This window comes from Rousettus aegyptiacus, unplaced genomic scaffold (assembly GCF_014176215.1).
Source record: "Rousettus aegyptiacus isolate mRouAeg1 unplaced genomic scaffold, mRouAeg1.p scaffold_m13_p_4, whole genome shotgun sequence".
In the NCBI taxonomy this organism is placed as follows: Eukaryota; Metazoa; Chordata; class Mammalia; order Chiroptera; family Pteropodidae; genus Rousettus; species Rousettus aegyptiacus.
Genome location: NW_023416307.1, coordinates 67,656,811 through 67,800,989, shown reverse-complemented (window position 1 = coordinate 67,800,989; position 144,179 = coordinate 67,656,811). Strand labels below are relative to the sequence as shown.

The 144,179-nt window shown below is 31.6% G+C and overlaps 1 pseudogene; it reads right to left on the bottom strand.

Annotated features, from left to right (window-relative positions):
* Window positions 1-38,815: 38,815 nt before the first annotated feature.
* Window positions 38,816-81,002, bottom strand: LOC107515700 (annotated as a pseudogene).
* Between the last annotated feature and the right edge of the window lie 63,177 nt (window positions 81,003-144,179).

Sequence of the window (144,179 nt, the reverse complement as noted above, 5' to 3'; positions counted from 1 at the left end):
ATAAGGAAGTACAATATTATAAAATGTAATAAATATTTATAGCCATTGACAAAACCATTTACTTTCAATTATAATCACCTGTTTTTTTCACAGAAATCAAGAATTTATTTTAAATTGATATGAAAGAGCAAAAGAATATTTCTAAAAAAAAAAAAAAGACAAGCAAATTGCCCCTATTATATTTCATAATATTTGTAAAACTATATGAATTTAAACATCACGGTCAATAGTATAGAATTAGACATATAGTACAGTGGAACAAAACAGATTATCTATAAACAGGAAAAAGCATTTCTAGGAGCTTGATATATGATAAAAGTGACAATACAAAACATTAGGAAAAAGATATATTACTCAATGTATAACATCGAATCAGTTATCTCTCATCATACATACAATTAATATGCACTTGTGTTAAATTTTGAATATATTAAAAATAATGTTACATGATTATATACAGTGTTCTTAGAATTTAAGAAAAATAATTTTTCAGACATGATTGATGAGTCTAACCACATTAAGATTTAAAACACAATTAAGACCAAAAATTTAAAAACCTGTATAAACACAATTAAAAGACAAATAGTAGAGTAGAAGATATTTGTAACCACAAAACAGATAATGATAAGATCCATAATATGTAAATAAGTTTTAGAAATCAAGAGGAAAAGAGCAAATTAGTACATCATTGAAGAGGGCTCATTTTTGTCCAATAGATATATAAAAATATGATCTAACTGATTAATGATCAAAGAAATGCAAATTAAAGCAATAAGTTATTTGGCACATCCAACAAGACACCAACATTAAATTTTTCATAGCAAAATTCTAGGAAGATTGGAGGAAACTAGACCTTGCATGTACTCCAAATAGTATTATATATTTTTATAACTATTTTGGAAATGCTTTTGCTAAATATAGAAAATATTTAAAATATATTTACCCAGAATTCTAATTCTAGGAAGATATTTTCATATGCACACAGGAAATATGTATATGTATATTAATGTCAGGATCAATATTAAAATATAAAACTAAGTACATTTTTATGATGGAATATCATATCAATTAAAGTGAATGTATTATATATAAATAGACTGTATTTTTATGTATCAAAGGTAAATTTTTAAATCTCACTGTCGAATGGGAAAAATAAAATTGAAGAACAAGCCACACAATTTGTCATTTATTTAAATTTTAAATACTAATATTTTATAAATTTTACTTATATATCTTCATAGAAAAATGATTTCTCCCAGTGAGAGAAAATGTAATAGGATTGTCCTTGAAGGGATATAAGGAGAAAGTCAAGTTGAATTTCTATATAAATTCAAAAAGTATCCTCAAAATTCATATTTTATGCCTCAGGTGTATGTTTTCATGCTACATATTTTGCTTTTTATACTTGTTTTCTCTAATTTATTTTATTTTATCATTTTTCCTGCAAGCAACTCCTCATTCGAAACTCTGTGACATTTATATTTGTTGTCATTTTTTAATTTAATTTTAATTTTCTCTTGGCTAGGAGTTTTTTTTTTCAATCTCCTTGAGTATACACAGCTAATGTTATTAAATTCACTTTTCTGTTTTCTTTTGTATTTTAAATTTAAGGCTTTATTGAATTTCATCTTAAGTATCAGGAGAAAAAAATAAAAGTTGAGATAATTTTTAAATTAGTCACACACCAGTGCTTACATTCATAAACTTTGAGAAGCTTGAGTAGTTCCCTCTTATCCATGATTTTGCTTTCCATGGTTTCAGTTACCTATGGTCTACTGTGGTCTGAAAATATTAAATGGAAAATTCACCTCACTTTATCTCATCACATAGGCATTGTGTCACCTCACATCATCACAAGGATGAATATAGTACAAGAGATATTGAGCGAGAGAGAAAGAGACCACGTTCACTTAATTATGTATATTGTTATAATTGTTCTATTTTATTATTAGTTATTGTTGTTAACCTTTTATTGTGCCTAATTTAGAAGTTAAACTTTATCATTGGTATGTAAGTATAGGAAAAAACAGTATATATAGAGTTTGGTAATATCCTCGGCTTTAGGCAGCCACTGTACATATCTGTATACCCTGCAGATATGGGAGGAATACTGTATATAAAAATTGATGACACGTGTGGCTCTTCCAATAAAAAATAAGATACTCAATTAAAGGTTACTCTTCATTAGTACATATGTACACAACACATATCTCTACAGACTACTTTTTCAAAATCTTCATATAAATTAGAAAATTCCTTTGAGCAGTCAGATATATAGTCTCCCAAATTATATTCTATATACTAATTTACATTTCTATTTTTAGTAATCCTAGGTGTGTATGTGTATATATATATATATTTTATAACTTCTAAACTATTTGTACATAATTTTTTTCCTGAAATTTTTTTTGTTTGTCTTTTCTTTTTTCTTTTCTTTCTTTCGTTTTTTTTTTTTTTTTTTTTTTTTTTAATAAATTCAGTCCATTATCCTTAGGTCCAAATATTTGCAAGACATCTTATTTTGACTCACAATTTTGCTAACTATAATACAAAAGTAAAGACTACTTTTTTGGTGATTTAGAATATATGTCTTACCAATGTGACTGGCTTTTCATGTATTTTCAAAGTAGGATGTGATTAACTGATTAGATATACTATCAATAGAATAGAGACATTATTTAATCTTGGGCTCTGGCAAAATATCAAGTCAATCAATTAACTACTTGAGCCAAAAATCATATACAACTATCAGTCTTTTGTTTTCATTATCAAAATTTCTTTAAAACCTTTATAAAATCACCTGTGTTTTCCAATTCAGTCTTCTAGATTTTTCCCTGAAATTTCTCTGAAAGCATAAATGTATTCTCTTGTCTTCTCTCCCTGTATTTTTTCTAGAATGTCCTTGAAAATCAAAGCTGGAACATGATATCAGTATAGGCACTGTAGCACTCTCTCAAAATAATTTTGCTAAATCTTTATCTTACTGATCCATATGTTTTCCACAATGTATCCATATTAAGCATGTCACATTTAAGCATGTGACATATAGATTTGTTTCTTTGAACAAGACACCCTTTATTGTTTTATTCTAGTCACAAATACCATTACTCTATATTTTGATGATACCTATAAAATTCTACTCTCCTTCTCTTTTTAAAACTTGCACTTTTTTATCATTCATAATATTCTTAGCTCCATCTTTTCTCTTTCCTGCTCCTAAAAATGATTGTGCTTCTTCAGCTATATATCCATTAAAGGTTTTTTGATCTGAGTATATCTCACTTTTCTTCTCAAATATGTTTTTTAATCTTCACACTACATAATCCATATTTTACCAGGATCTCACTTTTTTGGTATCCTAACCCATATTTTCCAATCTTATTTGTGATATTATCTGATGTGCCATTTATGTTTTTCTCTTTCTAAAAACATCAACCAAAGAAGAAGTGAAAATATCACATGAGTTTCAAGTCCATTTGATCCATCAATGGGACTTCAAAGCTTAGCGCAGCATTTATTCCCAAACAAATCAACAAAATACTGGTTTTGTTCAATAAGTGTGATGAGCCTCTAGCTCTTCAACTTTGTATTTCTGATATCTATTTTTTACATTACTGGGATATCTATCTTTCTAAAACTGAAGTCTGATTATGTCATTGCTGATAAAGACATGCATGTGACCATAAAGTACTCCATACATCTATCTCATTTTGTTCTCATTTTATGCTTTAAGTTTTTTATTTACCAGTGTAATCTACACTGCAAAGTATTTTTGAGAATATAAACTGTGTCTTACCCCAATTTCTATGTCCCTCACACTTAGAATACACTAATTAGTTTTAAAATTCTGCAGTCCTTGAATATTTAATTAGTCTTGTCAAAATTTCATATATTGCTTTATATCATTTGTAGGATGTATTCTTAAATGCATTTCTAAAATACCACACAAGAAATAAAATGAATGGCATCCAATTATAAGTCTTGGTCATGGTAATAGTGAAATCATTATATTTATATGATGATATCACTGACAATAATCTCTCCATAGGGAATAGTAACGTAATTCTATTTTGTCAACACCTCTTTTTCTGTAACTGATACAGAACATTGTTGAATAAAGAAATGAATGAATGAAGTTTCTTCTATTAGCAACTTTGTGATATAAAAAATGATTAAAATGATGTAAATCACTTCAAAGATTCCATGGTGCAGGTATGCAATTAAAATGTGGCATATAACCTACAAGGAACAGCAGAAGTAGAAAGTGTTGGGATATTAAAGCTTACTTGGGGAAGGGCATGAAATGCTCTATAAAGAAATGTTCAAGTGGTATCATTATTAGGAACTTCCCAGGGAGTCAAGAAAGAGCAGTTAGTCTATGCAGACCAAACAGCAAACATAATGGTATCAAAGGAGAAGGCATTGGAAAATAGCTCTTGTTCTGAATCACTAGAACTAAACAGCAGTTTTGAAACAGAGGAGACTAGGTTCCACAGATGATAATGAGTCAGGTCATAAAGAAACTAAAGAATGTGAATATTACTTCATGTAGATGAGGAGCTATGAACATGTTACAAGTATGAGGTAGCATTATTAGCTTTGCATTTGAGAAGATAACTCAAGAGAAGTACACATGGTAGAAGGGAGATAGGAGAGGTTGAATGCAGATTGCTCAGGACAGAGATGATGAAATCTTAAACAAAGAAGGACCAAAGAAACCAGAAGACAAAGTTATGAGAACTGTTGATAGGCAAATGTAAGAAAACACAGAGAAAAACACAAATATTGTAACGTGTTTTATCTGTAAACATGTAAGTGGTCAATATTACTGATTACTTCAAAAATAAAAATTAGGCAAAAATGGATTAAATTTTATTCTTTCTAAATGTGACATTTATATTGAGCATAGATAATCTGTAAATTTTTGACTCCTTATAAACCTTATTTTGTCTTCATATATTATTTCTTACTAAAGTCAGTCTCCATCGACTTCACATAATTATAAAAGTGACTGTTACAAGAAATTAGTTCATTTATTTAGAAGTCAAAGTTCCAGCCATTGACAAGAACCAAAAAGCAATATGTGCCTTTAGGAATTTTAAGGGCTAAGGAAGAGACACATAGGGATTGGGAGTGATGATAAAATCTGTGGGTCCTGTGATAGGTTAATGTCTGTGTCCTATGTGCTGGCACAGCTGAAGAGGTGGCATAATCTCACACTCTCCCAGGGAATGAACAACTGGTGATGTCTGATAGCCAAGTTCTTATCCTTGCTGAGATGTGAGAGGTCTAATTCCTGACTCTATTCTCTTCCCCTCCCAAATTTGACACCAAGTAAAATAACAACCAGAGATGGAGATTAAAATAACATAATTTTGTGTCCATATGTCCTGGCATTTGTCCCAGAATGAGTCTTATTCTCCCAGTTTCAAATAGATCTTGACTATAGACCTTTTGTTAACCTTGAACATACCCAAATAAACTTGAATGGAGAAGTTGACATAGTGAGGACAAGATAATCCAAAAGAATGAAATCAGAAGACATTGAATAGTATACGATCAGTTCCTTCTCCAAACATTTCTTCATTAGGCATAAATGAGTAAGATGAGAGAGATGGGAAGAAATAATCATGTTTGAAAATTTGAGGAGTAGAAGATAAGTGGGCCCCTTTATATTCAATGGTTTTCAATTAGGAGTTGCAACCCCAGCCCCACAGAGGAATTCAAATACTCCAAAGGGCAACTTACAGTTGTCATTTGACTGAAGAATGCTATTGGCATTTTTTTTTCTAAAACAGGCAGTGTAAACTGACAAAATGAAAATTTGTCATTGACCAAATACTAAGTGTACCTCTAATGAGAAACACTGTTGGAACCTAATTCTGTAAAGGCCCTTTGGGCCTCATTAAAGATCACAAATGTTTGGGTTATTTTTTTCACAAAATATTACATATATCACATCAAAAATTTTCCTGTACTTGGTGATGTTTCAACTCCTCTGTGAACTAAATGTGTAATTGGAGATATTAAAGAAATATAATCTATTTATTTAGAATATTATTTATATTGTTTATCTACAATTAGGGTCATTTCAGGCACATGTAAGATGATTCAGAAATGTGCTTCTGAGAGGTGGAAGTTTTAAATATGAGATGAATAGAGCATTAAATGAAATCTAAAAGAATGAAAAGGTTATAAACTCCAAAACTGAATATGATTATCGTGGACTCATATAGTCATTTTTAATATTGAGGCCAACAGAAAGAATCAGAGTATTTGGAATTCTCTGTGATCAGTTTTACTATCCAAACAAGTAAAATAAGGTGCTGTATATATCTATTATTGAACCTGTATCAAACAGAGATAATTCTCTGTTTTGAAAATAATAATAGCTTTAAAATCATCTTAAGAATAAATCTCCTCTAATGAGTACAGCTAAATAGATAGCTGAATTAATTTTTCTTTTCTATTATTCCCAGTCTGTTAAGCTTTCTACTGCATTTGAATACTTCTTTTTTTCTTTGGCTGTAAACTGATTCCTATATTAAATGTTTTCTGAGGTTGGAGAATAGTTCTCTGCTCTTCACCCCAATTTTTAAAATCTATACTACTCTTGTGTTTCAAAGTTCTATTAATATTGCCTTTAGGACTAGAATTTAAGGTCATTTTAGGGTGACTTGAAATTAAAATGCTTACTAAAGTTTAAATTTTAGACAGAGAATGAACATGTTTGAGGAATTATGAATTGTTTTTAATTTGAAAGATATATAGAGACAGACGATTGTGAGGTATCTTGAGCATATCACTTAAAAAGGGTAACACAGTCAAGAAAACACCTTCACAGGTTAATGAGAAAGTTTCACTAGTCAAATGAAAGCTTTTTGTCAAAAGCATCAACTGTAAAAGGAGATAAATAATTAAAAGGCATAAAAAGGAAAACTATAAAAATAACTAAGAAAATATTACATATAAAGTTAAAAATCTAATGAAGTCAGAAATAAGTTATATAAATATATAATAAAAATGTAGTTATCTAGAAAAGATTACTAAAATTTTTATAATCTTACATATTTTATTTTCATTTTACTATATAATTTCAATATCATACTAAATATTCAAAATAATAATTATGAAAGTAAAAATTAGTTTTATACTTGTATTATATATAGTTATATGTAATATAATATGTATATGACATATATGTCATACCATTAAATTTACCAGATAATATATAAAAATCGATGTCCAAAATAATAGATATTTTGATAAAATGTACATAGGAAAAATAATGTTAAAATAATAAAACTCCTTTGTGATTTCTATCATTTAAAGACTTCTGGTTTTACTATTACCATTTAAAGTTACAATTCATCAGATCTGGTGAATTAATTGAGTAAGGTAAAGTTTTTTAGCTTCATAAACTATTCTGTGGATAAAGCAAGCCCCACATTTATGTATATGTAAAATATGTATACGCATATTTTTTAAGTATAGAAATTGAAGTGAAGATGGCATCAAAAGTGCCCATCAATATAATTTTCCTAAATGATATCAAATACTTGACCAAGAAATATAATCAGATATCTGCAGTTTATTCCTACTCTCTCTTCTGTTGATCTGCTTTGGGATTGTGTCCTTAGAGAGTATAAGCAGCAATTTGATTATCCCGCTTCAATGTTTACATTTGTTAGTGCATTAAGCATCATATTTTTAGACTACGTCAGACTCATTTTTACTTCTGTATCTATTCTGAGATCATTAGTAGAAATGACTTAGTATTACCGCTTCTACAATCATAATAGTTACTCATAACCTATATAGTTTTTATACTGAAAGATAAAGGAAGATGAAAAAGATAATTTTATGTAAGTTTCTATGACCAGAGAATTAACAAGTAAAACAGCACCATTTTTTAAAGAAAAATAAATCCTGTTTTAGCAATTTAATCTTCTGTGATACAACAAAAAGCCTGAGAGACTAAAGTAGCTAAAATAAACTTAATCTATCTAGATGTGTTTATTTTAACTTTCAAAAGTTGAGCACTCCTGATAAATACACTCCTCGGTTAAATACCATTGAAGCAGTCACTGACTGGCAAGCTCAGCTGATATGTTGGGACAACTACACCATCTGGATGTTCTTATGTTAGTTTCTACCATCTTTCTCAGTGGGAATGTTTGACTAGGTCTCTTTTTACTTATGTAAGAGATTTAGAATATTCCTTATATATTCGAATTTTCTATATCTTCACACCTGGTGAGGGACCTTTTCATCATGTTACTTTCAAAGATACCTATTTATTCCACAATCACAGACAGTTATTTCATACTCATTGTATAAGTCCACCACCCTACCATGGTTTTGAGGCTTCCAAAATCCATTCTATTTTTCTAGTAAAATCAGTGTAATCCAAAGTGCCTAGTTACCTATCGTCTTTGATATAGCTCATTTTCTAAGAGAATAATTGAAAACTTTTTTGGGGATACCAGTGTTTATGCAGTGTGAACACTAGAATATCTGTTAAAGAACTACATGATATTTGGAAAGGTTCTTAGGGTTAACATGTGCATATACATTAATTATATTAAATGTCTTTAGCTATTGCTTTGCCACAAGGCTTGAAAGAAGTTTATTAGGTTAGACAAGAGAATCCGCTGGGACTAGGGCTATTCAAAGACCATTTGCTAACTGTTTATTACTGGCCCACACTAGATAGGTATAGCAAAAGTTACAGCAATATTTGACATATGATTAAAGAGTTGCAGAGCAGTTTAGCTGTTGTAAAACTTAAGTGATGAGTTACATGAGGTGCACATTAATAATGGTAGGCAATGAGAATACATATTCATTACCAATTAAACAGAAAAATAAAATACCTTCTTTCTCATGAACGCTTTGAGAATCACTGTCTGTGATTATAGTGGCTCAATTTAGGGATGCCACACACTATTTCATGTTTAAATATTTTAATTATATTTCCATATAGAAAATTAAAAATAAAAATTGTGGTGTTAGAAGTTGGATGAAAAGAGTAATTCAAATCTAAATACAGATACAAATGCTTTGCCTTAATAGGCATTTTTGATGAGTTCTTAATATTTTGTTAAGGCGTAATATAACAAATATTAAATTTTGTTGAATCTTTATAGATCATTCAAAATAGAGTGCATTCTTTGTTTCATCTTGCTTGTATATGAAACTTACTAAAGATGAGATAAATGAAACATAAATACTATATTTTTTATTAGAAATGATCTGAAGGTAAGCATATGTTATTTATTTTCTACAATTGTTATCTCAATCACTGTGCCAAAATTTTTCATAACATTCAACTTCAATCATTTAAAGAGAGATGATAATGGGTTCTAAATGTTCGGTACTTTAATAATAACAAAGTACTTTTACATAAGTTATTCCATGTGATCCTCACAAAAATTTTGCAATACAATGAAGTATTTCTTTCCATTTTATAGAAAAATAAATCAGCACCAAGTAGATGGTAAGACAGAAGCTCAACAGGAAATAGTTAAACAAATCAGTCAAGAAGTTACCATATATTTGATCCCCTTTACCCACTTCACCTTCTTCTAACCCCTCTATATTTGACCCCCTTTACTCTGTCTACCTCTTCTATCCTCCCCGACCCCCTACCCTCTGGTAACCACTAGTCTGTTGTCCATGTCCCTGAGTCTCTGTTTGTCCTGTTTATTTGTTGCTTTTAGGTTTATATCTCACATATAAGTGATATCATGTGATTTTCAACTTTTTCAAATTGTATTAACCTATGTTACCACAATAAATTTTAAAAAAAAGGAAGTTAACATATACACAACACTCCATCAAACAACATCAGAACCCATATGTTTTTCAAGTCCTCACGGAATAGTCACCAAGATTGGGAATATCCTGGGACAAAAAATAAACCTCAAGAAATTTATAGTATTGAAATCATTCAGGGTATATTCTCTGATCATCAATGAATGAAACTAGAAATTAATAGCAGAAAGGCCACAAGCAATCTACAAATACTTGGAAATCAAACAATACATAAGTCAAAGGCAATGTCTCATATAATTTATAATAAATTATAAAATATTTGAAACTAAATGAAATGAAAATACAATATACCAAATATATGAGATCCAGCTAAAGCAGCACAGAGAGGAAAATATACAGTACTACACATTTCTCTTTAAAATGAGGAAAAATCTCATTTTAATAATCTATATTTCTACCTCAAGGAACTAAAAGAGAAAATAAACCCAAAGCAAACAGAAAAAAAATACAGATAAAAACAGAAATCAATTACATTACATAACATTCCATTTATATAACATTCTTGAAATGACCACAAGTAATTGAGGAAAAAAATATTCAAACAAAATGCTGATTATTTCAAAAATATAAATAAAATTACTGAAGCTAGAATGGCAAAAATAAAACATAGAAACTACCAATAATAAGAATGAAATGGGATATCATCATAGATTTTGAAGCCATTAAAAAATAATAAGATAGTGATACAAACAACTTTCTGCTCATAAATATGACAATTTAAAAGAAATAAGACAATTCCTCAAAAACCACAAACTACTAAAACTCAACCAAGATATGATAGACAACCTAAATAGTTCTACAACCCTTCAAGACATTTAATTTGTAGTCAAAACTCCTGAAAAACAAATATCCAAACTCATATGATTTCTCTGAACAATTCTGCCCAACATTTAAAGTAGAATTAAAACCAATTTTATATAATCTCTTCTAAAAACAGGAGAGAGGGAATATTTATCAACTCATTTTATGAGACTAATAGTACCTTGATACCCAAACCAGGAAAAAAAAAAAAAACAATAACAAACAAAAAAAGAAAAAGAAAAAACTATCTTATGAACTAGAATACAAAAATCATCAACAAAATATAGTTATCAAACCCAGAGAATAATAAAAAGAATTCTACAACATGGCCAGTGGTACTTATTCTTGGTATGCAAGAATAGTTCAGCATATAAAAAAATCAATCATTGTAATCTAACCTATTAACAAGATAGTAGAAAAAATCATATTTTTCATGAGTTGGTAAAGTAAAAGTATTTGACAAAATCCAACATACATTCAATGCAAAAAAAAAAAAATCTCATAAATAGAAACAGAGGGGGATATCCTTGATTTGATTTTTAAAAAGCACCTACAAAAAATGTTACAGCTGACATCATATTTATTTAATGGTGAATGATTTCCCACTAAAAAAAAAAAAGAAAGAATGTCCAGTATTATCCCTCTTATTCCACATAATATTAGAAATTTTAACCAAACAATAAAGGAAAAAAATAAATAAAATGCATACAGATTGTAAAAGAATCAATCAATAAATAAATTTGACTTGTAAGTGAACTTTTGTCTATGCAAAAATTCTCAAGATATCTACAAAATAGTTCCTAGATATAGTAAGAGAATTAAGCAAACTGACATGATCCAAGTGCAATGTTAGGCTGAACGATAAAGCTAGTATCAAAAGGTTATATTCTTCAAGATTCCATTTATATAACATTTTTGAAATGACAAATTATAGACATGGAGAAGAGATAGTAGTTGCTAGGGGGTTTGGGGGGCAGGGGGAGTAGGAAGGTAGCAATGGCCATAAAAGTATAGCAAGAAAGATCCATGTAATAGAACTTTTCTGCATCTTGACTATGGTTGTGGTCATACAAATCTACAAATGTGATAAAATTATGCAGAACTAAGAATACATCCCCCACGCATGAATAAGTGTATGTAAATCTGCTGTAATCTTCATAAGGGTGATGAAGTATACCAACATCAATGTCCTGGCAAGATGTTAAAATTGGGGAATGGCTATATCTGGTTATTTTGTATCACTTTCACAAATGCATGCAAATGTAAAATTACAACAAAATTACAAGTTAAAATATATATATAAAAATGTTCTTGTCAACTTTTGCACAGTTGCCGAGGGGTAGAGAAAACAGCAGAAGCCATGTTTTATCACTTCTACCTTGGGATTCCTTTCTCTTCACAAAGACAAGAGATCAAGGTAAATTATGATGTAAAGTTTAAAACATTCTTATTATTCCTAGTTATATGCCTGAACTGCTGTTATTTTTATGAATTCATCTAAGTAAATGAAAAAGATATAAATCATATTAAGAAAGTACAATGGTCAAGGAAACAAAGGCATAGTGAAGTTACAGCAAGTATTCTTGACCATGCATAAATATCTTAGAATGTGGAAGCATAACAATGAACGCTATGCATAGCATTACTGTACTGCTGACCAACTTGTATTTTTTCTTTTTTGGATGACATGAACTATCAACATATTTAATTTTTATAATTACATTTAATTTGAAAATGGGAAGAGAGAAAATTATCTATGTTGTCTGGGTATATTCATTTCCTATTGCTGTTATAATGAATTACTACAAACAGTGGATTCAACAACACAGATTTATTATCTTACACTTCTGGTGGTCGGAAATGGATCCTCCTGGCTAGAATCAAGACACCGGCAGGGCTGTGTTCCTTCTAGAAGCTGTAGGAAAGAATTCGTTCCTTCTATTTTCTAGTTTATAAAGGTTGTCTGCATTCCTGAGCTCATGGCCTCCTCCAGAAATGGCATCACTATGACCTTTACTTCAGTCATCACACCTCCTTTTTTGACTCTCATGCTTTAGATTCTCTTTTATAAGCACACTTGTAATCAACAGGTAACCCAGGGGAATCTCAAGGTTCTTAATTTAATCACATCTATATCGTCTCTTTTGCCACTTAAAGTAACATATCCACAGATTTCTGGGGTTAGCATAGTGATATCTCTGAGGAGCCAATTTTGTCTACCACATAGGCAAATCAATACTCAATAAAATCTCACATTTTAATATAAAAATAAAGACAAATCACTGAGTCAATGCAATGAAATAATTCCTGCCTTGAAAATGCATCCTAATAATTCTTCCAGAATTTCGTATTATGACCCACTCCATATAGAGGTCTCCGTTATAGAGCATATGAATCTGAAATGACAGGCAATTATTTAAGTAAAAAATAAAATAACAAAACAAAACAAAACAAAATAAAATAAAATAAAATAATTTTGATTTAATTGTATCCTTTTGAAGAGGATATAGTAACAAGAACTTTCATATGTTGGATAATCAGCAGGAATTCTCATAATGTGAAACATTTTCTATTAATTCTTATTTTTGAGAAAATAAAGTGTGAAACTGTGCATTATCTAGTATAAATAAACTTACACAGACTAATATCCTTGCATAATAGTTCATACAGGATAATTTCTCATTTTGAATGTAATATTACAAAACATGTTTAATAATTGAATAATGAAATGTTTCTAACCTTAATGATGAATGTGGTACCTATAGTCAGTAAAATTCAAACTTTTATAAATGATTCATAATTCTAATGATAATTATTGAATTTCATTCACTCTATGCCTCAAATAAAAAGAAACCACGAATCTTCCATGACAAATAGTTCCACCATATTCCTATGAGCCAAATTTCTAAAAACAACTGATTGTTAACTCTCCTCTGATCATGTGGGTAAAAATTCATGATTTATGTAATATGGGTTTTGCTTCTTCATTTCATTGCTAATTAATGATGGAAAAAGAAAAAAGAAAAAAAAAAAAAGAAAGTCCCAGAGGCACCAACAGCCCTGGTCTTGGAATATCTGCATAACATAAAGCTTTGTTTTATATGTAAATTCTATTTGAAAGGCTTAGGAACTACAAGTCATTTGCTATTCATTCTACCTCTTTAACCTCTCAACTAAAGTACTGCAAAATATTTGGTTAGTGAGGCTCATATTGTTATGAACTTCTGCTTGTAATCATATTTGGAGTCAGAGAATTTCCTAAAGGAAACTAAGTTTTGATCTACATGTCTAAAAAAATTTTTTTTGATAGTTTGTTCATGTATTGAATATTTTTATTAGAAAAAATGGTGATAAGGATTTGGTTCTATTTTACTGTTTTGAGCCACACAGCCAATTCAGTTAAAATTTTCTATAAAATGATACATATTTGCACAAGAAACATTGAATATAAATAAGGGACCTCAAATGATATATAGGCATTTAAGTCTAAATGACAATTGGAGAAACACTCAAATTATTCCTTTTGGACTAACTTTTCTTTCCCATTTATTTCTTACAAGATAATAATGAAATTAGTGGTGATATATTTTGTACTGAGGCTCTAGCTCTCAGATAAATAAACTTATATACCTTTAGTAAAAACATTGAGAGTCATCCTTGAGCCATGGAATTGAAATGTATCTATTTCCTCAAGTCAATTCATGATGCTTAGGAGTTTTTCCGTTTTGTATTTTTAGGAAAATTGAGAATTAAAAGGTTGTACAGTTAGTAGCAAATGATGGTTGTGGCTTTGTGTTTTAGAATGTTAACAAACAAATAAATAAATAATCTAACATCCATAAATATTTTAAATGGATGAGTCCATACACTGCACACACACAAAAAGCACTAGCTTGCTAGAGTAAGTGAGGAAACACATAAAGTAGACTCACCACAAGTTAAAACAATTCACATTCTAGGATACTTACAAATATTTGTACCAAGGGAAAATGTCCCACTTTCTGGAAAGTAAGCAGCTTTCTTGGGAAAGCTACAACAGCAGTTAGGGTGTCCATCCCTGACTTGCTATTCATTTAGCATTTACTTTTGGTGAACATTTTTAGTCTCTAAATTAGTATTACTAATGATTGATTCAACTGACTCTCTCTGGAGGAAAAATTCCACATTACTCAAAAAATAATGTAAATCGCGCCTATTCTTTATGTTTCTTTTTACAAAGCATGCCTTCCAGCAAGGTAGCTACTATTCATTTCATTTGGGATTTTAACTTTGAGGTATTGATAGAATGGAGATAATAAAGCATAGTTAATTCAGTATAGCTGAGAGGATGTAGTAAAGGATTTTTTTAAGGGAAGCGATACCAATGTTTTGAGGGGAGAAGGGATGGCATTGTTTTATAATTTTGTATAAGCACAGCCTCCATAGCTTTTGTATCAGGGTAATGATGTCATCATTATCTAAACCCAGCAGAAGAGAGAAACATTTTTCTTGTGGTCTAGTAACTAAAGACTGCACCGAACTTTTACTCTAATAGTAAATGTTGGCTTTCTTTCTTTCCAATATACCTCCTCCTCCTCCTCTTTCATCTGCTTTACCAAGAGATTCTCTTTCTTTTCAATATTATTAATATCTTTACTTCTAAAGATCTGACTAAATATGGTTGATAGCCCCTGCTTGTAAACTCTATTGTGGTGAATCAAATAAATATAGGTAGGAGGATGAGCAAATCACACATAAAGAAAGAAAGTAAACTGTAATATTTAAAAACTACTTGAAATACTTTGCAGAATGCCCATGTAAAACACACATTTTGCAAGAGCAATCACTATACAGTCTTTCTGGGAAATTATTGGTTTATTAAACTTATGATGCTATACATAATTGTTCTTTAAAATTTCATGACAATTTCTATTTGTGTTATTTGTATAAAATAAAACCTTTATAATATATGAGCAAATTGCTAAATTAGATAAGAATAAATTTATTATTGTCAGCTTAGTAAGTGTATGATTACAAACATCTATTGAATTATATATATATATATATATATATATATATATATATATATATATAGGAGAGACATCATTAGACTGAAGAAGAAATTATTTTGTATTATCAGATATATATAGACAACTGCATCATTTAACATATGTAATAATTCACTGCAACTCTCATAAGAAGAGTGCTATATTAATTATCTAAAACTTTGATCAAATACCTAATCATACCTACCGAATTTTTCAGATTTGTAGAAGAAAATCTTCTATTACTTTTGTTCAGTAAAAGTTAAGAAAAAGAAGAATCACGTCACATATCTTAATCATGAAAGAGATTCTCAGAAGACCAAACATGAGAAAAGCAAAATGCACCTAAAAAATTTGCTTAGGCATTAAAATCATATTAAGAATAAACCAGTTTTCTCTTTAGAAAAACTAAAGATCATACTTACACATTTAAAACAAAAGCAAATGTGATTGATCATCACATTATCTACCAGACTCTTTTTACAAATAATTTGAAGTTCCATGCTTCACAAAAGTAACTATTTAAATGCTACTTAAAAATAAAATAGAGTTTCCTTAAATCTATAAATGGAGTGTTTGCTATGAATAAATGACATCAATATAAATATATGAATGTCATGCTCTTGGACAGATAGTTGATAGATAAATGGATAGACATACATATATATATCTGCATTTTCTTTCTATACATATTAAAATTACAACTTTGTCTTCAGGGTATTCAAAAAGAATAATAAGATTTATTTTCTTTTGAAAAGATGAGAGATAAGTATCCTTCCTCTACATAAATTCATATTCAATGTAGTTAAGACTGCCTTTCTAAATAGGTTCTCCCCCCACCACCCCCGCCACTTCCATAGCCACATGTATAGTCAGCTCAAAGAAAGATTTAATGAGTTATAGCTATTCTTAATTGCTTTTATATCTTTTACAGGAGTGGACACCTGAGGTTGTAAGTTTGTTTCATCTGAATCCTTTCACGGAAAAAAAAAAGAAGAAGAAAAGAAAAGGAGTAGGAGGAGAAAAGTTTAAGAATAAAGAAAAAATGCATAGTAAGCTATCCTCCCTGCCCTATGAAATGGGACGAGTCATTTTATTTTTTCCACAACTTTGGTTCATATCACCTTACATATAATGTAAATGTTTCTTCTTCTGAAGAACAGAACACAAAGTAAATGTAATGGTTATCACTACCCTTTTGAAGACACATTACATGGAAGTCAATCTATTCTAAAATATTTTCCTGATCTAGTTTCCAAGATATCAGTAATCTCAGAAAGTGTTTGACAATTAAGAATAATTTTAAAATCAGATGAAAATTTTAGTGGCATGTTTTGTCATTATTCATTTTGAGATAAAGGACTGTATAGCATGGCAACACTGTGTCGTTGTCTTATAGTCAGTGAAATAAATAAAAAAGTTGTGCGATATGGAAAATGGGAGTACTCCAAAGAAAATTTAACCTGTCTATTTATAGCAGTCACTCGGGCAGTCACATACTTAAATAAGTATGTAAACTCATATTATGTAATATATGAAATAGAGTGAAACAAGCATATTTCTTATATTTTTAGATTAGAATGGGAATTGAAATACATATCTCCTTACTTCTACTCCATCCTACTTTTTTAGAAGCCGTAGAGCATATATGTTACAGTTGGCATATTCCATACTTCATGATGCTGAGGAAGCCTTTAAAACACCAGCTGTCTGGAGGATTGCTGACATGGAATCATGAATCTGCCCTGCTGCATGTGCTGACCAGCACTAATGTGATTGCTGGAGTCAAAATTTTCTGATAATTGTTTTTTAAAAGTCAGTGCAAAGTTTGGATTCCTTAAAAATCATAAATGATCTAGAAGAGAATTGTGAGAAAATAACCAGAGAAATAACTGCTTCCCTATGAGTCTGGTAGCCTTGTTTTGAAGACAGTTACTAAGAGGATTTTTGCATTTATTTTGAGCAATGGAATTACTATTAAAGTAAATGTATGAACTCTGAAAGTGAATAGTTCAAATAACAATTTGGTAAGCTCCTTATTGTTAATTTATAAGTAGGCCATATATTTTTATTTATATTCCTTCACATTTGGCAAAGCAACCACCTGTCAGCATTCTGAGCAAGTTTCCATAAAAGTACTCCTAAGAACCCAAGGGATTATCGACATTTGATGAAAAGTACATTGAAAAACTAGGAAATTAGAGAAAAAGAAACTAAACATTTGTTTGATTATACTGAAGAATATGAAAATGAATTATCACTTTAAGAAGATTATTAATATAAAAGTATACGTTCTAGTTATATGTGTGGTCTATTGTATATGATAGTTACAGATAATCGTACATGTGTACTATATTTGATAAGTCGATGACAATTTATCATACATATCCCCTCATTCTGGGGAAATTGCATATCTTAATGATTTTGTTATAACTCTCCAAACTATTATTTTAAACTTTATTATTTTCCTGAAACATAATTTTTTAAAATAGTAGATAGTGAATAACCAAAATAACCTCTTAAGAGTAAAAAGAAAGCCTGTGTTTGTTGGATAAGAGAAAGATATTTTATGTGAAATGTTGCATAGCAAGTATGTGATACTGTGAGCTGTAAGAGCCATGTGAAAATAATATTTTGCATTTTAGTCATCGGAAGACCTTACCAGAGCAACTTGTTAGCGAAAGACATAGTCAATTTATGCTTACAGCTGTATACTCTCATTTATTCACCATGTTCTGTGTTTGCTCTGTGAACATCTGGAACAAAAATGAGAAAGCATTTTCAAATAAAACAATAAACATTGGAGCAGAAATCAGAGAGCTTTTGAATGAAAACAAAATATTTCGTTGGAAATGTAGTTTCAAGTAATCCTGTGGTATTCAGACACTCATATTAACATGTCTCTTTAGATTTAGATGACATTTAACATAAATATTAATGACAATTTCATTAAAATCTGATTTTCTACACAAGTGGTTTATCCTTTTACTCACTTTTGCAATTTGAAACTGACATCTCCTGTTGAATATGCATAGCATCATTCAATATTGCATAGCTTATTATATGCATAGAAAAACAAACATTTTTCAAATTATAGATATTTGCAAGCAGGGAGAATAGAACAGATCCACATTTGATATCATGAGTATCAATGTGTTCAGGAAATTCTGAAAGATACTGTCACAAGTAAAAGTGCCAGAATAGACAGGAAGTCAGATAATTTTGTAGGTAGGCACACACAGATCACATTTTTAGGAAAAAACTTCTGATTTCTTTCTTCATTATATGAATTAATCCACACTAATGTTCAATACCCTAAAGAAATGTCTTCACCATATAAAGATTAGTCATATAGGAGGAAATCTGATTGTGTCATTTTAGTGACTGTACTTCAGTCAGTATAATAGTCTTACTGTAAATGATGCCTTTACAGAAAACATATAAATACGATGGTTCCCAGCATTATGATATCATAGCACCTATAAATACAAGGGGAAGAGAAATACATCCTTTTAAATTGAGAGTTTATAGTTCTCTTGTGGATAACTTCCAGCTGAAGATGAGCATCTATAATTCTTCTTTGACAGAATAAATTGGAAGTCCATGATTCTTATCATGTATTATAGAAAGGTCCAGATACCCTAATCCATATGGTACATTGTTGATGATTTATCTAACCTAATTTTGATACCCCAGGGAAACTTCCAAACTATTGTTTGTAAATACAAGTGATGCTAACAAAATAATAAACCTGACCCAGTTATCTTATGGGTGATCATTGCCATTCAAATATACAATGTTCTTTTATTTACTCATCCACAGTTATAAACAGGAATTGAAATCAAAGTTTGTCTCCAGGGTAAAAAGAGAAAATAATGGGGCCTGAAAATATGGCTACCATTAGTGGATTTTTTCCTTTTTTCCCCTACTTTAGAAGCCACACTGTTCTTCATTACAGATATGTCATTTAAAGCTAATTCATGGGATATATACCGCCATTTTCTCTATATTCTATCAGGCACCAACATTCTTTGTGTTCTCCATCTCTCCAGCTGATAATTTACTCTTTATGAGAACCATTTCTGGTTTTGAAATGTCACATTAATAAACTGATGGTATCTTTAAAATGTCAAGCAGCTAAATATCATGATTTTTGCTGTATACTACATATCACTCTTTTGCATTATGAGTGTATAGTGGTTATTGACTAACCATATGAAATACCATTTCCACAGTAATGTGTTCCAGTTCATGAATGATCCATATATACTCTGCTATTGTAAATATGCCCTTCTGTCTCTCAGTTCTGTTGTTAATTGGCAATATAAAACAGTTGCTGGCACATATCACTAGTTAATATTAAGTTTTACTGAAACAACTCTTATTCTTAGACTAATGGTAAAAATATAAGTGGAGATTTATAAATGTTATAGGATAAAAGTAGACTTGAATCTAGTTCACAGAATTAAGATGGACTTTAACATGAATGCGTGTTTGTGTGTGTATGTTTGTGTGAAAGAGAGACATTCAGCTGTTCAATATCTCATGCATAGCCATATGGTACTATTATCCAGTTTTAATTTAACTCTTCATATTTTTTTTTGTTTTTACATTGTTCTCTTTCCATTATGTTTTGTTATAGAAATTAACACTTTAAAAACAAACAAGGATATTTTACAGTCTTCTACTGCAAGGCTTTTCCCTGAGTTTTAACAAAAAATAGTGTTTAGACAGAGTTGCTGGAAGAAAAAAATATATTAGCTTGCATTTTGGAGTTTTTGATTTGTGCGTTTGTGCCTATTATGGTGATAAACCTAAAATATCAATTCCTCAAACATACAGTTTGGGAAGATAACAAAATACCAATTCCTCCAAAGATGTGAGAGATAATTCCTTTTTTCATTTGGTTACTTTTTTATTCTATATTAAGATTTTTTTGGTCTACTATTTAGTTATATAGTGGTACAATTTGTGTAGGAAAAGTAGAATTAAATGCTTGATTCTTTTCCCATTAATTATTAGTTTTTGAAACACTGAGTTGTTTCCTTTCACTCTCCAATTACAGCAAATTAGATTTTTTTGTCCTATTATGACCTAACGAATTTAAACATGTATACACATACACACACACACACACACATATGTATGTGTGTATATATATATGAAATTGATTAAACATATATATGTATATATATACATATATATGTGTATACATATATGTAATCGATTACAGTTATTTTTCTTATTGATGCTAAAATGTGTCCCAGTTTTGGCCTATGGTACTTTTTCTAGTTGGCTACTAAGCCCTTTTGACATGATCAGAATTAACTTAATAGTTCTTTACTATCTTTACTTTGATAGGTTTTGATATCCAAGTTTACACTATATGTTAATGTCCCAGAGTTGGAAATAAGCATGTCTCTAACGAGTCCTAGTTTAGTAGGAAATATATGGTAGTTAATGACTTCCAAACACCTATTGGTGGTCCAAATTGGAACCTTAGACTTATAGTACTACAGTAAAAAAAAAAATCATATTGATACATGTCACATATATGTACGAAAGTGAATTGATCTTATTCTCATGAATTATAACTATTATAACACACAAAAAATTTTTTCTTATCTGTGTTTCCAATACTAAGACTCAGTCACTCATTCTGAAGACTTTGGAATTATTCTGTATAATCTTCCCTTCCATATTCAGTACTCAATTACATTTAAGTTCATTTCCAAAATGTTCATAATTCTACCATTACTATTTCGCTTAGTCTATCATCTTATCAACCTGTTATTTGTGTCACTTCTATAGTTTTTGTCCTCCCCTTATGTATAGAATATACAGAACATTGTTTGCTATATTAAGGAGTGTGGGCTTTTTTCTACAGGAAGCAAAGATGTTCCTGAGTGTCATCCAGCCTCTAGTGTACCCCATTTGTAAATTCACTCCCACCTTATAGCCAGACTATTCAGTCTAAAATAGATGTGGCAATCACTTATCATAGGCTCCTCATTACAAAAGAATGATACTCAAGTTCTGTAGAATCTCTCTCTACACCTTTCCTGATTCCTTGTGTCCTCAAAACAGAAACTAGGGAGACACTTTTTGTTCCCTTTCGGGCATAAAGTAAGGCATTTTTGACATTTCTCCTCCAGGAATGTCTCCCAAGTAATAAAACTCTCCTTAGTCCATGTGTCAGTACAGCCTGGAAGTGTGAGAAGTTAGTACCCTCAGAACCAGTCTTATAATTAATAAGAATGGAAAGGGGTAGAAATTTGGTCCATATCCCCATTATCTAGAGGGGCGATTCTAAAGCACATTGTACACAAATCCTCAGAGGGCTCCAAGGAGAAAAGTGGCAGTTGCCCACTGCACTATGCTACTGACAATGCTCCCTTTGACTTTTCTTCCTTCATCCTAGTCTCTCCTCCTTATCACTGCTCCCACCTAATAAACGCTCTGACCACTTCCCCATTGTGTCTGTATTTATATACAGACTGTCTATTTGATATTCAGACTGTCTGCGTTGATAGTCAGTATTGATATATAGGATCTACTCTTGAGGGAACTGAAGCTAAAGCAACAATTTATCCTTATAGGCACAATGTCAGTAAGCAGTCATTTCTTCCTTCTCTGACTATTTTGCTCCCTAAGGGAAGGTATCTGTCGCTGGCCAAAGCTTAAATTAATGGTCTATAAGAAAGCACTTATAGCTGTTATTGAGGTATAGGTTTTTAGATAGGGAAGATTAGTGATTACTTACTTAAACTTTAAAAAATTATTTTATAAATGATAAAGCCAAGACAAGAATAAGTTAAGTAATTCCTCTAAGATGATACAATTAGGTATAGAAGATTGGATCTGTGAGTCAATATTATTTCTCCTATATGGAAACAGTTTTGGAAAATAAATAAAAGAAATAAATGAATCAAATAAATGATTAAATTAATGGACAAAATACTTTCCTGCTTGAAATGTTCCGATTATTTTCCTTTGTCCTTAGCATAAAATACCTAATTGCCACGGTGTCCTATAAGACCTTTTGCCTTATGCATCCTCCACCTGTCTTTTCACACCGTTCACCACTTTGCTCTTATTAGAATTCTTTCACTTATTTGAACACAACACCTTGCTACTGTCTTAGGAACTTTTCCGTAATGTTCCTCTGCGTGGCTGAGTTATCATCTTTCTTAACCTAGCTAACTTCTTCATAATTGTTTAGATTTGAATTTTAGTGTTCTTCTGCAGGACAGTCTTTCCTGACCACACAGATTAGGTTATTTTGAACTTAGATGCTTCACAGAATTCAAGTCATTAGGAGTTACTCACAAGTATTTACTGAGTGCTTAGTATATGCAGGACACTGCTCTTGGTTGTTGTGTATACAACACAACAATTTTGGAACTCATATAGCTTAGTGTTTGATTAAAGTGTGTCTTTTGGCAAGACTCCAAGCTCTAGTAAAAGAGATTATGTTTGCCTTACTAACAACAGAAGAGATTACTCAATAAATAGTTGCTAAGCTTTTTAATGTACATAAATTCTTTTGAAAATACAATAAGCTTCAGTGGCAACATTTGTATTCTAGAAGCTCTTTTTCTCTCTTGTGAGTTTATATAAATGCAGATGTTAAAGATATATATATATATATATTTAAAAATACTTGAGAGAGTATCACATATAAGGTGATACATGTGTGGAAAAGAGCAAAATTCTTGAGGCGCATATTCACCTTGCTCAAAGTGAAGGTGCTCATACTTGACATATATTCCTGTCAGTGAGTTGTAATTCTGTTTGACTAAGATGCTATGCTGGAAGAGGAGGGTGGATGTGCATGTGCGTATGTGGGAGATGGGGCGGGGGAGTCTCAGGGGTTCTGCTGCAATAATCTGATGCCTAATACCACCCAATGGCCACACATACTGCTCATTATTCTTTAATAATTTCTATTTTTACATTCAGTGGTTTTTATGGATATAATTTCCAGTATAAGATAGTGCCAAGTTTATGGGGGGAAAGCCATTTTTAGATGGCAAATGGAAGATGTAGTTTACGGGAAAGACAACTAACTGAGAAGTACATTATATTACTATTAAGCAAATGCAATAGTGGAACATTTTAACATTCATTTTCTTCTCAAAGCATAATTTAACAAAATTAAGTCATTTTGATATTTTTTTTCTGAAATTTCATCTCTGTAAGTCATTATTTGGTTTAGTCAGTAGCTTTCTTGATTCCACATACTGTTACCAGTAACAGAACAAAACAAAACAAAACAAAACAAAACAAAACAAAACAAAACAAAATAATAAAATAAAATAAAATAAAATAAAATTGATAAAGAAAGCAACCTATGTCTTCTGTGCTTAGCGTCCTTTGGCTATAAGGAAAGAAGTTAAACTTATCAGAGTTTTATAGGCATTTTGGGAATTGGCCTATTTTGCAACACTGGACCTTTTCTCACATGAAGTGCTCTGGCATATAGAAACAGCTGCTGGATCACTCTCCTGAGTCCTGGCAACAATTTGAAAGCCATCGTTTGGTCACAAGCAATCATCTGACAAATACAGTTTTCTTGTTTGTGTGCTACTTCCCTTGTGAGTGTCGACCTTAGAAGTTGCATTATGCCCAGTGCTCCTAAATAGCTTTGTGTGGGCCATACTGAACTCACTACTGAGTTGCCAGCACTCCTTCTTGGAGTTGCTTGATGGCCTCTGAACTATTAAATCTTTGCACATGGCTGCCTTAGTTGGCTGAGTTAAAAACTCTCCCAGATTTAACAATCCACTCTGCTATCAGACACTCCCTGGAGGGCACATGCTTCTGAGGCACTTATTAATTGTGTTAAGTAATTGATTCAGTAGTTGTTAAAATTATAAATTATCAGTAAACTTTATCAAATAAACAGCAATAAGTGTAACAAGAAATAGAAGTCTATCCTGAGTCTACTATTTCTATTCTGAAAAGAGGCTTATTTTTAAAATTTTATTCCACAACTTATTCTTAGTTTGGTAAATGTCTTTGAATTAGTTTTAATGTTGTCAAGTCCTGCAAGTTCACTCAGCTTCTTGCCTTGTCTAACACAGACAAATAAGGTACAATTTCTTTCTATTGAATAACTTAAAGCAGCTGAAAGGATTTTCTGAATGTCTCAGAAATTCCAGAAGTGCAAAAAAGGATGTACCATGACTCAGCTTCATTTTTACATCTTCTAGATTGTATGTTTATTGCTTTGATGAGGTTGTTTTCTTTACTTGAAACGATTTTGTAACATAATGGAAGGAACAGGACTTTAGGACCTCTGAGATCTGGTTCAATTTCAGTTCACATCTACAAACTATTAGATGTTTGAACTCGTGCATGTTGCTTATCTTCTCCTATTCTCATTGTTTCTCTATAGAATAGACAACCGTTTGAGGTCATTTAGGATATAAATAGTATAAGAAAATACTGGCTTATTGTAAGTTCTTGATAACAGCAGCCATTATGATTATTATATATTAAGGAGTTCTTTGGGAGGATTTTGATAAATTATTATAACAAGAAGACGATAGAAAATAATGGCTTAAAAAATGGCAAAAGTAAGAAACTGTGACAACATAAGCATATTAGAGCTGTTTCCACTGCTCTGACATTCTTGCCATTCTCTGGGTCAAATGTGCTATTCCAGTTCCTATCATCTTTCTACCAGTGATTGGGAGAAAGGACTAGGGTAGGAAACAAATACTTAATTCTTTTATGAACAAGTCCTATAATCATAAAACATTCTATTTTACATGTCAGATTAGCCAATACTGATTCACACAACCACACCCAGCAAAAAGAAAAAAGCAAGAGATTCGCATTTAGCTGGGTGGCCACATGCCCCTGTAAAATCTGTTAGTAAGATAGAAGAGAAGAGTGGATATTGGCAAGCATGGATTCTTCCTCGTTCTCTGTTCTTTCTTTTTTTCCACCATTATTTTCTAAAAATAAATATGGTTTGTAGATTATAGTGTTCCTAGTGTTCTCCTTCCCATAGTAGCTGTGGCCTTAGAATGAACATTAATGTTATAATTTTACTACCATTTACATATAGCATCTGTTATGAATATGGACTTAATTTACCATATGTATGCTTAAAATGTGTAGCTTTAACTATTCATAAAAATGTTTCACACATTTGACCATTTTATTCCAGTCTATACTCTGACTGTAGAATTGGTATTGATACAGTAAGTTTATCATACTAATTAAAAATAATGATGAAAATAAAGCTGAATGAACTCAGTTTCATGAATCAGCATATTTTTTTTCTGCTCATCTACATCTACCCAGTAATATAAGAAAAAACAAAACAAAACAAAATGATAGTTTAATTTTGGCCAAACTACTACTTTAAAAAATTTAAAGAAATATGGTCTTTATTATAAGCTGGTAGCTAGAGAATCCTTTTCACATTATAGGATATATATCTCTTTTATTCTGAAGTCTTTTGCATTTCCTCCAGTATTCTCCTCTGACATCATGATGTATTAATATTGCAATTAGTGTGCCACAATTTTCCTTTAACTCTCTAAGAAAACTGTTATAGCTTTTCTCTTCTTTCAAATTTTCCTTTCTTCACGAGTTTTCAATTTCACTGCAGAGTGAAATGTTTTCATTTGCCATCTTAAAATTTTTAGTCCACTTATATCTGTACATATTTGTCATCATTTCCTTTACAATGAAATAATTTTTCTTGCTTTGATGATAATATTTCTACTTTTGCTGTGAATTCAATTTTGTCTTCTTTAAGATTTTTCTCTTTATATTAAATCCCATGCCTCATAGTCAATATTAGATTCTCTACTGGTTCATTTTTGTTGACATACAAACACATTTCCCTCCAGCTACTGCCATTTTACCTATTTTTAAATTTTATTTTTAATAAAAGCAGTATAATTAAAATGCAATAAACTTGATATCTTCAGAGTGTTCAAGTTATGAAATTTGAAGAAACATGGTGGAATAAGAGACATCCCCAAATCTTTCCCCTTTAAATAACAATAAGCTGAACATCTAAAATTCAACAAAGAACACCCAAGCTGCACATTGGCATGTCCAGGTGTGGGATCTGTGCATAAGAGCTACCAAAGGTCAGAACTCCAGGTGTTAGGTGGTGGACCGTGAGAAGCAAAGAAGCTGCCTCTCGGAGCTGCCTGAACTCCCTTGAGGGGGTGGGAGAAGGGAGATAGTTCAGTGAGTTCCCTAAACAGACCTACGTGGGAGTGCTGTAAGCTCCACGTGGCCGGCGGAAGGACCAGTCATCAGGGCAGAGAGCAGAGAAGCAGAAACAAAGAAACGACAGTTGATTTTTACCATCTGCAGTTGCAAAATCGTGCCTGTGCCTCAGTGCCCAACCCCTACCCAGAGGGCCCCTCCCCTCTTGCCCTCCAAGAGGGATCAACACAAAGCCCCAGGGAATCTGAGCAAATGCTACTGAAACTATTGCTAACATTGACAAGGAAGGTAGTGAGTGTGATTAAATATCTACGAGAAAATAGAAAGGCATTATTAAGGCTTTATATAAAGCAAGGATCCAAGAGGCTTAGATGCCGCCTACTGGAAACCAAAAGAAAAACACCTGCAGCAGGCTAAAGAGAGACTGTTATATAATAAATCTTTTTGTTTTTCTGGAAAAACAATAGAATACACTTCCATTAATGCCCAGGAGGAGAAATAGTCCATTAAACACCATGAACAACCAAGGCGACAAGGCATTCAGAAAGAAAGAGAAAATTCACCAGAAAACAAGCTTACAGACATAGAAATATGCAACTTAAATGACAGAGAATTCAGGATGGTATTTCTGAAAACACTCAGTGAATTCTGAAATGAGACATAGCAACAATTTCAGGAATTCAAAAAAACACCTAGATGAGCAGAGCAAAGAGATAGAAAGCCTCAAAGGAACCAAACAGAACTTCTGGAGAACACAAAGTTGAAAAACGAAATAGCAAGCTTGGGAAATAGAGTCAACCAAATGGGGAAATGGATCGGTGATATCAAAGACAAAAATCTAAAAATAATTCAAAATGAAAAGAAGAGAAACCAAAGAATGAAAAATAATGAAAGAGAAATAAAATAACTATCAGACGCTATCGGGAGAGGAAACATAAGAATAATGGACATTTTCGAAGGCGAGGAAAAGGAACAGGGACTAGAAAGCATTTTCAGACAAACAGTGGATAAGAATTTCCCAAATCTAAGGAATGAGCTGGAACTTGGAATTCATGAAGTCAACAAAACACCCAATTATCTCAACCACAAAAGGCCTTCACCAAGACACATTGTATTAACATTGTCAAAGATCAAAGACAAAGACAGAATTCTCAGGGCGGTCAGGGACAAGAATATGGTAACTTATAAAGAAAAATCGATTTGATTGTCTTTAGACTTCTCAGAGCAGACTTTACAACCAGAAAGGAATGAAATCAAATATTTAAACTTTAAAGTGAAAGGAACTACCAACCTAGAATAATATATCCGGCTAAGCTTTCCTTTAGATATGAAAGAGAAATTAAGACCTTTCCAGACATACAAATATGAGGGAAGTCTCCACTACAAGGTCTGCACTACAGGAAATACTGAAAAGGGGTCAGCTCCCCTAAAACAAAATGACAAAAACAAACAAACAAACAAACAAACAAACAAATAAAAATAACTGAAACTAAAGTGACTATCAGGCAAATAGAAGCTGAGGAGTGCATCCCTTCCTAAGAACAGGACATTATAAGCTTAAAAAATGAGAAAAGAATTGCTATAGCCAGATAGTAATGAACATTCAGCATACATAAACAAACTGAGATAACAATGACTGAAAAGGGGAGAATTCAAAGATCCAAATTCACAAAGGGGAATGAAGATAAGGCACATGCAGAAGAAAATAGACAACTATATATATATATATATATATATATATATATATATATATATATATATATAAAAAATTATCTTTTTCATATTTGTAATGGTAACCACACACCAAATATTCAGAACTGAAGTGTATAACATAACACAAGAAGAACCACATGGAAAACACACAAAAGCCAACCAAAATAAAGAAAATAGAAACACAAAGACAAGGAAGCAATAGAAACATTGAGCTATCAAAAAGCAAAAGATAAAATGGCTATAAGAAGACCTCATATTCCAATAATTACCCTCAATGTAAATGGACTAAACTCACCAATAAAAAGGCACGGAGTTGCAGAATGGATCAAAAAGCAAAATCCAACCATATGCTTCTTCCAGGAGACACATCTCAGCTCCAAAGACAAATACAGATTTAAAGTGAAATGGTGGAAAATGATATTTCAAGCAAATAGCATTCAGAGAAAAGCAGGAGTAGTGGTGCTAATATTGGATGAAATAGACTTCAAAATAAAGAAGGTAAAGAAAGGTATTGAGAGATACTTCATAATGATAAAAGGAATCAGCACCAACAAGAAATAACACTTACTAATATCTATGCTCCCAATCAGGGATCCCTGAAATATGTAGAGCAATAAGTAACAGAACTAAAGGGAAAAACAGACCAAAACACTATTGTAGTAGGGGACATAAATAGCAAAAAGTAAAAGTCTAGGACCAGATAGATGGCTTCACCAGTGAATTTTACCTAATATACAAAGATTTAATACCTATTCTCCTCAAACTCTTCCAAAAAATCAAAGAGGAGGTAATACTTCCAACTCATTTTATGAGGCCAATGTTACCCTGATACCAAAACCTGGTCAGGATGACACAAAAAAGAAAACTATAGGCAAATATCTCTCATGAACACAGATGCAAAAATCCTAAATAAGATACTAGTGGACCGAATACAGCAACATATTAAAAAGATTATACACCACAATCAAGTGGGCTTCATCCCAGGGGCACAGGGATGGTTCAGCATATGTAAATCGACTAATGTGATACACCACATAAACAAATTAAAAGATAAGAATCATATGATCATGTCAATAAATGCAGAAAAAGCCTTTGACAAGATACAGCATCCATTTATGATCAAAACACTTAACAAAATCGGCATAGAAAGCAAATAACTTAACATAATAAAGGCCATATATATCTAACCCTAAGTCAACATTATACTTAATGGTGAAAAACTAAAAACCTTCTCTCTAAGATCAGGAACAAGGCAAGGCTGTTCACTATAGCCACTCTTACTCAATATTACATTGGAGATCCTGGCAAGTGAAATCAGACAAGAGAAAGATATAAAAGACATCCAAATAGGAAACGAAGAAGTCAAACTGTCATTATTTGCGAATGGCATGATTTTCTATATAGAAAACCCTAAGGACTCCACAAGAACACTGCTAGAAACAATAAGTAAATACAGTAAAGTTTCTCTATACAAAATCGATGTTCAAAAATCTATAGTGTTCCTATACTCTAATAATGAAGTGTCAGAAAAAGAAGTAGAAAAAATTATTCCTTTCACAATTGCAACAAAAAGAATAAAATAGCAATAAATTTAACAAAACATATAATGAATACTACAAGACCCTATTAACAGAAATCGAAGAAGATACAAAGAAATGGAAAGATATTCCATGTTCTTGGATTGGAAGAATTGACATAGTTAAAAGGACCATATTACCTAAAGCATTATACAGATTTAATGCAATCCTCATTAAAATCTCATTAGCATTTTTAAAAAAAAAAATAGAACAAAAAAATCATCAGATTTTTATGCAAGCACAAAAGACCCTGAATTGCCAAAACCATCCTGAGAAAAAAGAACGAAGCTGGAGGCATCACTCTGCTCGACTTCAAATTATACTACAAAGCAACAGTAATCAAAACGGCATGGTATTGGCAACAAAACAGACACATGGACCAGTGGAACAAAATAGTGGTTTACTTCCAGTAAACCCATTTTTATATGGGCAAATAATTTTTGACAAATAAAACCAAAAACATACAATGGAGAAAGGAAAGCCTTTTCAATAAATGGTGCTGCGAAAACTGGAAAGCCACCTGCAAAAGAATGAAACTAGACTGTTGTCTTTCACTACACACCAAAATCAACGCAAAATGGCTTAAGGTCATGAATATAAGACCTAAAACAATAAAATGTATACAAGAAAACATAGGAACTAAACTCAACGACCTTGGACTTAAAGAAGATTTTATGAATTTGATCTCAAAAGCAAAGAAAGTAAAAGGAAAAAAAATGAATGCGAGTACATCAAACTAAAAAGCTTCTGCTCTACAAAAGAAGTCATTAACTAGGTAAAGAAACCATCAAAATGGGAAAATATATTTGCAGGCAACACCTCTGATAAGAGCCTACTTTCCAAAATATACAAAGAACTCATACAACTAAATAACAAAAAAAAACCCCAAATGATCCAATCAAAAAATGGGCAGAGGACCTGAACTGACACTTCTCCTTAGAGGACATACAAATAGACAACAAATATTTGAAAAGATGCTCAACATCACTAGCTATTAGAAAAATGCAAATCAAAACTACAATGAGCTACCACCTCACACCTGTTAGAATGGCTATAATCAACAGGACAAGTAATAGCAAATGTTGGAGAGGATGTGGAGAAAAAGGAACCCTCGTATACTGCTGGTGGGACTGCAAATTGGTACAGCCACTATCGAAAACAGTATGGAGGTTTCTCAAAAAACTAAGAACTGATCTACCATATGATCCAGCAATCCCTCTACCGGGTATTTACCCCAAAGACTTGAAAATTCATAGCTGAAAAGACATTTGCACACCGATGTTCACAGCAGCAATATTCACAGTGGCCAGGACATGGAAGCAATCTCAGTGTCCTATGGTAGATGATTGATTAAAGAAGCTGTGGTACATATATACAATGGAGTATTACTCAGCCATAAGAAGAGATGAAATACCACCATTCGTGACAACATGGATGGACCTCAAGGTAATCATGCTAAGTGAAATAAGCCAGACAGAAAAAGTTGAAAGTCCCGTGAAATCACTTATATGTGGGGTATAAACCTAAAAGCTACAAACGAACAGGACAAATAAACAGAGACTCGTGGACATGGACTATAGACTAGTAGCTACCAGAGGGTAGGGGGTGGGGGAGGAGAGAAGAGGTAGATGGGGGTAAAAGGGGTCAAATATAGGGAGCTTGGAGGAAGGAGAAGTGGGTAAAAGGGATGAAATATATGGTATATATTTGACTTTGGGTGGTAAACACACAATAGAATGTACAGATGTCAAATTATAATGAACACCTGAAAATTATATAATTGTATTAACCAATGTTACCCCATAATCTTAATTTTTAAAAAGTTTTAAAAAATAAAAGTAATTGTTGATACATAAAAATAAAGAATGAATTCATAAAAGCATGAATTGAGGGCATTTTAAATCAATCTACACGTCTGACTTCATCACCTCCCCCCACAAAAAAATAATAAAGTGTTCAAGTTATGTTGTATCCACACATGCATGAAATCATGACTACAATCAAGATAATGAATACACACAACACCGCCTCAATATAACTATATAACTAGTTATTTTTTTTGACTCTCTTTCTTTGCCTCCATCCATGTTCTTGGGTAACCAATGATCCAATTTCTGTCACTACAGATTATTTTATACAATTTTATATAAATTGAATCACAATATTAATCTTCTTCCTGTTTTTTTTTTAACTCAGCACAATTAGTTTAGATTCAGCCATGATTTTGTATATCATAATCATTTTATTTTTAATGCTGAATAGTGTTCCATTGTGTCAGTATGTCAAAATTTGGTTATCCATTCACCAAAAGGACATTTGACTGATTCTAACTTTTTGCTATTGTAAGTAAAGCTGTTATAAACATCAGTACACATATTTTTGTATGGAAAAGTGTTTTTATTTTTCTTGGGTCCATGTCTAGGAATAAAGAGTCTAGATGACGTGGAAATAGAATATACATTTTACTTTTTAGAAACTGCCAAACTGTTTACCAAAGACATTGAACTATTAATGTCTCACCATCTGATATAAGTTATAGTTCTTCTGTATCCTCATTAATACTTGGCATAGTCAGTCGTTTTCACTTTATCCATTCTAACAGATATATATGTATATAAATATCTTATTATATGATTTCATTTTGCATTTCTCTAATTACTAATAATGTTGAATATAATTTTATATGCTAACTTAATCTATTTCCTTTGGTGAATTGTCTATTCAAAATTTTTGCCTAATCTTATTGTTCATTTTCTTATCTCTGTGTTTTCAGATTTCTCTATGTATTATGAATACAAGTTCCTTATCAGATATTTGATTTCAATTTTTTATTCTCAGTATATGGTCTGTCTTTTCATTCTTCTAATAGTATTCCTCAAAGACCGGAAGTTCTTCATTTTAATAAAGTCTTTTTTTTTTCTTTAGGAATCATAGTTTTGATGTCATAAATAAGAAATGTTTGCTTAACCCAAGGCCACACTCATTTTCTTACATTTACTTTTAGAATTTTCATAGTTTTATGTATTACATCTGTGTTGATGAACCACTTTGTATTAATTTTTGTAGGTGTGACATGTATCAAGTTTTTTTTTTTTTTTTTTTTTTGGTACCTAAAGCACTTGGTCTTCCTGAGTAGTCTCCCATCCAAGTACTAATGAGGCGCAAACCTGCTTAGCTTCTGAGATCAGACAGCTGGCTTGTTAAGCGTGGCATGACAGTAGACCATGGACTGTAGCTCCACTGGAGCATGAATCCAGGACCTTCTGCATGTAAAGCAGATGCGCTAACCGCTACGCTATGGAACCATGTCCAAGTTTCATTTTTTTATTGCATATGTATGCCCAATTGTCTCAGCACTCTTCATTGAAAAGACTAGCCTTTCTTTATTGAATTACCTTTGCACACTAAAACCATAACTATATTTGAGTGGGTTTATTTCTGAGCTTTCTCATCTGTACTATTGAGATATTTGTCTGTCCTTTCACCAGTACTACCCTGTCTTTAATACTGCAGCTTTATAATGTCTTGAAATTGAATAGTGTGATCCTCCAATTTTGTTCATCTTTTTCCAAATTTTTTTGTATATCTAGTAACTTTGTCTTCTGTATAACTTTTAAAATCAGTTCTTCGATACACACACAAAAAAACTTACTAACATTTTGATTGGGAATGTGTTGAGTCAGAGATTAAACTGGAGAAAATTAATATCATTAACAATATTAAGTACTACAATCTATAAATACAATATATTTCTCCATTTATTTAAATCTTTGATTTCTTTCACCAATGTTTAGTACTTTTTAGCATATTTATGCTGAAAAGGCTTTGTTAGGTTTATGCTTAAGTACTTTATTTTTTTCTCTGATATAATTTTAAAATTATATTTCAATTGATTTACTGATGGCATATAAAAATATAAAAATATTATTGGCTTTCGTATGTTAACCCAGATTCTTTCAGTCTTCCTAAACTCACTTATTAGAAGTTTTTTAGTTTTTTTTTTTTTTTTTTGTAAATTCTTTGGCATGTTCTGTATAGACGATTTTATTATGTGTGGATACAAAGTATTTTATTTATTCCTTTTCAATCTGTATAACTATTTGTTTTTATTGCTATATTGTAGGCACTAGTTACTTCAATATAATATTGAATAGCAGAGGTAATAAAGGACATCATTTTCATGTTCCTATTCTTATGGGGAAAAGCCTTTTGTGTCTCACCATTTAGTTTAGTATAATCATATCTTGTCAGTGGTATACAGTTGTCCTTTACTAAAGAAGTACCTTTCTATTGCTACTTTATAGAGTTATTTGTTTCCATACTACTGAGTTTGGAGTATTCTTTGCATATTTTGGATAAAAGTCATATTACATTATTGTTTAGGTATAAGGTGTAAAATGAAGTTCATTTTTTTTTTTTGCCTATGCATATCCAATTTTAATAGGGTCATTTATTGAAAAGATTATCATTTCTCAACTGTTCTACCTTTAGACTTTTATCCAAAATCATTTTTCCTTTTATGTCTATTTCTCATTTCTCTGTTTTATGCCATTGACCTATTTGTCTGTCTTGATGTCAACACCACATTCTCTTGATAACACAACTTTACAGAAAGTCTTGATGTTGTATAGGTTAAGTCCTCTAAATTTGTTCTTTTCTAAAGTGATTTGAGTATTCATAACTCCATATGAAATTTACAATCACCAATATCTATAAAAGGTGACTGGGACAGTGATTGAGAGTACATTAAATTTATAGATTAATTTGGGTGAGAATTAACATTTTAATGATAACTGGTTTTTCAATACATAAATGCTGTGATACACACACACAATACATACTATATCTCTCCATTTATTTAGGTCTTTAATTTCAATGTTTTATGTACATCTTCAGACCAATTTAAAGCTCAGTATTTCAAATTATAGTGCTTTTGTAAATTATATGATTCTTTTTATTTCTATTTTTGATAATTACTATAATCTAAAACTAAATTTTCTAGAATTTAGAAAAATAAAGTTGATTTTTGAATATTGATCCGGTGTCAAAGCAGTTTTAGTAGCTCTTTTGTGGATTTCATCACATTTTTCTGGACAATCCTTTCATCCCCAAGTACAGGGGCTTTTTTATTTATTATTTTGTCTGATTAAAAAAAAATTATTTGTCTTATTTACTTGTATTGGTTGGAATTTTAAGTTAAATGTTGAATAGAAGTAATGAGGATGATTATCTTTGTTTTCTTCCTGAACCTAGCATTATAGTATTCAGTCTCATTAGTAACTGTGATGTTAAGTTATAGAGATTTTTGTACGTGTCTTTCATGAGAGTGAGAAAGTTTGGCTGTAGTTTTAGTTTGCTGAGAAATTCGTATCAGGAATGGATGACGAATTATGTAAATTGTTCTACCAAAGTGAATTGAGATGATAATATGGTGTTTATTGTTTAGTTTGTTGATATGATTAATAATGTGCCTTAATTCTCAAATGTTAAATCAACCTGTGTTCCTCGGAAAAACATCATTTTTAAAGTTGTTTTATCCTTTTTACATATTTTTAAACAGAATTTGCTATAATTTTGATAAACTTATTTGTATCATGTTCATGAAAGATATTTTCTGCAGATTTCTTTACTTGTAATGTCGTTGTCTGGTATGGTTTCTTTTTAATTCTAGCTTTATAGAAAGAGTTGGGAAGTGTTTCCTATTCAATTCTCCAGAATAATCATGCAAATTTGATTTTATTTCTTTCTTAAATGTCAGACAAAATTTCCCAGTAAAGCCATATGCATTTGAAATTTTCTTTATGAGACAATTTTTAATAATTTAATTTTAAAAATAAATCTAGTCATTTAGTTTATATGTTTCTTCTTGAGTGAATTTTGATAGTTTTTCTTTCAAGAAATTTTCTCATTTTAATCAAGTTGTCAATTGTATTGCTGTAAAGTTTTTTATATTATTTTGTTATTGTACTCAAATATCTGAAGAATCTATGACAATGTAACCTTTATCATTCCAATTTCCTATAGTTTGTGACTTCACTGGTTTCTGATTGATTTGGCTGAACAATTGTGAATTTTATTGTTTTTCTTTTCAGTGAATTGGCTTTCGGTTTCACTGATTTTCTCTATTTGGCTCTTCTATTTTATCGATATCTGTTTCCTATTATTTCCTATTCTCTACTTTCTATACTAGTTTTTGAATGTGGATGACAAGGTCATTGATTGTCTTTCTATTTTTTCTAGAATTATATATATATATATATATATATATATATATTCTAAGTCTCAGGTGAGATATTCTCCGTTGAATACATTCATTGTAGTTATTTTTAATGCCCATGTATAGTCACTCCAATATATGGATGACCCCTTGGAGCTCTTTTCATTATCTGTTTAATTTTTTTCTTCCTTCCTTCCTTCCTTCCTTCCTTCCTTCCTTCCTTCCTTCCTTCCTTCCTTCCTTCCTTCTTCCCTCCTTCTTTGTTTTCCTTCCTTCCCTTTTGTACTTCCTAATTTTTTAGTGAATGAATTATTTTTAAATAATCGTTGAGGCTTTGGATTATAATATCTTTCTCCATAGATGTTTCACAATATCCTTTTCCAAGGAGCTATGGCAGGGGTATATCACCTTACTACACTTGGATTCTAAGGTAATTCCAGATTAGATAGGTTATAAACTTTGTCATGTTTGGTCTATTTGTTTTGGCTCCATAAGGTATTCCTACCAGGCAGAGCTTAATTCTAATTGCTGTCTTGCTAATAATTAGAGATTTCATTTCCTCCTCAACTGAGCTTTCCACCTGTTTTCTGTTGAGCTTATTGGCCCCTTGCCTTGTACAGCTTTGAAAAAAAAATGTTAAATGTCTCAAGGATGAAATCTAAAAGAATGCAAGGCTCATTTCTCTACTTTTCAGGAAACTTTGATCCTAGAGGTCTGACTTCCATGGGAGGTCTGACCTTCATTGTTTATATGAAAAAAAAAAATCATATAAAACAGAAATCTGTTAATGGCATTGGGAGGTCGCTTATCCCTAAGAATATATGAGCCTTCTGAAAGAAGTGGCTAGGGGTGTAAGAAATTCGGCAGTACTTTTGATTTTATCTGTACTAGTGGAAATAATGTCTCTGTTCCCATTATTTCTCCCTTTTTCTGAGATTCCAAATGTATGTATGTTAAATATCTCATTTGTAGTTGTTTATCTCTCTTGTGAATTTCTTCTATTTTTTCTCCCTTCACCATTCAGAATGCTCTTTTCTGAAGTATCATGTATTATATCGTTTCTTTAAATCTCTGACATCCTCTTAAATTTACCTTTTTTTGTTATTTAATTTAGAGTTTTATTTCTAGACTTTCTATTTGTTTATTTTTTAAAACAGGCGTTAAAAATTTTATTTAACTAAATTAATTGGTGAAAGAACCAGTAAGATGTTACAAACGGTCAAAAAAGAATTCAAAGAATAGACACATATGCAGAGATAATCAAGAATGCTGAAATGAATTTGCTGAACTGATGCAAAATCGGCCAACAGCCAGAGACAATCATTCTACCAGAAATCACATACATTACTATGATTTTTCTACAAATTACAGAGTTAGAAATGAGCTCAATGATAATTAATGACAGAGACAACCTTGAAGGGTGCAGGAAACAGAAATACTCCCTGTGATTGTATTTTTCCTATTTCGGTGCCTTTGGCATCACAAAAGGCTGAGTAAATCTATTAAAAGGGGTTAACTGCCAAAGTGTAATATCAATAAATTATCCTAAAAATGTGCTGTGGCTCTTGGTTGTACCAAGTATGTATTCCAAAATTAAATTATATTTACATTGAAGAATGTATTAGAAAAATAAATTTTATTAAAAGAAAGGGGTAATTTTTTTTTTTTAGGTAGTCTATAACTATGTTCATGCTAAAAAGAAGCAATGGATATGTTTCAGTTAGTTTCTGAGCAGAAGTCCCCAGAGATATTTTGAGGACAGAAAAATAATCTCAATGTTTGATAATATGGAGAATGATTTCTTTATGTCTCATCCATAACATGACTTTCCTATTCAGATTACAAATCAAATAGAATAACCATCTCACTTTTATCAATTGCTATTGTATGTTAAGGGCAACAGTGAAGCAGTATAGAATGTATATAAGTATGTATACACACACACACACACACACACACACACACACATATATATGTATTACAATATTACATGTTCTGGCCAGGGTTAAGAAAAACTAAAAAATAAATAAACAGAAATATAATTTTGTCTTGAAAAGGTATATATTTCACATGTGTATATGCATATATATATACATATATGTACACACACATATATACACATGAATGTGTATTCACAGACAAGCATGTATATGTATATATATGTATATTCACTGTATATGATTATTATGTGGCTATTAAAATACAATCATGATTCTGTAAATAACAATTTTGATCTCTGTTCTGGGTTGTCTCTATTCTGTTTTTTCTCCACTGTCAACTTATGCTTTATTAACATTTTAGAGCAAGTGCATAAGTCATGAGGCTGGAATGACTGTTTATGTGGCAATATAGGAATTGCCAATTTCCTCTGCTGTTTTCCTGGGTAGTATGGCTCACACAAGTGGGTGTGAATCTACAGTGCCAGAAGAAGAATGGTGGACCTCTCACTCATAGGACGGTAAACTAAACAGCTCGGGCTGGATGTGTTGCAGGGAACGCAGCACGACAGTGGCTTTTGTTATCAAGTCTCACTGTAAGTTTCCTTCTGGAACCATAACCATCTGCATTCTGGCTGTGTGGGCCGCCTCCACTGGTTGGGAGCATCTTCAAAGATGAGGTACTTCCCCATTGGAGCAGGAGGGGAAAACCTCTTCCTATAAGTGAGAATACCTCTAGATACAGCTTGCCATTCCTGATTTTGGGGTCATCTCCCAAAACAGTATGATCAAACAAGCTGAAGAACTCCTGTGTCCTCTGGATGAATACTAACCCAGAGCTGGTGGCCACCAGGCAAGGGCATGTGGTGCTTTTCCAGATGATGGATCTAGTTTTTACCCCTGGAATCAGAGCAGCCATCTTTGTCTAATTTTCTTCCAACAGGTCCTCTTTGGACATGGGGAGCTGCAGAATGTCTGTTGTGATCTGGTCTGTCTCTAATGCCTTTGTGCCATAATGAGGGACTTTACATTCCAGGTATATTTCTTCTCATAGCCATCACATATTTCTTGAAATACCATTGAATGGAGCCTTTCTGTGTCCAGAAGGAGGCTTTCCAAGTACAGTGTAGGTAGGTGACAGTTGTAGTGGGAGCATGTATGCCACCATTGTGCCACTGGCTCAACCAGGTGGGGGTGGGGAGAAGGCTATTAGTTTCTTTATATAATATCTCATTCATTTCTATAATTCTCACTTTAAAAAAATTCTTTAAAAAACAAAAGAAATATTAAAAGTAGCATAATAAAAACATTATCTCCAATGGTAAACAATTAGACTAGAAGCCAACTAATGAAGTTTAAGTATTAAATCACAATGAGATATCACCTCACACTTGTCAGAATAAATCAAAAAACAAGTGTTGGCAAGTATGGGGAGAAAAGGGAACCCTCGTAGGCTGTTGGTGGGATTGCAGAATGGTTTAGTCACTATGGAAAAGTCTGGAGGGTCCTCGAAAATTAAAAATAGAATTGTCTTTTACCCAGCAATTGCACTTCTGGGTATTCCAAAGAAAACCAAAACACTAATTCATAAAGATCTATGCAATCGCATATTCATGGCAGTGCTATTCACAATAGCCAAGATATGGAAGCAACTTAAATGCCCATCAACAGATAATTGGATAATGAAGTTATTGTTTGTATATACAATGGAATATTACTTAGCCATTAAAATGAAATCTTACCATTTGCAATGACATGGATGAACTGAGAGGTTATTATGCGGAGTGAAATAAGTCAGAGAGACAAAGATAAAAAGCATATGATTTCACTTATATGTGGAATCTAAGGAACAAAAGAAACAAATGAACTAAAACAGACTCACAGATACAGAAGACAATCTGGTGATTGTCAGAGGGGAGGGTGGTTGAGGGGCTTGGAGAAAAAGGTGAAGAAATGAAGTATAAATTAGTAGTTACAAGATAGTCATGGAGATGTAGAATATGGTATATGGAATATAATCAATAGTACTGTAATGGCTATGTGTAGAGCCAGATGGATACGAAAGCAATCAGGAAGATCACTTCATAAACTATATAAATGTCTAACCGATGTACTGTATATCTGAAACTACTAAAAAAAGTACAAAGAAAAAGAAAAGTAGGTGTTCTTATAAAATGCTAAAAGAAAGATGTTCTGCAAGATGTGCTTAAATAGGAGTGACACTTAAATGTGTTTAGTCCTGGGAGAAGCAGAGTCAATTACAGCGCATACTGTTTGTAAATGGAAAGTTCCAGGTTCATTACAGAGATCAGGTTTTCATAGCGTGACGGCAACAGTACTAACTGAACATCTAAGAAAGCCCAATGGAGGAGCTAACAAAAGGCACATCTAAGAGTATTTTTGTCGAATTTTACAAACTTAAAATATTTGTCTTCACAGAAAACATCTTTGGATTTGTAACAAACAAGAATTATGATCCCTGAGATCTTCTTTAGCCACCAGCTAAAACATCCTAAAGTGTTGAAATAAGGTAAATATAATATTTTGGATAAAAATATATGATTCTAAACATAAAAGCAATTGAGGTCAGAGAAGTTTACTTTTTAAATATGAATTCTTTAAGAGAATTCCTATTTTCGCATTCTCCTCATTCCTTCTTTAAAAAATTGTGTTTACCATTTCAATCTATGCCTACCAAGTTTGAAAACAGTATAACTTTTCTGTATAATTAAATGCATACTTTAGATGTTGAAATGCATAATTATAACATGAAATATGTATGTACTGTGGAGTAAGTGCATGCATCATTTACTACATAATGAAGCAGATACACTTTAAATTAAACTCTATGATGTACAATATATGACCAGAAGAATTAAGCTTTGAATAGTCAATTCTACGAACAGTCATAAAGTACATTATATAAGTAAGTGGCTATAAATCTTTCATTGAACACCCCTTAAATGGGAATGAAAGGAAGAGATGTGTGTTTTTAACATTAATTTTATGATACAATTTATTTTCGGTTCTAAGCAATGCAACAGTTGTGCATTTCTCTAAGGAAACAGCAAACTATTGATAATAAATAAAGCAGTGGTGATCTAGCTCTCCATCTGCTGACTAACATACTGTTCCTGGCACTTTGGAATGAAAACATAATAAATGAAAGAAACAAACTTCTTAGTCCTAGATTCAGGTATTGGAAAGAGCTTCATCTGCACACAGTGGAGGACATCTGCTGTTGATGCCTTATGGACCAGCTACATAGTCATTTCCAGGTGTGATTCAAGATGCTTACCACCCAGGGGGCCATAGATGTTTAGAGAAGCAAGACTCACACTGTAGACTGAGTAAGAATGATGCAGACCCTGCTTCAGTATGGAACTGTGTGGCTCTGGTGTAATGGACACAATAGGTCAAAACTTATGCTGAATTTTAAGTCATTTTTATGTTGCTGGTCAACAATGTGGGGCCAGCAAGCATAATGTGCATGGGGGCACATGATAACTCTTGCCTCCTCTATTTTCCTTTTTTTTTTCTTTATTCTGAAAAAGGATATTACGTCACAGCTTATTAAAATAGAAAAGTGAGTTTTCTATTTCACTACAAAAGATTCCTATATACATATGCCTCATGGAAACTCCATTCAAGAAATGCAGTGGTAGTTAGTTATTAGTAACTATGATTCCCAAATCTGCCAATTTACAGAGTTCTGAACTGATTACTAGCTATGCAGCAGTGCAGTGATTTTCCGGGATGGCTTTCCTATGAGTCCATTTCTTTTCATTCCTCTCTTACTAAATCCTAACCTGTAGCTACCCAAGAACTTTGGGGTATCTGCAAATGTCATCTTCTGAGGAGAAAAGCTTTACTCTCTGCTTGTGTGGCTTCATCGTGTACAAATGTGTAAATGAAAATAAAAATAATTTTCTCAATAGAAGTAAATAATTAATGAAAAATATCAATTTTGAGAAAGGAATGTTTGTTTTTTATGTTAATAACAAATACAAAATGGTAAATTTGAGGTAGCTCAAAAATCAAGAAACTACGTAATTTAAAAAAAAAATAGAAGAAAGAAAAATCAAGGATTGTAAATTATTATTGATATAATAGGGCGATTTTATAGGACAGACAGAAAGAATCATGTCATTTTCATTACTGATTTGAATTTGCACAAAAAAGGGAGAAAGGAAGACAAGGAAATTACAAATCAGAGATAGGTTCATTATTCAACAGGATTAAAACAAATAATACATCAACTACAGTTACATTTTACTTAGTAATATTAGAAATTTTTTAAATACTTAGAAAAATGTGTAAATAATATAGGAAGCACCTATAACCCTCCTTCTCATATTTAAAAAGTTTATTTCAGAAATAAATATTGAAAATATTTTTGAGGAACATTCTCTACCCTTTCCACATTTCATTTTCTTGAGTGGAATCAAAGATTAACACTCTCCTGAGTTTTCTATATATACTTTCCTTTGTTATGCTTTTCTACATATGCCTAACTATATTAACATATGTAGTATTATGGTATGAGTTTTTAATTTTTAAATTTTATATAACATATACTACTATATATATCATTCTAAATATACATTTTACCTTATATTTTGTTTTTGAGATTAATTTATGTATATATGTACAAAAGTAAAATGATATATACAATTGATCTAACCCATTTTCTTTAACCACTCTGTGGTTTCAATTATATGAATATTATATTTATTCTACCAATAGATAATGCTCAGATTATTCTTTTTTTCATTTTTAACCATAATAAATTAGATCTTTCTTTTTAACATGAAGGAAATTTTCTCTTGAATAGACATAGGAATAGAATTACCAAGCATAGGATACAAGTTTTCAAATTTTTTTTTTTTTATATATTTCCAAATTGTTCCAAGGTACTGTAACAATTTCAGCAAAGTTTAAAAATTCTTGGGGCACCTACAAAAACAATTAGTATCATCTTATTAAATATGTATGTAAAATATCCTAATATTATTTTAAAAATTTATTTTATTAATATAGATTTTTAATATGTTATATTTTTATCGAATGTTCAGCATTCACATTCTCCAAATAAATTCTCATCCTTAGCCTATTTTTCTATTAGTTTTCTAACTTTCAACGTTTCTTTCATTCTTTATTATTTATTTATTTAGAATATCAATCCTTAGTTAATTATATAAACTCAGTTATTTTCTCCTAGGTTGTAAATGCTTTTGGGGAGTTGTATGCTTTTTGTTTCTTGCTTAAAAAATATTTTTCTAACTCAAATTTACTTGATCCGATATCATAAAAATATTCTTCCCTATACTTTTTATAAATTATTTCATTTTCATTTAAATAATTTTAAAAATTACAGAAAAGTTACAAAAATAATTCAGAGAAATTTTCATATGTCCTTCATCCAGATTCATTTCTTAGTCAAGCAACCCTTCTGCCACCACAAACACACATACTTAACATGTTTTTCCCTGACCTATTTGAGTTTAGGTTGCATATGTCATGTCACTATATTGCCAAATCCTTCTCTAAAATCTGTACTATTTTACATTATATCTGGCACTGTAAAAGAGTGATTTTTACTCACTGCCTCAGTAACAGAACTTATTATCTGGCTTTTCCATTTTTACTAATCTGATGGATAAAAATGGTGTGCCAACACAATTTTAATCTTCATTTACTTTAGCATGAGTGAAGCTGAACATCTTTTCATATTATTAAAGGTCATTTTTTTTCTCTTTTGTGAATTTTCTGTTGATGTGTTCTACCAATTTTCTGTAGGAGTATAGTTCCTTTCTCCCCCTTAGTTTTATTATGTTCTTTTATTAGTAGTAATATTGCCCCTCTATTTGTTATACATACTACAAATATTTTCTCCCAAGTTTTTGCAAGTTAATAGAGCCAGGTGTGTTTTTCAGGGGGAAGGAGAGGTTGGGGGACTGTTGTCAAGATCAAACCTTTCAACAGCAGAATATCATTGAAGATGATCTTGCTATCCTGTGCAGTCTGACACTGGTGGGAACATTTCATGCTTCTATTCCTTTAAATAAAAATTTTAAAAGATCTAAAATAATGATCATATGGCCTTGATTTCTAATTGCTGAACATATTTAAATATAGACTAAACAGACATTAGTTGAAGATTTATGATAATCAGAATTAACAACTTTCAGCAAAATGATTCTTCACATGATGGCCTGTGATTTATCTTCACATACATCTGTGAGAAAACTTTGTTAAAATATGTATATAGACAGTCATGTTCAATATACTTCAAAAATTTTTAAGAATTTGAGCAGATGGATTTTAGAAATGAAAGAGTTGTTGCTGAGTATAACTGTTGTCTATAGAAAACCAATAAAGACTTTTTTAGACAAATATGTATTATTGATTAAGTCACTGCACTAATCCTTTCAAATGTATAGCAACTATCATTTTTAAAAATTTCTTACTATTAAGTATCTAAATACATTAATATTTCAATTACAACTTCACTCCCATATTCACTTATTATGGCATTATTTATTGTTAAACAAATGTTTGAAGTATTGGTGACTCATTCCAGAGAGTTTAATCCTATGCTAGAAAGTTCTTGAAAGAGGTCTATGGCCTTTATGTGCTATTGAGGATGCAAGTTTCTACTTACTTCTTATATGTCTTTTCAGCCCTGCTTTCTTAAACATACATAATGAATATATACTGGCTGGCTTCTGTCAGAGAGGTTTTTGGGTTTTTTTTTTCACAGCAGGAGTAATCACATTTCTGGAAAGAAGAGATGATTTTAAAAGAGTGCAATAACTTTTGTACCCAAATAAAGACATTCAGAAATGACACACACAAAAATTTTCTCATGGCTCTGAGGAGGTTAACTTTGGTTCCTCAGTCAGAGAGGCATTAAGCACAGAGCAGTTCCGTGGGCAAAGCAAGAATAACTGTTATGTGGGAGCTGTTAGACCGGCAGTAGATTGCTATCTAGGGATCTTCGCTCTCTGCTAAGTTCCCTCTCACACTGTGGGAAATGGCAGGAAGAGATATTTTAGTCGAGATACAAAAGGAGATACACAATTCTCACAGTTAAAGGCATAGAAAATCAATCACTTCTTTAAAAGCCCCTTGGAAAGCTTAAAGACAACATTAACTTTCCGAATGTTCCATTAGAAGTGTCCTAGACACAACTTATGATCATATCTCCTCAGAGCTTGTTCTAGAATAAATTCAGTAAGAGTACATTAGGAATTTCCTTGTTCGTTGATGATAAGAGTGCCTATATCACATGTGCCCTATCTCTTATTGTTCATTTATCTTGATTATTAAATGATTGAATTATAATTATATCTTAAAAATGGTATTATATGAGATTTTGTAGGACCATTATGCCACTATAAAAGGGACTAATCTGATTGACTAAGAAGATTACCATACAATTTATTGTCCAAACTTGGATGCTGTCAAAGAACAAAATAGGAGACATGAGTAATTATATTTATGACAATAGTAAACTGGGCCTTTCCTGGGCCTTTCTTGGGAAAACCAGGATATATGGTCATTGTGATCATAAGGGAATGATTTAGATACATAATCTATTAATCAAAAATTAGGCCTCAGTAGTGTCCATCCATTTGCCTAGTGAATAAGTTTAGAGTCAACAAGGATTCTCTCTAACAAACTAATTGAAATTTGGGTGGAGCAAAGCTAGGGTTTGACATTTTATTCTAAAAAAGAGGTTCCGTCCAGTAGCTGACATTTAAGCTCGAATAAAACAAGGTGTTCAGTCAGTTGTTAATCTGACTGAAAAACAGGCCATCAACTAGAACTTTAGTAAGAAATCTGAAGTTAAAGCAAGAAGTCTTAGCTTCTAGTCATATTTAAACTCTTATTTTCAATTTATAAATTAAAATTTTGATTGTATGTATTTAAATATACTTATCTGAAAAATTAAGGGTTCAATATATTACATTTATGATTCCTTTCCAGCTTTGATATTTTGTGATTTCTACTAACTCTATTTTTCTTGGTGAACAAGATCTTTGAAGACACTGGAGCTTCTGGGACATGGGGAACTTATGGGGAAAAAAACCCAGGCAGAGTGAAAAAGGAAAGTCCAAAGTACTGTGGGACCCTTTATATTCTGCCATTGAATCATATTCGCTCTTCGATTCAGGTGTATTGAACTACTTGAAATTCTCAACACATCCCTTATTCCGTCATGCAGCCTGTTTCCTGCATTAAGAATATTCTCAGCTTTTCATTCCCTTCAGCTTTAGCTATATCTAACTCCTATTCATCCTTCAAACATTAATCCTCTAATCTCAGTTTGAGCCCTTTCACTGCAATCCTGTAGCACTCTGGGTATAACTCCATCATCACACTTTTCACAAAGTCCATTATAATTGTTTATTCATTCTACTTCTATGTTAAACCCTGAGCTACATGTCTTTTCTACTTCTGCATCTCTAGCAACTAACTTAGTGCTTCTCAAATACAATGTGTTCAATAAATCATCAATTGAATTATGAAAAACAATTATTCCTCTTTCCAAAAGAAATAAATATGTAACAACAGAAAAATAAAGGAATATTCCTATAGATGCCTGGCTAAGATAGCTAGCTATCACATATTATTATATATAAATCAAGGTGAAAATAAGTTGAATTTGGACTGTACCTTATGCTTTAAAGAAATCCCTGGGATTTATGCTATTGGAGCTGCTGCAAGAAAAAACACTCCATAAAGGTAAAAATGTGCTTATAATGACCAAGACACTGTGTTAGGCAGAATAATTTAGAGACTAAATTGACATGAATTGCTTCTAAGATGAGTCCACTGTACACTAGATTTTACTCTACCGTGTTTTAGAGTTGTTTCATGGAATTAAAAAAAATATATATATATATATATATTTCCTTTCTTATCGATCTTCATAGCCTCTAAATCAGCATTCCATTTACTTCATCATTTTTTTATAATGCTAACACTTTCCTCTGCAGCATATATAGTTGCATCTGCACATTTTAAGTTAATTTTAAAATAGGCTTAACAGAAATTCTCTTTAAACAATATTAAACACATTAAAATATCTATTTCTAATACCTCTCCTTACTTACAAAGTAATGGAATCAACACACAGTAATTACAGCTCACAAATTTCAATCCTTTCTTTAACATCACCTTCTTCCTAACTATTGATCTTTAATTGCCATAGTTTGTGAATTGTTAATTTACAATATCTCTCAGAACTATCCACGGCTTTCCCACAGCTTCTGACTTTGTGAATCACATGTGATTAATGTTTTATTCACTAATATCATCGATATCAAATTTACCCACTTAATAACTCTTAACAATACTGTCAGATTGCTAATCCTAAAATACTGCTTTACCATCCCAAAAATATTCTAAAAGTACAGCAACAACCTATTATCTACAAAATGTAGCCCAAATTCAATAATCTGGCCTTTAAAAGACCTTCCAAAATCTGGCTCCAACCTTATTTCCACTTTCCCCCTTGGTGCGTAACATAAATAAATTCTTCTCTTTGGAGAAATCGCTACCCTCAAACTGCGATTTGTCAGGATATATTTTCCTCTGCTTTAATTCTTACCACAACTTTGCTCATTATACCTCTTTAGCTCTCAACGCTTTCTTCCTTCCTCTAAAACTGACATTCATGCTCTGTACTAAATTGAGATACTTATTGTTCACCTTCAGTGGTCATTCATCAAGTCACTGCCTCCTTAATTGCCTTTACTGATGACGTTGCTTCCAAAGTCATAAGTGTCTGCAGCTTAAATTCAAACAGCTTTACATGCTTAACATAAGTATTCACAACTGTGTCCCCTTTAGGTATCTTGATGATTGAAAAAAAGATACTATAGGACAAAAAAGGTAGGGTCTTTGCTTGCATATTAAATGTCTCTCTCACATGGTTAGAAAACCAGCACTCTTTCCTCTAGTAAATCTTACCTTTTTTCAGTGCTGACTCCAACATGTGACCCTGAAGAATAGCGAGACTCTCCTTATCACTTATATTTTCAGGTATATAAATGTTGGTTCTTCTGGTAAATTAAGGACCATCTTAATAATGAGGGTGAGTAAAGGGGCATTAGTCATTTCTTACCTACATATCTGAGGTCTTCTATGTTCTCGATCTTGGTCCTAAAAGTTCTTACTTCTTTTCACTGTTCAAGCCTAATGTTATTAATAAAGCGGTACATGGTCTAATGTTAGATTAAATGTTAAAAGAGCAGTATTTTGGTCTTATCTATACCATAAAATTAAATTAATCACTCATATCCTCTGAGATGAATATTACTTTGCATTTTAATAGAAATAATGATTAATACCTATTACTCTGCTTATCTGTGAGATTGTATTATTTTTCTACAACTATTTGCTCCCCTTTCTCTCTAACACCTTGAGAGGACATTTCCCCTACTACCCATTAACTTTGTGCTAGGGCAAATAACTTATTTTAGCAAAAAAGATGTGGGAAGACAAAATATATCACTTCTAAGTTTCTACTGGCTTTCTTGCCCTCCTGCGATCCATCAGAACAAGGGGCTGTGACTGCTTTAGGCTGTGGCTAGTCGCTTTAGGTAGTTACTGCTCATTGCCTTGCTTTCCAAAAGACAAGGCAGACCTAAACTCAAGCCTATTCAAGCTCAACTAAGCCAAAAAGAATCCTGGACAACCTACTGATCCATGAATGAAAAACAAATGTTTGTTTTAAAACTAATGGATTTTTGAATCTGTTGTTTATGCAAAATCTGACAATCTTGCAGAGGTATAATCATCAAATAGGTTTCTATATACAAATATTATTTATAAATGCTATAGTATAAATACCTTACAGCCATTATGCTGGGAATATAAATCAAAGATTAAAAATACACATTGTATAATTGTACTTTTATGAAATTGTAGAACAGGCAAAATCAGTCCATGGTGAGAGAAAGTAATTGCCTCGGGGATGAGGCTGGAGGGGTTTGAGCAATAAAATAGTAGGAAAGCACTGAGGAACGTTTTAGAGTAATGGAAAGTTTCTAAAGTTTGTTATGGATGTTGATTACATACATATGTACAATTGTAAAAACTCAACACACTTAAAATTGTACATCTTATATATGCTAATTATAACTCAATAAAAGAAAACCCATTAAATATTGCTGACTCACCTCCCCCCCCCCCATGAAATTGACTTATGTCCAAGTACGCATTCAACATTTTCACTTGAATGCTAACAAGCAACTGATACTCAATATACTTGTTAGGCAGTCAGGTAACCATGAGTGATGGGGAAAGGCAGGCTCAACCCAGAGACCTCACTTAAGACCTCCCAGAAACACCCATTTAAAAATATTCTTACATCCTGAAATACAAGGAAGTAAAATACTACAATAGAGCCACTGGTTTAGCCCGGCCACAAATTCCTGCGCAGTTAGTATATACATTGTCCTTCCTTGATCTTAGCCTCATTGTACGACTATACTATACTATAATATATATGAATGTATATATATGTTATATAGGCTGAATTCTGGGTAACTGCATGTGCAGTAGATGAAAGATTATATAACAGCCAACTATCAGTCAAAATCACCTCATATGCCAATCATCTAGCACCACCCTTGTAACCTCCCACCATGGCCCAAATATAATGCAGACCTCCCCACTTCTATGGCGCTACAACCATCTCTTGCATAGCTATTTCTCTCTTGAAATGTACTTTAATTAAACTTAGTTTTCCTAAAGTTTGCTGATTTGTAATTCTTCACTGCATCACTGGAAAGAACGAAGGCCCCTTCAACGCCTCTGGGACAATGACGGTTTTAGATCGCCTACAATGGTAACATACGCATCACCAAATTCATTATTGTTCCCATTCCTTAAGAAAATTGCTCTTTTCTTTAGTTTCAGGCCCAAAAGTTAAAAAAACAACATTGATTCCCATCTCTCATATACTGCATTAAACTGACTGGGCACATCACTACTTCCTCTGCAGATACTCGGGTCCAATTCACAGAAAACTCTCCCTTATCATTTATAAAGCTCTCAACTTTTGTCTTTGACTTTCTACTATTTTTTAATACAGTAGCAGAGTTATCTTTTCTAAAGTATGCAAAATCATGCGTTTTCTGCTCAAAACCATCCAATAGCATCCATCTATAGAAAAGGGAGAAAGAAAAAAAGGAGAAGTTTTAAACATATGCTTTTAAAACTCTACTTCCCTGACCTTATGTCCTTAGCTCAAGTCATGCTTGTCTCCTCCTTTACCTTTTCTGAATATAAAATAAAGCTGGACTTTTTACGAATACTATTTCCTCATATAGCTATCGTGCACATAGTAGGTTCTTAATATCAATTTGATAAAATGATGAATGAATAAAAATCCTCTTTGCATCTTACTGTTTACCATTTAGCTTCATCCACAAGCATCATGGGGTTATTCTGGCTCAAACACCAGCCCTGCAAGCACTTGCTGTTTGTTCAACCTAATTAGCATTACTTACAAAGAAAATGTAGATCAGCCCAGTGTGAGTGTAAAGAAAGCATTCATCAACCCAAGTGCAAAGCTTAAAAGCAAGATAGTAACACAACCTACTTCCCCACTCCTTTAATTATTCTGGCAGCCACAAACAAAGTAGAATGATGAGAGAGGATGGAAGCACTAAAGAGAGCACTGCCATGATTCTGTCCCAAGGAAGTCATTTTTTCTCCCATTTTCTTACAGGTTTCTGGCATCTCAATCTTTCCAATTGCTCCACACCAATATGCATCTAAATAAATAGTTCTAAATCTTTACAAAGTGAACTCAATCACCCTAGAAGGGAACATGCCTGCATTCTAAAATGAAAAAGCCTGGTTTACCTCAGTTAAATGAAAACAAAATCTCTTTCAGTGATTTAACACAGAGAGAAGTGAGCAGCCGTGGGCCAAAAACAATATAATAATGACAACTCAAACACCTGAACACATGTTAAGACCAATTTTCCCTCTTTCACTTTCTAACTTTTGATTCTTCCAGTCATTGATTCTCTTAATAATAGCAGTAAAATGTAATTTTCAAAAAAGGGTACATTTATGACTCACACACAAATATAAAATGAACACTCGTCAAAGATTTTAGTCAACTCATTAATTAATGAGTGAACCAAAAGACTTTAGAACCAGTTCAAATGAGAGCTTGTTACAAAGGTTGATATTTTCTACAGGACAAAATTAATTTGCATCACCATGAACAAGAATCATCTGCATTGCCATCAACATTACTATTAACTTCTATCTCCAGAGTTGTTGAATTGCTGATCTAAGACATTATTACGTATTTCTATCTATGGAATCTCTTAGTCACCAGCGAGTTTGCTAAACAATGCATGAATTCCACTCAACATACACCAGACTTCTATTTTGCACATTTCCAAGTCACTGGCAATTTTTCCTGATGTTAAAAAAAGAAATTACCTTCCTGAACTATATATATTTTTTAAAACAAGTTGTATTGAAAAGTCTCTTGAATAGAGAAATAGTTCAAACAATTTTATTATATCAAAACAACAGTATATACATATTTTCTTCCCAAGTCTTTGACTTGTGACTTAAAAATTTACTCTCCAGAGAACTTACTTTAAAAAAAAAAAAAAGCAATTGCATCTCTATGGCTGCAGTGAAACCATCATTTGTCATCAGTGTGTGACTAGAAAAATGGTGAAAAAGAAACAAGGCAAGAGCTACAGTAATGGTTTATTTACATTTATTGTTTTCCATTTTTCATCTTCATGCGTCTCTGTCCTGAGTGCTCCTGCTGGCAAGAGAAAGGCTCTTTTCTTTTTGGCAAAAGTGAACTCATTGAACAATGCCGCATGCATTGTATAATACTCTTCTCACAGTTGCACTAAGACACACAAACATAAATATCTCCACTCTAAAGAGGTTGCTTTTTCAACATTTTACACACAGGATTGCCAGTAAGCATTTGAATTTTATGGTTCTTTATGCCCTCAAATCAAAAAATATTTAGAATTTTACATATATTTTAAAAACCCTCTTACCCAAATGGCTTAGAGAATGCCTTCATTTAAAATAAATAGACGAATAGATAGATATTTAGCATAAAAATGTTAATCGTTTCAAAAATTTGGCCTATAACATCATCACCACAGATGAAATGCACAAAGTAATATGAGATTTATGTTAATAATGTAGCAAATAGTAATTCATAATGATTTTATAAGATTTTGGTATTCAGCATAAAATTATCTAGAACTAATATGTAAAACTGGCTAAGTGCATACTTATTTTCATTTCACCATTCCTAATTCAGCCACCTTCTTTCTATGTTATATTCTCTCAGGGACAAATTCACATCTTCTATTGACCTATGAGAAATTTTCCTTTGCATATCATATATCTCCATGATTTTTTCCTATTTTACCTGGGTATAATGAAAATGTTATATTATGGTTTATATAAACCTACGACCAAATCATCTGTACCAGCATCAAACCAGCTCTGCTTGATGCCAACATCAATTTCATTTTTTATGAAGCTAACATCTTACTGATTTTATTTTGCCTTTAGTTTTTCAATTGTGTTCTTGTTTTTAGTTGCCTTATAACAAAATTACTATTTCAATTGAATTTATTTCATATAATTAAATAAATACCGAATGCATCATTCATTATTTCTTGATATGTTAACAATCCATGAAAGTAATAAATATTTAAATAGTGAAAGCATGCCTAAAATGTTATTTATGGTTACACACATTCTCATGTAAGTAAAAGCAGATGTTCACAGAAAGATAATATACCTCAGCTGCAAATGTTAGTGATTGTAAAATTTATTCTATATTTATATTATTCCATATCAAAATTAATGATACATGAGATTTAAACCTAAGATCATATAAAGGAAAAAGTTAAAAATTTTCTGTTAGTAACATTATACTTGTTAAAATTCCCATTCTTCTCAGCACCTAATATTGTGAAGAGAATTGATCACTGATGTGAGAGATAGCAGAGAAGGCAAAAGATCAGCAAGAATAAAAATAATCAAGATATTCCAGGGACTTGTCTTTATATAAATTACTTGCCTTTAAAAGTATCAAAATATGACATTTTTGAGGAGATGGAGAGCTAACTTCAGTTTGGAGACTGGTATAATTTGTAAGAAAATAGATAATAGGCAATCAAGATATTATAATTGTAAAGCAATAATTAAAAATATTTTTGTGCATTTGTTACTTCTGCAAAAGGCATTTATTTCTTGGCTGACTAACTATAGTATAGAAATTTGCACCATAAATACACTGTTCTTTATTTAAATGTTAATACTATTAAAAGGGGTTAAAAAAAAGTCCATTCTACTAATTAAGGTATTTAGTTTACTCAGAGTAACAATCCTATTACCTGCAAGCTCTGAGGCATTGTCCTTCAGACTTAAGTGATAACTAAGTAAAATGTAATGCAATGACCTTTTTCGGACTCTGTCAATAAATATTGCATTATTTAGATGCTATTCGAAATTTAATAAATATGACAATAGATGCAAAGCACTAACGAGCACAACTTTTTAACAACAATAAAACAAATTATAAACTAAGTACAAATGACTCTGAAAAACCAATTAAATTTAAATACAAAGCACTGTGATCAGAAATTATGGTTGGTATGATTTCAACCCTCTTATATTTGTTGAGATTATCTCTGTATCCCAGTATATATATGGTCAATCCTTGAGAATAATCCATGTGCACTAGAGCAGAATGTATAAGCAACTCTTTTGGGATGAAAGGCACTGTAAGTGTCAATTATATCCAATTGGTCTAATATGCCATTTAAGGATGTTATTTCCTTATTATCTGTTTGGATGATCTATTCATATTCAACAGTAGGGTATTTAGGTCCCCTATTATGATAGTGTTTTGGTCTGTTTTTCCCTTTAGTTCTGTTAGTAATTGCTTTACATATCGGGGATCTCTGATTGGGAGCATAGATATTAATAAGTGATATTTCTTCTTGGTGCATGATTCCCTTGATCATTATGAAGTGTCCCTCAGCACTTTTCTTTATCTTTTTTATTTCGAAGTCTGTTTTGTCTGATATTAATACCGCTTTTCCTGCTTTTCTCTGAATACCATTTGCTCGAAATATCATTTTCCACCCATTCACTTTGAGTCTATATTTGTCTTTGGAGCTGAGATGTATCTCCTGGAGGCAGCGTATGGTTGGGTTTTGCTTTTTGATCCATTCTGCAACTCTGTGCCTTTTAATTGGTGAGTTCAGTCCATTTACATTTAGGGTAATTATTGAAATATAAGGTCTTCTTATAGTCATTTTATTTTTTGCTTTCGGGTAGCTTGGTGTTTCCACTGCTTCTTTGTCCTTGTGTTTCTGTTTTCTTTATTTTGGTTGGGTTTTGTGGGTTTTCCCTCTGGGCCTTCTCGCTTTATATTGTATACTTCAGTTCTGAATCTTTGGTGTGTGGTTACCATTATGAACATGAAAAGGTTTTATACACACACCCACACACACACACCCACACGCACACAATCATCCATTTCTTTTGTGTGTGCCTTATCTCTATTCCCCTTTGTGAATTTGGACCTTTGAATCCTCCCCTCTTCAGTCATTGTTATCTCAATTTGTCTGTATGTATGCTGAATGTTCATTACTATCTCGCTATAGCAATTCTCGTATTATTATTTAAGCTTATAATGCCTTGTTCTTAGTAAGGGTTGCACTCCACTACTTCTATTTGCCTGATAGTCACTTTATTCCTAATTATGTAATTTTTTTTTTGTCATTTTGTTTTAGGTGAGCTGACCCCTTTCAGTATTTCCTATAGTGCAGGCTTCATAGTGGAGAAGTCACTCAATTTTTGTATGTCTGGAAAGGTCTTATTTTCTCCTTCATATCTAAAGGAATGCTTAGCTGGATACATCGTCTAGACTGGTAGTTCCTTTCACTTAGTTTAAATATCTGATTCTATTCCTTTCTTGCTTGTGAGGTTTGTGCTGAGAAGTCTGAGGATGATCTAATAGGTTTTCCTTTATAAGTTACCATTTTCTTCTCCCTGGCTGCCCTGAGAATTTTGTATTTGTCATTGATGTTTGCTAATTTTAATACAATGTGTCTTGGAGAAGGTCTTTTTCAGATGAGATAATTGAGTATTCTGTTGACTTCTTGAATTCTAAGCTCCAGTTCATTCCTTAGATTTGGGGGAATTCTCATCCCATATTTGTCTGAAAATTCTTTCTAGTCCCTGGCTCCTTTTCCTGGCCTTTGATAATGCCATAATTCTTACATTTCCTCTCCTGATGGTATCCTCTAGTTCTTGTATTTCTCTTTCATTATTTTTCATTCTTCAGTTTATTTCTTCTTCCTTCTGATGCATTTCTAGATTTCTGTCTTCAATATCACGATCCTTTCCTCCATTCCTATACTGAGCAAAACATTGTTAGTAACTGGAAAGCATGTTTGTTATGTCAGGATAATTCTACCTTACATTTAGCCAAAACTCTTCCTTGAGCACCTGTCAAAGGCTACTTTTAATGAGATACCTCTACAAAATATCTCACTCACCTGAAGATAGTTTTAGTTTTATGGCTTTACCCAAATCTACATTAAGAGAATACTCAATCCATATTAACAGGGATATAAAATTTATTCATTTTCTATTGACCAATATACTTATTGCCAATAAATTTTCACAAGTTAGTATTAAAAAAAATAACTGATATATTACTTTTGTTAGCAATGTAATTATAGTACTGATAGTGATAGAATAGATTCTTTTGAATTTGATGTATCTATTGGTGTTCAAAATACATCTCTCACAAAATATGGTGCTTGGGCATACTGAACATTGAAGGAATCTGAAAAACATTTTGTAAGGCTCTCTGAACTGTCCCTTCTCCCCTGAAGCAAGTCATAGTACCCTCACGTGAGATGCCCTCTCTGTAGTCAGAGGAAAGAACCATTCTTATCCTTAAAGATGGGGGGGTACTGAGGAGTCTGAGTAAACAGGCTTTGCTGAAATCCCTCCAGCTGACCACCCTTTGCTCATTCACTTTTGTCTTATCATGTTTCCCCATGACTTTCCACTTTTCATCAAACCTAATATAAAAATACTCAGACTTAGCCATTTCTTTTAGTCTTCATTCTTTTAGTCTTCATTTCCTTATGAAAGCTCCCAAGTCACATAAATCTAATTATAATAAAAAATAGGCTTTTTTTCTTGTTGATTTGTTTTTGTTAATTTACTTTTCAGTTTCTTCCATGATCTTAAGATAGTAAAGGAAAACTTTTTCTTCTCTGAAGTACCTCTTCTCCTAGATGTGATGTGATGGTTTAATTTTCCCACTTTTTTTCTCTATTTGAATTATTGAACTAATTATAATTGCATAGAAGAACTTTGGCCTATGCATGCTGCAAAAATGATAGTAATCATCAACTGAGTAATTCATGGAGATTGATGATTTGATTTTTATTCAAATAATTATATTTTATAAGCATATATGATATATGTATTATTGATGATCCTTGAAATGCAAATGAAAAGTAGGTAAATTCTTATAGAGAACACACTAACCTCTAAAAATATGTTTAACTATCCTCAGCAGCTCGAAATATCATTAGAGAACTACTCCTATGAGGTAATAGTACAAAGAGACAGAAGAGTCTCATATTGAATTGTTGACAGCTGATGAATAGGTCAAGAGCATAAGATATCCATTAAGAAATAAGAATAGTTTGAATTCAGGATGGAGAGCAAGATGTGTTGCAGAAGAACCTCTGGGAGATCAGGGGAAAGCATTAGAATTTGGGGAATATAGAGGATGGTAGATCAAGGGAAAAAAGTAAAGGAAGCAGTGAGAGAAAAGAAGGGAAAATAACTATTTGTAGGCTCTGGAGATTAGTCAATTGTTCTTTACTTGAGCATAATACCAAGAAAAAGAAATAACATGAGTATTTTTTTTGAGCTAATTACTAAATGGAAGTTATATTTTAATTTAAAGAATCAGCAACTCTCAGCTTTTGCTTCTTCTTCCTGAGAGAATCAAATCTATTTATCTTCTGCACGCCTATAACAATACTTTGTAATGATGAAAATCAGCTGAATTATGTAGATTTAATTAAGTATAAGCATAATTAAATGGGAAAAAAGAAGAATCCCTGAAATAGTTTTTAACATCTCAGTTAAAAAACAAGACAGTATTCGGGTCAATGTTTTTCCTGGAGCTATATTAAGAAGCTATTGAACTTCAAAAGTTATTTGACCATCCATCTCCTCTTAGTCAGGTTGTAACAGGATAGGTTTTAGTCACTGGTCATAGAAAATAAATGTATAAGGAAGTGTATCAAAAAGAAGAAGAAAATAATTCTAAATTATGAAAGGCAAAAATAATTTTAAGGCCCTGGTCACTCATTTATTAAAGATTATAGATTAAAGAAATGCATACACTTTTCCTGGGAGACATAGAAGTTCTACCTAATACACAGAAATAAATACAGCGAGGCATCTCAAATGTGGAATCAAACATGTCCCAAATAAAAGCACAGGAGAAAACTCCAGATGAATAACTAAACAAAATGGAGGCAAAGAATCTAACAAATACAGAGTTAAAACACTTCTTATAAGGATGCTCTAAGATCTCTTGGTCAGAACTTTAACAAAGAGATAGAAAACATAAATATGAAGATGAAAACCATAAAAAATAACCAATCAGAAATGAAGAATGCCATAACTGAAATAAATAATACATCAGTGGGAATTAACAGTAGATTAGATAAAGCAGAGGGTCAAATCAGTGACTTAGAAGAGAAGGTAGCAGAAAACATCCAATCAGAACAGCAACAAGAACAAAAAATCCAAAAACTGATGATAGTTTAAGGGACAACATCAAGCATCCACATCATAAGGGTACCAGAAGAATAGAAAGGGCAAAGATTTCAAAACTATTTGAAGAAATAATGATGGAAAACTTTCCTAATTTGGCAAAGAAAATAGACATACAAGCTCAGGAAGTACAGAGAGTCTCAAACAAGATGAACCCAAAGAGGCCCACATAAAGATACATCATAATTAAAATACCAAAGACAAAGACAAAACCTTAAAAGCAGCAAGAAAAAAGCAGTTAGTGACCTACAAAGGAGCTCCAAAAGGATTGTAAGCTAAATTCTCAAAAGAAACATTACAGGTCAGAATGGATTGGCACAAAATATTCAATATGATGAAAAGCAAGGACCTATAACCAAGAATAATACTCTATGAAGCAAGGCTATCATTTAAAACTGAAGGAGATAAAAAGCTTTTTAGAGAAGAAAAAGCTAAAGGAGTTCATCACCACTAAACCAATATTACAAAAAATGCTGTAGGGGTTTCTTTAAGAAGAACAAGGGTGGGGGAAAAAAACCCATAAGTATGAATAATAAATATAGAATAATAAAATCACAACAACTATGTACTTATCAATATTCATTTTAAATGTAAATGGATTAAATGCTCTAATAAAAAAGACTGAACGGATAAGAAAATAAGACCTATACATATGCTGTTTACAAAAGATCCACTATAGATTAAAAGTTGCACAGAGACTGAAAGTAAAAGGATAGAAAAAGATATTTTATGCAAATGGAAATAAAACAAAGAGCTAGAGTAGCAATACTTACATTGCACAAAACAAACATTAAAACAAAGGCTATAATAAGAGCAAGACATTACATAATGACAAAGGGACCAACACAATAAGAGTATATAACCCTGATAAACACTTATACATTCAACGTAAGAACACCTAAATATATAAAGCAAATATTGATGGACAGAAAGAGAGAGATTGACGGTAACACAGTCATAATAAGAGACTATAATGTCCCATTGATGTTAAAGGTCTGTCTGGCACAGACCTTCCAGACAGAAAATCAACAAGGTAACAGCAGCCATAAATAACACATTAGAACAGATGGATTTAATAGATATTTTTAAAGCATTTTACCCTAAAATAACAGAATTTACATTCTTTTCAAGAACACATGGAATGTTTTTCAAGATAGACCACATGTTAGTCCCCAAAACAAGTCTCTATAAATTTAATAAAAAATCATAGCAAGCCTCTTCTTTGACCACTATGATATGAAACTAGAAATCAATTACAAGGAAACAGAAACACACAAAAACATGGAGACTAATAATATGCTACTAAACAATGAATGGGTTAACAATGAGATAAAGGAAGAAATCAAAAGATATCTGTAGACAAGTGAAAATGAGAACGTAATGACTCCAAATCTATGGGATCTAGTGAAAGCTGCCCTAAGAGCAAAATTCAGAACAATACAGGCCTATCTCAATAAACAAGAAAAATCTCAAATAAACAATCTAACCTCACATCTAAAGAAACTAGAAAAAGAACAAACAAAGCCTAAAGTGAGTAGAAGGAAGGAAATAATAAAGACCAGAGTAAAAATAAGCAAAATAGAGTCTAAAAAATAATTGAAAAGATCAATGAAACCAACAACTGGCTCTCTGTAAAGAAAAACAAAATTGATAAATCTTTACCAGATTCATCAAGGAAAAAAAAAAAAAAGACAGAACCCAAATAAATAAAATCAGAAATTAAAGAGATTTGACAACTGACACTACAGAAATACAAAGGATTATAGCAAAATATTATAAATGATTATATGCCATTGACGTGGATAATCGGGAAGAAATGGATAAATTCTTAAAAACATACGATCTTCGAAGATTGGAACAAGAAGAAATAGTAAATCTGAACAGACCAATTACTATCAAAATTGAATCAGCAATTTAAAAACTCTCATCAACTGTAAATCCTGGACTAAATGCCTTCACTGGTAAACTCTATCAAACATTTAAAAAAGAATTAACACCTATATCCAATAGACATCAATGAACAGTATTCAAAAAATTCAAGAGGAGGGAAGACTCCTCTTTTATGAGGCCACCATTACCCTGATTCTCAAACCAGAAAATTAGAGGTCAATTTCCCTGAAGAACATTGATGCAAAATTCTCAACAAAATATTAGCAAACTGAATTCAGCAATACACTAGAAAGATCATATACCATGATCAAGTGGGATTTATTCCTGAGATGTTAAGTTTGTTTAATATCCACAAATCAATTCATGTGATATACCATGTAAACAAAATGAAAGAAAAAAAATCATATGACCTATCAATAGATACAGAAAAAGTGTTTGAAAATAGCTATCATCCATTTCTAATAAAAACTCTCGGAAAATTGGGAATAGAACAAACACAACTCAACACAATAAAAGTCATATATGATGATCACACAGCTCACATCATACTCACAAAGGGGAAAGCTAAAAGCATTTTCCTTAATATCAGGCATAAGACAAGGATGTCCACTTTCACCAGTTTTGCTCAACATAGTATTGGAAGTCCTAATCACAGCAATCAGACAAGAAAAATAATTAAAAAGCATCCAAATGGTAAAGAAAGAAGTAAAATTATTGTTATTTGCAGATGACATAATACTATATAAAGAGAACCCTAAAGATTACACCAAAAAACTATTAGAACTAATAAATGAATTCAGTAAAGTAGTAAGATACAAAATTAATGTCCAGAAATTAGTTGTATTTTATGTACCAATAGCAAACTGTCAAAAAGAAAAATTAAGAAAACAATCCTATTTATAATTGCACACAAAAAACCTAGAAACAAATTTAACCAATTATGTAAAAGACCTGTACTCAAAAAATTATATAACATTAAAGAAAAAAATTGAAGAAGATACAAATAAAGAACAATTTATCAACTTACCTTAATAGGTTTTATTTGTTTAAAGATCAAATTATATAAAAGTAAATTTCATTAACAATTCTAAACTAATTTTGTTATAAAAGTACTAGAGATATGTTACCATTTTTCTTATTTTCTATTATAATTTCACTTCCCGTTTACATATACATTCCCTCTTGTTTTCAGAAAACATCAGGCGATTTAATAATCTCAAGCATTCAGCGATTCCTGGTGCATTTAAGAAATGTATTAAATTTTCATTATTGTGCTTTCTGACAAATTTTATGAAGCTCACTGCAACATATTCACATTAAATTCATACTAAAAGTAGCACAATAAATAAAATTATTGTTAAGGCAGTGTGAAACGTTACTATAGATATTGAACCATTTTTAAGAAGCATTTTGAAATGTTATCATGCTAATTTTTGACATCTGTGACTTTGAATTAGTTATTTATAACCTGTTTCAGTCTCGATTTCTGACCTCGAAAAAAAGAAAGTAAAAGAAATAACATTATAGGGTTGTTTTGAATGTATGTATGCATATTAAAACATATCATGTAGTGTCTGCAAAAATGTAGAAGCTCAGTTATCAATGATTATTATCAATTTTTTACATTTTGGAAAATTCAATAGAAAAATTAAGGTAGGGAAGAATGAAATCATAATTGTGAATGTGTAAAAATCCTGAGAAGAATGAAAATATTTTGAAAAAAGTTTAAGAGTAATGAAATTAGGATGGAAAAAAAATCTGTACAATGAGTGAGGGGCTTTGTCTTCAATACCTTTTAATTAGAGCATATTCTGCATATTTTAGATTCAATATTGAAAATAAATAATAAATGAGTTCATTGATGATATGAGATATTGATGTTGAATTCTACACTTGATTCATTAGATTTCACCCTCTCATTTTTATTTACCTAAACAAATGTTACTTAAAAAAAATCAGCATATATAGGTAGTAACTTGTGGTGTATGTTGTAAAACACTTAATAGTTTTATTGCCCTAAATTCTTACTATGTGAGGCAAGCGCCTGCACGCCAAGGTCAGCAAGAATGTGTAATTTTGCAAATTTGGTAAATGAATTTAAATGATTTTATATTTGCTTGAATTACATGGATTCTTTGTATTGTATTTGTAAGGCACATATATATTTTTTCTATTTTATTTTTTGCGTGTGTGAACCTCAGTTGTGAAACATATATACTCACCAGAAAGGAAAAACTCAGGGATACAAATCTGTGATCTTATATTTTGTTACAATTGACCATTGTTTACTAATCATACTTATCATAGTTGTTTTGAAGCAAGAAATTAAATTTTCAGATAGGGGGACAAGTGATTTTCCAAGAAGTCTTTGTTCGAATGTTAATAATTACGCCATTCAAAGTCCATTAAACATATCATGGACTAATTAATTGCCTATAAAATATCAGTGTTGAATTGCAGCTTGTATTTAATTGCCTGGAAAAAGAAATTAAGATACAAAACACTTTTTAATAAAGCAGTATTTTGACAATGACCCTCATCATCATTAATGTTAAGACTAAATAGAGTTAGACATTGTTGGTAATTTCTTTTATAATAATTTTCTTTCATCAGAATTTAATTCATGTCAATATTCTACTAGTGTGATGATAAACCTATTGAGAAGAAAAATCTGTATCAACCTGCTACATTCCAATATGACTGTTTTCACCTGATTGTAAAGGTTCTACATCAAAAAGTCTGTGGGAAAATAAGGAATGAAAAAATTATCAGTTTAAAGCTCTACGTTTTGAGAACTGGAACTGGTAAGAAGCTTGAGGATTAATGATGATTCTAATTAGCTGGGTGGTCTTGAGCAATATACCTGAACTTTTTATGTGTTACTTCAACAGTGCAATGAACAATGGGGAGGATTAAAGGAGAAAAGATTTGTAAAGCATTTAGAATATTACCTAGGCATTTCAAACAACAAATCCATGTTAGTAAAACTCACTACACATACAACTTTCTCAAACTCTCTTTAAATTACATGTTCCTCATTTTCCCTTGACAAAAAAACAAAAGACAAATTAGACCAGTATTGCTAAAATTTTACTGGGTATCTCATTAATAATGCAGATTTTAACAGAGGTGGGGTCTGAATTTCTTCATTTCTGACAAGCTTTCTGGTGATGCTGATGCTGATATTTTTGGTTCTGGGACCATACTTTTAGGAGCAACGCATTCAAGCTTCACCTATTCTAAAAAAGGCACTAGTCAGAGGAAGCCCTACAGATCACAAGCAAAAACCCCCACCTCCTCTAAAATCACTAATTTGAGGATGTTTAGAGATTATTAGAGGTATAAAATGTTGTAGAAAGCAAAAGGCCACTTGCACTTTCTCCTCCCTTCCAATTTACTTCTTTAAGGATTGCTGTAGTGATGATAATCCAAGAACAGTTCTCTATGGGGGGATGGTAGTGTGTCATTTGGCAAAGATGGTTCACTACATTTCCTCCCATCATGTGTAGATATGCCAAAATAAAGAAAATAAAAACCACTCTGAACTGACAAAGTCTGATTTACATACAGGAAATGTTTTAAAATGTATGTTAGCCTTTCAAACTACATTTTTTCGAAAAACATTTTGTCAAAAAAAATCATAGCTATAGCTAGCAGCTGTCAATTGTTTCATCTCAGACAGAATCATTCTATTTAGAACAATAAAATATATTTCCTAGCATATAAAATTAATAATAATAATAATAATTATAATTATTATTATTATTTACTTTGTATGTGAATAGGCACACCTTCATTCCTGGTAGAATAAAAAAAAATAAAGTTTGCCACTTCAAGGGTAGATATTTTAACAACATTTGGTTCAAAATCTTTTTTTCAAAATATCTTTCCTGTGGTGTTTGTATAATCTTACTCATAGACCCTTGGAGTTAGATGTAGCCTGAGGAGTTTAGCCTTCCCATTCACCTGTTTTCTCCAAAAAGCAGCTAAGCATATTCACAGACCAAAGCATCAAGAATCTGAAGGTTTAGGCAGTTGTTTCACTATTATCCACTATATGCAGAGCATTTCTTTTCATTTACAACTTCGGAAGAAAAACAAAGGAAACAACACAACTCTCCCCCTGCACCCAGAAAAACAGAGAAATAGTCAATAAACTTTCATTATCAATTATAGAATTCTCTCCTTCCACTACAGAGAATTCTCCAGTTGTAACTGTCCTTGACAAGTTGTCCCATTAATATCTAGGCTTTAGGTCCACTAATAAATTATTAAGAACCAACACAATGCTTAGCAACCAATATTTGTTGAATGAATAAATGTCTGTTCAGGGATGGGATGATCACTACACCGTAGGGAAGCTCAGTAACATTTGGAATAAATAAAAGTTCACATACATTTATTTAGAGGAAATTCTTATGCTGAAGTGAAATCAATTATTTATAATTTCCACTCAATGATTTTAGAGTTTATAAAATATCTTTCCAAAATGAGAGCCATTGAAACATTTGTCATAGCTTACCAAAGTCTTCTCATGGTCTTTACATTGCGATTTTTCTTCATCATATGTCTTTGTTTGAAGATACAATTCTCTGCAAAGACTCTAACTTTGTATGGGCTTGTGCTGAGTTTAAACACTTCATACTATCCATTAATTCAGGCCATTTTTAAATTTCATCTTCTCCTGTGTTACCTAGCTAGCTAGCTTCCACTAATAATTATGCAAAAATTTTAGACTAAATTGAATCTTTTACCTTGAACTTCATAGAAATGGTTTTAATTTAATTTTTTTTTGATTTTTGGACCAATGTAAAGTTTGTTAATATTGCATTTGCAATGGAGTGTATGGATTTGCTCTAAGAGTTTTTCCATACACATTATGAGCATGACTCTTATTATTTCATTCAAACCACTGAAAGACATTTTGAGATTTTTAAGTATAAGATTATAAAGCCCCATATCTGAAATTTATTCTAATAATGTTTCAGTAATATATCATAATATATAATTCCATTATAAAAAAAAATAATTGAGAGTGCCAAAAGTAGTTATAAGACTATGACAACACTAAAAATATTGGGCTATCATTTCCTAAAATGAAAAATCTCTACTTTTCTGTATCTTATTATAGTGCTGATTGATGCACACTAACATATAGCTTTATGTCTACTGATAAATTATTGAGATAACACAGTGTCTAGCAACTAATATTTGTTGAATGAATAAATATTGATTGTACTGAATCATGCATACATTCTAGGTAGATGCACCATGTGTTCAACTGTAAGGTTGCTGGCAGGTCAAGACTGCAGTCCCTGACTTTAAAGATGAGAAATTTATGCTTTACATGCTGACTTATATCCAGAAGTGTAGCTCTACTGATATTATGGTATCACCAGCTATAATAAATGGCTAGACACAATGCTTAATACAAATCTAGAGATAGGCTATAAGATTAACAATCTTATATTAATCATATCATGATCATCATCATCCTGATCGGGACTGTGATGGTTATGAGTCAGTCATTTAGTTATGACTGTAATCTTTCATCTTAATTCATAATGGTGTAACTATTTGTTCTTTAAAAGACAAGGAGAAACTGACCTCCACTGTGTCTCTTCTTTCAGAGAATTTCTAATGATCCACATGCATTGCAGAGACATAAATAAGAATAATTAAATGTTTGATAGTTTCCATGGCAAATTTCCTAGGTTTCTAGACTTTCTTTTTTCTCCCCACTGTCTTATCATAAAAATTCCTTCACTTTTGTTCCATAACTAGTGCAGAACATTAGTGAAACAAAATGGCCATATTGTTACTACTGTACTTTCTTCAAAAAAAAGAACCAGTTTGCAATGGATTTATAATTTTAAACTTGGTGTCAGCAGTTGTGGATGTTACATCTGTACTGTTCAGTATGTAAAATAAATAAAGATAAGAAATAAGTGAAAAGTTGAACATGTCAATATTCAACCTTAAATATTTACGCCAATCTCCAACAATTACAAACTTTAATCTATCATAATACATAATTCCATTGTAAAAAAATAACTGAGCTTGCCAAATGTAGTTATAAGACTATGAGAACACTAAAAATATTGGGCTATCATTTCCTAAAAATATTTATATCTTTATCTCCTACTCAGTGGATTTCTTTACATTTCTTTTCCAACCTCAGTGACCAATTATTTATTTAGTGCTACTGTTTCATTTCATTTCTATTTTTACAAACTTAGAACTTTTTCTCACTCTCAAACTTCTCATGTTCCTAGTCTATCTTATACATAAGTTGAGCAAACTCAAAAATTTTTAAACCAGAAACATATATAGTAATATAAACATTAATATTATTCTATATTATGCTATAAGATAAAAGTGAGAGTAGAAAAACAGTGCGTGATATTTATTATCCCAGAAGGGGATATTTACAAATTATGGTTCATTTTTTACAAATAAAGAAAATGAGCTGAAATATGTGTTAAAAACTCAAATTTAACGACCCAAATAATTAAATACTGACTGAATTCCATTCATTACAAAAGATAAAATACTCACTGAATTCCAATCACTACAAAAGATAAAAGCCCAAGATTTAGTATATATTTATTTTATATATAAACTAATATCTGAGAAAAATTCAATTTATCTAAAATAATATTTGGGTGATAATAGTTCATAAAAGTTTTGGAAAACATGAATGGCAGGTGAAAATAAAATAGTTAAAATTATTAAAATGAGGATTGAAATGAGAATATTCTCATACATGATGTGATATAATTCATAGCTGAGAAATAGAATTTTAATTGATTAATAAATACCATACAAGTGATGAAGTAAAAATTATTTACTAAAGGTGATGAGATGAAATATTTTATGGAAAAAATTAAATTTAGATATAACACATCATGCACTAAAACCAATTACATCTGCAGTCGAACTATAAAATTTAAAAAATTAGGTAAATAAAATGCTACTTACTACTAAATGATATTTATTAAAACATCTTTGGAAGTTTGTCTTCAAAAGGAGTATTATTATATGTCAGATACAAAAATGTTATAAAAAATAAAATAATTGAAACCATTTAATTTAACCTGCAGCTTGGAAAACAGTACATTAAACCACATGAAACTTTCCATTTATCCTTCTTTAAATAAATACATTACATACATTCTTCTTTAGAAATATCTATCTTCTACTTTACAAAACATAGTTTGATTCCCTAAACATAGCATAGACTTAAACATATTTAATATGTATAATTTTAAATAATGTTAGATGTTTTCATTTGCAATTTGCTTGGTTTTGCTCAACATTATGTGTGAGAGAGATTTATTCTGATTGTTCACTCGATTCTTTTGTATAAAATCTATTGATAATGACAAAATTAATTTGTGCATTGATATGTTGACAGACATTTAAGATATTGCTGACATTTTAACTTTCCAACAAATGCTACTTTACCCATTGACATTAAAAATAATAAAAGATTACTATGAACAAATATATGTTCAAAATTCAATAACATAGATGAAATGGACCAATTCCTTGAAAGACACAACTTGCCAAACTCACAGTAAAAGAAATAGATAATCTGAATAGGCCTATATCTATTAAAGAAATTGAGTCAATGATTAATAACTTTCTAAAAGAGAAAGCACCAGTACCAGATAGATTCATTGGTGAAGTCTATCAAAATTTGAAGAAGAAATTATACCAACTATTTACAATCTCTTTCAGAAGATAGAAGCACAAGGGAATACATCCTAACTCATCCTATGAAGCCAGCATTATCCAAATACCAAAATCAGACAAAGAAATTATAAGAAGAGAAAACTATTCATCAATATCTCTCTCAAATATAGATGCAAAATCCTCAACAAAATATTAGCAAATTGAATCCAGTAATGCATGAAAGTAATTATACAACTCTACTAAGTGGGATTTATCCCAGGTTTGCAAGACTGGTTTGACATTCAAAAATCAATGTATATATCACATCAACAGGCTAAAGAATAAAAATCACAAGGGGGTATATTAACAATGCAGAAAAAGCTTTTCACCAATCCAACATACATTTCCAATTGAAAACAATCTCAGGATACTAGGAATAGAGAAAACCATCTTATTCAAGACTGGAAAAACATTTAAATAACAAAAAAAATAAATGTGGAACTCTGAAATTTTACTTCTAGATGTTTTCACACACACAAAAATGCTCCTAAATACACATAATAATATGCAGAAGATTGTTTACTACAGTACTGTTTGTTAAAGTAAAATATTAGAAACAATCTAAATGTCTATATTAAGTAGGATAAATGGTGATATTTTCATTTGATGAACGACCGTAGTGAAAATTCTGAACTAGAATTAGGATAAACGTATACATTCTCAAAACAAAATGTCCGCTGAGAAAAAGTGTTACATAACAAGACATGCACAATAAACTATTATATATTTATATTATAAAACCCGCAAAACTTTAGCATGTAATCCTTGTGGTTATAACAACATACTAAAATTAGGTTAAAAGATCATGGGAATTTTAATCACCAAATTTTCGTTAACGATTTCTTTTTGAAATCATTGATGATAAAAGACTAGGATGATGAAAATATGCCTAGGAGACTTCGATTTAGATTTTCTTTCTTTTTAAGAACACAAAGTATCAAACAATTTATAAGCCAACATGGCGGCCTTGAAAAATGCACCTGTCGGATCTCCTGCTGACTCAGCTGCTGCTATCTGAAATCGGTCAGGGAGCTTGTTCTAATGTGGCTCTTGCTATAGGCTGCCACTCCCACCAATGACAGCACAGTAAGGAATAGTAAGGCAGATCTATACTTGGAAGATGTGCCACTTCTTTTACAGGTGACTTGGTTCCAGGAATTCCTGTCAGATTTGGGGAAATTTAGACTTGCAATATAGTCAATGACATTCCTTCCTCCCTCCCTCCCTCTCTCCCACCTTCCCTTCCTTCCCTGCGTTTCTCTTGCACAAAGTGCATCATAGTCCAATGGAACTCCCAACCTTCTCTTGTTTGCTTCACATTTTTCATCAACACTTGCTGGTCTAATTCCTTCTTGACATCCTTCTATGAGGATCTAGATTAACACAAGAAAATATGACAAATTGTTAAGATTCAACTAATCTCTATACTGTGTACACTGATAAATAAGCATTCATTATGTAAAATATTCATAATTGTATGGTTTAATTCGAGTAGTTGTATTATGGGTAATTTATATTCTTCCTTATAATTTTCTACATATTGCAAACTTTTCTCATTAGAAATTTGTTAATTTGTTAATTTGTAATCTTGAAAAAATATACAAAGGACTTTACATATAGAAGTAAACCAAGATAAAAATGCAACAGAACCCCATCTTCACTATTGTATTATTTTGCTAAAATTTTACAATACGACATGAATATTTAATATTTTTGTACTGAATTTTAACATTCGTATGCTTTTCACATATATACCACATACCTGTTGACAGTGGACATTTATTTTAAAAATTAGAAATTTGTCTGCCGATGTTAAACAAATATTTTCAAATGTATGTACATTCGTGCATACAGCTCTCTCACCATCAGTAAGAAAAGGACATATTGGCCCTCTTCTTTTATACAAACATAAACCTGCCATTTGGTACTTCCTTTTCTCAAGCAAGCTTTCCTTTGTTGATCATTTTAGCCACAATTTACCTCAGTTTCTTTATTTTATGAGAAGAGTTGATGACAAACTCTTAGATAGGTATGCCAAGTCTGTCAAAGATAAATCTTTAACCTTTACTATTTTTGAACCACAATTCACACACAAACTCACTATTCCAGTTCCGTCTCTAATTGGTTCCAATGATGATATTCTATGCTGAACTACTTCTGTAAGAACTCTAGTACATACTCATTGCTACCTCTAAATATTTGCTTTGCCGTTCATACTACCTGAAACATGTCCTTTGTAGTCTTTTGTGTCAATTTGCATTTATAATGTCTTCAAAATATATTTAAATTTTCAGATTTGATATAGTTTCTCAATCACATTATCATTTCACATTTCTTAAAGATAAATACTACCTTAAACTTTATTTGCTGCTTCACTACTGTTTTCTAGTTATTGACATTCCTATGTAATAAGCATTTCAAAAGAAGGGACTATATCTTTAAAGTAATTTTTACGCCCTTTATAGTATACAGCTAAAATTCTCAAATGCATGAATGTTTACTTCATGAGCCACAACACTATCACTATGAAGAGAGCTCAGAGAGAAGCATTCACTAGTTATTGAAATGCCATTCACTGTTTTGGAAGTATAAATTAGCACACTATGTCAATATATACCAAAAATTTATTTAAAGGTATATTCTATATAATGGAGCAATATCATTTACAGAAACTTATTTTAAAAATAGTAATATGTACATGAACAAAGATTTTGCTATATGGATGTTCTATGCAGCATTGTTTAGAATTTGAAAATGATGAATCATAAGTTCAAAAACAAAATTGTATTCAGAAAACAATATTATAACCATAAAACAAAATACTAGTCACTAATAATATTTTTGAACATATTAAATCCATATTTAAATTTGTGAATAATATTATTTGAAGGGAACAAAAGCAAATTAGAAACCATAGTCTACATATATGACTTATTTTGATACATGCATAAAATATTATGATATATACCTTAAATACTGTCAGTAATTAGTTTAAATTATTATATTTAGATGAGCTTTCTTATATTTGCTCACCTATGTTTTCTAATTTTTTGGCACTAAACAGACCTAATTTTGCTAATTACACAATTAATTACACACTAGATAGGTATTTAAAAATAATTTCAAAGAATATTTACATACATAGGAAATATTTGTGGTATAACTTAAATGAAAGTCTCTGAATTGTATTTTGAACCCAATCTTATCTAATACATTAACATATTAAGATTTTTTCTTTCCAGTTAGGAAATTAATGAGTAACTTCTGTGTGTATTTGTGAGCAATTTTAACTTTTCCTTTCTACTGTTAAATATTCTTATGAAAATTTATTTTCTTTTTTACTTTTAAGAAATATCAATTATTTAAAGGAAAATTTAATCCCTCTCTAGCTGGTATTCCAAAATATTTTTTAAACAAGCATATGTGTCAGAAGAAAAGGTGAGCCACAATCATTTTATGCAATCTAAACACACTAGCGATAAGCACAATGATTTTTTTCTTTATGTAGTGCACCATTAAGCAGCATTATAAAATAGCACTGCATATGTCCATTATGCAGTATGTTAACAAAGAAAGAAGATGCTTGATATGAACATTTATATTTTAACACCTGCTAAGAGATGACTGATTTTGTCTAGAATGACAGTTTTATGTTTGAGACCATTTGATTGGTGATCCATAAATATAGCTCAGACTTTTCAATTTCCTCTATTTGAGCATCTTAATTTATAATCCCAGAACAGGGGTGTTGTCCAAATGTGCAAACCACTTCTCATTTGTAGTTGTTTACATCTGTATTACTTTCTTTGCTTAGGCTTGCCTCTATTGAGAACTCTTTAACATTGCTGGAGCCAGAAGGAGTCTATGCTCAAATAATAAACTTTCTTTTTTCATAGAATGTGAACACAATTCATTAAGCATAATTAGTTTGTTGTAAGGAATGACCTAGCTACAACCCATAGCTTGAGTTTCTCTCACTTGATTAGTGATCTAGTAAGGGTGACATTGGCGCCCTTGAGAGGTGGCTGCATATTATGGGAAACACTACGGAGACAGTTTATTTTCTCTAGGAAAATTAACCAGCAAGTTTGCTTTTTCAGCAAAGCTTGTGAACAAACGAAAAATGGTAGACTTGTTCTGTTTCCATAGTGCTTCTGTAAGTACAAGTTCTTTCCCTATACCAGAATACATCAATAATATTTAATGCAGGGTTTTTCAACATGGCATTAGTGATTTTGAGGGCCAGATGGTTCTTTGGTGGGGATGCGGGTGAGGAGCCATCCTGTGCATTGTAGGATGACCTCTACTCACTAGATGCTAGAAACATTCTCCAGTTGTGACAACCAAAAAATGTCTTCAGACATTACCAATAAATATCCTCTGGTGACAAAATAATTCCCAGTTGAGAACACTAAGCTAAGAAAAATCATTTAAAAAACTAGTCTCGATAGAGATAGATAGGACTTAATTTGTATCTTCATTCTATTGTAGTAGTTACTAAAACTTATACTTTTTGATTCTCAGTTTCCACATCTGTAAAACTTGGATAATATTGTTTGTATCTACATCATACTCTATCACCTATCTGAAACTCCTTGTGCCTCTCAACACGAATACTTTCATTCTCCAATAAGAGTAGAAATTCATTTCAGGAAAAATGTGAGAAGACAATGATGCTCCTCCTGATGCACACATCTAAAGCTACTTAGTGGGGATTTTTACACTAGTGTTAAAGCATCTTTGCCTTCAAAGATCCCCCCCAAATGTGTTTTTTTCCTTGAATCAATGATGCTTGCATAGTTAATTCCATGTTTAAGACTGCCTCCAGTTCAATGGAAGCTGAAAATATATGAAAACATTATAACTAAGCTCATAAATAAGCAGGCTTGTCTTACTGGAAACAAGATCCCAATTCATAACCTTTACCACATCTCCAAATATTACAAAAATTTTATCTTTAAAAATTAAAACAAAAAATGTAGTTAAATACATAGTTCTGTTGAAGTTTGTCTTTCTACACCCAGATGGACTTTGACACACTGCACGGTTTTTTCAAAACTTCTAGTTTTAAGGATTTCTTATACATATTTGACTATTCTAGGTTCTTAGAGAAAATATTTATTTTGGGCATATAAGCAAAAAATTATTATTTGTTTAAAGAAATACTTTGTTTCCACCATATGTACATAGTTCACAGTTTATATTATAGTAGTGTTCAGGTAGATTTCAACAAAATGTAGATATTGTTGATTATGAACTAATACCCAGACCAGTTATTACAATGGAAAAAAAAAGAAATTGAGTTGATCCTCTATGACTAATACAGAGGAATCAGTAGACTAGGATACAAAGGAAAGCAAAGAGACAGCATGGCAAGTACAGAAGAGAGTGGGTACAGCAGAAGTTAGAGGATATATATCTCTGCCATCATATCAGAGACACAGAGAAAGCCTGGAGGGCTTACTGTGAGGTGATCAGTAATCTGCATATAAAAGTAAAGAAATAGAAAATTAGAAAGTAGAAGTTGTTTTTCTTATATAGAATACCTTTTCCCCTTTTTTCTATAAATTTTGTATTTTAAAGCGTTAATAAAAAAGTTTATCACAAAAGAGGAGCTACTCACTATTTAATCAATTATTTAGACTGACTTATATGCCATTAGTGGTTTCTATTTTACTAAAACACACAGGCGAGAAGATTTTCAGGGTAAACGAAGGATGGTTGTAGAGGTAACATGTAACTCTTTCATCTAAACTGGCCTATCGTGCTTGATATGTGACTGTCTCTTTAAGTTAATTTTAGCTTTGAGGTTTGCAAGATCTTAGTCTGGAAATATGTTTCTTTGTAGGAAATGCAGTGATAGGAAAAAAATAATTGAGGAGCACTTGAGATTTTGCTTCTTGGTAATTGTCATCATTTTGGCTCAAATAAACTTATAAAAATCAAAAATGAAAAATGTTGGTTTAGAAGGCACACATCACAAATGTCTCTTATATCAGCCAACATTTGCTGGTGGTCTGAGGCTTAACATTTAGTTCAATCATAAGGAGAGAGAATATTTGGGAAAACTGTGTTAGAAACTTTGACTACATGAGTGAAAAGTATACATAATGTGAACTAAGGCTTCTGGTTAAACGAGACTCTCAAAACAATTTTAATCATTGCTGTGGACATCCATGAGACATTTTAAAATCATTTGAAACAACTCTACCTTTGAAATTGGGTATTCGGGTAACCCAATTACATCACAAGTTCCTATCTCACTAGCTATCTCACAGTTACAATGCCCATTCACTGTTCTTAGACCTCATAAAGCTGTTCCAACGATTTAGTTACTCTTTTCCAGTTAGTCTTAAACCATTTCCATCCTTTTACCTTAGGTTTTTCTGTCCAATGTTATCAATTTTATTATTGATTGTATTGCCTTTTCAGTACAATCAGGGAAAATTCCAACCTAGGATAAATCGTTCTTATCTCCTTTGAAACTAAGCACTATTCAGAGGGTAATCTACACATAATCACTGATGGGCGCTTCTATATATTCTTAGTCTTCAACATAAACTGGATCCTGGCAATCCTACAATGTTTATTTTTCGTCCTTTCTGCATAGTAGATATTACAAATTTTCCCATTCTTATCAAAATATTTTTCATACCCTATACTTCCAATTTCATTTTTAGCAGATGTTTTTGCATAATATTCATAAAGAGTAAAGCAATGTGATGAGAATTTGAACAACTTTCACCTACAAATCTACAATGTATGGACTTATCCCACTTTATAGCTTCTCTACTAAGGCACAGAAGGAGTGCTCTTTCTACCCATTATTCATTTCTAATCCATCCTTCTCCATCACAGCCTCAACTCACATCTCACCTTGCAATCACTCAAGCCCACTCCATTTGTTACCTCTTCTCTGTTCCTTATACATGACTATTTGTTCTTTCTCTACATTAAAATAAAAAAATGTATTAATATTCAAATGTTTTCCACCTATATATTCTCCTCTACTCCACTTAGGAGTAAAAAATTCTATTTTATTATATGCAATATCAATAGCCCATAGAGCACTGAATGAATATCCTAAGCAGGGAGAAAAGTGACTTCGGTAAAAAAAAAAAAAAAGTGAAGGGATAAATACACAAACCAACTATGGACAAGTAAATAAAAGAAAAGAAAAGCTTGAGAGAAAAAGCTTGAGAGAAAAGGAATGAGGATGAGCTACAGATTTAGATATCCACATATTAGACCAGAATAAATCTCCATGATTATGGATTACTTTTGGATAAAAGTGTTTTGATTATTAGATTGCAAAGACACTGCAGACAGCTATTGTGGATGTGATAGTGAATTTAAAATTTCAGTTTTTGAAAATATCTTAATTGGATATTTCAAGGAGAAAACAAGGCTAGTGGCATTTTTATTTTGTAGAACTTAGAAATTTAAAAATATCTTCCATTTGCAAAATGAGGTTTTGTTTTGTTTTGTTTTGTTTTTGTAAATTAAATCACATAGCAAAGAAGTCAATTGCAGATCTGCCTGAGTTTAAAAGGTCATTCTACACTTCTAGAGAAGGCTGAATTCCTAGAAATGAAGAATTTCTAATTGTTGTACTAATTGTTACTAATTGTGGTACTATAATCAAGAAAGCTTTAAAATTAGTGAAAGAAATGCCACTACCAGAAATATATATGTCTGTTTATTTCGTAGCCTCCAATTTTTTATGTGCAAATGCAATAACCACTCAATTATCTGAGACTAATTGAAATTTTATACTTCTCTTTTGTTTCTTTTTTTTTTTTTTACTTCTTTGTCGTAAGATTAAGTAAACAAGATAAAAACTTACTGATTTTTTTTCTTTTTTACTTTCAACCATTATTAAAGACTTGCCTTAAGACTAATGAGGGAGAGGGCTCCCAATCTAATCTTATGTAATATTCTAATACTTCCTATAAGCCCAAAATATAAACTATATGTTTATAAGGATATTATAAAGGAAAAAAAGGAGCGACCTATTACTGTATCATTCCTTTTCTAAATTCAATAACTATATTTAGATTGTGTATTTGAATTTTCCTGGTTTTTACTTCTCTCTGCCATTGTTTTTATCAATTAGAAGATACATGTGTTTATGTACACTGTAAACATACATATATACATACTTTTTCTGAAAGACTAAACCAAAATTAACCATTATATTTTCTTCCTTTTTAGTCTATTTACATATCATTAGATCATTAATAATTTTTCCACATTTCATTTCAATTAAGCTAGTAGTTACTGAATCCTTTCTATTAATCATAAATTGATATTGTAACAAAAAAGGATAAATATGAATTATTGTACACGGCCTCTCTGGAAGACAGACATACCCAAGGAAGATAACAGAAATGAAGAAGTAAAGTGAGTGATATGATATACCACAAAGCAGGTCTATGTATAAAGTGCTAGAAGGAGACAGACAAATTATGTGCAAAATTAAAGAAAGGAGATGGTCATCAAAGCTTAAATCACCTAGGGAAAAAGAGAAAGAAGAATAAATCGTGGAGAGATTATTGCCTAAGCAAAGAAGATATTTTGTTCATTTTGTCTTGAAAAGTAAAAATCAACAACAATCACCATGAAATTTCCAAGATGGTTTTAAATTCCAAATGGGACAACAGAAAAGAACGATGACAAGGGATTTATACATATGGGCACTAGGACTTCCACAGCACCTGGAATAAGCCCATGTGGTCCATAGTTCATATAAATATCGTCTAAGTAATCATACTGAAACACATTTTAGAACTACACATTTAGAATACTTATAATAAAATACAAAGACTTGTTGAAATCATACTAAAGGATAATGGGCCATTATGTGGGCATTTTATGTAGCATTGTACCATATTATTAAGGAGAATAATTTCTTAAAACCCATGGCCAAATACATGTGTGCAGATAAGCTAGGCACATACTTCTGTCTTGGAAGGCATTATTTTCTGACCCTTAGCACAGGGAATTTGAGGACTTGATTACTAAAGGGAAAATATCTTCGTAGTAATAAAATTGTTTTGAGGAACAATAATTAAGCATAAATACAATACTTGCACAAATTATTCTCTTAGGAGTTTTTATACCATCTTATTCAACATGCAACATGTCATCTTGACATTTTTGTGTACTCCTTGATTTTACAAAAGGGTATCTTTGGCTTTAATTGCAATATGCTTTCCTAACTATCAATGAACTAACCATAGCCCTTTGGGTGAATAATGCATTTTTTAAAAATAAAAATAAGCCCTGAAATGATACTTAAGAAATTTAATTCATTATATTATATATAAATACCAAATCTGTGTCTAATACAGCAGCAAAGAAAGTAGGAAATGCAAGTGCTACAGAAAAAAAAAAAAATGCAACTGAAAAACTTACCCGAGGTCTTGTTCAAACCAGCAAAATCACTCTTAAAAAGAAATATAAGCCTATAAACTTCTATCTGTACCCATTCTTATAATTCAAGCCTACCTCAGTCAGATGCTGGGTGGTGACTCACAGAATAATAGAGGTGAATAAAAAACAATCAAGCTTTGTGTGCCTTCTTTGTACTCAGCATTCTTCATCTTAGTTACCCACTCTATCCCTTTGCCTGCTTCCCTTTCCATGGCGGTACAGTTCAGTGCAACTGGCTACAACCTTGACGGACTTTGAATGGAAAAAAAAAATACAGATCTTGATAAATTCAACAATATGTACAATAAGTAGAGTTATGAGAGTTGGAGCACATAAATGTTCCTATTTTTAAAATGAAACCACTAGAGAAATCTCTAGAATAGAACTATTTTATATACTTTTTCATCCTTAATTAAAATATTTATTCTGAATATTAACAAATTACTATATTAGAAGAAAAAATATATACATTTTTCAATTTCTTTCCAGAATATGCTTCCTACTGCTGTACCTATGAAGGACTCTAATTGCAACTTTTCTTTCTCTTATCACTTTAAACTACATGAGAATGATCGATTATTCTACTTTATTCCCCTGTTCTGCATTAAAGCTCAGCTCAAAAAGAGTAATTAAATATATCAACTGTACTGTCTCTACGTGACAGACATTTGTCGTTAGTTTTGACTACATATCATGATTTTTTATGTTAGAGGATTTTCCCAAAGGAAAATATAGAGATTTGTCTTTCTTGCCAGAGTACATAGATTTAACCTACAAACTACAAATCAGAATTAACGTATGAAGCTTCTAACTGGAAACTGGTCATATGGAGAAACAAGTAGCCTATAGAAATAATTATTATGACATGCGTAGCTGCAGCAATATTCCACTTTCAGGGGCAGTTCTAGCAGCAGAACTACTGCCAAGGCCACTGATCGAATGTGCAGGGCAAGCTGCAGTGTCTGTGCCTGGAACTGCTGGGGTCAGTGTGTTTCCACTGGAACAGTCTTGTGGTATCATTTTCTTGATGCTCCTGACATGATTCTTTAAGGCTTGGTACTCAGGCATTCCTTAAGATTTTGGGAGCTTTATAATAACAATTGTTAAATTAATTTTTTCTTGAAACTATTTAAATGATGTTTTTGTTGTTTGCAAACATCTGACCCACATACTCTAATACAAATTTTAACACATATAACATAGTTCATTGTTTCAGATTATTTGAAATAAGTGAGAGAACTTGTGTTGATGAGCAAAAAGCAAAAAGCGAAAACCATTTGAAAGCAGCACTCCTACCCACAGATGTAGGGAATAAATTAATATTTAACTTTTTGTTCTGCTAGGGATAATATATTTTCCCCATAATTCTACACTTTATGGTACTCTCATTTTATATTCAGAAATTTACTATAGTTCAGGTATACAAAGGAAAACACTCTCCACTGGAAATATAGTTAAAATATAATTTCAGGTTATGGCTTATTGTTAAAAGATATTACCTTGCTCCATACAAGCACACTGTTAATCTTTGAGAAAGATGTCTGATGATGCTGATGAGTCTATTTGATTTTTATCAGGGTTTTCAATAACTTTCCAAATGGGCTATAAGCTTTTGGTTATACAGTTGCTTTCTTTCTAAAAATACAATGATATGCTCAGCTTTCTTCGTAAGGACTTTAGAAAGAAAACAATTCAGGGACAATGCCCTGAGCCATTGTTACTTGTAGATATATTTTTTAATAGTATAGAAAAAGTGTCTTATTTCAGCAGAAATTATATATATATATATGTATGTATGTATATATATATATTTAAGACAAAAAACACTTGATAGAAAAAGATTTCTACCATAAAAGAGGATTTAAGCACACTCACATATCATGGTTTAAAGAGCCATGCTACCCCAGGTAAAGAATGCAAATAATAGAAAGCACAGACATCCTGTTATTGACTTAGAAGAAAGCGACAACACTAAGCAGGCATCCCAGGGATTAAGCCTTTTTTAATACTTCTCCAGGACTAGTAATTAGAATCTCTGAAATGGGAAGCAAATGTCCTATAGCAGATGGTGTGAGTAAAGACTGAGGTGAGATTTTCAGTAGAGCTCTTGACCAAAAAGCAGAGTCTATGGGTTGCAAGCACTTAGTCTACAGTGGTCAATACCAATTCTAGAGAGGAAATTGAAGATGGAGATTAGAAGCTAGTGCGTTTATCTCTTATAAATGATTCCCTGTATACAAATAATTATCTAATATCTACCAACCTATCTATATCTATCTATCTATCTATCTATCTATCTATCTATCCACATATAGTCATTATAACTTCTGCTAACTCCATAAAATGCCCTACAAATGAGAGCCTTTATACATGGTTTCATGTTAGTTACATGGTTCATGTAGGTACCTTACGATAACTAGAATCAGGATTCTAGAGCCCCAAGTGCATACTCTTCTTTGTTATAAGATGTGTGTTTATATCTGGATTGTCTCTAAGTGAAAGTCATAGAAAACTTAAAAAATATATGTTTCCAGCAATGAGAACAAGTATAAAGAGGTGGAAGAAGCATATTTTTCAAATGGAAGTAGAAAGAGTAGAAACAGCAAGAAATACAAAGTAGAAAATGCAAAGTATTTTCGTAGAAATACTTAGTAGAAAATATAAAGATGAGTTTCATTATACACAGTAGTCTCAGCAAAAGCAGGTGTATAAGATGCTCCACATCTGTATGCTGAGATTAAAACAAATTCACATCAGTTTTAAGTGAGATAGATCAGAAAAATAATGTAATTATTATTCTATTACACTTGTATAGTGAAGGAAAGTATTTTCTAATATAAATGTGATACTATGCCTTGATTAAACAATTAGATAAAGGATGTATCACCTGAGCCTGAATCCCTTCTATCAAATAGAGCAGCAGTCCCCAACCTTTCTGGCATCAGGGACTGGTGCTCTTATGAGAATCTAATGCCCGATGATCTGAGGTGGTGATGCCAGTGCTGTGGAGTGGCTGCATATACAGATGAAGCTTCACCTGCTATGAATCTCCTGCTGTGCAGACAGGTTCCTAACAGGCCATGAACTGGTACTGGCCCATGCCCAAGGGGTTGGAGAGCCCTAAAATAGAGGCTATTCAGGCTTCTATTAAAGATGGCAGAGCAGGTAAACACAGTTCTTGCCTCCTTTCACAACCACATTAGAATTACAACTAAACTACAGAACAACCACCATTGGGAATTATCTGAACTCTAGTTGAATAAATAGAAGTCCTACAACTGGAGACATGCAGAAGAGGTCACCTTGAAATTGGCAGAAGGGGCTTAAACACAGAATGGACTGGCCCCACACATGGGTGTGGTAGCTGAAAACTGAGAGGGATATCTCAGCTGCAGTGGTCCCCATGGAGGAGTGAGGGGTCCTAGCCCCACAACAGGCTCCCCAGACCAGGGTTCCAGTGCTGGGAAAAGAAGTCCCCATTTTTTCTTGCTTTAAACCACCAGAGATTATGGCTGAGTGAAATAGAGGGTGGCTAGAGCAAGAGACATTTCTCTTAAGGGGCACATGCTTGGTCTTACTGACAGGCCACTTCTTCTGAGCTCCAGTGCTGAGGCAGCAGCTTGAAAGGCTCCAGGGACATATGAGAGGCGCTGAGTTGTTTGGATACCACTGGTTGCCACACCTTGGTGATTCCCTGAGACCACGCCTCTCCCATCTTGCCTTTTCATCCAAGACTCTTCTGGTGACTTTTTCATACAAATGTCATGTCTTGGTTCATGCTGTCAACTTTCCTAAAACCTCTCAAAGGTTTGCAAAACCCAAACAAGCAGCATCTGGTGACGCTGTTTCCCGTACCTCTTGCTAAGCAGCCTCAAGCCTGACACTAGTGGTAGACAGCCTCGGTTAGCAGCTTGACCTCTTGAGGCACCACCAAACTCAGTGTGGGTGGTGGCCATCTGCAGATTGCTTAGTTTTACCAAATGGCTCAGGGAAGAGCACAGGCTGAAGTTGAAACAGGCCTGCAGCAGTGCCCCTCCTAGGATGCCCTGGGGCCACACACTCTGTGGCTGGATTCAGACCTAGCTGGAGCAACACCCAAGATGCATTCCAGAAGGACACACTCAAAACGCAGGCTGAGTCAGCACTAGAGATCTGCTAAAGTGAATCCTGCTCCATAGGATCAGCCCCTCACTGGCCTGTTCTCACAACCAATCGACCTGAGGGCCAATCCCTCTCACTGACATGCAAACAGCAAACACGGCTCAGCTACAATGGAAAGGCACACACAACCCATACAAGGGACACACCTGCAGTACCTGGCTCAGGTATCTAGGGAAGGCTATGTCACTGGGCCCCAGAAGGTACCTAATACATAAGGCTACTCTACTAAGACCAAGATACATAGCAGTTACAAAATAGTCATGAGGATATAAAGTACAACATAAGGAATATAGTCAATAATATTGTAATAACTGTGTATGGTCATATAGGTACTAGATTTATCAGTATATAAATATCACTTTTTTATCACTGAAATATAAATATCACTTTTTAAGTTATAAAATTTCTAATCACTATGTTGTACACCTGAAACTAATATAATCCTGTATGCCAACTGCAGTTGAAAAAAAAAAAAAGTTATTAAAAAAAGATATGCAAAGTCTCAGTCCATCATTATTTTTCACAGATACAAATAGTTTTATTAGAATATATAATACAAAGTTGACTTGATAACTGTGAAATTAAAGAACACACAAAAAAATAAAATCAATTTACCTATCATAAGGAATTCCATTTCATATGGAGTCATTAGATTACTGCTCTGGGCAGAACTCTGCCACCCCAAAATCCACACGTTGAAGCCCTAACACCTAATACCTCAGAGTGTGATTTATTTGGAGATATTTAAAAGAGGTGATTAAGTTAAATGAAGCTTTTAAGGTGGGTCTTATTCAATCTGACCGATGGTCTTAGAAAAGAAAAATTTAGACAGACAGAAAGACATCAGGGATGTGCTCACAGAAAGGAAAGGTCATGTGAAGGTGCAGTGAGAAACTGGCCATCTGCGAGCCAAGGAGAGAGGCCTCAGAGGAAATTAGATCTGCCAACGTCTTGATCTTAGATTTCTAGCTTCCAGAACTGTGAAAAATAAATTTCAGTTGTTAAGCCCCCTAGTCTGTAGAATTTTTCTGTGGCAGCCCTAGCAAACTGATGCATTTACTATTGGATATATTTTGGCAATACAAATTAATATTATCTATGCATATATGGTATATGGTATTCAGTGAATATGACTCATTTTGACCTATCAGTGTCCATTTCTTACATATGCTAATGATTAGTACCCATTAATTTTTTTATAAACCTTGAAAATTTAAATGAAAAGCAAAAGCCATATCAAAAGGAGCTGAAATATAAATATCATCATGTCAAAATAACTGATATCTAGTTTTCTAATTAAGAGCATATTAACAATACATTCTCTTTGAATGTTTGCTCACAGAAAGGTATCTTTGCAGGCTTTCTGTTTATGCACATTGAGAATTAAATTTAAAAAGAATAATGCAAATATTATCACTATCTCTAACACCATACAGTAGGTTGTAAAATGCGAACTATCCATTATACTGAACACCCTGTACTTTAGATGGTGTGTGGTAAAATAACTGAATAGTGGTTTTCTTTTATAATTTCCTGACCTTATTTACCAACTTCCACTCTAAGAATATAGCTATTAGAAGCAATACCTATAGAGAAGTGATGGCAGGCTTTTAAGTAGAAATATATTTTTTGCCTGCTTCATAAAAAATAAGTAGATTAGCAGTCCTAGAAATACTGGATCTACTGAAAAATTTTGGTAGCCATGCTCATTAATTTTGAGAAAAATGGTTTAATGAAAACTGATATGGTGAAAATATCTCCCAATTTTTACTCTACCCAGACAGTGAACATGCAACTCTACTTCCAGAAAGTTTTCCTAATGTATTACATTCTAAATTCTAAAATGTTTGTGAGAATTTAGCACTCACTGTGGCCCACAGCCTGACATATAGTCAAATATAAATATATATAAATATAAAATATACATTATATATTTAAATTATGTATATATTAAATATTTTAAAATTAGTGCAGAATTGTCAAATGCTCACTTATATATTTATATATTACAATATGAGCAACTCAATCAATTATATATAGCTTAGCTTAGGTCTGGATACTAAATAATGCTATGATCAAGTGAATCAAATGGTTCATTACAGGCTTAATTGTGCTGCAAAAGTGAATTGTAAAACAGAATTCTCATTTGGATATATTATACAAATTTATTACTGACAAATTTCTTACCATAACTTAATTCACTGACAGCAATATATTATTTCATTTTCACATTAAAATGTGAGATGAAAATATTGAAACTGTAATTCTAATTGTATCACCAGGCACCTATGCTAAATTGAGAATGTATCATGCATTTTAAAACAGAAGACAGTCCGTACAAACTTTTACATATTACTTGAATGGCTCATGTAAGTCAGACTATTTATAAATTTCTGTAAATTTCTAATACAATGGTGGGAGTCCCCCATATTATTCTTCACACATTTTGTATTAGTTTGGGGATGGTGAAGAAGGATGCTTACTCCGTTTGTTAGTGACCAATATCAGTTGGAATCTTGTTTCTCTTTGGATATCTTGAGTTTATTTGTGAAAATCTTTAAATACATTCTTCTCATTCATGGATACATTTTTTTTTAAGTAAACTTCAAAATTCAATCAAATATTTCATTTTGTTTGAATCTTAGTTGTTTTCCTGAAAATGGAGGAAAGAAAAATGCAAAAAAAAAAGTGGTCACGAATATACTATATAATTTGACAATTACGATGATGTGTATTATTTCCTGAAAGGAAAATTAATGATGAAAATTTAAAAAAAAATGCCTGTTATTTTTTACATCTTTATGGTTTCGATTCTCCTACTACCTTGACAGTTCTTTGAGATTCCCAAATTTCTTTTCATTGGGAATTATTTAACCACCTTCTGACCTTGGCCACACTTTCATTCCAAGTTTTGTTATGATTCTCTTAGTCACAATTCTGAGTCTCATTTCATCATAAAATTTCAACTATGGGTATACTTTGAGAACTTTTATACATTAGCTCATGTTCTGACACAAAAGCAGGCCTTATTTACCTAAATAAAACTAATACTTGCTTCTTCCATGCTGGTAGAAATAGAGTTTGTTCACTAATATGACTTAAAAGTAAAAATATGATTGTCAAATACTATAGCCCCATTCTTCTTAGAATTGATTGACAGTAAAATGGCCCAATTTTGATAAGAGATAAAAAAAGGAAAGTCTTCTATGGAACTTTTGGTCCATATTATTGAATCTGTCACTGCTCTTTCTATAATGCCTTAACTATGTCACACCAGTGTAAGAAGAGTCATGAGAATGGTCAACAGCTAAATTGGGAAACTGGAACTCTTATGTACTATGCCATGACCACTCTGTCTTCATTGCTCAGAGTCAAAATCTTCATAAGAGAAACAGATGATAAGAACAAACCAAAACTCTTTTCATACTAAAAGATATATACTCCTTCATTACTTATGCATAAACATAGTGCAGTGAGTATTCTTAAATCCTCTCTTCTTGATTTATAGTTCTTGTTCAGAATATAAATTCTGTAATATCAACAGAGGCTTTTGTTGGGTAATAGGTCTGTTTATATTAATTGCAAATATATTCTGGTGGCAAAGTGCATTTGCTTGCTTATGTATTTCTTCTAAATCCTAGATTTGTTTTCTTCAGCTTAATTGTACATACTGCTTTTAATCTGTAGATTTTAAATACACACACACACACACAGATACACAAGTTTAAATAAATAAATATATGTGTGTGTGTGTATATATATGTGTGTATGTGTTTGTGTGTGTGTGTGTGTGTGTGTGTGTATATACACATACAAGTTTACACTAAGTAACACTGACTTTTTAATTTTTCTCCTATGGTTTAAAGTTGCAATGCTTGCACATTTTATTTTAATAATTGATAAGTTTCCTTTGTTTATATCTGAATTTATGGAGATATTTGAAATGATTGTCCTGGAAATCTAACCCTACAATAGAAAAAGTTCTTATTTATTATAAAATATAAGATGAAGATGAAGCCTGAAGACATTAAGGAAGAATAGAGATTGCTTAGATTTTTTGGTGAGTGTTATAAATATCTCTGGGTGTTAAGTCTCCTATAAATATCTCCTATTCTAATGGCAGTCCTTGTAAATCTCAGCTACTCTCAGACTTCTGCTTTGGTCCTCATAAAACTTGAATGCATTTGTGTAGTATCATCTTAATGGCCATAGGATATAGTCTTTGTTTATCAGCAAAGAGTCAGATGTGAATACATCATATGCATTTATTAAATTAATAAATGAATCAGAAAATTTCCTTTGATTCCTCTTTTTAAACATTTTTTTTCTTACTAAACATTAATTCTGCCTTTGTGCTGTAGTAAAATCTTTACGATAGTGTCTCATACTTTGTTGATAATTCTCTCTTTGTTGATAATTCTCTCTTATTAGTTGTTTGCCCTAAGAATTGATATGTGATTCTTTCTGCAATTAAGCTAAGCTATTTATTGAAAATATAGAAGATAAAGATATTTTTGTTTTTAGCAGCCACTTTAAGCAGAGAAGGTAAGGGTCTCTTTGTTAATGAGTACATTTATTTAAAGGCATGTGCAAAATGATAAAGTTAGAACCATGTAAACCAATGTAAATTCTAGCTTTACAACAGGAATATCTCCTTTAGTCATAGCTCTAATCATCACTTGAAATATAAACAAATACACCTAGAGAGGTAAATCTCTCTGGAGTTCTTTCAATAGCTAATTTGTCTTAAATCACCTTCCCAGGCTTTTTCTTCTAAGTTTCTAAATGTCAGTAGAGATTGTCCACAGAGCCCTAACCGGAGAAACATGAAAGAAAAGCTCTATAGCTCTAAAACATGTTACAATCATCTATAATTGCAGAAGTGCTTATTTCCCCCTTATGTTGTCAATTTTTGCTTCGCATGATCTCCTATTATTAGATGCATATACATTCTCAATTGTTAAATCTTCTTGATATATTTTTCCTTGTATTACTCTGCTATATCCCTTTTATCTCTTCTGAGGTAAAATACTTTGAAAGTTTTGACTGCATTTTAGGAGCCATTCTAGATGTGTTTTTTGTTTGCATCCTATATCTTTTTCTATTCCTACACTATTGATTAACATTTTTCTTTATGTTTTTCAATTTTTTTAGCATATAGTAATTTTTATTCAATCTGTGCTCTAGTATGTATATTGGGTTTTATCCTGGATATTTTAAATGTGTTGATTTAACTTGTGTATTAAGAAATTGCTATTTAGTGTAATTATTGATATGATTGAATTTAGGCTTACTAAATTTATCATTTGTTTTCTGATTATTCTCTCTTATTTAGTTTCTTAGTTTCATATTTTCTCCCACCTTCTGGATTATTTGAGCTAAATTCTAAATTGGTTTATAGGCTGCAGTTGCTGTAGGAATTCCAATACACATAACAAACCTTTCACGGTCTTTTTAGTGTATAGATTGTACCATTTCTATTAAAATATGAAAGGCTTTCGACCATATAGATTTTTTCTTCTCTCTAAGCCATTTGTTATAGTTATGATATCTACTACATATCCACATATTGTAAACCTCGCCTCAAGATTTTATGTGTGTATCTGTAATTTAAATATAAAAATTAGTCTTGTATTTACCTAGTTGTTTAATATTTCTCTTGTTATTCCCTAATTCTTATAAGTTCATATTTCTCTCTGGTATTATTTTCTTGTAGGCCAAAGAACTTCCTTAAAAGTACATGTAAAGTAGGTCTTCCATTCTTTTAGTTTTTCCATTATTTGAGAATGTCTTTATTTTCTCAGGATATAGAATTCTGGGTTGGAAATCTATTTTTCCAAAACTTTAAAGATGTTGTACCACTGTCTTTGGTCTCCATGTTTTTGGTGAACCATTTGAAGTGATTTGAATTGTTGCTGCCCTGTGTTTAATATCTCATATTTTCTCTAGTTGCTTTGAAGGTATTTTTCATAAGTTTTGCTATTCAGAGATTTCATTATACCCTATGTGTGTATATTTTTTGGTTTTGTTTTTTAGTTTCTCCTGTTTGGAGTTTACTGAATTTCTTAAATATCTAAATGTATGTCTTTCACTAAATTTGGGAAATTTTGTTCATATATATTATAAATAATGTGTGTGTGTGTGTGTGTGCATGTGTGTGTGTGTGTATTCTATTCTAATATTTTTCTTCTCTCTTTCTGAGACTTTAACAATGTATTTTTTTTTATGTTGTCACATAGATCCCTGAGGTTCTAGTTATTTTTTAAAAACTATTCTCTGTCTCTTCATAAGACTGAATATGTTCCATTGATCTATTCTCAAGTTCAGTGATTCTTCCCTTTGTCATCTTTGTTCTGTTACTGAGTCGAACCAGTGATTTTAAAAATATATGTATGTAATATCTATTCATTTTAACATGTATATTTTCTTTTTTATAGTTTCTATTTCTATACTGATAACTCTTATCTTTCCATTAATTTAATAAAGCATATTTATATTATCTGCTTTAAGATTTTGTCTGATAATTATACTATCTAAGTTTTTGCAGGTTCAGCATCTAATGTCTATTCCCTTAAGAACTGGTTAGATATCTCTAGCAGTTTATGTACTGAATAATTTTAGATTGTATCCTAGATGTTCTGAATGTTATGTTAGGCAGACTTTCTTTCTTATAAGAATCCTCAGAAGACTTGATTTTTTGTTTTGTTTATTTGAGCTTCAACTGAATTAAGTTCTGACAGTGAGTTCTGGCAGTACACTTTTCAGTTCATTTTTCAAAGCCTATGCTTCTTTGAATTTCTCTTATGCATGTACCACTCAGAAACTAATCTGATATTTTGGTCATGACTAAATATTCGTGCAGTTCTCAAATACTTTGCTATGTTGATTTCTTTCTATGCTGTGTATGAGCAGCTCATGAGTGAGTCCAAACCTTGTGCTGGTTCATACATAGAATAAGTGTACATACCTTCTCTCCTCTTCAGGATTCCCTCCACAGTCTTCAGCCTGAACATGTCCATTTTGTAATTTCAAAGATGGGATTTCTGGGTGTTGTGGGCTAAACTGTGTCTCTCCTCCTAAAAAATATGTTAAACTGTTAACCCTGGGTACTTGTGCATTAACCTTACTTGGAAACAGAGTCTTTGCAGATGTAATAAAGGTCTAAGTTAGATGATGTCATACTCTAGTAAGGTGGGCCCTTAATCCAATATAACTGGTGTCTTTATAAGAAGAGAAGAGACACAGAGGTAGATACACACACAAGGAGAATGCCATGTCTCTCTCAACACAGAGATTCATAGGGAGGAGATGGCCATGTGATTACAGAGGCAGAAAATGGAGTGATGTATCTACAAACCAAGGAACGTCTTAGAAACTAGAGGAGGCAAGAAAGGACTCTCCTCTACAGGTTTCAGAGGAAACATGAACCTGGAGACACCTTGATTTTGGATTTTTGGTCTCCAGAACTGAGACAAATTTCTATTATTTTAAGTCATCCAATTTGTGGTGCTTTGTTATGGCATCCATAAAAAACATATACATTACATTTTTGTCTCTTGTAATAATGTTCTGACAGTTCTGGGACAGTGAGCTACACTCTCTGAGAATTAAGAGAGAAGAGGGAAAAAAATAACCTAGTAAAATCGCCTTTTTATGAATCACATTTCCAAGTTTTAGAACCTCTCTACAATCTGCCTGCTTTTGCTCATTTTTAGTCTTTAGATTGTTCATTAGTATGCAACAGGCATATACCAACATATGGATCAGTGACTCATCTTTAACTTTTAATTTCTGGAATTAAATCCATTATTCTCTCTTATTATTTTAGATTTTATTCTTAAATCATGGCTATTTCTATACTTTATTTGAATCTAAAATATAATATTACCTTCTTTATCTTTTTCTAATTTATTTAAAATATGGAAAAGAACAGAGATTAAAAAACTGTCATTAAAAATAAATCTTTCTCCTAGTTAGAAGTCAATCTTAATTAGCCTTTTGGCATCAAATTCATAAGCAACATATGAATTGATTAACTAGTATCTCTGCTAGACCACATTGACATCATGAAAGATTTTTATCAGGAACTTTTTCTAAATTCAACATACAACATATCTGTGAGTTCATCTGTTCCACCAATAATGCAGTGGCACATTCATATAAAAAGAAAATAATGCTAGTGTAGTATAACTTGCAGGTACTAGAGCATTTCTATATTTTTGATATAATGTATTCTCATGTCCAATAAAAAAATAATCAAAGTTCTGTTTCCATTGTTAAGTAAATTTTGTATGTTCTAGGCTATAAAATGATAAATATGTTTTCTATAAACTATAGGCCTTCTCTGAGCCTTTTTTTATATTAATATGAATAGTACAAATACAAGAAAATATAGACTAGGCTGAATCTTAAAAACTTTTTTTGATAAGAAATTCTTTTTTATAAGAATATTTATTTAACCAGAAAAAATATTTGGACAGAATTAGTGTCCTTTAAAATATGTTTCAAAAATGCTCTTATAGCTAATCCATGTTAATTCCTGATGATACTTATTTTTTATTTGTTTTTCTTTTGCTTATTGTTCATAAATGGTTAAAGATAAATATTTGAGTTTGTCAAAGCTGTTTCAAACTTAATGCCAGGCATTATGTAATTTCTAAATTATATATATTTTTAATTGTAGAGAATTTGGCAAGAGACAGTCATGTGGCACCATTGCAGTTCATAATTGCAAAGGTTATGAACAATGATTCTTCTAGTTCATTTTAGAATCCCCTGTGCCCTGTCAATTCCCGTCATCTGTATGGGTTGGAAGATTTTATTTATCTCTTTAGAAACAACTGATGTGTCATTACTTCTTCAAATATATTTAGTTTTATTTCACTCTTCTTCAGGTTGGAGTTACACTTCCTACATAAGAGATACTTTTATTATTACAGCATTTTCCCCAAATATTTGCATTTCCTTTTTTTTGATTTCCTTAGAATCTCGTTGCTCAAATTATCTTTTTTTTTTTATTGTCCTTACCTTTATTCTTCTTATAGATATCACTTTCTAGAGTTTACATCACTTATTTATATTAACATGTTTATGCATGATCTTTTAAAATTAGAGATAACTAATTCCATGTGTAGGCAAAATGATTCCATTAGATTTCAATGCACTGAAGTAATTTATCTTTGCGTTGTCACAATTATATTTTTAGAGGTTAGCTTAGCTCTTGATCTTTTTTTTTTTTTGAAATCTCTAATCAAGATAATACATTTTTATTTATTTAATTTCTTACACATAAATATTTTGTGTTACATTTCTAAAAGCCAGTGTATTGCTTTAAGTGTTTGGTGCATGAGTTGCCTAAATCAAAATATTTCTAGCAATTATTAAAAATTCCAAATTGACCTTATGTCCACTGAATCAAATTCTCCAAGGGAGAGAATATTATGTCTAAATTTTTAACAAGCATTTGGGTGCTAAGTATTGAGAACCACCGATCAAGAATTAGAAAATAATTTTTTTCTATTATTACCAGTAATAATAAATCACATGGCTCTATTCTATTTATTTATTTTGAAAAATAATTTAAATCCTTTATTACAGTCTTGTGTACTACCCAACATTGTCTGTGAAACTTTTCTAAAATAATGTTCACTTTCCCTTATTCAAATGTTATTCTCCTTCAACAATTAGCCATACATTTTGTGCTCATATAATCTCTTTCATTGCTCAGATCCCTGAAGTATATATTCTTAATTCTTATGAACTGCACATTATACTAAATGTTTAATTGTTTATGTATTATCTTCCATGTCATTCTAGTATATTAGGTTCAAAATTCTTTAAGGATGGAAACCATGTCTTTAAAAATTAATTTTAGAATGCCAACAACTTGCACAATATTTGTACATAGAAGATGCTCAATATATTTGCTTAATTGAGTAGAACTGGCCTTCTGTCCTTATAATTTCTGCTCATTATAAGGAGTGGTTTGCTATACTAGTGTTTTAATGTCTCATTTGCATTCATTCATCTTACTAATTCTTTTGATCTTATGTATGTGGCAATTTCCTTCTCCTAACACTCAAGATGCGTGCCTAACTTTGCCAAGAACAGCTCTGTCATCTTTATAGCTTGAATTATCTGATACTGTTGTATGATATACAGCCTATTATTTTATTCTCTGTTTATCAAAACTATGTGTCTAAAAACTAATGTAATGGTGCTTCAACAAAAATTTTCTGTACTGATATCAATTAGAAAATACCGAACTGAATAAAGTTATTTTTTTTTTCTTTTTACTAGAGAACTCCTCAGGTTCTTCAATACATTTAATCAATAAAAAAAAATACTGTTCAGTCTTTCAAATTATTTAATTGAGAAAAATTAAATAAAGCAAAATAAAAAGAGAATCTTTTTTCACTATATGCATCCTCAGAACAGTACTACTTTAATTACAGATCATTTAGTATTAGTAACTTGGAATATTAGTATTTAGTAAAGTATTAAATTGATTTGTGGAGAGGTATCAGAAAGACAAAAATCAAAACAAAAATATTCTTAAAATATTTGCTTGGAGAAAACAGGTTATTGAATTTCATAACTAGAAAACAAACAATAACTACCCAAGGGATTCAGGGGAACTACATTAGGGTCCAAATCCTGCAAATTTGTTCAGAAGATATTTATGTTCTCTTTTATAATTAATTATTTCAAGTTTCTACCCAAAATATTTTTAGTAGAAATGAAAAATAAATTCATACTTTAAATCAATTTCCCAAAGGATCAACAAGTGACACTTATTAATCGTAGATCATTTCACACCATATGGTAAGCCATTGTAACTAATTACATTCACCTGTACTAAAACTAACCTTAAATTGACATTTTCTTCACTCATCTTTAGGATTATAAATAATATTTCAAAAAATGTATAAGCCTCTATTTTTTAAACAATACTAAATAGACACTAAATATACAGTAGATGCTTGTTAGATTTTTACTCAAATTTAGAGTCACAAAACACAGATATGCCCTGGATTTAATTTTCATATACAATGGGTTTAAAACCTCTTTACAATTTGCACAGTTTTATGATTTCACATTTATAGAAAATGTATTATAAATTTAAAATGTTTGATTACTGTCAATAGACATGCTATTATTTGTATTAAATTGTTCTTGAAATGATATTTTGTGGTCTTCATTTAGCCACTGGGCTGAACATCCTCATCTTCTTTCTCTCTGTAAGATCCCATCAGTCTAACACTGTTCTTTAGTCCCCCATCTTTCCCATCTCTATCACTTTCTTCATGGAGAAATTCTTGATTCTGCTCAAAATCATTTCTTTGAACTTGTTATTGACTCTTGTAAATGTGAATTCTCAATTGAAAGTCAAATAAGGCCTGATAATCAAATTAATCAAAGTATTGCAAATATAAGGATTCCATTCCTGTTTGGGAACATTGTTAAAAATAAAGCTGAATCCTTTGAGAATCAGGAACATTTTTCATCCATTTTAAAGATTTGATAAAATGTTCTAATGCTATACAAAAATGGTGTAGTCCTCAACAAATTTGATCTCAAACGAAATGCTGTTCTGAGCCACCTTCATTACTCTATTAAGTTTCTGACTAAAACTGAAATTTTTGGTTTTAATTTTTACGTTATATTTTATGTATAGGTAAAAAAGAATGTATTGTAACCTGCCAACTAGGTTTAGAAAGTACAATTTATAATATTTTTTTCAATATAGAATTTCCATGAAATTTATTTCATATAATATTATAGAACTTCAACAGAAACAAAAAAATTTAACCTAATTTAGTAGTCTTTAAAAATGTACTTTTACCCAATCTTCCTGTAGAATGCTGTGTCAAGTATACCTCGTATTTTTACAAGATGATAATATGTAAAAATCTGAATCAAATTAGTCCTTTCTGTAGGAGTTAAATTGATCGTTGAATTAATTCACTCTTTCTCCACTCTAAAGTCACCGATAAAATATGATGACCATTTTTACATTAAATACTATTATTCATTTACTATCAATTTTTATTGTTTTCCTTAAATATTTACTGTTGGTCTGGACAATTCAATATAATTATTTTTTTCAATGAATTAATTAGAATTTTTCTCTATATAGACCAATTAAGTGAAAGTCAACACAAATTTTAAAAAAATAAAGTTACAAAATTATTTAATAAATCAAATAGTAAAAATAATTGAAGCTTTAATACATGCAGATGAAACTTTTACACTTTTAAGTCAACTAAGTTTCATTTTTGCTCTGCCAAATGCTTTCTTCTAATAACTTTTTTCTTAATTCTAAACACATGTATATTTCTCTTTTATTATGCCAGTTCTTCAATTATCTTTGATAATTGAATTATAAGTAATAGAGTTAAGCACACAACAAAAACAATTCTCATATTTAGTTTGGTCGTTGCTGCCATTAATGGTGCATAGATTATTTAGAAAGCCTACATAAATAAGAGATCCAATAACAAACATTTACAGGGAGTAATCATTTTGATTTCTCTACTGGAAAAGGGTAAGAGCTGAATAATTGAACAAAAGAATGATGAACATCTTTATAAAGCATGAGGAAAACATACATTCTGCCTCCTTGAGAGGGAAGAATGTGTCTGGCATAAACCTGCTCCCCTTCCCCCCGACCACCATTACTTTTTTCTTTATCATTAGGATGCTATTGTCTCTTCAAACTGGACATACAATACTAAAGCCATAGATTCATTTGAGCAACCATTAACAATAAAGTAGCCATGATATTGAAAACATCGAGTATATAAATGTATTTGGTTTTAGATTTGTCTGAAGTGAAACTTGATGTGGTTGTTTTGACATTATCCCTATGAGTGAAGAAAAAATTATGTTTCAAGATTGGGAAAGAATATTAGACCCAAGTCAAGTCCTTCTTGAAATAAAATAAAATTTTGGGCCTTTTATCCATTATGTAAATAGAATATGGATCTGAATTTTGTATCTGTTGAAATAATGGGTTCAGGTGGGTTAAAGTGGGTTGTGAAGCTTGGTAGAAACATAAGATGTAGCAAAATGAGGCAGAATGAAAATATAATGCTGAAGAAATTATAGGGTAGAGTCAGGATGATGAAAATTATTGGGAAAAAGCTTGACTGATAGATTTTCTATAGGTTTCTTTATTCTTCTGGAGATTGATATCCTATTAGATTTTAAGATACTTTTTAAAAAATTCAACTTTTTAAAAAATGGTGTATCTCTTTGAAAGTAGAAAATAACATGTTTAATATCTACTATAAAATATTGAACTTTTTTATTCACTTCAAAAATATCCAATCAATAAATAAATATTTGCTAATAACAGTAGATTAGAATGTACATGGGGTAGCTGAAATCCTTGGATTTTTTTTCTTAATTTCTTTCTTAATTAATTTCTTAATTCTCTATTGCTTTATACCATTTAGCAAATTACTGATGGATATGCTGGTAAAATAATTAACAGTACATAGGAAAGCTCATAAAAAACAGTCCTAGAATGTTTACTGAAATTGGCAGATTCTAGAAGGAAGGAATTGTTAAGAGTCTATAGTACCTATGCTTGGGCAAACACAGGAATTAAAACTACAGCAATGAGGTTATTTTATCAAGGCATGTGGCTCATTTGCATGAGACTATAAATTAGGAGATAACTGAGAGCATGTGACATCAAAGGTAAAAATCTGTAACCAGAATATCGATTTGGTTAAAAGCTGGAAACTTAAAATTTGAAGATGAAGTTTTCAGAGTGATATACCTGGTGTCCACAATTGTTGATCATCACAATAAGCAAAGCAGCCGAAATGCAGACACTGAGAGGAAAAAAAGGCAGCCAGGGGCATGAATTATTCTTGCACTGGACTGGAAAACCAGCTACTAAATAATTGAGAATTGACTTCAGGTTGAATGTTGAATTTTCACTGTGTGCATGGTTCCAAATCCCTTAGGTGAGGATTTGATTTACATCGATTAGATCAATAAATAAAAGATAAACAGAGAATAAAATAAAATCCATCTTCAGCTAGAAATCATTCTTTTAAGGTTTATTTAGTTGAATTCTTTGTGAGATGCCAGCAGTAAAACTCTTTTCATTTTCAAAATCAGTATCTAGGCTACTTTCTTCCATAACACAAAAGGAAAATTAATAAACAGTGCAAACAATTCATTTATGCAATTAAAAACTATTCTTCAAGTTCATCCAAAATGCAGTTTTGGAAAGAAAATTAACTATAACAGCAGTAGGGTTATAATTTTTTAAGGTATATCTTTTAACAATTTATTATGTAATGTTTAGGTTTGTTTTAGTTCAAATGCTATAAAGTTTTATTTGGAATTTTTATTTTTATTTTTGCATCACCAGTTAAAATTGTGTGAGAATAATAATTTGTTCCTTCATTAGCTATTTATTATAATTTGTTATTACTAGTCAATAAAAAATAACAAATTGCTCCTTATATCACAATTATTTTGTTTTTAAAATATTGTTGATTTATTTTACAATTTTTGTTTTGCAATTTATTTCATGAAATTCATGATAGGAAAAGATGAAGTTATTTCAACAGGCTCCCATGTTATAAAGTTCACTGTAGAATGAAAATTAAAATTACAGGCCAACTCTTCTGAAAAATGCATACACAAGTCCTTTCAGGATCCTTTACATATACCTTGCATAGGAAATCAATTAGCTACACACATTTAAAACACATTTAGAATGGGGGTGGCTAGAAAGAGGTTGAAAGATACACAAAACTACTAAGAATATTTTTAGTTCCATCCCTCTTTAAGGAGAAACCTATGTTATTGTTCCATTTTTTGCATTTTTTTTCTTTTGGTTCCAATTTCATACAAGACATAATTTGCTATATTACATCTGTATATTCTCCATTGATTGCAAGGTTTTTTATTTTTTATTTTCACTATTAACACTATATATTTTCTCCTTTCCTTTACTGGAAAGTTTACCATTTATCTAAAGTTTATACACAAAAATATTGCACATAATTTTGTCATTTTCATACAATATTTTGCAAGTAATGAATAAAATTGTAAAGACTGCCATGTATTTGTGAAAAATATAATCATATACTTTTGGAACTTTAAGTGGTCTTAGCATGGCTAGTCCATCCATTTGGCCTTCTGATGAGGATAATTAGGTTTATGGAATTTGTAAAATGTTCATTACTAGCCAAGTTAATTTAAAAAAAACAAATTTAGAATCCATTCCTCCAAATTTTTAAGTTAGAGGCGCTTATGAAAGTAATATCTAGTTGTGAATTATATTAATAGTGATAAGACATGGAATTAAATGAGTAATCAGTAGCAGCATGCCTCTCAATCTCTTTTTTATTATGGAACACCTAAGGAAATGTTTGAGACTTTTCAAAGTGCGAAGAAAAACCCAAGGGTTTCAGCTACCCCATATACAACACTACCATCCTAAAGGCTGTATGAGTAAATATTTCAGTATCCCACTCCGCACATGAGCATGCTATGGCACATAATATGAAAAACTGTTAAATTCTTAAAAGATGATTAAGACAAGGTTTTAACTCTATCTAAAAGATGTTTTAGGATTTTCATGCTCTATGAATGAGGACTACTGAACTAGAAATGAAGGTGCAGTGACCTTAATAGTTTAAATCATTACTGAAGACTATGAAGAGCACCATGTGGCTAAGCATATCTTCTGTCTTTCACCATCTTGAAAGGTTGTAATGTGCTAGAGATTATGTTAGTACTGGGAATACAATAGTAATACATCAAAAATCACAAATAACAATTAGATAAAGAGGAGAAGGAATATATTCTGAATACTGTTTAAAGTCTAAAGGAAATTATATTTGTAACTGAAATTAGAGCTTGGACCAGAGGTATTAGATATTTCAAGGAGTTTGAAAATATAAGAAAATGTAAAGAGCTTTGTAAAGTAAAAAAATCTGAGTTTTCATAAAATTATTCTACCAAAATACACAGTATGGATAAACTGAAATCAAGCCCACAGGCAGAGATACCAGTTAGAAATCTGCAGTAGTGATAGTAATAAGGCGATTACAGTTACTTTAATTTAGGCAATAGCATTGGAATTAGAAATATTTGAGAACTATTTTGGAGGTGGGTGAGGTGTGGAAGAAGAGAGAGAAAAGAGCCAAAAGAAGATTTTTTTACATCACACTGTTACAAGAAGGAGGATAAGTCAGGGGACATACATAAAAATAAACAAACAAACAAACAAATAAATAAATAAATAGATAGATAAAAAGATAAATAGATAAATAAATAAATAAATAAATAAATAAATAAATAAATAAATAAACAGATTGAGAGAGAGAGTTTGAGGGGGGAATTGACAAAGTAATTATATATATTTATTTTGAATTGATTTGGGGACAACTAACTAAAGATAATAAATAGAAACATATAAATATAAGAAAGAGGTCAGGACCACAGGCGAAGATTTTGTAGTCATTGGAATAAGACTGCACAAGCAAGAATGCTTAGAAAAGTCATGAAAAAAAAAAAAAAAAACGTGAATAGACCTAGAGCTCACTATTCTGAGAGAAATAAGTCAGACAGAGAAACATAAATACCACATGATTTCACTTATATGAGGAATCTAAGGAACAAAAAGAACAATTTGAAAATAGACGCACAGATATAGAGAATGATATGGTGATGGCCAGTGGGAAGGGTGCTGGGGCAGCTGTGAGAAAGCAGTGAAGGGTTAAAGAAGTATAAATTAGTAGTTGATAAGAGAGTCACGGGGATGGGGAGCATGGCATAGGGAATGCAGCCAGCCACAATGTAATGGTTAGGTGTAGAGCCAGAGAGAAGATCTGAGAGTCGAAGTAATTAAGGGGATCAGTTCATAAACTTTATAAATGTCTAACCAAAGTACTGTATACTTGAAACTAATTTTAAAAATTAAAAAAAAAAATTAATGCAATGGGCAATGTAAAAGTAGCCTAAAAAAATCTGAGGAGTCAGAGAGTTCACAGCAAAATCAAAAGAAAGAGAAGTTTTCAAATGGTAGAGTGAACTCTACTATTACCCACTGGACTGTACTCGGTCATTAGATCCTGATTTAGACTAATATAAGTTAAAACAATCATGATGGCTAACATTTATTGAGCAATTTCTGGGTGCCAGGCATTGAGTAAATCTTTTGAAATGCGTTATTTTAATTACCTACCAAAGTCTCAAGAATACACACAATTATTAGTTCCATTGTACAGATGAGATTGAGAAGCATGAAGAATAAATAACTTAGTCATACAGAGTAGAAGTGTGTATTCAAACTTGTCTGATCCCAAAGTCTTTGTTTTTACATGTTTTTCTAAGGCTTATCCAAGTATGTATTTTAGATACCTTGTATCAGGATCACTGAGAGTCTTACTAGTATATAAATAAATAGATTACTGGGCCTCATCTTAAAACTATTGAGGAATCCAAATCTCTGTGGTACATTTTAATGAACAGCACAAGTGATTCTTAAAAGTTTGAGATACATAGTAGGATACTAGTAATAATGTTTCTCAAAGAGTGTTGTGCAAGTCAGTGTTTCCTGGTATTAAAAAAATGACTAATTATGATTCTCAAAGAACTATTTTTTATAGTTATGTTTTTAAATTATGTACATAAATTTTAAGGACTGTGTCAGTACCTTCCAGTAAATACATATTTATATCATTTGTGTTTGTTTACATTTGTAAAATTTGAAATAATCATTGTTATTTTTTGTGATGGATCATGATTATTTGCAGAAAGTGGAATAAATTAATCTGTGACTACTTTAGTTCACACAATCAGTGAAAAGAAATATTCAATTAGGAAGCATGAAATGACTAAAAACTGAATTTATGGTTATTTATCTCTATAAGTATTTTTGTATATTTCTATTATAAAACAAATTCAGCAAAGTTGAATCCCCTCTCTTTGTTAAGTTAATTGAGATTTCCCAAAAAATGTTCCAGTGAGGAACAGATGATTTTGTTACTAGATGAAGGTAACAGTAATTTGAAGAAAGATATTAAAAGGTCGCATACATCAAAATCAAAAGAGGTATAAGGCATAGAATTACTAAGAGAAGAATGAGAAAGGTTAGATCTGAACACTAAATTTATTTATTTTATTTTTTATTTTATTTTATTTTATTTTATTTTATTTTATTTTATTTTATTTTACTTTATTTTATTTATTTTATTTTATTATTTTATTTTATATTTTATTTTATTTTACTTTATTTTATTTTACTTATTTTACTTATTTATTTTATATTTTATAGAGAAGAGTTGGAGTTTTACTGTGGTGAAATATTCAACCACAAAGAGTATGTCTCTACTTGATGGTGTTACTGGCATATCAAAGACCAAAACTGATGAGACATTATTAGGCAATCTTATAACCATCGCAAATGCTGAAACCAAATATAAAGACATAGTTTCAGAGTTGACTTTGACAAGAAAAGAAAATTTGAAATAATTTCACCACTATCCTCCGAGAGGAAATATTTGCCCTTTCAGATGCTGTATGTAATAGTCTCATTGAACTGGCATTGACAAGTGATTGATCACTGAATATAGTCTTGAGTTAGAAATATTTCAATAATTTTTGGATCGATTCTCAATTGGGATATTTTAACAAATCCAACCAAGTGACCCAACACTACCACCTTTCTCAAAAGCCTGTGATTTAATATATATATATATAAAGAAACAAAACTAATCAAGTATGGACTCTGACTTTTGGTTTATCACCACTAAAATATGCAACTCATTGACATACAACAATTAAACTTATGTGTAATCTAGAATGTATTGAAGATTTAGAGATATCAGAAAGCCTACTAATCAAATAGAGTGAGCATGGGGATTATCAAGTGTTTATATTAAAAAGGATATTTACGGCTGGGATGAAATACAACCAAAACTAAACTTCAGGTGGTGAGCATACAATAGAGTATGCAGATTTTGTATTATAAAATTGTGCACCTGAAAATTTACAAATGTTACTAATCAATGTTAATTCAATAAATTTAATTTATAAAGAATACTAAATCAAAACAAACAGAGCACATCCCAATAATATAAACATTTCTTTATATAATGTGCTAAAACAAAGTTATAAATAAGTCATGCAAAATATAAAAATACAGAGATGACATCACAGCACGAAAAGCAATACCAACCTATAAAAGACTAGCCTGTGATTAAATTTTTATTTACAAAAATACCGATAGCCCTTTAATTTTGAGAACCCTGAATTCCCAGCAATATCTATTAGAGACGTAATGGGGTCTCAAGATACTACTTCTCAGTGTGTGTGTGTATATGTGTTGGTGTGTGTGCATGCTAGCTGTTCATGTTAGAGAGGAATTAGAAGATTCATAAAGAGATTAAAGTGTATTGTTCTTATGAAACTTAAGAATTTTCATATATCTTGCTAGAACATTCCCTTCTTATACCAAGTTTATAAACTTTAATATGTGACATTTTAAAAGAGAAAAGGCCAGAAAGAAAGCTAAGGTATGGGAAGAATGTTATCTATTGAAGAAGCAAAGAGCTAAATAATATTGAATCCTTATTCATATGACCCACATTATTATAAAATATAAATAGATGACATAATGATTAATTTTCTGTTCTCTGATTTTAGGACGGCATAACCAAAAAATATAGAATGAGCAAGTAATTATTAATTAGTAATACAATTCTGAATTGCTTTTCTAAGAAAACAAGCTTATAGTTTATTGTTATTTCTCTATAAATACGATGAAGTGTGCCACCTTAGTTATCATCCTTACAAAATGATCAGAAAAAGAAAATCCATAGTGAAACTTTTCTTTGAAGGTGTAACATTTCAAATCAATGGTCTAAATGGTAAGAAAGAAATAAGAGCTTTGAGAATTGTCAGGATAAGCAATACTTCAAGATAGATACGGATATTTGAAAATTATCTAAGGCAACTTCATAGTAAGGTGTATTTCATTATAGGACAATACTTTCTACTTTTTACTTTCTAAGATTGATTACAAGTGAAAGTATTAGGTTCAGAAATATGTTCTGTATTTTTAAAAGTCTAGTGGAAAGCAAAATATTCTCAACAAGAATACATGTTAAAAAATTATGTTTCTTTTCCATTTTGCTTTTCATTTCCTTTTTTGTTAATGTGGAAAGATGAAATTTTGTACAATAATGTAACATATTCATTGGTGATTAAAGTATGTATTATGTACATATAAGTTAACTTAATGAAACTTTGAAATAAAACATGTTATAATAAATTAAGCTTTTTAAATATTGTGGTCTTCTGGGGGATATGTTTTTTTCATTAAATTCTTTCTTGGTGTATAAACATTTTGAATGACTGACCTAAGTAATTACATGTAGAATTTATCAGATTTTATTTAATGATGTCTGTGGGAGTTTAAAGTATAACTTCATGAGAAGGATCACTGGAACTGAAATGTAAAAAATATCAAATGTAGGATCTGAACTTGGGAATTTTTTATATGCATCAGGACACCATATTTCAAGGAAAAAAAAAAAAACTCTCTTCTGATATCCATATCATAAATCTCAGCTCCCTGCACATCTCCACTTGGAGGTCAATATTTTTAAAGAAAAATGACACAACAGTGCTGCCTGGTCTCACTAGAAATTCATAATCATGAATCTCATATTAGCACTCAACACTGTCAGCAGCCCACAAATATATTTGCCTAGTGAGCTTTCCTTCCCAATTCCTAAGAAAGCTATTTCATACCACCTTCTCCTTACCAAATTGCTATCCAATTCCTCATCGAGTCTTTCACCTGATGATTTTGCTTCATATTTCATTAAAAAAAAAAATAAAGAAAATTGAAGGAAGGCTATATCTTCTCACAAGCAAATCAATTAATGACCTAGATTTGTATCCAACAATTTTTTTTTTTTTTTTTGCTCCTATGTATATGCTCTAAGTTTCAATTTGCTTGATTTCTGGATTCCAACTTTTCTGGAACATCCAATATCTTATTTATGGTGATTACTTTGTTTCTGTTTCATATCATCATTTTTTCTGTCTTCAGTTATTCCCATCAACATACAATATATATTTTTAGGTTTTGTCTATTTATAAACATACTACTAAAGAGATCTCTCTTGACCACATTACATTCTTTGAAAATTATTTCTTCCCCTTACTAACAAAATATTCAAAAAAAGAAATCAAATTGTGTGGAGTCAATGTCTCAGCTTTTTCACCTGATAAATCTCCAATCTTCCCACTTCATCTCTAATTCAACGGAACTGCTCTTTGTCACAGTCATCAGTGCTGTTCATGTTATAATATCTAATGTTCATTTTCGTTCTGTATCGAACCGAATTTCTAATTTACATACAAAAGAGATGACCAATCTCTGTTTTCTCAAAGTATCTTTCGGTTGTAGTTTCCACAACTACATTACACTCTGATTTTCTTCCTATATCACTAGCTCTCCTTATCATTGTCTATTGTGTTCCTCTTTGCATAGGATCATATTATAAATATTGGCATATCTGAAGACTCTTCCCTGAAATTCCTTTTCACTTCTTCATCATGTTCAGAAACAGAAAGAAAGCCAGTAAGGTAAGATAACATGTTCATTCATGAAAGTGAAACTTTGAAATGATGCCTTCTAATTTCTTACCTAAAATCATAAGAAATAAGAAATATCATTTTCTTCTTAAAAATTTATAATAACTTATACTTAACCTGGAATAAAATATAAACACCTACAAACTCCTTATAAGGCTGTGATCATATCCTCCTTGTGTTCCCAACCTCACATCATGGTAGGTGTGTATACTGTCTTTTTAACTGTGTGTTTACTGGTAAGAGCTTTCCTCAGATCTTCACAATGGTGGTTCCTTTTGGACATTCTGATCCTTGCTCATTCTCATCTCCTTAGGAAGAATTAACAGATCATTCCATTAAAGATATCCATTTTTTATATCTCACTGTTACATCTCTTTATTATATCCATCTCTTTTACTCTCTATTAGAACTTACTCTTCTAAAATGTAAGCTTACCAATGTTTAGAAAAGTGACTGCTAAAGCATCCGGAACATAACAGGTGATCAATATACATTTGTTAAATAAATGAAATAGCTTGAATATTCCAAAAAAATAATATTGTGATTTTAAATGAGTAACATTTTTCAGGCTAAGAAAATAAAAACTATTATATTCTAAAAATATGTTTTATGAAGGGCATGATTATTTCTTTCTTGAAATAATAATAGTTTGAGGGGTCTATTTCATGAATTTTACCTCAAGTTAATTTGCCTGAAGGTAAATTTAGGGCGCAGTGCATGTTGGATTGCAGGTTAGGAGACTCACCTATGACAGGAAAGATATTCCACACATAGTACAGCTGAAAAATTAGAATGGTTAACTTATTCTGGAAAGGGTTTTGAAAGCAAATTTACTATAAAATAATAAAGAATCATTATAGGTTTTGAGCAGCAGAACACATTAAAATAGTGAGTGAGAATGATACATCAGGCCTAAGTTGAGGAATGACTTGGAAGGTTGAAACCTGAGGAAAGTCTCTGTATTTTAAGTGTAGAGAAAAATCTGTACACGGCGTTTACAAACTTAACAGAAATTGGGCAGTTATTTGGGACATGGAAAAGGCAGGCCAAATTTTAAATGTACATAGAAGTTTTAGGACTTACTGATAAATTCGATGTGGATAAGAATGAGAACAAGGAGAATAAGAGATTTAAATTTTGAGCCTAGACAACTAAAGAATCATACTAGTGGCAGTGAGAGAAGTGAAAGATGATATCTAGGAATGATGATATCTTCCAGGAAATATGACAGATTCCGTTTTTGATGTCAATGTTAAGATTTAACAGTACATTAAAATTAAACTAATATTATGTCTATAAACAGTGGTGCTATAAAGGAGGATGAAGCCTTTTTCTCCTTTCTATAACCTCTAGGCAAATTCAAACTCCATCTGGCTCTCCATTATCCTTTCTTCCTCTTAAACGACATTGTTTTTTCATTATAGGATATCAGATATGTGCTAAGCACTCTTAGGCACTCTTAAAATTTACTTAACTCCCTAAAATCACCACTCTCCTTCCAATCATATTACAGCTAGCTTCAGTACGGTAATGAGGTAGCTGCTGCTTCCAGTTACTGCTTTTTTCTCATCATAAACGGGAGTCGTAGGTTTCAGATCAATTACAATCCAAACAGGTTGGCTTTCTTTTAAAACATTGTTTTATTTTATCAGAATTTCTTAATCACTAACCTTCCCTAGAACCTGAAGCATGCCCTAAATCAAGTTATTTCATAGCATTGGTATCAAATCATCAAATTACCATCAAAAATTTAAAAAGAAGAGGATATTGCTTGTGTTGTTTAATCCATCTCCAACCCTATGTGGACACACACACACACACACTCACACACACACACACATGCTATATCATGAAGAAATATTTTATCCTAGAGCTTTAAAGCAATTTACTTTAGAAAAGGACTGAGGAATATAAAGTATTACATCGAAGAGTACATTTATCGTAGAGATTCTGTTGAAAATTCAGTAAGTAGAGCAAAAACTGTGTTTGGTTTGAATTATACTTAAAAATCTCTCAGAATCCATGTTTGATATCAACACAGACTGTTTTTTTTCTTCATTGTTATGTTTAATCACTATTTCTTTATTTGATAATTCCACGTGATAGTTGTCTCGAATTTAGGTATTTATGTAAAATATATTTAAAACTATTCAACATTTCATGAATAACAAATACGAATGTTTTACAATACCCATCTGCACAGATGGTTTCTCCACATGATCTGCGCCATACCCTGTGATTCATGGGTTACATGCCCTAGAGAAAAGAGCTTTTTATAAACACTGGATTAACACCACAATTATACTTAATTTTGAGAAATGCTGACATTAGGAGGTGAAAGGCAACTATGATGACTGATAAAATAGGAGAACCAGAGGTCTCATATTATGTTAAGCCACAAATTCAATGAATTAAGAGTCACAAAGAATCAATGACGCCACATAAATTATTCTTGCTTTTTCTTTCTCTTTTTCAAGAGTATTGGATTAAATTTACATTATTTATATGTTATCATGGTATATTTTAAAATCTTGCTGTTGTATTACATAATACATAATAATCTATTTCCTAAAAGACTAATCACAAATTAGGAAATAAAATAAGAAACGAGTAGAAGAGACTGCTTAGAATACTAATGATCTATTAGAGCCAGAAATAAATTGCTGAGTAGGGGAAGTTGTAAAATTCCTCAGATTCAAAAGAGAATGTGAATGTTTATGACAATCACTTTCTATAATTTATCTGATGTAATATATAGAAAGAGAAAGATACATTCAGTCCATATTCTAAAGAGAAAACTGTTTTGGGACCACTTTATCACTCCTGCCTTTCCTTCCTTTTCATGATATGCTTTGAATACCCATTCGATACTGTCTTGTTCCTATCGTTATTGTTTTTAGGTGATCTAAACTCCAGTGTTGCCTTGGTTCTTTCTGCTGACCTAGTAAACAATTACAGTTTACTGAGATTTAGGAAATGGAGGATTTATTAACAGTAGGTTTTAAGGAAGAAGTGGGTCACACCTAAGAAAACTATAACCATTTAGAAACAAAAGATTTAAAGTAGCTCCATGTGAGGGGAGGGGTGTGTTACAGTTAAAAGGGTTGTAATCTTGTGGAGGTGAAGAGGTCTGTATTATATTAGGGTAGTGATGGGAAGTTACAAGGACGTTCCTAGATGATTGGCACATGAGGTCATTTTGATTGACATTTGGCTGTTATATAACTCTCTGCCTATTGTGCATGCGATTACCCAGAATTCAGTCTGTTATAATTAGATTCATGAAATTCTGGGCATAGGCATATTATTATGATGGAATAATGAGGCTGAGGTGAAATGAGGGTCAGAGTAGTCCTTACTGCACAAACGTCTGTGGTCAGATTAAACCAGTTATAGGTTTATGGCCCATCATTCATCTGTTGCTCAGGATGCAGGAGTCATTTATAAATATTGAATGGGTGTTCCAGGGAGGTCCTAAGGAAAGTCTCTGGGCTGGGCCTTCGTTCCTTTGTTAGCCCATTGCTCACGTCTGCCTAACTACCTAAGATTATGATGCTCCTTCTGTTGATGTATGAATATTACTGGATTCCTAACCTCGAGTAGTTTTCAATTTATTCAGGGAATATAATCTGTAAACAAATAATGACTCAAATGTGAAAAGTGAGAATTGCTTGGAGGACATGGGATTTAGGGATCACTTGCCCAATAAGATGTCTCTAGTTGTGAGATGTGACACTTGAAAATCCAAGAGAGAGGATAATCTAATATCAAGAAATGGCTAAAATTAGTGGTAACAATAATTATTCTAGGGATTCCATAGTTGATATTTCCCCTGGCTTCATTAGACGGAACTATAGTTGTTTATAAAAATAAAAGTTACTGTGTCTGAAAGAAGAGGCTTCAGATCAGAGACTAGAACCTCATAGGAGATACCAAAACTGAAAGACGGTTGGTTTCCTCTCTCTTTAAATAAATAAAAATGTTGGGAATTTATTTATTTTCTCTTCCTGGTTTGTTTTGCATCTAATAATATGGGAAGAAGAGAAAAGATGTAGAGGCACAGATGGTGGAGAAATACGAATACTAGAAACCAAATTTTGTCTTTTTAAAAGCTGGGATGCCAAATATTCAATTTTATGTTATTTGTATTACTGCAAGTCATAAGTTTCAAAACAAATAGTCACTGTCCTGAGTGCATAAAGATCATAAGCAAATACTTTATTTTATGTAAGCAAGAAAAAATCCTGGGATAGAAGCAGCAACTGCAAGATAATGAGATATCCATACACTTAAATAAACAAATGGAAGCAGGAACTCAGAACCAGAGATGACATGAGAACAAAAATCTCCTGGAAAATTTATCTTGTATTTTCCACAGTATATAATATTGGTTGAGTTTATCTGCTTTAAATACTAAGAGGTAGACTCCAACTTGCATCTGAGACTGCTACTTTCCTCTTGACCATTAAAAGGAAAGTTAGGGTCATACCTCTACCTCTACGAAATTAAAATATTAATGTAAGCAGTCGCATTTAACCTTGATACTATTGTTCCTCTAGCTACCTTTTCATGCATTACATTTCTAAACTTTGGAATCATTAAAATACAGTGATTGTATTTACCTAATCACTGACTATGTTTTTAGGTAGCAGCAGACTGATAGTGACTTTATAGGTTAGGAAAGCCTGAGGCACTCACAAAGCACTCTTAGCAAGCTTCCACAAATATTTCCCTTAAACCTGAGGCTTTCCTTTATTATGGTCCATGTGCATTGTCTAGAGTTTCTGATTCACTATTTATTGGCTAGGCTAATTTAAAGCATAAGAGTGGGAATTAGTAGGTGCAAGAAGGGAGTTTCTGGGGTACTCAAGATATCAATGATTTAGGTTACCCAAGTGCTTCCTAAAAGAGAGAACTTCCTAGGTTGGGGCAGCCTAATTTCTTACCTGGTTGTTTTGCTGGTAACTTTGACTTACAGCTGACAGTACATTCATTCAAGATAACTGTCTCTTGAAATAGATACCTATACAATCAGAAGCTTAATGTTAGATATTTATACTACATTGTCCTTGATTCTTTAGTTTCTCTTATATCACCAAATATAACAACCTATATTAGAACTCACTCTCCATGACCCCCAACCCTTCTGGATAAAGTAACAGATACATAAGTTAGCCTTCATGGAACACTGTAACCTGGTCCTAATCATTTTATTTTTGATGGATCTCCTAAATGAACAATCTGTTCCAGGCATATTTTACACTCATTACTAACCAAATATATCTTTTCATTCTTTTAGTTTCTATGTATTTTTAATAGCATCACATTTCTTTTACCAGTAATCCTATCATCTATATTTATTATGTTTATTTTAATATCAGCAACCATTACCAAATACTTTCATGGATCTTTGAAGCAGACATAGAAAAGAAGTTAGAATAAAGAAATAAATATCCTCTAAATAATAATCTGTCCAAAACAAATATAAATATTCCCAATCTTTATAAACAACATTTTTTTAAATGATGGAATCAGTCTGTGGTAATTAAGAAACATAAAATGTTTCGTTATTTTACTTTACTAACACTTTCTCATTGAGAATTATTATAAACATATTTTGGCGATGTTAAATAGCTTATACTTACAAAAATGTTTAGCATCATAGCCTATTCTTCCTTATGAAGAATAATTTATCCTTCATGTTATCTTTTTAGCACTTAAAAAGTTATCATTATTTTGATATTATCACAGCATTTTGATATCTTAGAAGATATCAAACTCGCCAAACAAATTTATAACAAATTGCTAAATGTTAAATGGAAAAAAGATCAGAGTGCATGACAGATGGATATACAAAATGGACTCTTCTGCCATGCCTTACCTTATGATATGTGAAAAATCCACTAATTGTGCTATAAATAAGAAGATCAGTAGAATCATGTGGAATGGAAATTCTATAGAGCAGCTTCATGTAATCATCCTGTCACATCTAAGATCATATGGAAATCACTGCTAATAAAATTTGATTTTCCACAAGCATTCATTATTGATTTTTTCATTTAATATTATTTCATCATCATTTTTTTCTGATTAAACATCAAATTTATATGTAAATATAAAATCTTAAAATGTGGTCCCTTAAGAAATGACTATTTTCTTATCTAGTACATTATGTTTTGATTCTTTATATAGTGAGTCCAAAGAAAATTCAGTGTCAAGAACAAAGTTCCTATGTAATAAAGAAATAGTAGTTATGTCCAATGCTTTTTTAAATTAAACTTTTGTTCAAATAGTATTTTGAAAAGATTTTTATTCTTTGGTATTTCTGCCTTTACTTTAACAGGTTTGTGCAATTTTTCCAATCTGTCATTGCTTATGGTTCAAAGAATAAATGTGGTATATGTTTAACTTTAAAATGATACTAGAAATAGTAATTGTAATGAAAAGAAACAAACGGCCTAAAATACTACACATGACTAGTTATTTATCCTGTGTATTATAGTCTAAGTTCATGTGATTTTCAATCATTTTTTCTAGATATATCTTTTTAGCTTAATATTCATATATATAAATTATATATTTATTATTAATTTATTCATAAATTTTAAGAGATCTCTAATTACTATGTTGTTTTAAGCTAGTGATATATTCTTGAAAACTGTAATAATTATGTTAAATGTCTGTTTGCATTTCCATTATTACCTTTTACATTTTAGTATTTCATAAATTGGATTATAAAAAAAAATGTTCTTCAGGTACAACCTAGGCAAATATGATATTAGATTTAAGAATATATTTATTTTTAAAAAATATATTTAAAAGCCAAAATTTTGGGTGTTGTTAATCATTTGGATTATGCAATTAGAAAAGTTATGCTTTTTCTCTTTATATTACTAAATATATTTCTGTTTGAAGCACAAATAAAAGTGTAATTTTTTGGCGATGATAACACAAAAGGCCACTTTGGATTTTCTGTTCTTTCAGTAGATGTGGCCCAGGGCAAACCACAGAAAAATTCGCCTTGCCATGTAAAGAAAGGAAACTTAGTGCCTCCCTTCCTAGTCTGATTTTTGACAATACTGAGTACAATAATGCAAGGCTATGAAAGAAGGCAATCATTTATCTTAGGAAAGTGTTACTAGACTACTAGATCTTTTACTTTATACATCTCCTTTACTGTTACTCTTGAAGGAGAATAACTTTTGGAATATTGAAAAAATTTAAGTGTTCTGTGTAGTCTTGTTCCCATTATTACCTTGTCAGCCTCTCTGGAAGCTTCACTGATTCTCTCATGTCCGTAGCAAACACCTTGAAGTCCTCAATCGATGGTTTTCTAAATGATTAGCAAAATACCTCATATCATTTCATTCACATTTGCATGCATTCTCAAGTTATAATCAAATTTGTGACATAAAATGGTTCATCTTGGGAGAGATCCCCTTCCTCTATATTCATTAAGTTTTTATTTCTAGGCAATCAGTCCAATATTTCTTTTAATCAGCAAGTATTACTGGAACTTAGTTTAGACACATGGAGTCATTTAAGAGGTTACAAAGATATTTAAGAAGGTCATTATCACTTAAAACTTAGTTGATAAAATGAGATTTAAATTCATAAAGCTATTATATGGCATTATAAATAAATTCTTAGCTATCATAGATATGATAAGACTCGAGTTGGGCCTACAAATAAATTAAATATGCATAAATAATAAGGAATAAGAGAACATTCTAAACATTTAAAACAGCATGGCGTGCTCAGGATACAATGAGTGAGTACAATAAAAAAGAGAGAACTTTCCTGACTGGAGCTAGTATAGGCATAAGTAGATGTAGACCTGAGCTATAGCTACATATATGTTTTAACTTTCACATATTTTAAATACTGAATTGTCTCAGAGTAATGAGACTTTCTGATGTTAATCCCATACTGTTTATTCTTAAGTTTTTGTCTCATACCAGATATTTTATCAGATAACCCTTTAGTTCAAAAGCCTCCTTTGGTTTCCTATTACATCTCTGTTTATGCTCACCCAAATATAATTCCTTTTATATGAATTAGATGACTTAGCAGCCTCTCAGATGGAAATGTACCAACTGTACATATCCTTCATATCACTGGTGCTCTGTTTTCTCTTCTTGCCTTTCTCGAAAGAGAATTACATCTCCTTCCCCCATGTTAACCAAGCCAGAAATTAATAAATTCTCTAATTTAGGCTGCTATCTTTGTTTATTCAAATTGCAATTATTCTCAGGTCTTCTTCATTCTATTAGATATTTTCCAGATTTTCTCTATATTTTTGTCTTTATATTTGCTTGTTTAACCTAACTGTTGCTACCTTTTCTCTGACTCTCCTATGTTATGACCCGGATTCTGTTTAAAACTATTTAATTACTATTTGTTTTTACAATAAAACAAATCATCAGCATAATACGTAGATCCTTCAGGATCCTTTCTCAGCCCTCTTTTCTAGCCTCTTCTCCCACAGCTCTCTCCTTTCTTAATTACTTTGTGCCAGCTACTCAGAATCAATTACATGTCCCATAATGAGCTATGCTCTTTACAGATCTGTGAAACTGCCAATGATGTCACTGTTACAACTTACAACTTAATTCCTCTCTCTTCGGCTTGCAACCAATTTGTCCTTCAAGACTCTGCTCACATATTTACCCTCTCAAAGGGTAAAGCTTTTAGTGAACCTGATTTGGGTTTCTCTACTTAGTTTATTAGATTATATGGTAATCCTTATCGTGGAACTTTAAATCTTGGGCCAAATTAAAATAAATCAATTTAGTTATTTGTTTTACCTATATTCCACAAGCTTGTATTCAAGGACTTATCCTATCCTCTTCTTCTGGTACAGACGTAATTCTTACCTGGTGTATAGTAAATGTTCGATATTTGTTTCCTAAATAAGGATACCTTATTTACTTTCCCTGACATTTTCATAAGGAAAAAAAGAAAAAAGAAAGAAAGAAAAAAAAAATGAGGGAGGATGGGGTGAATGCTCAAATGGAATAGAAAAACATCTTTAATTAACAGGCCCTGGCTCCGTGCTACTGATAAGCTGCTCTAAAGGGGAGCACAGGAAGTCTATGAAAATTAGAAACTGTATTTGCTAATCCCATGAAAGGCTGATCAAAAAGAATAACTTTTTTTTCAAAACAGTTCAAGCAAATGTTTACTAATTTGTAATTTATGCTTCAGACAAGACTTCACTTTTATTTTTGAACTTTAATTTTTTTCAAATTTTATATCTCAAATTCAAGAAATATTGTTGAGCTCTAACATGTGTTAGGCACTATGTTATTCTATGAAATGCCTAACATACCTATGAGGTTGTCAGATTCCAGACTCAATATTTTAGTTGCAGTATTGGAAAATCAACAGAAAGTTAAATAGAAAGAACTTAAAGGAAGAGATATGATGTTCTTTGAATGCCAAACCCGAAACAAAACAAAACAAAACATCAAATTATTCCCTTCAGGGGGAATATCATGATTTTAAATCAGACTATACAAAGCACATGTGGTTAGATTTTTTTAACCATTTCAGAGAGTTTTGTGTGCATACTCTATGAAATGGAAACTTAAAAGGGAGAGAATAGTGTTGGAACAGGCAGACCACCATACTTATTTTGTGCAAGAGGCTTTGAACACAAGAATGAGTCAAACAAATTCTAACCTTGCTCACAATAAAAAAAATAAAAATAAAAATAAAAATTGCAATTTGAACAACTACTTTGCATTTTCATCATTTGCATGAATATCCCTACTTTGTTAGTCAGATTAGAATATGAATTGAAAGGAGGCCAACTTTTCCCATGTTCTAGAGGAACAGTTATCTTTAGGGTATTTTCCTTTTCCTTATTATATGAAATATAGTTTTCTTCTAAAACTGCATAGCATGCCTCGTTAGAAGCCTCTTGCAAAATTTATAAAAATATAGACATATCTATCATTAAAATTCATATCTATATACCTGGAGTTTGTTGATTTCATATTCATAGAGCAAATAGCTATTGTTCCCTAATGTAGTCAAAATGAAGTAATTGATAGTTTCTCAGTACTGATTGGCATTTGCTTATGAGTCTAATACGCATAAATACTCTGAGGCAATCTTAATTGATTTACCCATTTTCTAATCAAATAGTTTCCCCTTGAATTATTTATAAGAAAAACACAATTTAAATATAAGAAATTAAGGATGACAAAGGAATGGGATAATGTATATACACAGATAGTAACCCCATTTTAATACTGGCCAAACAGCCAGTACTCTAAACTTTCTCCTTATACATGATGCTAGCTAGCAATGACAGCTTTAAATACTACCTCAACTTAAAGGACCAAGGGAGTTTTTTCTAAAGGACTATTTTATATAATGTTGCATGGACAAATTAAAGAGATATGCTCATGACATAATGGCTATACATTTACCCCTTTATTAGTTATATAACCAAACAGAAAATGTGTTTTGAGCACCTAGAGATTTCCCAGTCTAAACTAGGTAATAAGCAGTATTTAGAAATCATGAATTATTTCCGCAAACTAGTAAATTCCTCAGCAAATAGAAAAATATAATATTAACAGACTTTATTTTTATCGTTAAGAATATACATTTACTTTTACTAATTTATATGTGCTACATCCATAAAATTTATAATGCTATAATAGAGCTCTCTTTCTTATTCTTTTACTAAGGTTGGCTTGAAAAACTCAGCAGTGACATAGGTCTTAGGTTACTCCAATTCATTCATTTTTCCAGACAATAATTAATTTATTTTGAACTGTAAAAATGAAAAGAAATTATATGCCTGCCAGTAAATGAAATTATGTTATTCCATGTGGTTCCTTTAATCCCTTTATTATTTTAATTGTGTTTTCTTCTACATGTTGACAAATTTGTAAAATTCAATAATCTACAAATTGTTTCCCCAGTTATTACTATGACATCCAAATATTCTTGGATTTTGAAGCTGACCTTTTAGTCACAGCATCCTTCCAAATGAGTTTAAGGTTTGAGCTTACAATCACTTAACAGGCATAAAAATTACACAAGAAACTAAATTGTACCCACGAGCAACTGAATGCATAATTATCCACTGGAACTTCACGCCAAGAGTACAAATTAGCAACCAAGTTGCACCTGCAACTGGTTACCTGAAGGCTCAATTAGACACACATCATTTTTTTTGGCTAATACCTATGTATCATAAAATAGCTGACTTACATTTTTAAGCCAGGAAAAGACATTTGGCCTTTTAGAACTTCCCTGAAGAACTCAGCTTTGGAATATTTTCTTATATCTAGATGTCTGCTCTCAAGCAACATTTTCCAAACAATTTTAAAATGTAATATATTATCTCTATGTTTTTTTTTTTCTCATATTACTTGTTTAGTTTGGTGGACCACACAGAGTTGTAATAATCTACAATTGTGTACCTCTGAGAATTGTTGCGTCTAAGTATCTGTGTTCTACAGAATTATGTATGTTATCCTTCAACACAAAATGATGATTACCAATACTTGCTCCAGTAACATTGGGATTTTCTAAACAATACTTTTCACAAAAAATTTATAAATTCTAGAGGTACAATTTTTATTTCAAGAAGTCTAAAGAAAGTGTTCATGAATCATGTTCTTATTTTTTTATTAGAGTTTAGTATGTTATTATTAAATATATGCGTAGAATACACTTTTCTTATTTTAAGGATGTCACCTCCTTATTTTGAAGGTTTAAAAAACAACCAGTGACTAATGTTCCAGGAAAAAAAAAACAATAAAATTATGAATAATTTCTGTGTACTTTTCAAAAACTGCATTGTAAAACATAATGACACTATAAGCAAGAACCAGCTATATAACATCATTTCTGTCTATGCAATCAAATCAAGCAAACTGTTATGGAAAATGCTTCAAAACTTGAAAATAAGCAAAGGGATCAATTTATATCCTTTATATGTATCTGTAGGTGTGCCCCTTTATTTGATTTGCTTTTTCTACTTATTAGAATATTTTACAACTCTTTAAGGAAAAATGTTAACTCGTAGAAGACTAATGACAATGGAAATAATTCTTGTGCAATTTCATTTAGTAAAGATGCAAGTGATTTATAAAATAACTTCTCATATTTATAGTTTTATTGCTTTATAGGACATGCACTAATTTTTATCTAAAATAGAAATCTTATTCAAATTTACTTCTTTCAGTGACTCAGATACTTTTATCTTTCTCTTTGAACCAGCCTTACCACCTTGCTGGAACCCTAAGTAATGAAGCAATTAAGTCTGATACCATCTCAATTTTTACTTTTTAGAGTCATGTTTTTTTAACCACTGTATTTTACAATAGTTTTATATTTGCCAAAAAAAAAAAAAGGTCATGAAGGTAGGACAGAAAATTTCCATTTCCCTTCACTCATTTTCACTTCTTAAAATCTTACATTATTATGCTACATTTGTCATAACCAATGATCATTTTAGGAACATTGTTAACTAAAGTTCATACTTTATTCACGTTTGCTTAGTTTTCCTTAACGTTTTTTTTTTCTTCTTCCCTGTTTCAGGATCTCATGCAGGATATATGTTGCATGCAATTATCATGTCTTCTTTGGGTCCTCTAGACTGAAAGAACTTACTTGTTCATGATGTCGATTTTGAGGAGTATAAGCCAGATATTTTGTATAATGTCCCTCAACTGGTATCTGTCTGATTTTTTTTTCATGATTTCACTGGGGTTATGGGTTATTGAGAGGAAGACTACCAAGGTACAGTGGCATTCTCATTCCAAAAGTGCATTCTATCAACATAATTTAGTAATGTTGTTGTTGATCTTAATCACCTAGAGAAGTAGCATTTGTCAGATTTCTTCCTTGAATAGTTAGTCCTCTCCCTGCTCCATAATGTACTCTCAGGAAGGACTGCAACCTACACATAGAACAAGGATTTACGCTCCTATTTTTTTTTTTTTTTTTTTACAGAGAAAGTATCTACCAAAATTATTGGGAATTTTGCACAGGATATTTGTTTTTTCCTCCTCATTTGTTTAGTTACTCAATGATTTATTTATATTATCATGGACTCACAGATATTTATTTTATACTTTGGGTTATAATCCAATGTTACATTATTTATTTTATTGCTTAGTCTTCCAGTTTGATCAATAGGAACCCTTTCAGTTTACTTCCATCTCCCGTTGACATACTGTGTGTGTCTGTGCTGTGTGATTTCCTTATTTTCTAGCACTACAAGATGCTTCAGACTCATCTTACATATTATATCTCGGTCCAAGAATCAGTGATTTCCTTCTATTGGAGAATGTTATTATAAACCCAAATCTGAAGTGGAGAGTCATTTTTTTCCACTTTTTGTAAAATTATACTTTTAAAAAGTTAAATGGATTTATTGAGGCTAGGTATATTTATAGGAGTCTGTTTTCTAAGCCTGTTCTTTGTGGGCAACCCGAACATAAGGAAGTTATCATTTTCAACAGAATAGCAGACTGCCTAGAGAAACCATCAAAATGGAATGTGAGCAAATCTTGATGAATCCCTTATGTTACTCAGTGTTTTACAATCCACTAAAATTTAGCAAAGGAATAAATTTAGCACGGTACAGAGATAGTCAGATGTACTTACACAGCTTTCTTTGTTTCTCATTCTTTTATTCTTGTTTTGCATTGAAATGCTGCACAATTTAAAAGAAAGAGAGTTAATTTCAGGTGAGAATTCTGAAGTAACACTTAAAATCTTATGTAACCCAATCTATACACATTAAATACTATACTTAACATTATGCTGGAAGTCTTTTGTCTCTGGTGGTAACTGTCTGTTTTTACTAATTCCACTTTGCAACCACAGCAAGTCCCTGCTTCAGAAAATACTTTTTAATTAAATGTGTTTATATTTATTATTTTGGATAGGGCTTCATGGAATAAGAATTAGATCTGGTATTTGCTAATACTGTTAATGTGCTATACATAATTTGTACATAAGTGTGCAGAAAAGATATTCTGCCTCTGTTATGACAGATCCAAATTCAATAACCGATGTAATTTAATTATATCCCTGATGGGTATGCCATAAAGTGAGTACAAAAGCAAGTTAAAGTTCAGATGTCAGGGACCAAATATTAATAACAATTATATATACAAAATATGTTGTCAGTTTGTGGCTTCTTTGTATTAGCTGCTTCTTTTAACATATCCTGCTAAATCCTATTTTGGGTGTATAAGAGAATTTACCTTCCCAGTGACAATAAGATATAATAAATACTATATTTTTTCTTATATTTTTCATCATATATTGTTTTTGATTATGAAGTCTATTTCTATTCAACGGAACGGTGCCACCTACAACACACTTTCTATCCATTAAATACAGAAATTGAAAATCTGGAACAATGTGGTCCTCGGGAGCATTTTTAGTTTTCAATTCAAAAATAGGAACTTACAACCTCAATACTACTCTAAACAATTTCCCACTCACTTTGTTTTCAGAGGTATACAATGTCAGGCAGTAGGTAAACAGTATAATAAATTGTGCCATTATCTGCTATTAGTGGTAGTAAATTGTTTAACAACCTTTCTAATTTTATTTTAAATTTCATAATGCTGAGAGTCCATTGATGTCCCTTTTGAAAAGAAATCTAGTTTTCAACCACTTGCCATTGCCTCTAAGTGCACGTAATGTACCCCTGGGACCCCACTAGAGGCAAAGCCTTACCAAATACACTCATTTCCCTCAGAAGAGAAACTTGATAAGAGACATGCATATCTTCATCACAGATCATATATTTCAGTTTTTTTATAATGGCTGTAATAAGATTAGGAGTGCCATATTATGTATACCTCTTTACAATATAGCCCTCTAATTAGTATCAGATGTGTTTTCAGAAAAGCCACTGGTTGAAGCAGCTCAATGATGCACCTGAATTTGCTCTTTTCTATAAAGATGGAAAATAGGGTTAAATATCCTGTAAAAGTTAAAAAAAAAGAGAACTCATGTATGATTTCCTAAATTTCAACATTTCAAACTTCTTTTAAGTAATTTTTGGCATTTGAAAATATATATTCTTTTCTATTTTTAAATAAGTTTAAGATTTTGGAAGCCTTGTAGTTTGATATAGGATTCAAAACATCTAATGCATAGCTACTTAGTCATAGGTAAATTACTAGGGGCTAGAATAAACATCTCTTCTTGTCAGTACTTTGAAAATCTGGGAACAACTTGTGCCCACAAGTTGAAAGTTGTACCTAGTACACGTTAGGAGGTAAACATCTTTTTCAGACCTTTGCCTTTCCTTATCTTTCTTGTTCTATTCTTTCAGCATTCTCAGATGCTTTTTTTACAATAACTAAATTAAGCTTATGTTTATTAATATGGAAAGTTTTTCTGATGTATTTCTTATATATTTCTATTTTTTTTCTAGCAAAATTTATTGAGCTTGTTATTTACAACTACTATATCTAAATATAATACATCCAGTAATATTTAAGACCATTTAATGTCATATTTCTACCACTCATACTCTTATATTTTCCCAAAAGAAGAATAAAAAAGTAGAGATTATCTATAGGTTTATAAATACAAAAATGGGTTATATAGTCAGAGCATTGCTATTACTTTATCTAGGCAAGAGAGAACAGTACAAAGCTGACTCTATACAAATAAACTTTACCACCTTAGAGTGCATTAATTCAGCCAGGACACAAATTCAGAGAATGATTATGATACACATTTGGTGCCTGCTTAATGACTCCCATTCTGTTCTCCTCTTTCCCCACTTTAAAGGATAGTGGCTCAGGAGGAATTAAAACAATATTGTAAGAATGAATCCTCCTCTTTCTATCAGCAAATTGCTACTCACGTGGAATAGTATTTAATTCAGGCAACTAATCAATAGAACCTGTTTTCATGTTAATAAAATCTTAGTTTTTTTTTTTTTTTCCAGTTCTATTCAGAGATGCTTAGGTCCATGCAATTTCTATCTAATCATCTGTAATGTGGCCAAACTAAACCAATCAGAAGGCAATTTGAGACTAGTACCAAATTATCTGGGATTTCCTTGATAAACCCTTTAAAATTATTTATAGTCTAAATCATGGTGTTATTTCACCAGCACTTTTTGTTTTAGAATGTCTCCTTAATGAAGTATAGCCTCATGAACATTAAAATAAAACAAACTAAATGAAACTAAACTAAACATGTCAAATAGCTATTTTACCAAGAGTTTAATTCCTTCTTTGAAGCACTAATACTACTTTTCAGGGGTAGAAAATATGAGAACTTTCAGAATTCATTTGAATTCATTATCCTCAGCCATTCAAAACACTTACAATGAACAGATAAGGTTATTTGACAGAACTGAAGTTAACATGTTTGACTTAAAAGTCGTAGCTCTGAAACTCCATGTGGGATACAAGTTGGAATCTCAACAATTTTTCTCCTTTTGGTGATTTTATTTTTAGCATTCTTCACTTACTTTACCTCATTCCAGTCTTAGTTTGAATCTGCTATAGCATGTATTTAAAAACTTCCACTATGCAGTGAAATACTATATCTGCCAATCTCAGACTGTAAATAGACACAACTAAGAATTAAGAAGGGATAAAAATGAAAAACATATTTTAACTACTCTTACAAAAATCAGCTTGTTAATTAGTTCATGTCTTTTGTTAGAACCTGGTACTATTGTCATCCAAGGTTATATAGAAAGTCAAAAAGTTGAATGCAAACCTGAGCAAACATGCTCTGATAAAGGACAGTGGTAGATTTAATAGAAGCATGCAAACATTCTCCTAGAATTTTACTGTTTACTATATTTCAAATTCTTGTTCTTTTGAAAGTTCAACTAAATGTATTCTTTTTTTCTTTCTGGCAACATGATGTAGTAACAACAGTGTAGAGTTTTGAGACTGACAAGATTTACTCCTGACTCTATCAATTACAATTTTTTTAAACTATAGAATGGTTACTGTGCCCCCAATCTTAATTGTCTCTCCATAAAACTGAAAAATTAACTTTATTCACAAAAATGCTATAATAATTAAATAATATGATATTAGTGAGGTATATGGTTCACAGTGTTAAAAAGATGTTGATTCCATGTTCTCTTTCTCTTAAATGTGTACATTAATGAATTAAAACTTGAATATTATTTTCCCCTCTGAAGAATATTTGGTCTAAGATACTGTGACCTCAAATTTTGGCATTTCTGCAGTATTTCTCATTTGAATTATATAGTAAACAGAAAATTCATAACATAGCTCTATAAGATAGAATCATCCTAACTTTTTCTATTTGTATGCTTTTTAAAAAACTTTTTTTTTTGTCAGCTGTTGATCCAAACTATTAAAGAAATTATCAATCTAAATTTGGCAAAATTTTTATTTCCATGTCCCAGATTGTGATAGACCGTTACTTTGGGTTCCCCAATAAACCACCCTCTAGTATTCATAGCCCCACATTGATTCTGGGCTTGACAAGTAATTAACTTTGGCCAATGAAACATTGCTAAATATGATATATGTCGACTTGATAAGCACTTGCACATTGGGGCTGGTTCTCTTGGCATACTCCTTCTTAGAATCCAAGCTAAAGTAAGGCTGAAGCAGCTATTTGGAGAGGTTTACATGGAAGACACTGAAGGCCTAAAATTTCAGCTTAACTCCAAAATGGTAACACCAACATGGCTAGCTGAAAGTAAGAGGATACGTCGGACCCTATAGTCATTTTTATAGCCAGTAAACACCACATGAAGCAGAATCACTAAGTCAACCCATAGAGCATACAAAATAATAATTTTTTAAAATTGTATAATCTGCAGAAATAGAATATCAAATGGCACACAATGGCCTCTAAGACACGGGATATATTTAAGGATGATTATCAAGTCTATGGTTTGGAAGAGATGAAGAGGAAACAAACAAACAAAAAAACCAAAGGATAAGTATTTGTGGTAAAAGAGAAAAGAGATAATAAGAACAAAAAATAATAACAAAATTAGTATAAAATAAAATAAAATAAAATAAATAGAATAAAAAAGGTGTGTGTCAAGAGAGACAACCTTTTTCTTGTCCCCCTATTGATGGGAGAAATAAAAGATAACACTATAAATGAGAATATGTACTTTAACAGAATAAAGGTCTGAAGATTATTTTTTAAACTTGAACAATGATTTATTTAGTAGGTCTTAGGAAAACAAAGATGAAGACAATAAGGTCTCTGCTGTTAAGAAGTTCAGAGAATAAAAAATGTTCAGGATTCTAGTGCCATATAATTTACTTTTAATTATATTACAAAACAACAAAAAACAAACATCCCTTTTCTTTTTAAATGGATCACCCAAATCGAAGCCTCAAAATTTTTAACAGCAGTCTTATTATTAGCCAAATGATATTGTTTATCTTATAGTTATTAATTTTTTACTATCCAAAATATAGACAAGCATATATGTGTGGCTTATTTTAGATAAGTGACTTTTCCTGCTTTATTTATCTATGAAAAGTTTACATTCATTTCTTTGAAATCCATAAACCAGAGACACAAATTTCAACTTATTTAAAAAAAATCATTTGTAGCCTATAAGTTCCATTCACATTTAAGCATCATGGTTTTACACAGTCAATGCTCAAACCCATAATGAGATATGAGTGGAGTTTCTTGTAATTCTGAGCTTTTCACATGTATAAAAATCGATAAGACTTTATTCCAACACATTGTATAATCTCTCTTGTATGTCTTAGACCAATATGTAATCCCAAATCACATAATTAGGGAAATTCAGTTAACCTTAACACACACACACACAAAAATAACAAATAAAATTAAAAATAATTGCACTGAGTATCGTACTATTAAATGCAAATAAAAATTTCAAAATTTCTTTCTGAGATAGGCTTTAGAGTTTCATATATATTATGTATCAAATAATACTAATTAACTTAATATGAAAGATTATTTTAATGGAGAATTTGAGCCAAATGTAATAGATGCAAATTCATTTCCTTCACACAACAAACAATAAATCTGAGCATAAAACAAATAGAATTTCTTTAAATAAGTAAAAAATTTTAAGATTACATCCAACTTGTATTATATTTATTATACATACATGTATATCCATATACACACATGCATATTCTATTTCTTGATAGCTTATGCATGTACTCTGCTAGAAAGGTTTATTTCTGTGCATTTGGAATAATGCTTTGTTTTATGTGGGATCTTCTCAAACAAGTGGCAATAAAATCTTTACAGCACCTCATACTGAAGTATTTTATTTATCACTCTTGGTTCCTTTCTATTTTCCTTCTCAGTCACATAAGTCAACATAGAAACAATAAGTCATTGACAAGAATCCTGAAGAACTGGTTAAATTCAGAGGCTTTAATTTATAAAGGATCAAGGAAATTAAGAGACATAACATTATCTTCCAGTAGATGATTACCTGTAACTCAATACCTTATTAAAAAAAATTTCCTTACATCTAGGATTTTGAAAGCAAATTTCAATATCTACGTATAGTCCTCTTAGTAGATTGACAATAGTGGCTCTGATTGAAAGCTTGGCAATGATGTTAGCACATGCATTTTGGATTTTGACAACTAGTGAGTTTGGAGAAGATGTAATCTATCCTCATCTCCTTTCTGTAACCATATTTTATCAATTATATGATTTTAGCTTTGTAATGAATCCTCAGAGGAAATTAAATAATGAGTTATATTTCTTTTCATAAATCACTTGAACTCACAGTCTTGCTTTACAATTTATTTCTCTTCATCACCACCCACAATTACCTACTTCTCCAGGTTGTTCAGTTTACTTTAATTCTTAGAAAATTCTTTATCCAAATCTCAATATCCCTCTGTGTCCACTGCCACCACAATAGATCAGAATCTATCATTTCTTTACTGGATATTTAATACAACACCTATATTTTATCTTAAAATATTTAAGCACATGAATGGACTTAGAGGGTATTATTCTAACTGAAATAAATCAGACAGAGAAAGACAAATATATGATCTCACTTATATGTGGAATCTAAAGAACAAAATAAGCAAACAAATGAAATAGAAACAGACCCATAGATACAGAGAATAACTGACGGTTGCTAGGTAGGAGGTAGGATGTGGGGCTGGGTAAAAAAAGTTAAAGAATTAAGAAGTACAAATTGGTAGTCATAAAATAATCATGGGGGTATAGAGTACAGCTTAAGGAATGTAGTCAATAACATTGGAAAAACTACCTATGGAGCCAGGTGCGTACTAGACTAATTGGAAGATCACTGTGTAAATTATATAAATGCCTAAGCACTATTCTGTACACCTGAACCTAATGTAAAATAATGTTAAATGCCGACTGTAATAAAAAAAAAAAAACATATTTAAGGAGAAAAAAAATCCTTTTTATGAACAGGATATGTGAATTTAATGAGGCCTATATCCTGTTGCCTTGAAAATGTTGCCTGAGTCTTGATTCCCAAGTGTAACTATTATATACATATATTTATTTTCTTTCTTAATATATATGTATATATTTAGAAAGAACTTCACATTGTCTTTTGAATAAAAGAATCCTGTTTCTGGAATTCTGTCTCATTTGACCTATGAAATTTTCATATCAGTGGTGGAAAGAACCAAAAAGAAAAAAGTGTTGGGACTTGAGTTTTAAGTTTTTGTTTGTTTGTTAGCAAAGTTTGTTTAATAAAAATTTGACAGAATTTCACTGTAACTTCCTAACAAGTTTTCATGGGAGTAACTAATCTTACTTAACCACAAAATTTTCTTATTACCAAAAGAACCTAAATGCTTTGTATGACCAAATTGATTTAGGTGAGTTCTTAACTCCATATCTCTAGTGTTACCACTTTTCTTATAACCGCTATGCTTCCTTTCAATAATAGTTTTCGTGAAAGCTTTTGAAATTTTCATATTATCTTGTTTCAATTATCTCAAAGAATCCTCAATGGTCTTAGAACATGATCCTTTCCTCTTGATCAGATCCTCACCTTTTCTTCACCCAAAACTCAGGCCATTCTCTCCCTCAATCACTACTTTTTGTATAGTTCCACATTCCTCTTAAGAGTTCTTTCTACTCCTAGAATATTATTAACTTTTCTCAACCTTATTTGTCTCTTTTCATTATTATTTAATCATAACCTATCTTCAATCAGTTTTTTTTTTTTTTTTTTCAATTTGGGTACTTTCTTTAGCCCTCAACTCAAATGTCTTGTAAGGGAATACATAACTGACCTTCCAGATTAGCTTGCATTCCTACATTAATACACATTGAATTTTTCATATAGAGAGATCATTTTGTCTTGTTAATTATTCTATTACCAGTGTCTAGTACTCCTTAGTACAGAACACATATAAACTGAAATATACTGAAGAAAAAGTACAAAAGAAGAAAACAGAAAACAAAGAAAATATCACTAGGAACAATTTATATATACCGTATGCTCTAGAGAAGAACTCATGACCAATTACTGACCTCAGTACTCCTTTAGTCTTTTTATGATAAACACTAGTAAGGAAACTAGTCTTACTGGTAAACTTATCACTGCCAATTGAAACTACTTCAGGGCCCAAGAATACCCCTAGCACCATACCTGCCTTATTTCTTACACCTAAGCCTTTGCCCTTGAGTTCTCAAAAAAAAAAAAATACTATAAAATGTAATACTGGCATTAAATGAGTATGATTTTACACTCTTATTGTTAAAGGTCAACTGGAAAGAAGGGATGGCAGATAGAGAGAGAAAACACATCTGTAGTGAGTGGTGGGGAATATTAAGATGTATAGAATATGTAGAATATGAGTATATACAATGGTGTAGATAGGCTGAGGTGACAAAAAAGAGCAAAGCTGGGTCCCTTCGGTTAGGCTAAAGAATGGCTTTACAATGTTGCAAAACACCTTTCAGCATGGCTGTTGAACCTACCAACCACAATCGTCTTTCAAGTCCTTACTGCACACAACTTATACACTATTACAACAGGAGCCATGTTTCCTGTAAAACAGTCAAGATACTAAGTTCCATGTACATTCCATCTGACAGAACTAGCTGAGGAACAAAAAATACGGTCACATTAAGATATCCAGTGTTGGTTTGTTCAAGGTGAATCCAGTCATATCAATGTCTATTGTAGCCATTGGAAATAACTCAAGATTTTGAGATATATCATAAAAATATATGATAAATCTATATATTAAATTACTATAGCCACCTTACTAATACTTTCCCAGCGAGGGAAATATGAATTAAAAAATTGCCAATGATTTGTTACTTCAATGACCAGAACCAAAACTCATAGCTTTTTTTTTTGGCCAAAAATCTTATTCATTGATTTAGATGTGTAGGTGAATTGCTTTGTATCACTTAATGGAAAAACATTGCAGCATATCACATTAAGTAATGAGCTGTTGGCATTTACAGATGTAGTATTTTCCATATAAAATGTTTCCAAACACACCTGAAGGTACATAATATGTAGTAATTTCTAATTACATTGAGACATAAGATTAGAATAGCCATATGCATCTCATCTAAAAGAAACTTAATTGTTCTCATTTAATATGTAATATCCTGTAAGCTTCAAAATAGCCCTATGAGTTGGATATTGCCATTCTCGTTTTACACAAGAGGAAACTGAATAAAATAAATTCTGCAGTTGGATGTGCAAACTTAATCATTTGAGAATAACTTGTGATACATTCCTCAGCCTTATTATTGATGTACTGTCTTGTGATTTTGTATGTTGTTATTTTTTTTTAATTTTATTGGTTTAAATCAACCTGTACATTGGTTAGACACTTATATAGTTTATAAAACAATCCTCTTAATTGCTCTTTCTCTCCTCTGGCTCTCCACCTAGCCATTACATTACTGCTAACTGCATTCTCTATGCTGTGCTCCCCATCCCCATGACCATCTCTCAACTACCAATTTGTACTTCTTTAACTTTTCACCCCATTCTCCCAGCTCCCCAACCTCTCTCCCTTCTGGCCATCACTGATTTTCCTCTGTATTCATGTTTATGATTAGTTTGTTCTTTTTCTTCTTAAGAATCCACATTTAAGTAAAATCATATGGTATTTATCTTTCTCTATCTAATTTATCTCATTCAGCAATAATAACCTCATGTGCCCCTATGTTCATGGAAGCACAATTTACAATAGCCAAGTTATGGAGGAAACCTAAATGCCCATCAACAGATGACTGGATAAAGAAGTTATGGTCCATATATACAATGGAATATTACTCAATCATTATAAAAATGAAATCCTACCATTTGCAATGACATGGAAAGACTCATATAGTTTTAAAAGGTAAATTTTGACAGTGGAACTATTATTATTCTACGCTATTTTAACAAAAATGCCTCAAATAGCAGTAGTTTATAGCAACTAACCTGCATTTCTTGCCTACATTGCAACATTACATGTGAACTACTGTGAATGATGGCTATGATTCTTCACTTGTCTTATTCTGGGATCTAGGCTGAAGGAACTGCCTCTGTCTTAGACATTACATTTTCACTGAAGAAGGAGAGAACAAGAGAGCTAGCAGAAACTTTCAATGACTTAAAACTTTAGCTCAAAATTACCATATATGTTTCCTCTTCTCAGTTGCAATGGAAAAGTAAGTACTATGACCAAGATGATGATATAATTATAATCTTCACACAGAAAAAACAAGTAAGGCCTGTGGCAATGGGTGGGAATATATTAACCACTTACAGGAATGGCAAGTTTTGAACATAATAAAATCTACCACAGTAACATAGCCATGAACAACATTTCTGACAAATCAGGCTTACATTGTTTGAGGTTTTAAGTTGTGGCACATAATGAAATTGATACTGTAAGCTGTAAGAATGAGAAAGATAAATGAGTCTAAATTTATACATATATGTAGTCTTTCTAAATGGAAAAAAACATAATTGATTTCTTAAATTTCTAAGAATTTGGAGATGTGTCTCGGCAAAACCCTAAAGTATAGTCTTCAAAGCATATTTAAAGAACATTTTAAAACAAAAAGGCTGGATCCAGCATGGTTCATGAAGAACAAGTCATGTCAAACTGTACTGATACAGTATACTAGAATGTACAATGATGTCTGAAAGATTTTCTCAGAATATTTTTGGACTAGAATACAATGAGATAAACTATTATTCTTCCCCCTCTGCCATAATTTCCATCTTGACCCCAAATATTTTATGACAAAATCTTGCAGATTCCTTTTGAAAGTTAGAAACACAATGTCAAAACACGACGTCAACATGAAAACAAAAACAACAAAAATCTTGGCACAGGAAGATAAGGTGGGAGCAAAGACAAATCCAAAAGAGAGGTGCAAGGATGACTTTGATCCTTGGTACAAGAGTACTGGTCTACAGTTTCTAAAAGCCTTTTTTAATTAATTAATTTTTTATGGTGATGTTGGTTAACGAAATCCAATAAGTTTCAGATGTACACTTTAACAGTAAGGCATATATCTGTTTTCACTGTGTTCACCTCCCATAGTTAGATTTCCCTCTGTCACCACATATTTGACCCCTTTACCTCATCTACCTCTCCCCTCCCATTCACCTCCTATCCTCTGGTAACTACTAGTCTATTGTCCATGTCCATGAATCTCTGTTTGTTTGTCCTGTTCATTTGCTGCTTTTAGATTTATATCCCACTTATAAGTGATATCATGTGATTTTCAACTTTTTCAGTCTGGCTTATTTTGCTTAGCAGGATTATCTTGAGGTCCATCCATGTTCTTTAAAATAGCAGAATGTCCTTTATCACAGCTGGATACTATTTCATTATATGTATGTGCCACATATTCTTTATCCATTTATCCACTGATGGACAATTAGATTGTTTCGATATCTTGAACATTATGACTGATACTGCAATAAACATAAAAGCATAGATATTTTTTGAGATTCTATTTTCATTTCTTTTGGATATATACTAAGAATTAGGATTGCTAGATCATCTGGTAGTTCTATTTTTAATTATGAAGAACATTACATATTGTTTTCCATAGTGGCTGTACCAATTTACATAACCATCAACAGGCACAAGAGTTCCCTTTTCTCCATATTCTTGCCAACATTTTTTAAAAATTTTATTAGATTTATTGGCACAACATTGGTTAATAAAATTATACAGGTTTCAAGTGTACAATTCAATAATATATCATCTCTATATTGGATTGTGTGTTCACATCCCAAAGTCTGATCTCCTGTCACCATGTATTTGATGACCTTTATTCTTACCTACCTCCTACCACCCCCCTTTCCCTCTGGTAACCACTAAACCATTGTCTATGTCTATGACTTTTCATTTGTCTTTCTTGTTCATTTGTTGTTTTCAGTTTTATATCTCACGTGTGAATGAAATTATATGATTCTTGACGTTTTCTGTCTTATTTCACTTAACATGATGTTCTCAAGATCTATCCATGTTTTCACAAATGATGGTATTTCATATTTTCTTATGGCTGAGTAGCATTTCATTATTTATATGAGCCACATCTTCTTTATCCAATAATCTATTGAAGGATACTTCGATTGTTTCCATGGCTTGGCCACTGTGAATAATATTGAAATGAACATAGGGTACATGTATCTTCATCAATAAATGTTTTCAAATGTTTAGGGTATTTGTGTAGAAGAGAGATTGCTAGGTCATATGGTAATTCTATTCTTAAATTTCTGATGGTGTTCCATACTACTTTCTATAGTGGTTGTACCAATTTATACTCCAACCAGCAATGTATGAAGGCCTTTTTTTCTCCACAACCTCTCCAACACTTGTTATTAATTGTCTTGTTGATAAGAGAAATCTAGGAGGTATGAAGTGGCATTTCACTGTGGTTTTGATTTGCATTTCCCTAATAGCCAGTGAAGTTGAGCATCATTTTATATATCTGTTGCCCATTGGTACATCTTCGTGAGAGAAACATCTGTCCAGGTTCTCTGTCCATTTTTTAATTGGTTTGTTGGTTTTTTGGTGTTGAGTTTATGAGTTTATGTAAGGTGATGGATGTGCTAATTAATTTGATATTGGTAATCATTTTATAAAGTATAAATATATAAAAACCATGTTTTACACTGTAAATACATGCAATTTTCATTTGTGAAGTATACCTTAATAAAACTTGGGAAAAAAGTGGAGGTAAAGTTCTGCTTTAACTAAGTGTGTAGAAACTCATAGAAAATGTCACTTGTACCGTAACAAACATTAGCTAAAAATGTTTTCAAAATCAAAAGTTCACTGAAGAGAAGGAAACAAGGTAGACTGAATTGAAAACCCACTTTAGAGTAATGAGACATACAAACTCTTTCACCTTTGAAAGAATATGATGAGAAGATGAGACCACCCTAAAAGAAGGTAAGAAGAAAACTGCTGAATGTATAACTGAGTGTTTTGCGTGGATACAAGAGCACTCAGTAGTTCTTTTTTATTACCTTATGTGTAATGCTCATGGAAAGATAGAAAGGCAAGGAAAAATGAGAAATCCACTCTGTATCATAAAGAAACCAAATACTGCCCTCTTGAGGATTAATTTGATGTGTTAACTTAACTAGGCCATGAGATGCCCAGATATTTTGTTAAATATAGTATGGCTGTGAGGGTGTTTCTGCATGAGATTAACAATTGAATTGGTGTAGTGAGTAAAGTAAATTGCTCTCCTCAATGTGGGAAAGCCTCACCCAATCTGTTGGCCTGAATAGAACAAAAATGCTGAGTAAGGGAGAATTCGCTCTCCTCTATCTATCTTCAAACTGGGACGCTGGTCACCTTTCTGCCTTTGGACATGGACTTAGAGTGGAACTTATACCATTGGGTACCTTGGTTTCAGGCCTTTGGACTTGTACTAAAACAAAGCCATGGATTCTCTCGAGTTTAGGTTATTGACTGCAGATCTTGGCACATCTCGGTCTTTATAATCTCATGAGCCATTTTTCATGAGCCATTTTTCTTAAAACAAATGGAGCTCTCTCTTCCTGGACCTTTCTCTTATAGAAAGTAAAGGCTGTAAGCCCTGGGGAAGGAGTAGAACTTACCACTTCTGAGGATGGGAGATAGAAGCGAAGGGCATATGCTATTGTGGGAGGGCCAGAAAACCACAAGGGCTCCTGTCTAAGGTTTCTAAAACATACAAGGCAGATTTTCCATACTTTGGGCCCAAGGTGGCGAGAAGGAAGTTGGTGGGAAGGTAGATGGAAAAGCTGATGAAACTCTACTCTGGAATCTTAGGTGCTTAGGGCTTGCCTAAGATCTGGGGCTGAAGGAGAACAGAGAAAGCTCTCTCCATCTTGGTTTTACCTCACACTTTAAACAACAACAACAACAAAAACTGAACACAAAGGTTAAAACTATAAAACTTTTAGAATATGCTATATGAGAAAATTTTGAAAATGTTGAGTTAAGCAACAAATTCTTAGGTAATCAGAAAAAGCATGAACCATGGACAAACAGATTGAGAACACAATTTCTTAAAAATCGAAAATTTCTACTCTTCAAAGATACTGTTAAGAAAGTGAAAAGACAAGCCACAAACTGGAAGGAAATATTTTTAAACATATACACAAAAAATTACTATAAACCAGAATATATAAAGAATTCTTACAATAATAAAAATAACGAAACATAAACAACTCAAAAGAAAAAGGGTAAAGGATTTGAATGGATACTCCTCAAAGAAGATGCATGAATAACAAATAAGTACATGAAAACATGCTTAAAATCTTTCACCATTAAGAAAACACAAACTAAGCCAATGGATATTGCTACATGATTACTAGAATGATTAAAATAAATAAAAACTGACAATGCAAATGCTGAGGAGGAGTTAAGCAAGTGGAACTTTCAGACAATGCTGATGTGAATGTGAAGTGGTACAACTGCTTTGGAAAACTTCATAAGTTTCTTGAAAAATTAAGCATATACCTTCCATATAACCTAGTCCTACACGAGTACTTACCCAACAGAGATAAAACATATCTTTATACAAAGACCTATATTTATATAAGCTTTATTTATAAGCTACTATAATTTTCCAAACTGGAAAGAACCCAAATAACCATTTTCTATTAAACAATAAAAAGTCGCATTACATGAATTTAATAAAATACTATATATCAATAAAATGAACATGTAACAGTAAAGATAAATTTTATAAGTTAAAAAAAGATAGAGAGAAAGGGCTACCTACTATATGATTCAATTTATATAACATTATAGAAAAGAAAAAATCAAGGGAAATAGATCAGTAGTTGTCAGTGGCTAAGGTTCGGGGTAAGGTATGGACAGCAAGAGGGCACCAGGGACCATTTTGGAGACATAAAAATGTTCTACATTTTGATCTGTGGTAGTTACATAACTTAGTAACTAAAAATTTATTGAGTGTGTACTTAAAACAGGTGTACTTTATTATATTTAAATTAAAACTCAATAAACTTGAATTTTTAAAAACTGTTGAGGAGCAAACAAATAAAGAAGAAACAAACTCATACATACCAAGAACAAATGATGGCTGCCAGATGGGAGAGAGGTTGGGGGCGGGGCTGGGTAAAAAAGGTGAAGAGGTTAAGTACAAATTTGTAGTTAATTAAATAGTTATGGGGATGTAAAATACAACATGGAGAATACAGTCAATAATATTGGAATAACTATGTATGGTGTCAGGTGGTCACTAGATTTACCAAGGTGATCACTTTGTAAGTTATATAAGTGTCTAACCACTATGCTCTACATCTGAAACTAATATAAACTAATATCGAATGGCAAAATAAACAAACAAACAAAAACTGTTGAGATTGGTATAAGCTTGTTTGGTGTGACAGTATAGGTTTAAAAAACACTGGCATATTCCATTACTTTAAATCAATATTCTATCAAAAGTTCTGATCATGACACTTCAAAAATATGTTGAATTAAAAACAAATAAAATACTACACATAAAAGTTATGAAAAGTAGATGTGATAGTGAATAGAATAGCTTTAAAACACATATACTAAAGAAATAAGGAGCTTATCATCTACTTCAAGACATTAGAAAAACTAATAGGAAAATATCCCAAAGGTAAAATAGTAATCACAATAGCAAAGATCTAGAAAACACACATAATAGAGAGGATTGATATATAAAATTTGGTTCTTCAAACAGACTAATCAAATTGGAAACCTTTGATGAGATTAATCAGAAAAGAAAAAAGGTAGAAAGGGAGAGAGAAAGGGGAGAGGGTGGGGGAAGAGAGAGAGAGAGAGAAATGATATAATCAACAATAAATTAAATCTGGCAATACTGTGGACACTACATACATCAAAAATATAATAAGTAGATTAAATAATTTTATGACCATACAATTTTAAATTTTTATTAAGCTATTATCCACAGGAAAATTAAAAAACTTTATATTTTTGTAATTTTATATGTCAACACCACCATTCTCAATAAACAGATCAGAAATTTCAACCTAAAAGATTTCCCCATGTCCTTTACATCAATCCCCTTCCTCCCCACCACATCCTGCTCTAAGTAACCAATGATCTGCTTTCTGTTACATCACCACACCTCTAGAATTTCTTATACATGATTTGTTATAAATCATATGGAAATATTCATTGGTATTTTATTTCAGTTAATGTAATATTTTTTGAAATTTGTCTATGATTGTTCACATTAATATTTAATTCATATTTATTGCTGAGTAATATTTCATGGTATGAAGATACTAGAATTTATTATTTACCAATTTGTTGTTCTAGTTTAGGGCCATTATGAAAAATGTTGCTGCAAACCTTTGTGTATGTGTATCTTTGCTGTATTGTTTTCTGCAATATTTGTCCTCCAGAGTAAAATTTTGCTAGAACGTATTGGAGCTCATTATATATTTTTAAAATTAACAATTATGTTCTTCAAGTAGCACAGCACACGGAAAAAGAGAAAATATTGCTCTAAAAGGCAAAGAGAGCTTGCTGACTCCACTGATGACACTGTGCATTCCCTTAGGTGAGTCACTTAAAACCTCAATTTAACCTCCACTTGTCAAATGAGAAAAATAATGAATCCCTGCCTTGGAGGAATGATATGAGAATTTATAACATAATGCTGCATGTAAAAATTGCTCTGCAGTTTTAGGGAAAAGAGTGTAATTTAAATACTACACATTATTTTCATATTTTATATCAGCTTGCATCTGTTTCTGCTGTGTTCTCATTAAATTAGTTTTAACAAAAACTTAAAAAATTTTTCTCATGTTATTCTAATATCATAGAATAATTCTAATGATTCCTGGAAAAGTATATCCTGAAACTAAGTTAATAATTGCATAGTAATGTCATGTTTTACAATTAAATACCACTACAAATCTCTGAAGAATATTTCAAGAATTCATAAACCTCAGCTACTTATTGTGACCTGGAGATCTTGCTGTATATGGAACAAAATGACTCCTGCAGACCACACTGCTTGTATATTAGTGTGTGTACAAAATGATCCATGAGAAGCATATTAGTTAGATATATGACATAACTGCATTTAATCGAATTCATATGCTTCTTTGCAATAAAGTGGAAATGTCAAAAAAGGAGTTATGTACTAATTTACTTTTCTCTTAGCTGCAATGATAAATTGAAATTTCCTTTTAGCATCAAACAATTCTCCTCTTGCAGCCTAAAAGATTGCAAATTGGAAAGGAAATGGAAATTTTAAAAAAAATCAGAGTTAAAAGTGATTTGGATCACAGCAAGTAGTACAGTTGGAGAACATGAGCGTTTGAGCATCTTAAAATTGTAATGGCTGAAATTTAACAGAATGTAGACACAACTTTGCATAAATAAGGGTGAGGATAGAAATAGCAAAACAGTAGTATTAAACTATAGAGTAGATCCACAAAAAGTACTAAAATCATGGAAATGTCAACAGATTGCACATTTAAGTACAAAGCAAAATGAACAGACACTGTAACCACTGAAGTGCAATTAATCAAATAATTGTTTAAACTTAATCAGTGTGTCTTCGTTTATACTAGAAGAATTCAGCATATACATTTTTTAAATCATTAATTCTCAAAACTAGCTACACATTAGAATCATCATGAAAGTAAACAAAAGATCCAGATAACATCTGGGATATTAGGATAATTTGGTTTCAAGTGATACATAGGTATCTGTAATTTTTAAGAACTTCCCCCCATCCTCCTCAGGTGATTCTAATATAAAGCCAGAGGCAAGAATGACTGCCTTATAAAGAATAAGTTATATACAACAGTTCTTAAATTATTTTCTGTCTGAATATTAGATAGGTTTGGTAGCTTCATTTCTTTAGCTGATTTCTAATTGACTAAAACTGTAACACTTCTCTTTTTCAACTGATATACACTGTTTAGAGTTGTCTATTTCTTATGAAGCTGGTTGGACAATAAAAACATATAACACTTACACTACATGCAAAAATCACTATAACGGTGAGGAGGGGAACTCTCCTAGACTTGCACTGCTGCCTTCAATCTAGCACAGCACAATGGATGGACCTAATGTCTCTTCTACACGTGAAAAAGTTTGGGTATAAACGGAGAGAAGCAAAAATTGTAGCCATGCATAAAAGAACGAAATTCAATATTACATGAACATCTTGAAAAAGGCTCAAAGAAAGAGATTATACTGTCTCTTAGCTCCATTATACTAGATGCTTGAAAAAGTGAAGCCATAAATCGCTGAACCCATTCCTACTTCTGGAACTTGACAAGATCTAATGGTAGTCTGTAAACATGAGTTGCCTTGCCCTGGGAGACATTCCCCTATGATAGGATGATGGACTGAATGAGATTCTGAAAGGTCTTTTGACCTTTACTGTTGTTTTGCTACTAAGGATTCCTGTTGAAAGACCAGAGATTAGAAAGTGATTCTGTACAATTTAATAAGAAATATATATTTGCTTTCCATCCCTGTTCTGGGCAAAGAGTTCCTAAAACTCTTGTAAGTTCCTAAGTGATAACAGCACTAGGAGCATCTTTTGTTCTAATGAGGCAATTCTGGGTGGGCTATTGGATGGCTCCTGGATGGGGGCTGGTCACCAGAAAGACCGAGCCATGATTAGAAACTTGGAATTTCCAGCTTTGTGCCCAATTCTCCAGAGTGCAGGAGATGGAGAGGGGCTAATAATTGATTATACTTATATGAGGACATCAACATAAAATCCCAAAATCCAGCAGTATGAGGTTTGGAGAGCTCCCAGGTTGGTGAACATATCCATGTATTGGAAGTGTTATGCACTCCAACTCCACGGGGACAAACGTTCCTGTGCTCAGGGTCCTCCCAGACCTCACTCCATGTGTCCCTTCATCTGGCTGTCTATCAGTATCATTTATCATATCCTTTAAAAACTGTTAAAAATAAGTATTTCCCTGAGGAGGGTGTTGTGAGGACCTCAGATTTATAGCCAACCTTGGATTTTCACTGAGCATCTGAAGTAGGGTGAGACCGGTCTTGTGGCACTGATCCCTTAACCTGTAGGATCTGACATTATTTTAGTTAGAAAGTGTCACAATTGAGTTATATCATAGGACATGCAGCTGATGTCACAGAAAATCATTAGGTAGAGGAAAACTGCCACACAGCTGGTAACTGAAATATGAGTATGGTAGCTGTGTGAGAACAAAGGAGAAACGTAAGAGGAAAGATAGATTCCCCCTTCTCAATCAGCAACAGAATAAAAAGCAGAACAACAGTAATATCGTTCTGGTTTATGAAGGATAGTCTTCTGATTTTTTCCTTGTAAAAATTTTATATTTTTCATGATAGAACCTACTTTTAGAGCTTTATATATCTAATGTTTAGGTTATTACTGTCCCTTTTAACTGTAGTAGGCTCATCTTCATACTATAACACACAAAGCAAGTAAAAGCTACAGCAAGAGTAACATCTATTTCAGGCACTGCCCATGTGTCCTTCTTTATTCTCTTGTCCAAACCCTGGTTTTAAATTGCTACATTTGTACTACTCAGTCAGACTTGATTTCTACCTTGCTAGATTTGATCAACTATTCAAATGTTTGTTTCTCATGCTGAACTATTATCTATGTCTCTAAGAGTTTGGGATTAAAATTTAAATTAAAATTACACTGCTCGAAGAAATCTAGTACGGAAAAAAAAAAAATGTCTTGCCATTAGGCAACTTTTAGAACTTAATCGAAGAGCTGATTTGTTTTTGTTTTTGTTTTTGTTTGGCCAAGCAAATGTTTTAGAACACTCACATGCTTAAAAGATAAAGCTGAAATACTGTCCTAAGAACTAATTTTTCCCTTGAACAATGAGGGAAAAAAATATATATTACCACCTAATATGTTTCCTACGGTTGACAGATGGAAAATTAAAATATTAGAAGCTTGGAATCACAGAATATTAGAGACAGATTGAACTTTAGGAAAAACGTGGCTTGACATTCTCATGTGATTTATGTTTCATGATTAAGTCTCATGCAATTTAAAGTGGTACTTTAAGCTATGTAGTGCAATAGTGACTCAGCCTATAAAAAAGTGGAGCTCCAAGACAGCAGTTAACTTGTCTGAAGTCAAACAAATATAAAGTGGTGAAACAGTATTAACATCCATATTTTTCATTACAAAATTGGTAAACTTATCCTTTGGTGCTCCCTAGTTTCTTAAATATAACTTTTATTTTGTACTCGTAGTTGACCAACCTAATTCTAGGTTGAAATTGTAAGTTGGTACAATTTATAATCGACTAACCTAAAAACAAAATTATACTTGGAATTTCTTAGATCAATGGAATGATATATGTTAAAAAATATTCTTTCAAAACCAAAGAGTGAATGACAAGAAATAAGCAAGAATGAACAAGAGTCTCTCAGAATCTTACATTGACAATTATGGTAAATGAAAAAGCAAATAATAATGACCAAGTGGAAAAAGATCTATTCTGGCAAATATAAGTGGTCAACATTTTTACTAGGCAATTATAAATCGTTACATTGTTTTTTAAAACTTAGAAAACATTGCCTTGCAAAACAACAGGCTACAAAGAGAGTTAAAAAATCAGTTTTCATCCTAAAGGTCACCTGAAAAATATTGAAATTTCCATTTTTATACCATCTGGATATAGAGGGAACCATGTAAGAGTTAGATCTAGGTCCCAGTTAATGACTCTGATGACAGAGCCTTCCCTAAGGGAGTGAGGTTTAAATAGGGAAATGTCAATGCCCCATTCAGAGAGCACTAATTTGCTGGGAGATCTGATAGCATTTTAAGTGCTCAGCACTGGAAGGACCTGCTGTGCATGCTATTTTTTTCTTCCAAAAGACAAAATCAATATTACAGCAAAAAGAGAAGCTGACTATAAAAGAAAATCAGGAACTGTACAAATTAGTGAAATAAATTTGTGAACAATACACATTGAGTTTATTTTTTAAAGAATATGAATGTATAAACTATTACAGTTGTTAAGAAACCTGCATGGTATATCTCCATGTAAGCTGTATTTTTTGGCTGCTCAGGCTCCATTCTTATAACTCCAGGTTTCTGCTGCTGCAGCTATTGCCTTTGGATCAAAGGAAAATAACCTGGCAATGGTGGTTCACTGCTTCCTTTATCCTTTGTCTACACATTTACCTGCTGAGATTGCTCCAGGTAGTAGAAAGCTGACTAGAAAGAAGGTGGGAATTCAGGTCAACATTTGTTGCATTGCTTTAATGCATAATATCCAAAACAGTAAATGAAGAGTTTCTGATGCTTCAGAGGTAGAGCTGCTTCACTAATTCCTGCTATTATGCTCTTTAAGGACAAGAGTATGAGCTGTGGCCCAACCATCGCTCCATACCCTAAAATGTAGCATAATCTCTAAATAGAGCTAGTTATGATATAAGACTCTGAGTATGAAGTTAGTAATCCGTTAAATGGAGGTATTGTGTCCCTGCTACCTATGCTATATATGCCAGATAAGAGAAATATATTGGAACCAAAGTAGGTGAGGGATAAGAGCCCCTAAAATAATAGAGAAAAATGATAAAAAGGTAAGGAATGTAAACCCCTTCCCTGAAAGCATGATCCCTCTTTGAGGAATCCTTTGAAATAACTAATACAGAATTCAAAGGAAATGAGTGAAAATAAATTAGTGGCTCTAAACATTGAGCTATCTTGACATCCCCAGGATATCTGGTAATAGTGAGAAGCATTTTTGGTTATCATAACGTAAAGGGTGGTTACGGCATCGAGTGGTCAGAGACCAGGGATGCTGCCAATAATCATCATCCAATTCACAGGCCCCGCAGAAGAGTTACCCAATCCAAATGTCAGTGGTACTGACTGAAGAGGAGGAAGCCCGGTATAATATAATTAAGTAAGTAAGGCCATGATAATTTTTTTTTTCTAAAGAATAATCACATTTGAAAGAGTTATTTAAAAAAACACAGAAATGCATTTTCCTACCAAATGAACCTCTAGTATGTTGTCAAAGCTAGATATGTTTCACACATTTTTCATACTGAAATTTAATTTTGAAAGTTTTAGGGAAAGGTAAAAGGATTTCTTTGACCTAAATTTTAATTTTATTTTTAATTTTCTATTTCCATTTGCAGAGGGTAAATTTTGGTCCATAACTTAAATTTGCATCTGGCCTCCATTGACATATTAGGGCTAAAGGTTGCAAAAAGTTTCCTTATAGTATTATTTGCAGTTTAAAATTAAAATATAAATGGTTATTAATCTGATAATTTACCTTTATCAAATAAAGTGTGTTACATGGAACAATAATGTCTCCCAATTTCAACTAACTATACAAAAACTGACATCTGTATGTATTCCACATTTTTAAGATCAATTTTCTTATTCATGGCTTTTTACTATTACTTTCTAAGGTCCTCTCAAAGGAAAATAAATTTGGTTGCATGTCACTTTATTAACTGTAGTCACTTCTAGATAATTGGTATCATTTGGGGTTGTCATATACTGCTCTCTAAACTGCTATGCTGTGATGGCTCTGTTTGGATTTCTGGGATTTGCATTTGCTGTGACTATAAATGGCAAAATAGAAATACTCTCAACAAAAATGGGTAAAAACAACACTGATATTCTCAAGTGGCTAATTAAGTTAATTTTCTGGATCATTCAAGCCCAAATTATAATTTGAATAAAACATTCAATTTAAACAACATTTATTTAGCACCTGCACTGTACAAATAATGTACAACATACTGTGGAGGATAAAAAAAGATAATTAAGGCACAGACTTTTCTGTCCCTACTCTGGAAATAGAATAGAGAAGAATTTAGAACTATTGCTATAGATCAAATAAGAGATACCAATGCATGATGTAAGTAATGAGATTAAGAATGGAAAGAGCAGATAATAGAGATATTATAGGAGAAAAATGAACAAATGTTTTGTTTGTGAGTGTAGGGTGCAAGGGAGACTCAACCATCTACATCGTTTACCTTATTTTCATTTGTATTGTCCCCTGTCAATTTGTAATTTTACTTTATCCAGGAATAGTTAACAGTAACTATGTCAAATTACAAAAATCAAAAATCTGCTCTTGCTATCAAAGTTTATGTAAAGTCTGTCCTGATTATCTAGACAGATATATTTTCACTCCTAGGAAAATACTTTAAAAAATTACAACTGGTTCTTTCAATGCATGGGAGCCTTGACCTGTTGGCTCATAGTTTGTTAGGGGCTACAAAGATATGTAAATAATACTTCGCCGAAGTATATATGCAGTATGTAAAAATGGAACATTAGAGCGAAAACCCAGAAACATTAAAAAGCATAATTGATATTACAGAATCTTATGTTAACTCCAAATTTTTATGCGTAAAAGTTTATGACAGCTTCCTTCGTAACCAATTGGAGATTTGAGACTCTCAAACCAATATTTTACATAAGAAACAAGTTTGCATCAGGCATAGTAACTTTTCTGCATACCATTATTAATTTCTATTATCCTAAGTAAGGAGAAGCATGATCAAAACAATTTTATGATCAATGAAGCCTAAAATACAAGCAGGCAAGAATGCTCCACTGTTCACCTGACAATGATTCAAGCATGCCAGGAAGTTTAAAGTCACAAGGAATCAGTTACAGCTCATCAATATTGTTTAGTTTTTCTATGGCTACTAGATTTACGAATAAAATTATGAAAAAATTCCAAGTTAAATTCTGAACACAAAAGTGGAATTCTGTGCTCTTAAATAAAGAATGCTCTAAAAATACCCATAAATTCATAATGAAAAAAAACAATATATTGAGGTAGAAAAGAAAGTCATAAACATACGAAAAATATTCAACTAAAATTTTAAAATTCATGTAAATTCTAATTACAATAAGCTTTTCTTCTAACAGATTGGCAAAGAACAAAATTTAATATTTTGTTGAGAAACAGACACTCTCATATACCACTTATGAAATGGAAGTTAATATGTTTTGCCAGGCAATTTGGCAATACCTATCAAGTTTAAAATGTACTGACTCTCTAGGGTATTTATCCTTAAAAGTACACTTCAAACAGGATACCAGTACATAATTGTAACACTAAGTGCTTAGAAACAGTTACATGCCCATGAATTGAGGGACTGTTAAATATACTATGATACATCACTCAATAGCATAATAAACAGCCATTAAAAAAGGATGAGGTGATTCTGTATGTACTGATATGAAATAATTCTAAAATATATTGTTCATTGAAAAAAAATTAAGGCATGGATTTATATGTATAGAAAGCACATACTGGTATGAAAAATAAAGAATAGTTTCATATATGTTTGTATTTAAATAGAATAATTCTGGATGGATTCACAAAAAAAAAAAAAAAAAAAAAGGAGAGAGAAAAAGAGATGTTTCAAAAGGAGAATTGAATGTTGGGAGTGCTGGATAGCAGGCGGTCTTAGCATTCATGATGTAATCTTATGTCCATCTGAATTTTGTATCATGCTCCTGACATTCAAAACACATGTTAAATAATAATGTTCGGGAAAATATATATATATAAAAACAATAAATGCTACCTTTCTGGCTTCCTTTGAAATATAGGCGGCTACAAATAAAATTTTTTAATTGTCATCAGATTCTCAAGGGAATCTCTCTGTCTCTCTCAAAAATCTAAGAAAAATTACTTTCTGTTTTCTTTAAATTCTGTGAATTCATATACCTGTGACTTTTTGTATCTGCATATTCAGTTAAGCTTTAAATTTTTTTTCAACCATAGCACAGTACCTGCTATATAGTAAGAAGATCCTCCATTAATATTTTAGAATGCTTAATTATAAACACAAAAACCCATCTTAGTACACGAAGAAAAAACATCTATTGCTGAGTTCCCTTCATGATGAAAAGAACAACACTGAGAACTAATCAGATCATATGTATGATATATTCTGAGATATATGGAAAAAGAGTTTCATAACTTCAAATAATTATTTTAGTATCTATATTTACTTTTCAATCTATGTATTTTCTTAGAATCCTTATGGTTGCACAGAGAAATGGGATCAGTACTGAATAAACATCAGTTCAGTAAAAAATGACTGGCAGTATTATTTTAGATTTTGTAACACCAATAGCGTTGTAAATAAAATTGCCATAATATGAAATTCAAAATATGCTTTTACAGATGTGAGTGGAATGTTCATTGGTGAGAACCACAAAAAGTGACAACTTTGAGAGTTTGTTTAAAGATATGCTCCTGAAAACATATAGAGTCATTAATTTAAAATGTATACTTTAAAAATAGAGAGAACATTAGCCAAATGGATTTATACCCTTTACAGGTAAGAGCATCTGAATTTAACTGTGGATTTTCCTGGGAGTAGCTAAAAAATTCAGCTGCAGTTCATAGAGGCTTATAAAACACATCTGTAAGTCATGCTCCTCTTCTAGCTTTTTGTATGATTCTTAATAAAATTTTTTTCCGTACAGTTCAGAGTTCTAATGTAAGTTTGCAATGCTATGATTACTGCTATGGTTTGGATAATGATGTCTCCTCAGGCTAGCCTAAATCAAAGCATCCACATACTTCTTGAAATGCTTGTTTCACTCCTTTGTTTAAAATTAGTCTTTTTAGAAAACTTTTTATATCGATAGACATGTTTTCATTTTTCTGATATATGCATCCCCTTTTAAATCTTCTATACTAAAGGAAACATCACTTCTAACCAATACTCCCACTTGAGAATATTAGTTCTCTAAAGCTAGAACCTCACACTTTTGATTTCTAAAATTATGAGAACTACTGAGATTTGATCTCAGTGTGATAAAGGTTCTCCAAGTCTTCTCTTGACAAAAATGAGAGAACTTTTATTTTTGTGTTTAAGCAACACTCAGAAAAAACATAGCTTGTTTAAGTGATTTATCATAAATAAAATAGGAATTCTGTCACTTGGCATACAAGGTAAATTAAAAATCATATGTGTCTCCTTAGAGGACATACAAATGGCCAACAAATATTGAAAAAGACATCGTTAGCTATTAGGGAAATACAAATCAAAACCACAATGAGATATCATCTCACACCTGTTAGAATGGCTATCATCAACAGAACAAGTAATAACAAATCTTGGAGAGGATGCGGAGAAAAAGGAAGCTTTATACACTGCTGGTGGGACTGCAAATTGGTACAGCCACTATGGAAAACAGTACAGAAGTTCTTCAAAACCTAAGAATTGATCTACCATATGATCCAGCAATCCCTCTACCAGGAATTTACCCTAAAGACTTGAAAACCCATATCTATAAAGTTATTTGCACACTAATGTTCATAGTAGCATTACTCACAGTGGCCAGGACATGGAAGCAACCGAAGCGCACTATGATTGATAATTGGCTGAAGAAGCTGTGGTACATATATACAATGGAATATTACTCCGCCATAAGAAGAGATGGAATACTGACACTTGCGACAACATGGATAGACCTCAAGATAATCATGTTAAGCGAAATAAATCAGACAGAAAAATTGAAAATCACATGATATCACTTATATGTGGGATATAAACCTAAAAGCAACAAATGAACAAGACAAACAAACAGAGGCTCATGGGCATGGACTATAGACTAGTGGTTACCAGAGAATAGAGGATGGGGAAGGTGGGGGTAGGTAGATGGGGTGAAGGGGATCAAATATAGAGGGCATAGGGAGAGGGCTAAGTAGGTAAAGGGGATCAAATCTATGGTAGCTGAAGGAAAATTGACTTTGGGTAGTAAACACACAATAGAATTTACAATGTCAAATAATGTACACCTGAAAATTATATGATTGTATTAACCAATGTTACCTCAATAAACTTAATAGAAAATAATAATAATGATAATAATAATAATAATAGTTTTTTCAGCTTATAGAAAGCTGAAGTAAGCTTACATAAGGCCTAGATAAGCCCATGTACAAACTGGAATGTTCATATTTATATTTGGAATACAAACGGATATAAAAAGACCAATAAATCATAGGAGAAAGGTGATTTTTGTCTGTGATAAAGTGCATGGAGAAGAGGAAGAATTATGTATTTATATATTTACTAGTTTATCTAGTAAACTGAATTTGGAAAACATTCTCACAAAGAAATTTGTCCTAATATGCTTATATATGTGTATAGGAGTGTTCTTTGCTGAGCTTTGGTGATATTGAAAATTTGAAAATGAATCAAATGGCCATTATCTTAGGCAATGAAATAGCAATTCTGGTTTATTCTTACAATGGTATAATATCCAGTCAGTAGAAATAATAATGAAAATCTATATATTTCTGGACATGGAAGGATCTCTTTCTTAAATTAAATAAAAATGTGAATTTAATGGGGAAAAAAAAGCCAGAGAAATATGAGCTATTCTAAGTGAAAAGACAATAAAGGGATGCAAGTCTTGAAATGACACTGTTATTGAAGCTATCAAACTAGGAATTTAAAATAGCTCCTTTGTTATGTAGTTTTTATACAGTTATATGTATTATATACAGCTACAATAATTCACACTAATAAAAGCTAAAATAGACTATACCCTCAAAAAATTAAAATTAAATAAAAATATTTACATGGAAACTTCAACAGTAAAAAAAAAATAA